At 45.1% G+C, this 143,358-nt stretch overlaps 3 protein-coding genes, 2 long non-coding RNA genes and 1 pseudogene across 9 annotated transcripts; 1 reads left to right on the top strand and 5 right to left on the bottom strand.

The window, feature by feature from the left end:
- Positions 1–14,750: 14,750 nt before the first annotated feature.
- Positions 14,751–33,823, bottom strand: LOC114235270 (uncharacterized). The gene is made up of 6 exons (XR_008556857.1): positions 33,783–33,823; positions 32,836–32,925; positions 21,983–22,073; positions 16,321–16,497; positions 15,622–15,769; positions 14,751–15,202 (listed from the first exon to the last, which is right to left on the bottom strand). It is a non-coding gene; the product is annotated as an uncharacterized LOC114235270 (long non-coding RNA).
- Positions 33,824–35,494: 1,671 nt separating this feature from the next.
- On the bottom strand, positions 35,495–38,475 carry LOC103295466 (60S ribosomal protein L15-like; annotated as a pseudogene).
- An 18,169-nt stretch (positions 38,476–56,644) lies between these two features.
- CASP3 (caspase 3) lies at positions 56,645–73,505 on the bottom strand. Of its 4 annotated transcripts, none has more exons than XM_054720145.1 (7): positions 73,309–73,505; positions 66,326–66,393; positions 64,134–64,258; positions 60,514–60,642; positions 59,905–60,080; positions 59,503–59,623; positions 56,645–57,501 (listed from the first exon to the last, which is right to left on the bottom strand). In XM_054720145.1, exons 2-7 carry the CDS (start codon positions 66,376–66,378, stop codon positions 57,407–57,409), a joined length of 699 nt encoding a protein of 232 aa, XP_054576120.1. In that variant the 5' UTR covers positions 66,379–66,393; positions 73,309–73,505; the 3' UTR covers positions 56,645–57,406. The 4 variants fall into 4 exon arrangements, with proteins under 4 accessions (XP_054576120.1, XP_054576121.1, XP_054576118.1 ...); XM_054720146.1 differs by having other exon boundaries at positions 56,645–57,498; XM_054720143.1 differs by having other exon boundaries at positions 57,439–58,376.
- A 194-nt stretch (positions 73,506–73,699) lies between these two features.
- Positions 73,700–116,948, top strand: PRIMPOL (primase and DNA directed polymerase). 2 transcript variants are annotated; one of them, XM_054720141.1, is made up of 14 exons: positions 73,700–73,760; positions 77,044–77,110; positions 78,599–78,837; positions 81,616–81,713; positions 83,465–83,594; positions 86,662–86,809; positions 91,996–92,292; positions 102,604–102,766; positions 104,980–105,068; positions 108,002–108,091; positions 108,169–108,277; positions 114,113–114,195; positions 114,275–114,321; positions 116,640–116,948. In XM_054720141.1, exons 3-14 carry the CDS (start codon positions 78,658–78,660, stop codon positions 116,889–116,891), a joined length of 1,686 nt encoding a protein of 561 aa, XP_054576116.1. In that variant the 5' UTR covers positions 73,700–73,760; positions 77,044–77,110; positions 78,599–78,657; the 3' UTR covers positions 116,892–116,948. The 2 variants fall into 2 exon arrangements, with proteins under 2 accessions (XP_054576116.1, XP_054576117.1); XM_054720142.1 differs by lacking the exons at positions 77,044–77,110; positions 78,599–78,837; positions 81,616–81,713; positions 83,465–83,594; positions 86,662–86,809 and having other exon boundaries at positions 73,745–73,760.
- On the bottom strand, positions 102,667–114,371 carry LOC129150013 (uncharacterized). The gene is made up of 4 exons (XR_008556793.1): positions 114,287–114,371; positions 109,772–109,945; positions 105,318–105,475; positions 102,667–102,831 (listed from the first exon to the last, which is right to left on the bottom strand). It is a non-coding gene; the product is annotated as an uncharacterized LOC129150013 (long non-coding RNA).
- Positions 116,949–117,106: 158 nt separating the features above from the next.
- CENPU (centromere protein U) lies at positions 117,107–135,993 on the bottom strand. Its single transcript, XM_054719939.1, has 12 exons — positions 135,889–135,993; positions 134,861–134,978; positions 131,695–131,800; positions 128,783–128,843; positions 128,062–128,211; positions 125,787–125,853; positions 124,160–124,268; positions 121,870–121,948; positions 121,613–121,660; positions 121,048–121,109; positions 119,702–119,858; positions 117,107–117,455 (listed from the first exon to the last, which is right to left on the bottom strand). Exons 1-12 carry the CDS (start codon positions 135,991–135,993, stop codon positions 117,342–117,344), a joined length of 1,176 nt encoding a protein of 391 aa, XP_054575914.1. The 3' UTR covers positions 117,107–117,341.
- Positions 135,994–143,358: the final 7,365 nt, after the last annotated feature.

The raw sequence follows: 143,358 nt of genomic DNA, 5'->3' as shown, positions 1-143,358 counted from the left end.
CCACGATGCAGACGTGTTAATCAGGCAGGCATTTCAGTTCCTTCGGGACCTGCCTGCTCTCCCTGCGGGAAGGCCCATGTAGCCCTTTCTGTGCACTCTGCCTCCCTAATGGTAAGGAGATGTCCTAACGGGTAAAACCGGGAAGAGAAAGGCCTGCCGCTCTCCCGCAGCACGAGCCCTGCTCTCACTGAGTTCTCTGCTTCGTACTGATAAAATCGACATCATCCGAAAGAACCAACGCGGCTTCCCTGCTGCCCGCTGGACGCACTCACAGGAAGGAAGCTGGTGGGGTCTGGCCCTCAGACTACACTTCAGCCGAGTGCTGTGTACGTGTCTGCCCCACACGACTGCTAACCGTGACACCAGCTCAGTGGCCTCAGGACAGGTGGGAATCTTAGTCCGGCTTTCTTTGTGCCTCTTCTGAAGAATTGTTCTGCAGCAAATCGATGTCCACATAAGCATGGCACTTCCCTCAGTCAAGCCCCAAAGTAAACAATTCCAGACAGAACAATGGAGCCCAGCAAGGACAGCCACAGGAGAGGCTCACAGACTTCCCCCGGGTGGTGGGGGTGGCGCTCTACCCTAACAAACAGGTTACAGTGGAGAGTGTGCACGTGTGTGTGTGCGCGTGTGTGTGCACGTGTGTGCATGTACGTGTGTGTGTGTGTGTGTGTAACAGCCAGCTTTAAAAAGCCCTGTAGAAGCGTTCACACTTTTTTTAAAAATATATTTTACTGGAAACCAAGATGGCGCCATAGGTTAAACACCTAACCCGCAGCCGGGCACAACAATTTCAAAAATACAACTAGAGGTCAGAACGGTCATCGTCCAGAACCACAGGAAAGCTGGCGGACTGAAATGCCCACAGCTGGGGAGAAGGAGAAGGCCACGGGGACAGTCGGGGGAGCCGCAAAAGCCTGAGGTATGGAGAAACGGACGGAGACACGAGCACGCGCGCCTGCGGGGAGGATGGAGCCGGAGAGGAAGGGGCGGCTGACGGCCTGGCCGGCGTTCACTGGCAGGAAGGAGATAAAGGCTCCGGATTGCGCTGAGCGCCGGCTCCGACTGCACTGAACCCCGCTCCGGGCGAAACCCTGGGAAGCCAGGCGCAGGCTGGGGAATGAATCTGGGCTGTGGGGCGCAGGCACAGAGGAGCGGCGGAAGGCAGAGCTCCAGAGGCGCGCGCAGGAAAGGGCGCAAAGGACGGACTGTTGCCTGCGCCACTGAACTGCCCTAGCGGGAAGGAGACAAGGGCTCCGGACCGGGCTGAACCCCAGTTCCGACTGCACTGAACCCCAGTTCCGGGCAAAACCCTGGGAAGCCAGGCACATGCTGGGGGAATGAATTTGGCCTGTGGGGCAGAGGCACAGAGGAGCGGCGGCTCCAGAGGCGCACACGGGAGGTCGCGCAGAGGAGGGACTGTTGCCTGCGCCACTGAACGGCCCTGCTGGGAAGGAGACAAAGGCGCCAGACTGCGCTGAGACCCAGTTCCAACTACATTGAAACCCAGTTCCAGGCAGCGGGCGAAACTCCAGGGCGCGTTTCTCTCAGAGGTGTTTGCAAGGAATACAGAGGGACACAGACACAGGAGCCTCATGTCTCCTGCACAGCAACTCTTCCTATATAGACAAAGAGGGTCCTCATGGACAATTGGCCTGGAGGACAATTCCTCCTAGTGACACCAACAACAATCAAGACTTAACTGTAGATACTCACTCAGTTTCGCAACTGCGCCGCCCCCGCAGGCCGCCCGGCCCGGGGCACTGGGGACGCCGCGGCGGCAGCGGCGCCCGGAGCCCGGCGGCCGCCCAGCGCCCATCCCCACCGCGAGGCCCCCGCGCGCCTGGTTCCGCGGGCCGCGCGCTCCGCACACCGGACGGAGGCCCGGGCGCCCTCTCCGTGCACCTCCCGGCGCCACTAGACCTCAGTAGAGTTGACTGAATTCAAGGGATTAAGAAGAACAAATTGGGGAATTCGAAAAAGATGACGGCGGAGGTGAAGGCGGATGTGTTGCCTCACATGGCAGTTTCGGAAATACAACTGGAACATGGACTAGTGAGGGTGGCGACTGCTGCTCGCGTCTCCCCAGACTGGGCGGCTGCTCCTCTCAGTCAGCACCGCAGCCGGGGCCATGGGCTCGTGGGCGCCGCAGCAGCTGCTGTGGCGGCGGCCGCGGACTCGGCGCAGCGGCTCTCTGTGAAGGAAGAGACCATCTTTCTGCAGGAGGGGCGCATCCGCGCCACCGACCTGGCCGAACTGCGCAGTGAGATCCTCGAGGCCCCGGAGGCTGCCAACACCGATTTGGAGGATTCTTAGGAGTTCTCATCTTACATTCAAGCCCTTTAAGCCATTTTGACAGAGGAGAATCAAGAAGGCGGCTAAGTTAAACAAAGGAACTGCGAACTCCACCGCGCACAGCAATTTCAGGGGCACGAATGGAGGACAGAGCCTCTGCCATCCAGAACTACAGGAGAGATGGCTGAATGGTAGATTTATAGCTAAGAGGGAAGAGGAAACCAGCGAAATCGGAGGGGATGAGGTGTGGAGGCGCGTGGGTCTGGTTGGTGGCGGGGGAAAGGGGCTTTTGTTCCAAACCTAGGGGAGATTAGCTCTCCATCACACTGAAATCCAGCTTCTGGGGACCCGTGGGAGACCCAGATGCCTGCGGGGAGAGGCGGGACTCTTGCGGAGGTGCCAAGCGCCCCTGGGTCTGGGGGAGGCCGCGCTCCCCTGGGTCCGAGTGAGGCCAGGGGTCCATAGATCCAGGTGAGGCCTCGCGCATCTAGGCCCGGGTGAGCCCAAGTGGCCCTGGGTCTGGGAGAGGCCAAACATCCCTGGGTCCAGGTGAGACCATGTGTCCCTGGATCGGGTGAGGCCTCGTGAACCTAGGCCCGGGTGAGCCCAAGTGGCCCTGGGTCTGGGAGAGGCCAAGCGTCCCTGGGTCCGGGTGAGACCATGTGTCCCTGGATCCGGGTGAGGCCTCGTGGACCTAGGCCCGGGTGAGCCCAAGTGGCCCTGGGTCTGGGAGAGGCCAAGCATCCCTGTGTCCGGGTGAGACCATGTGTCCCTGGATACGGGTGAGGCCTCGTGCAACTAGGACCGGGTGAGCCCAAGTGGCCCTGGGTTTGGGAGAGGCCAATCGTCCCTGGGTCCGGGTGAGACCATGTGTCCCTGGATCCAGATGAGGCCTCGTGCACCTAGGCCCGGGTGAGCCCAAGTGGCCCTGGGTCTGGGAGAGGCCAAGCGTCCCTGGGTCCGGGTGAGACCATGTGTCCCTGGATCCGGGTGAGGCCTCGAGCACCTAGGCCCGGGTGAGGCCACGTGCCCCTGGGTCCGGAAAAGACCAAGCGCCCCTGGGTCCAGGTGAGACCATGTGTCCCTGGATCCGGGTGAGGCCTCGTGCACCTAGGACCGGGTGAGCCCAAGTGGCCCTGGGTCTGGGAGAGGCCAAGCGTCCCTGGGTCCGGGTGAGACCATGCGTCCCTGGATCCGGATGAGGCCTCGTGCACCTAGGCCCGGGTGAGCCCAAGTGGCCCTGGGTCAGGGAGAGGCCAAGCGTCCCTGGGTCCGGGTGAGACCATGTGTCCCTGGATCCGGGTGAGGCCTCGTGCACCTAGGCCCGGGTGAGCCCAAGTGGCCCTGGGTCTGGGAGAGGCCAAGCGTCCCTGGGTCCGGGTGAGACCATGCGTCCCTGGATCCGGATGAGGCCTCGTGCACCTAGGCCCGGGTGAGCCCAAGTGGCCCTGGGTCTGGGAGAGGCCAAGTGTCCCTGGGTCCGGGTGAGACCATGCGTCCCTGGATCCAGGTGAGGCCTCGTGCACCTAGGCCCGGGTGAGCCCAAGTGGCCCTGGGTCTAGGAGAGGCCAAGCGTCCCTGTGTCCGGGTGAGACCATGTGTCCCTGGATCCGGGTGAGGCCTCGTGCACCTAGGCCCGGGTGAGCCCAAGTGGCCCTGGGTCTGGGAGAGGCCAAGCGTCCCTGGGTCCGGGTGAGACCATGTGTCCCTGGATCCAGATGAGGCCTCGTGCACCTAGGCCCGGGTGAGCCCAAGTGGCCCTGGGTCTGGGAGAGGCCAAGCGTCCCTGGGTCTGGGTGCGACCATGTGTCCCTGGATCCGGATGAGGCCTCGTGCACCTAGGTCCGGGTGAGCCCAAGTGGCCCTGGGTCTGGGAGAGGCCAAGAGTCCCTGTGTCCGGGTGAGACCATGTGTCCCTGGATCCGGGTGAGGCCTCGTGCACCTAGGCCCGGGTGAGCCCAAGTGGCCCTGGGTCTGGGAGAGGCCAAGCGTCCCTGGGTCCGGGTGCGACCATGTGTCCCTGGATCCAGATGAGGCCTCGTGCACCTAGGTCCGGGTGAGCCCAAGTGGCCCTGGGTCTGGGAGAGGCCAAGCGTCCCTGGGTCCGGGTGCGACCATGTGTCCCTGGATCCAGATGAGGCCTCGTGCACCTAGGCCCGGGTGAGCCCAAGTGGCCCTGGGTCTGGGAGAGGCCAAGCGTCCCTGTGTCCGGGTGAGACCATGTGTCCCTGGATCCGGGTGAGGCCTCGTGCACCTAGGCCCGGGTGAGCCCAAGTGGCCCTGGGTCTGGGAGAGGCCAAGCGTCCCTGGGTCCGGGTGCGACCATGTGTCCCTGGATCCAGATGAGGCCTCGTGCACCTAGGTCCGGGTGAGCCCAAGTGGCCCTGGGTCTGGGAGAGGCCAAGCGTCCCTGGGTCCGGGTGCGACCATGTGTCCCTGGATCCAGATGAGGCCTCGTGCACCTAGGCCCGGGTGAGCCCAAGTGGCCCTGGGTCTGGGAGAGTCCAAGTGTCCCTGGGTCCGGGTGAAGCCAGAGCCTGGGTCCGGGTGAGGCCGTGTGCCCCTGGATCCATCCGGGTGAGGCTGGGTCCCAGGCCCGGGTGAGACCACGCGCCCCTTGGGTATGGGTGAGGCCACGTGCCCCTTAGTCCGGGTGACGCCGTGCCTCTGGGTTCGGCCGAGACCAAACCAGAGGGAGTCGGACCTCCGTTACCACCATTTGTCCACCATCCAGAGCTGGGGGGTCAGTGCTGACATGTACACATAAGGAACTACTGGACATTGAAATTGAGTCTCAAAAGAACTGTTGGTCCAGGGGGAAGCTCGCTACAGACTGATTCATTTGCCTGTCAGCATAACTATTATTGCTCGTCTCACATTCAGTGCTTATTAGTATATATCTAGTGACATATGATCTCGCTCATCTAGGGGAAATGATGAACAACATAGACTGAGGAACAAGAACAGAACCAGAAGCAAGGAGGCATCGATCGGACTATCGGGCCTCAGAGGGAGGATAGGGGAGGGGAGGGGGAGGGTGGGGGGGAGGGGGAGAGTTCAACCAGAGGACCTGTATGCATGCATATAAGCCTATCCAACGGTTAAGTTCAACAGGGGATTGGGGCATGCGTGGGGAGAGGGGTGGGATGGGAATGGGGGGATGAGGACAAATATGTGACACCTTAATCAATAAAGAAATTAAAAAAAAAAAAAAAAAAAAAGAGGAACACCTGTAATAATCTGAACAATAAAGATTTATTTTTTTTAAAAAGAAAAAAAAAAAAAAAAATATATTTTATTGATTTTTTACAGAGAGAAAGGGAGAAGGATAGAGAGTTAGAAAAATTGATGAGAGAGACACATCAATCAGATGTCTCCTGCACCCCCCTACTGGGTATGTGCCCGCAACCAAGGTACATGCCCTTGACCAGAATCGAACCTGGGACCCTTGAGTCTGCAGGCCGACACTCTATCCACTGAGCCAAACCGGTTAGGGCAAGCGTTCACACTTAAAAATGTCCTCTCGTCCCACAGAGAACACCCACCTAACAAACTCATCTGATCCTTTAGTCCAAGCCAGTTCTGTGTTTAGGCCAGTGGTCGGCAAACTGCGGCTCGCGAGCCACATGCGGCTCGTGAGCCGCGGGTTTGCCGCTCTGTTGACTAATGAGTTTGCCGACCACTGGTTTAGGCCCAAGGGGTTTTGTTGAATAATACATTAAATACATTGGTAGCCTTAGGAAAATAGTTTTTCCAATTAAAAAAAATTGGAGATGGAGGTTAGGGGGAGACTCGAAGATCCAACATGTGGAAGAAATATGTGCACTTAATAAGATCCTGAGGCAGCTCTCCAGCCTCTCAGACTCTAGACGGAAAACCGTTTCCTTGTGAGACTGGAACTGATTCCTGAGGAGTGCAGGAGGGGGGTTAGAGTCCCAGGGCCGTGCCTGCAGGTGTGGGTTCCTCGGGCCCTCTTGGGGCAGCCTCAGCGGACCAGCCGATGTCACGGTGGTGGTGGACCTGTTCACGGTCACATGCAGGATGCACAGAAGAGTAGGCCCAGGTTATTGGGCAGCTCAGCATTCCACTCACAAGTTCCTTTAATTGCGTGGCGATGTCTATTCCGATGTACAACATCTGGTGGAAACTAAAGAAGGAAATACCTCCCGTCCAGATGTTTCCCTTATGGTCATGTAGGCAGAACACCTGTGCACTAACTTGTATTGTATCCAGATGTCTGGTGGTGTGTGCCTTTAGCCCTTCTGCTGTACAGTTTATTCCCTTCTGTTAGCCAGTAGGAAGCCCAAATTAGATTAAAATTTCATTTATCTCCAAATTTAGTCTTTAAACAAAAATAAATGGATTATAAGAATTCATAATATGGTGAGTCATGTTTTCTGCTATAAAAATGTGAGAGACTCTGTTTTCAGAAAGGCAAAGTAAAGACATACCTACCCAACCAGCTTCTCTCAAAATTCACCAGGAAACATTAAGGAGAACAGGTAATAGAAACGCATATCCCTCATAGGAAACTAATAGATGTCTGTGCCCACAATATAAGGAGACAGAATTGTGAAAGAGGAATAAGAAAGGCTGAACAGAGAGAGGGAAGGTCACACTTTAGCACCTGCAAAGGGAGTTGGAGGGCTATCTGGGAGAAGCAAGCAAATTCTCCATACGGAACCCAGAAAAGGCACGAAGATAGAAAAATCTCGCCAGGAGTCCGCAGAGTTAACTTAAACGTCTATACAAGGAGCTCGAGCCCTCCCATCCTCCGTCTCCATCCAGGACCCAAGCAGTGTGTTGACTTCTCCTTTCCTTCCTTACAAAAGCGGGCAGAGGTACAGTTCTTCCAACGTGAGAGGATTGAGGGAGTCTGTATGCTGAACAGTGAAATCCCACCCCCTTTTCACTGCTCAGACCCAGAACACCAACATCCGCAACAAATCTGCCGGAGAGGAGATAGGAGGGTGCTACCCCGGAGAAACCACTTGTAAACAGTTATATCCGGGAGGCCTCCATACAAACACCAACTGGCCCCGCAGTCTGCCTCAGTGAAGATACCTGTGTACACGCCCAACATATGTACACAGAGCTTCCGGTCAGGTCAGCTTTCTGATGCCTCACGCTTACGAGGGAATACCCCAGGTGTTAAGCGACACTCTAACAACCACGGTGAAAACAAACAATAAAGAACTTAGGGCTGGCTGGCATGGCGCAGTGGTTGAGTGTCGACGTATGAACCAGGAGGTCACAGTTCGATTCCCAGGGCACGTGCCTGGGTTGTCAGCTCAATCCTCAGTGGGGGGCATGCAGGAGGCAGCTAATCGATGGTGTTTCTCTCTCATCGATGTTTCTACCTCTCTATCTCTCTCCCTTCCTCTCTCTCTAAAAATCAATTTTAAAATATTTTTAAAAATAAAAAAGAACTCAGAGGAAACAAAAGATGATGCAAAAAACTTCAAAAAAAAACATTTAATATCATTAAAGATATGAGAAAAGATATTGGCTGCATTTATAAGAGAAAAACAAAATTATAAGAAGCAACAATAGAGAACAAGGTTCCTAGAAATTAAAAAATGACAGATATTTTTAGTTTTATAGAATAATTGGAAGGTAACAAGCAAATCTCACATAAAGTATACGTTTTTTAATGGACAATACAAAAAATAAGAAAAATGGATCCTCAATACAAAAGATCCAATATCTAGTAGAAATTCTATGAAATGAGAATTGAGATAACAGTAGATAGGAATTTAGTCAAGACATAAGAAAATTCCTCAGAAAAATTTAAGGAACATGATTTTCCAAGTTTAAAAAGCACCCCAATGTCTAGCGCATGTGAATACAGATGTGATGTGAAGGCCTGTATCAGGACTATCACCCACAGTTAAGAGCTAAAGGGACAGTTTGGCCATGGAAGTGCAGTGAGCCCATGACTCCCTATGCTTCCCAGTGGAAGCACTTTTCATACTGCACTTGCAGTAATGGAGGGCGGCGGGTGGGGGCCAAACCAAACCAAGAAAGGGAGGGAGGAAACAAAGCTCAGAGACTGGAGAGGCCGAAGCAGCTGCAAGTTGTAAGGCAAAGTTCTCAAAAAGATGTAGTTGTACAGAAAGACAGTTCCAGAATTTTGTATGGTGTCAGCTGCGTACTGGATCAGACAGGTGGAAACCAGTACTCCAAAATGCTGGGAAAGAAGGACCGGGGCTTGGTAAACTAAATATTCCCAGAGCTCATGCAGATTTCGGAACTGATTTGAGTTCCCAACGGCCAAAGGGAAGAGGTCTTACTGATCATCCAACTCTCCGTAGGGCTGAACAATCCCTGGAGTGAAGGCTACGCTACTTCCTATGTGTATTAGCAGAGCTTAGAGGCAGGTCTTTAAAGGGTTAAAGCCGATGTGCAAGTTAAACTGCTTGCCTAAAAAAGGCCCCAAATTCATCAAAATAAACAAAAAACAAACACACAAAAATCCAGACATTCAACAATGTAAAATACACAGTGTCTAAAATCCAATAAAAATATTACCAAATATCCTATCTAATAGAGGGGATATGCTAATTGACCCTCACACCATTGCAAAGATGGCGGCACCCACAGCCAATAAGGAGGGAATATGCTAATTGACTGTCCCACCCTCAAAGATGGCAGTGCCCACAGCCACAAGATGGCGGCACCCAGTCCCCTCAGCCCCACACGGGTGACAGGTGTGTGGCAAGGCCGGACCCACCCCCAGGCAGGCCCAGCCTTGCCGCACACCTGCCTCTGGAGTCCCCCAGTCCCCTCAGCCCTCCAGCCCCCCAGGGCTGGCCCGAGGCACAGGCAAGCCTCAGATGGCAGCTGCCCAGCCGCCAAGGGCCGCCCGAGGCTCAGGTAACCAGGGCTGGCGGAGGCTTGCACTGCTGTCAGTAGCAGCAGCAGAAGTGTGATGGAGCATCGCCTTCCCCTGATCGCCAGGTCACCTCCCACCCCTGGGGGCTCCCAGACAGTGAGAGGAGGCAGGCCGGGCTGAGGGACCCTCCCTCCAGTGCATGAATTTTCATGCACCGGGCCTCTAGTATCAAATAAGAAAATATGACCCAATAATCAAGAAAAAGTCAATAAATTCCAATGTCACCCCAATAAATTCAATTTAAAAAAGAAGAAGAAAGAGCAATCAGAAAAGACACAAAAGCCACAGATGATGGAGTCAGGAAAGTGGGATTTATTAAAAAGCTATTATATTGCAAACACCTATTTAAAGAAAAATATGAACCTAATGGGGAAGTAAATGGAAGATACTGAAAAGAAGCAAATAGAATTTCTAAGATAAAAAGTACACCATCTGAAAGGAACGTTCACTGGATGAACCCAGACCCAGGTCTTGGTTTCTAAATCCACTCTCCAATGAAAGAAACCAGAGCTCCTTGGAGAACTGATGGAGTCCAGGGCTGGGGTAGGGAATACACAACATGAGCCTGGCGCCAGAAAGTTAGAAGTCCTCAAAACACAAAATGAAGGAGGTATGTCGAAGGAACGTGGGAGCCAACTGAATGGCCTGTGCTTAAACCATTTTCTTTTCATATATTTTTACTGATTGCAGAGAGGAAGGGAGAGAGGAGAGAGAGAGAGAGAGAGAGAGAGAGAGAGAGAGAGAGAAACATCAATAATGAAAGAGATTCATTGATCAACTGCCTCCTGCACGCCCCCTACTGGGGATTGAGCCCTTGAGCCCACAATCCAGGCATGTGCCTTTGACTGGAATTGAACCTGAGACCCTTCAGTCCACAGGCCAACACTCTATCCACTGAGCCAAACCAGTTAGGCCATGTGCTGAAACAATTTGAACAAAAAAATAAATAAACAAGAAATATTGTGAAAACTCAAAGTATAAATATCTATGAGTCCATGCTGATATAAATCTATGATAATAGAGCGAGAGAAAGCCAAATAACCCATAGAGAAGAATTTTAATTAATTTTATGGAGGCACTCCTCCCTCAAAGAGGTGGAACATAACTGTACCACCTTAAGTGTGGGCTGCACAGTGTCTTCCTTCCAAGGAGTACTGCAGGGAAATAGGAGGGAAAATACTAGTAACTGCAATGGAGAAACCTGACAAGCACTACCTCAGACAGGCGATCGAAGTTACCATCATCAGTGATAAATCGTGTTGATGGCATGCACCCTTAATATGATGCCATGAGAATGGCACTCTACCTCTGTAGTCTTCCTCCCCTTAAACCCATCACTCCGATGCAGTAGGCAGAACAGTGGTCCCCCACATGTCTACTTTGTCAACCTGAGAACCTGTGGGTATATTACCTTATGGGCAAAAGGGATTTTGCCGATGAGATTAAGGATACAGATCTTGAGAGGGAAAGATTATTCTGGATTATCTGGGTAGACCCAACCTAATCACATGAGTCTTTAGAAGAGAAGAGCCTTTACTGGCTCTGAGACGGGGAGGGAGGGGGAGAGAGAAAGAGAGGACAATGGAAGAAGAGAAATGGAAGGGTCAGAGAGAGTTGCTGGCGTGTAGATGGAGGAAGAGACCACCAGCCAAGGAAGTAGAAAAGGCAAGGAAAAAGAATCTCCCCAGTGATTCCAGAGAGGGACACAGCCCTGCTCACACCTTGATTCTGGCCCAGTCAGACTCAGGTCAGGCTTCTACCTACGGAATTGTAAGTAATACATTTGTGTCATTTCAGCCACTAAACTTGTCATAATTTGCTACTGCAGCAATAAAAAACGAAGGCATTCAGTCTAACCATAAGAAAAGCATCAGCCTAGTTAATAATCAGGTTGATGGATTCCATTTTAAAAAGCCTGTACTGAACACAAAACCCAGAACTTAGTCAAGGAGGTAAGATTTGCATACTGGAAACAATGAGGAAATCATCTTAGAGCAATGTGTCAACTCGCAGGTTGTATGGAGGCAAATTATGCTGCCAGTTCCCTCAAGTAACCTTTTGACAAGGACAGAGTTCACTGTTGTAGTGGCTTGAATGATGTCCCCCCAAAAGGTAGGTCTATATCCTAACACCCAGAACCTGAGACTGTGACCTTATTGGAAACTGGTCTTTGCTGACATAATTAAGGGAAGGGTCTGGAAATGATATCACTCCAGATTGTCCTGGTGGGTCCGCAATGCAAAGACAGGTGTCCTTATAAGAGACAGAGAGGAGAAGACGCACCCACAGAGGAGAAGGCGGTGTGAAGACAAAAGCAGAGACTGCGGGGATGGTGCTGCAAGCCACGGGATGCTGGGGCCACCAGAACCGGAAGAGGCAAGGAGGGACTCCTCTTGAGCCTTCAGAGGCCAAGAACTACGGTCATAGTTATGCTGATGCTGTGTATATATAATGTTAATAACTACTAACTAACCACCTTTACCTTTCCAAGTACATGAGATCAAGTAGGTATAAAATCTTTATTCCTATAACTACAACATTTCATTTAACACCCGGATTCGGGGTTGGTTTGATTTTTATCATACCTCATCTCAACCTCACAGTCCTGTGTGGTCCCATATGTAAGTTGATAATTTTCCAATATCAGGCAACTTCCTGATTTGGTGTTTCTTGCATTTTTATTCCTATCCAATGCCAGGAGCAATCAAGAGATTGGGGGGGAAAAATGGAATGGCACATAAAGACTAGTGTTTTGTTTGTTAACTCTGACAAAAATGATCAAGTAATTTTGTTTTCTCTTTCTTTACCTAAGGATTTTTTCAACCCTTTTTTTTATATATTAAAACTTTCAATGAGGAAAATGAAATAGATTAAAACTAAATGTGTTTTCAGATTAACAATAAGGCCAGTGATCTTGATAAATCTTAAACAGTAGGAAAAAAATTAGCTATTTTATGTGGCTCAACAAAAATATGAATATACACATACATCCTACAGGGTCATTAACAAAACTTCAGGATATGTCTGCTTGCTTTTAATGGCATTACCTGACCAATGTTTAGCAGAATGACCCATTTTCCTGGGAACGGTGAGATATTTGGACTAAACCCATATGCCCAGCTCTTTACCACCAAAGAAGGAAGGAAGCACATAGAACTAACACTTACTGAGTATGTTCTATGCACCGGGCACTCTGCTGGGTGCTTAGACACCTTATCACCCCGGTGGTTTTCCCTGCGAGGGTGGGGATCTAATTCTCATTTTAGAATTGTATCATCTCTGCCGGGTCTGCGGGAGCAGCATCCTTACTGGCATCTGCTTCTAATTTTGCTTCCTGACAGTCCATTCTGAATTCAGATGCAACAGAGTGTTACTCAACTATATCGGGTCCCTTTCCTGCCTGGAGCCCTTCAGGCATCCCCCATGGGGATTGGAATAAAATCCACACTCCCTTCAGTGGCCTGCAACACCTCTGCACGTGGTCTGGCCCCACCTACCGAACACTCTCTGGTTGCATCTGGGGTTGCATCTGGGACAACAGTCTTCCCCACCCACTCACTGTGCTTCAGCCCAGGGGTCAGCACCCAAGCCAAAGCCAGCCAACAGCCAGTGTTGGTACTGAGCTAAGAATGGTTTTTATATCTTTAAACAGAGGGGAAAGAAATTAAAAGAAGAGCAGTATTTTGTGACATGTGAAAATGATATGCGATTCAAATGTCAGTGTCCTAAATAAAATTTCTCTGGATCACAGCCACACTCTGCCCAGGCTGGCATTTGTGCTACAATCGCTGAGTAGTCGCAATCAAGACCCGATGGCCCATAAAAGTTCAATTGTTTGCTGAGTGGTCCTCTGCTGACGCCTGCGCCTGCGTTAGTCACACTGGTCTCCTTTCTGTTCCTAAACTCGCCCTGCCCATTCTCTCCTCGGGGCTTTCTACTTCCTGTTTCCTCTTCCTCTTTGCATGGCTGGTTTGTTCTCAGATGATCCTGCTTACCATGGCAAAAACAGCAGAAGGTCACGTACTACCAGACTGGATCCTGAACCTGTAAGAAGGTCGGACTCCAATCCTGTGTCGAGAGAGTGGGTTTAAGGTTTGTTCTTTCCTATCGCAGCTGTGGGGAAGGAGGAGCTTTCTCCAGGCCGGGGCTGCTCTGAGCCCCACTGACCTGGTGACACTGGGCAGTCCACAGGGACGAGGCCCCTCAGCTGTTGCACCAGGCGACTAGGACGCTGGAGGAAGAGACTGCGTGTTGCCTCTCCAGCCTCGAGGGCACAGAGGAGGCTTAGAGACTCTCCGCACGGTCATTTCAGGGACATCTCTGTCCCATCACAGCCAGCAGAGCGGTGTGCATGTGTCCACAACAGTTTGGTGTGATCTGAGCACATGGGAACTTGCTGTAGTAATATACAGAAATGTCCTAAAAGGTTTCAAAATGTTTGAGTTAACTTTCCTGAAACTTGAAGTGTGATATTAAGGACACATACCCCACTACCCTAAACGTGTGTATCCCATAGATAAGGATTTGAACTTCGATTACTGGCTTAGAGGGACTTGCTAGGATAGCCATATGTGTGAGTGGCGTAAACCCGTGCTTTCCCCAGATACACACCTGCGAATGCACACCCTGATTGACAACCACATGTAGCCCCTCACCCTGTTAAGTATAATGGACATAATTCATTGAACTGTCACGGGTACGAACAGGCTTTAAAAACGGGTCCTGACCAGTTGACAGTGCTTGCCTGTCCAGACAGCCACAAAGGCACATCCTTCTGCCAGTCCGACAGACGACGCCACACTGTGCCGCTCCCCGCTCCTCTCTCTGCCAGACGACAGAAGAACGGCTAGTACCTCCCTGACCGAGCTCTCAGATGAGGAATGTCGGCCCCCTACATTCGGACCGGATCAGCCCAACTGCCGAACCCCAGAGGACACCACCACCGGGATCCTGTTAAGCCTGTACCCGCAGCATCAGGAACTTTTGAGAGTAATAAAGTGCTGTGTGATTTGCAACTGCATATGTTTTTATGTGGTGTAATTCCTCCGGCAGTTAATTAAATTACTTTGCGTACGCTTGAAACTGAAATCAAGGTTTTTGGTCTTTTCAGTCCTAAGCCTACCCTCGGTCCTGCTTGCGTAGAGCAGTCTCTTCGCTAGCAACTACTTAAATGTCCCAGCACTTGCACGGTTAAGTTTATCTCAAGGGACGCCTTGGGTAACACCCCAGATCCTTTTCCGGGATCTACTTGGGACAGAACTACATGGAAAATGAGGTTTCTTTCATCGCAGCACATGAACCGCAGGAGAAGACAGTAGCCCTCTGGACAAAAGGGAAATGAACCTAGTACGTGATACAGTCAAAGAGCACAGATCTGAGCTCTAAGGACCTCCGGTCTCCTGATCAGCTGCAGCACCCCCCAAGTCCTTTGCCCCCTCGGAGCCCGGGGCCTCTTCTGTAGGAGACCACTTGCCTCCTCTTCTTAGAGATGCTTAAGGGTCAAAGAAGAAAACCTCTTTGCAAACTGCTTCCTAAGGAAATACAAAGTCTTTCGCTCGTCCTTTATTAATACCATGGAACAAGAACGCCAAATTCTACTTATAAACACGACCGTGACAACCTCACAACTTTGCACATATTTTAAGGCTCAAATTGGCATGTTCTTAAATGTATTATTTTGTCCTTAAAATAAAGAAAAGATATGTTTAAGATTTTAAGGGATGTTGGCTTAAAATGCAAACACGTTCTGAGAGGTGCAGGGGGTGATCTGCCTGAGGCAGATGAGAAAGGGAAGGTCACAGATCAAGGCCACCGGGACAGAGCGGCAGCAAGACCTCCTCTCCCATGTATGTGCCAGTTTTAATTCAGTACATTTCTCAAAGCAGTTCAGCGGATAGGGCCACCGTAGGAGCTGTGTCAGTGGAACTGCATGTGCCGAGTACCAAGGGGAGCATTCTGACGGAGGCTACTGAGCGAACTCTTGAATTGGGATTTGAGGAAAGTGCAGTAAATCTGCAGAGAACGAGGACAAGGCTGGGCTAAGGCTGGTTTTCACATAAACAGGTTCCTCTGTTTAGGCCTGGGTGGCCCTCAAGTTGGGATATGTGGGCCCACGTCGATGCTCTGACAGGTTCTACTGTGTGAAGTTGCTCCCTGGAAACCAGTTTTCTCACCCATAAAATTGGGAATGTATGTGCTGTCTCAGGGTTGCTGTGAGGAGTAGAGATGGTGGAGTAAAGCAACGTGCACTATGCCCTGCTCAGGGGAGCTGTTGTTACTGTTCTAACGTGCCGGGCCAGTTCCTACAGAGATGTGCACTGTTACAACAAGGCAGTCTTCACTGGGCTGTCCCCTTACCTGATGCCACCACAGATATCTGAGCGACAAACCCTGCCTGGGTACCTGGACATGATCGGTGACGGGAGCTTTACCAGAACAGACAGAACCACCTGCTTCCGCAGGTGCCGAGGCAGCGGTGAGACTTCTCTCGGCTGAAGAGTGGGTGGGAATGTAGGGTCTGACTCGGAAAATTCTTGCAAGGCCAGAGCCGCGGGAAGTCTTCGGAATGGATCCCAGAGCCTAAGGAAAGAACTAATCTTAGTCGAGAAGGAGAGCCAAACGCTGAGCCAGGACAGCGGACTGAGTGTCGGGTCGGAAAGGTAAGAGCAGGAAGCAAGAAAGCGGGCCCTGGGCCCGGGGGGGGGGGGGGGGGGGGGGGGGGGGGCGGCTGAGCAGGTGGGGCACATGAATGGCTGGTGGCTGGTGGGGGAGATGTGGAGCGAGGGTGTGGCAGGGGCTCTTTCTCCAGCTGCCACTGCAGAACGAGCTGCCTGTGGAAGGCCAGGGACCCATCACACCTGCCCACACCTTCCTGGACGGATCCTTGCCAGCCCCAGTGGCATCCACCGCTCTGCTCCCCCCCCCCCCCCCCCGCCTGCCCCCCAACAAAGAACAAGAGAACGAAAAGGGGAGCAGAGCCTGGGCGAGGTGAGAGGCTACTCACCAGGGCCAGCAGCTACAGGTGAGCAAGGAGACTCCAGGCCCCTAGCAATATGGGATGTTCCCTTGGCCACCCCTCTAGCCCACCTTCAAACCCAACTGTCTCAGCACAGATCTCTAAAGCAACTCACAAGAATCTCCCAAGTTCAAGGGTTGGAGGTGGTGAGACCGACACGGGCTCTGACGGGAGACACCCCTTTCCAGGTTGTGCTTGGTCTCCTCCATCGCACGTCCATTTGCCTGTCCTGGCCGCCAGCACTGGCCGTCAGAGGATTTCCACATGATAGTGCAATATTATCAGCCAGCGTCTAAAAGATGACAGTTTAGGGTTATCAATAATGTCTAGTCCTTGCTGGTTTGGCTCAGTGGATAGAGCGTTGGCCTGCTGACTGAAGGATCCCAGGTTCGATTCCGGTCAAGGGCACATGCCTGGGTTGTGGGCTTGATCCCCAATGGGGGGCGTTCAGGAGGCAGCCGATCAATGATTCTCTCTCATCATTGATGTTTCTATCTCTCTCTCCCTCTCCCTTCCTCTCTGAGATCAATAAAAATATTTTTTAAAAAATAATACTCTATAAAACGGTGGGTGTGTGAGAGATGAATACTGAATACTTTTTAAGACTCTGGTAATCAATCATATGCAGTTGTACTCCGTGAACTTCCAAGGAGAAAAACATTGCACTAGAGAAAATGTTATGGGCTGAATCCACGTGTTGAAGTCCTAACCCCGGGTCCTCAGAATGTGATTGTGTTTGAAGACCTTTAAACAGCAAATTAAATTAAAGTGGGGTCCTCAGAATGGGCAACAACCCACTGACGAATGTCTTTATGAGAAGAGGACTTGGGCCACAGACAGACACCCCAAGCACGTGCCCGCACAGAGGGGCGGCCATTTGAACACACAGCTAGAAAGCGGCCATTCGCAAGCCAAGGAGAGGCCTCCGAAGACACCAGCCCTGACGACACGTCCAGCCTCCAGAACTGCGAGGAAATAAAGGTCTGTGGACTAAGCCCCCCAAACTGGTGCTGCGTCATGGCAGACTAACGCGGACAACCCGTTCATATCCTAACCGGCGCTTTGGGACAGGCTGGAGCAGCGTTAATGGTCACTGCAATACTGTTTTGTAAAATTTACTCTGGACATGTGTTCATTTTTATTTGTTAGTGATTTAGTGTCACGGATTTACAAGCACTCACTTTCCCTACCTTTGCACTGACTCACACAAATCCTTCAACAGCCCGCCTTTGCCGTCACAGACAGACCACTGTGCATCCCCCGCTGTAGCCCTAATGCCTGGCCAGGGCTGTGGCACTGTGGTGGCCTCGTACGGGGTCAGTGTAGCTAGGCCAGAACTGTGCGTCCCGGGGAACCTGAGCAGCATCTGGGCGGCAGAGACGGGACGGCAGCCAAGCGTGGAGTCAGAGGCTGGCGTATGTGCACCGGCAGGTTCCTCTTACTGATCTGGGGCAGCAGCTCGGCCATAGCTCCTCCATGGCTTCTTCAGCTTCTCTGAATCCTGGCAGGTGTGAAACTCCATGGCAGAGTGCCCCGCTCTCCTGCAGGTCGCCTTCCCCATCGAAGGTGGGGGACTGGAGGCATGAGACTGACGGGGGACACGTGGGTTCCAGTTCATCCACATGGGTCCCAGTTGCTGTTTGCTCTCTTCACACCTCTTCACGCCCATGGTCCCCTCGTGAAGCCAGCCCATCCTGTGACCAAGACCCAAGTCTTGACCCAGGGACAACAGGTTGCACAGGCCGCTCCATCAGCGCCCATAGTCAATACGCTGTAATCCCGGATAGAAATGCCTTGTTTCTCTTGAAACGGTTTTGCTTCTCTGATCCGGCTTTCACTGCTGCTGTAATAAAAGCCTGAAACGTGTGCGAAGGCTCTGGGACTGGCCTTGAGGTGCGCCTGTGGAGGCCCCTGGAAACAGGAGGAAAACAGCCCTGGAACCTGCAGGAAGGAGGCACTGTTATGGGTGGTGGGGAGATGAGCTGCACTGACAGCCTGGTGGCTTGGAAGAGAGAAAACAGTGAACTGTGTGACCCAGCTAAGGGCACTGCCAGGCCCAGCGCAGGAGGTGGCCCCGGCCTCGTCCAGCTGCCGGCAGTAAAAGGAGAGTGGGGAGATAAGCTCAAGAGCAGTTAACGATCAAGGCGACAGGACCGGCAGAGTGTAAAAATAACATGGTTTCTCATTCTCAGAGGCAAACAAAGGCTTCTGGATCTGGTTCCAGTGAAGACGGAGTGAGCAGATGCCACAGTCTCTCTCCCACTGGTTACATCTAAAAACACTGTTCAGCCCTAGCCGGTGTGGTTCAGTGGACAGAGCATCAGCCTGTGGACTGAAGGGTCCCGGGTTCGATTCTGGTCAAGGGCACGTACCTCGGTTGCAGGCTCCTCCCCGGCCTGGGCCCTGACGGGACTGCGCAGGAGGCAACCAATCGATATGTTTCTCTCACATCGAGATTTCTCTGTCTTCCCCTCTCTTCCCCTCTCTCTAAAAATCAATGGAAAAATATCCTCGCGTGAGGATTAAAAATAAATAAATTAATAAATAAATAAATAAATAAATAAATAAAATAAAAATACTGTTAAGCCCTGCTGATGTGGCTCAATGGTTCAGTGTTGAACTATGAACCTAGAGGTCACTGTTTGATTCCCTGTCAGGGCACATGCCCGGGTTGCAGGCTAGATCCCCAGTAGGAGGTGTGCAGGAGGCAGCCGATCAATGATGTTTCTCTCTCATCAATGTTTCTCTCTCTCTATTCCTTTTCCTTCCTCTCTCTCTCTTAAAAAAAAAAAAATCAATAAAACATTTAAAAATAAATAAAAAAACACTGTTCAGAATCCATATGCAACTAATAACGACTCTGAAAGGAAATAATAGCCAAGTCAGCTGGGAAGGGAAACCAACACGTTAAGAAAGGTCGGTAAGATGGCGGGTGGGTGTCTTGGCAGAGACTCAGCACCACCTGAAACTCAGGAGAGAGTCAGGAGGAAAACCCTCTGTTCTCAGTCCCTCCCGACCTCTCCAAATGCCAGAAGCATTGAGATGTGGGGTCTCAGGGAGAGAATGAGTATCTTTTGCACGTGGAAGGCATGTGAGTCGCTGAGGCCAGAGGGTAGACTGTAACTGACTGTATCACCCCAAGATGGCCAGCACAGTATCTCCCGCCCACATGCAATTTCCTGGCTTTTTCTTTGGCTCCACTCCCAAATTTACATCAGGAAAAGCAGAGTGAGGGAAGGGGAGGGTAATGGGGTAAAGGGTCATTTGTCCCTGATTAGCTAAATGCCCTTGGGCAAATTACAAAGATCACCTAATGAGATCCCTTCGCTGTGTGGATGAGGAAACCTAGACAGGTGACTACAAAGATCACCTAATGAGATCCCTTCGCTGTGTGGATGAGGAAACCTAGACAGGTGACATAGCCTAAAGTATCAAAGGTGTGGCTAGTGCTGACACCAAGACAAGAACCCCTATTCTTTCCAATCCCCGATAGGGCTTCTATTGCCCTAGCACCAGACTACTGCCACCGTAAAGTATTCGTTTAAATAAAAGAAAAGCGCCATGTCCTCTGTCACTAAGGGCGAGCAGGAGGGCTGTGGTCCAAGGGAAGTGCTGTCCATACAGGGCAGGCAAAAGGGGCACGGGGCCTCGGCACGCTCATCGCATTGAAAGACCAGGGCTTGCCCTAGCCAGTTTGGCTCAGTGGATAGAGCGCCGGCCTGCAGACCGAAAGGTCCCGGGTTTGATTCTGGTCAAGAGCATGTACCTCGGTTGCAGGCTCCTCCCTGGCCTGGGCCCTGGTCAGGGCGTGTGCAGGAGGCAACCAATCGATGTGTTTCTCTCATTTCGATGTTTCTCTCCATCTTTCCCTCTAAAAAAAAAAAATCAATGGAAAAAAATATCCTCGGGTGAGGATTAAAAAAATGAAGACCAGGGCTCTGCTTTGCTGACCCAGAAACCCCAGGATTGGTGGCATCACACCAGCTGTTCCCAGAGACCTGCACTGGATAAACCAGGATCCGGGGTACTGCTTGGTTTGGTAAGGGGGACAGGTCTTTCAAAGACCATTTCTCCTTCCTCAGCAGGCCCTCCAGTGATCCAGGTGCCTCCGGGGCAGCAGGATGAGCATGACATCAGAGCATGACCCCAGGCCCCGGGACACCTGATAAAGCACCCAGGCCCGGGTGGGGGTCTCAGGGACGGACACTTACATCCCTCCCCCACCCCCTCTGCTGAGTTCAGTCAGCCATCCCCTTCCAATCAACAGTCACCCTTCCCTAGAGAACGTGAACACAGTGGGTTCCTCTTCCTCCGGGTTAACAGCACTTACGATGCTCCGTCTCCGATGAGCTAGTACCGATGTCCTGGCACATATAACACTGTGATTGGCTCAGGCATCTCCACCTCCTTAGTCAATAATTTACGGCCTTTCTTTGGTCTGACTCTCCGCGTGATCTTTTGCTACATTCTCTTTCAGTCCCAGTGCTGCTGGAGAAATCAGTGGGTCCAATTTCCCCGACATGAGTGGGAGTGGGGTTCTTGGGGTACCCCTGGAATGAGCACTTCCGGAGGCTCCCACAGGGTAGTGAATGGTGTTTATTGGCATGGGATTCTATTTCTCGGGGTGCAAATCCCTGCCCCTTAACCCCCGTCCTAGAGAAGGTGCAGCTGGAGCTCAGGTAGAGCCGGAAGTAGGGCCAGTGCCCAGGGTGTTCCTTCCGCAGTGGACCTGAGGCCGGAACAGCGTCAGGCTAATCACAGTCCATTAGGCCATTGTGTGGAGTCCGCCTGGCTGTGGGCCATGCGGGCAAAAACAGGACGTTAGGGCCCTGCAAGCCAGAGGTCAGGGGCGAGCAGCAAGAGGAGGAGAGGGGGAGGGGAGAAGGGGAGAGAGAGAGAGAGAGAGAGAGAGAGAGAGAGAGAGAGAGATGGAGAGAGGGGGAGGGGGCCAGGGGGAGAAGGGGAGAGAAGGAGAGAGAGAGGGGGAGAAGGGAGAGAGGGAGAGGGAGAGGGGGAGAAGGGGAAGAGGGGGAGAGAGGAGGAGAGGGAGTGAGAAACTTCCTTTGTTCAGGGATTAAGTATCTCAGATACTGTATCCTACCCTTGCCATGGCCACGCCTATTCTGGCCACTGACTGGCTCCCAGGTGTGACTGACAGGTAAGCACGTCACCCAGACCTTACTAGCAAGTGTCTATTGTCCAGTCCCTTCCCCAAGAGATTTGCGGGGCACAGACCTATAGAGTGTTAACTGCAGCTTCCTGGCCAAGCTGTATAAAGGGCGTGCCTATATTACCTAGTCCCTCTCTACTCCTTTCCTGTTAAATAATAACCAGGTTATTATAGCAGTATCACCAGAGGTTAGCTTCATCTCAAAGTTGTGAGTGTCTTACTGTTACCCCCTGTGCTGACTACAGTATCTGCCAATACCAATGCCTAGTGACCAGTCTGGGTGCCAACCAAAGAATCCTCGTGGGCCATATTTTGAGAAATCCTGACATTTGGCACCCATTATAGTTGCTCATGTAATACTTTTACCCGATGGCACACGGGGCTGGTTTTGCTGCACTGAAGCACACTTCAGTATAACTCTCTAGTTATTCTCACCTCTTAGTCCATTTCCCATTTCTTTTTCTTCTTTTTAAATCTTTTGGCTGCCTTTCCCCCCTCCACTTACACCATGACCCGCACACACAGGTATCAGCTACACTGACACACTGCCCCAGCGCCCCGTGGCAGCAGCGAAGGTCAAGTCCGTACTTTCGGCGCCGAGCTTTACCTCCAGGTCTCTGCCGGGAGCACCAGTGTCCTCATCTGCCAATGGTGCCAGTCACTTCGGGCACCTGCGTTCTTCACAAGACGGCTGTGAACTTCAAACAAGATAACGTAGGTCAGAACACTCGGAAAGACTCGGCAAGCCACACGCATGTAAGGAAAGCAAGCAGGGGATCTGCAACAAGAAAATAATTTCACATCCAGGCATTGACATTAGGCTTTTGTTCCTTCCTTGCATCTGATTAAATCAAAAGCAATGCCAGGTCTAAGGTTCCCAGGGACCAGGGCTCTGTTTTCTGCTGGGCAAGAGAAACATGCTCTCGCTGTAAAGCTCCATCTGGAATTCTGGTGGCTTTCTGTGCGGATCATTTTCATGCTAATGTAGGGAAGGGCAGCAGGGATATTCTAAATATACATTACTTTATTTAATGAGCAACTTCATTAATGGTTACGGTTTGTCACGTGACCTGCCTTTTCACAAGCAGGAGTAGGTGCATGGCAAGCCAACCTTTGTGCCTGCCTGGAGGAGAGAGAGAGGAGACCCGCACCGGTCCCTCTAATGAGAGGTCTCACGGGGACCGCTGCGGGAGGCAGGCCATTGTGCTCCGCCGGGGCGGGAGGGCTTTGTCCTGGCGCGTCACGCTCCAGCGGCCCTTGTTCACGGGGGCCGTGGATGCGTTTGCAGTTGCTGGCAGGTGTGGAGATTTCGTTTTACATAAAGAATGTTCTCCAGCTCCTGTGAGAACCCGCAGCTCTTGGGCCACGCGGTGCCAGAGGTTGAATGTGGTGCACGGCCCCTGGAGCTGCTTCGGACCAAAGCAAATATTTTCCACTTCCAGGAACCGGGGAAGGGCCACCTGTCAGCGGAATTTAAAATATTTCTCCAATTAAGCTCCAGGCCTACAGAGGCCGTTTGTTTTTGTTTCTTTTTTTAATCCTCCCCCCAGTACACGCTTATTGATTTTAGAGGGAGGGCAGGGGAGGGGAGAGAGAGAGAAACATCGGCCTGTTGCCTTTGAGACGCGCCCCCAGCAGGGATCCAAGTCCCGGCCCAGGTATGTGCCCTGACCCTTCAGTGAACAGGATGACGCTCCAACCAACCGAGCCAGTCCCGCCTGGCCAGAGTGAGCTTTGAATGCGAGAAGAAAGAGGACAGCAGTGCTACTAAAAAAAGAAAAAGGAAAAGAAAAGGCTGTTCTGGAGATGACAGGGCGCTGCCGGTGAGCAGCCTGCAGCCCTTTCTGAGTGTCTGCACCAGGAAACACCTGCGCGCAGGGGGCCTGCAGCCCCGCACTGCCGCTGGCAAAAGGAGAAGTCTGTGGATGTTTCCGTGCTGCTGCCTAACCGTCAGGAAGGGACCGAAGCTGTGTCACCCTGAGGCTGCCTTTTGGATACTGTTTTAAGCTGTTTGCTAATAAGACTCAGAGAGAACCTCTGAACCTCCCCCTTTCCTGCCCAAGAAAGTCAGAGAAGCCTGCGTCAGGGACATGCCCTCGGCCTGATGAGGAAGTGTGGTGAACGGAGGCTTTACGCAGGCGTCTGTTGGCTAGATCCCCCCGTCCCGCTGTTTCCGAGTTGCCTAGCAAGAATCTGCCTGCCATAGGAGTGCGCTGTAAATCACCCATTCTCGCTTCTGAACTCTAATACCACCCTTCACCCCCACCCCCACCCCCTCCTCCTCACCCAGAATGTCAATATCCAATGTTGCCTCACAGTCTTCGGAGCTTGCTTGCATATGTGCATGTATTAAAAACTGATTTTCTCCTGTTCATCTGTCTCTGTTCATTTGACTATTAGCCCAGAGAGAACTTAGAAGGTGGGAGGAAAAGTACTAATGTTTTCAGCCCCCACAGTTTATATCTAGAAGTGGTATACATGATGGACAGACAACGTTAGTTGGCTGAGTTAGATAGTGCACCCCGTCATTTTAATAACATTTTAACTTTAGGGGGGATTTCCTTTACAAAACTCCACCAGCCGGGAACCACTGACCTTTCTTCTCTCTGCATCTCTGACACCTCTGAGCCTCTTTCCAGTGAGGTCACTGGTCTTGGGGTGGTACAGATGCAACCACACTGCCAGGCCTCTTTTCTTCAGCTTCTTTTTATTGCAAACTTTTTCCTCCTACCACAGGTAAGGGTGTGTGCGTAAATGTACGAGCAAACTTTGTTTGTCAGCGCTGAGAAAAGTGATGAAGCATGAGCGCTGTCCTAGTTTTGCGTGTGCGGTATCAGCAGATCCTTCCATTTACCATCACCAAAAAGGTGAGATTCTGTGTCTTCCAGCCGGTCCTCCTGGCAGTTCCTCCCTGAGTCACTCCTGTGAGCTCGGGTGGATGATGGGTCCTCAAAGACTGTCCCTGAGTGGAACCGAGATACGAAGGTACAGTTTTTGAGTGTGGGATTTCCTCCTCAGGACTTCCCAGCTCATTCCTGTCCCACCTGGTGGGGGGCGTAGACCGCTCTCTGGCTAACATGGTGAGGCAAGTGCCCACAGCTGGCCAGTCTGAGCTGTTTCTGAAGCTCCGAGCAGCTGTGACTCATCCCTCTTGCAGTCCGTTAATTTCCCACTCCTCTCACCAGACCAGCTACTCCTCTCACTCTGACTCCTACAAACCCACTTATTTTCAAGTTGGCTCAATCACCATGACATTCAAACCCAGCCTGCTCCATGCACAGTCTGCTGAGAAAACACACAGTGAGAGTGGAGGGTCCACACAGAAATAACGCCCACAGACTGAGGACTGCCTTCTTGGACGACGGGTGGCAAGAAAGAGCTGCCAATGAGAGACAGCAGCGGGCCTGCGGACGTGTGCCATCCTGCCCAATTGAATTAAGGGCATGCAGTCATCCCGACCGCTGGTTGTCAGGAAGTCACTCCGGATTTTAATTGAATTCACAGGCTCCTGCATGATTAGGAACATGACTTTGGTGCCTAAACTGGATTGAGCTGGTAACGACAAGCTAACGTGGTTTTCTGTCATAAAGTACAGTAGTGACACTTGAACTTACTCTCCTATGACACTCCCAGGTCCTGTGGCCAAAGCCACAAAAGGAAAGTAAAAAAAACAAAAACACCAACATTTTCAGAGGAAGTGTAGGTCCTTCCTGCACGGTTCCAACCGCCAGTGCAATAAAACAGGCAGTGAACACGTGACGGGCTGCAGCTGGAGTGAAGAGAAGCCAAGCGTTTGGTGCAAAGTCCCTGCAGCTAAGTAGCAATAGCACCAACCATTCCTCCGTGAACTAAAGAGGTCTTCAGCTCCGCAGCCATTTCTGAGTTTGCGCCTTTACCCAGTCAGAGTCCAAGGATCTAGAAGCCCCAATACTTCCAAAGGGGAAGTTATCCAGGAGATTCATTCCACAGTATTTGCTGAGGGCCTGCCATGGTTCAGCTCTAAGACACTGGAGTTATAACAACAGTTGCCTTGGAAATCAGCCCAATAAAATGAACCGTTGGACTATCAGTGGGAGCCCGGAGATACAGATTCAACATGCGCCTGATTTAAAAGGAGAACCCATTTCCTATGTTGCGATATTTTTTAAAATTCCTTGGCTTTAAAAGTTAGACCGATATGGGCTACAGCCTTGCACTATAAACTGAGCTCCGGACGTCTCCATGCAACGCTCAGTGGCCGCTCCCCGAGATGTCGATCAGAGCAGCTCTTCAGTCTCACGTCTAAAGCCAGTGTGTCAAATACAAGTCTGTTTGTCCGCTGGTGGTGGTCCAGCAGCCGAATCCAAACCCATGAGTCATCCGTACCTCCTTCTACTCTCTTACCACCAAGATCCCATCAATACCGCATCTTACCGCTTTACTTTTAAACACCACTCAAACAATACAGTAGTGATCTCTCCCGCAGACGCTGTACTAGGCATTCATAGGTGGACAGTATTATTGTCACCCCATGTTACAGATGAACAAAAAGGACGACAGAGGTTAAACAACTTGCCCAAGAGCAACCAACTAGTACATGGCAAAGCCAATATTCAAGCTCAAGTCTGATTCCCAAGATAAGGGTCCTAAATCCTGTGCCTCTAAAATAGCAATCACTGCCCTAATTTAAGCCTCATTCCTTCTTCAGTCTCTTCACTGGTTTTCTGCCATCACTCCTTTTCCCAGTTCCTTTTTTACCTTTTTTTTTTTTAAGTTTATAGAGGCATAGTATATAAAAATAAAATTTACCCCTTTTAAGCACAGTTTGATGAGTTTTGACAAATGTATATGGTTGTGTGACCACCATAATCAAGACACGGAACTTTTCCATCACCCCACAAAGTTCCTCGAGCTTTTACCCTTCCCTGCTTCCCAGCCTTGGCAAGTCCCATTCTGATTGTTCCTCTACAGTTTGCCTTTTAAAGATTGTAATGTAAATGGAATAATACAGTTTGTAACCTTCGGTATCTGGCTACTTCACTTAACATAAAGCTTTTTATTTCATCCATGTTGTTGTGGGTATCAATAGTCAGCCTTTTGATGGCTGCATAGTATTCCTTTGCATGGATATATCCCTGTTGGTTTATCTATTCACCAGGCCTTTGAGTTGTTTCTAGTTTGGGGCTACTATAAATAAAGCTTCTAGAAACATTCACTTGTAGGTCTTTGTGTGAACAGGTCCTCCTTTATCTTGATTAAGTAAATACATAGGAATAGGGTTATGGATCATATAGAAAATGTATGTGTACGCTTGCGTTTATGAGAATTTTTCAAGCTGTTTTCCAAAGTGGCTACAAACCGACAATGAATGACAGTTCCAGCTGCTCGATATGCTTACGGACAAGGGGGCCGGGGACAGAGATTTTTGCTCATGGAAATGCCACGGACACTAAAAGTCTTGAATGGCAACACAATCTTACACTGATTACGAGGCAAGAGCACTGCCTCTACTCCATCCACCGCGTACCCCGATGCAGGTGTGGGGAGCATCGCTTCAAAGGAGAGTTGGAGTACAGGCAGTAGCCTTTCTTCTCTGCAGGTACCTGGCAGTCTGCACAGCACCTACAAGGCACTCCCTGGTGCCTGCTCGAAAACCTCATCCAAGAAAATCAAGTACTGCTGACTGTGTGACTCATTTACTAATTAATACAAAGGCCTCTTAACTACAGCATTCTCATTGTTGCCGTTGCTGATATTATCATCATCACTGACAAAGAGCCAGTGTGGCGTGTTAAGCAAGCCCTCCCCGTGTCTTTGTCTTCCTCCTTTTATGGATGAGCTCTCCTCTTCTCCCAAGCCCATGCCCTGTTGCACATAGGATACCAGCCCGGCCTTGCCTGCCCACCCTAGGAGTCTCTACCAGTTCCTCTTACGTTCTGTATCCGTCTGTCCTCTCCCCTCATCAGCAGGTAAACACGCTGTAGCATATCCCACCTCAATAAAAAAAAATCCCCTTCTAGGTATGGCCCCTTTCTTTGCTCCCCTTTATGGCAAAACTCCTAGAAAAATAATGGCAGAACGCCAAAAATTATTAAAGCTGAGGGGTGTGAATATGTATATTATTCTTACTACGTTTTTAATGTAAAAAGTTTATTAAGCTATAATTGATACAGTAAGCTGTAGACATTTCATATATACAATGGGCATATGCAAATACCCATGAAACCATCACATTCAATAATTAACATATTCATCATGCTTGAAAGTTGCCTCATGCCCCTCTGAAATCCCTCCTTCCTACCCTGCAACCACTGACTTGCTTTCTATTGCATATATTCATTTGCATTTTCTGGAATTTTTATAAACGAAATCATTCAATATGTACGCTCTTTCTTTTTGGTCTGGCTCCTTTCACACAGCATAATTTTGAGATCCCTGCATGTTGCAGCATGCATGAATGGTTCATTCCTTTTTATTGCTGAGTATTATTCATACCACAGTGTGTTTATCCAGTCACCTGCTGATGGACACTGGGTTATTTCTAAGTTGGGACTATTACAATAAAGCTGCTGAGCATTCATGTACAAGTCTTTGTATAAACATATGCTTTCATTTATCCTGGATAAATATCTAGAATGGAATGGCTGGATCATATGGCAGGTGTACCTTTAAAAAGTTAAGAAAATGCAAAACTGTTTTCCAGGGTGTCTGTATGATTTGACATTCCCACTAGCAGTGTATGAAAGTTCCAGATCTTCCACATCCCCATCAGCATTTGATATGTAGTCAGACTTTATATTGTTACCATTTCAACAGTTGAGGTTTCTCATTGTGGTTTTAATTTGCATGTTCCTGCGGACAATGCAGTTGAACATGTTTTCATGTGCTTATTTGCCATCCATGAACTTTTTTTGGTGAAGCATCTGTTCAAATGTTTTGCCCATTTTTTAAAGTTTTTTTTTTATTGTTGAGTTTCACGTCTGATGAAGGATACAAGTCCTTCATCAAACATGATTTATGAATATTATTAATATTTTCTCTCAGTTTTTTCATTCTCTTAACAGTGCTTCACAGAACAAAAGGTTTTAGTTTGATAAATCCAATTTATCGATATTTTAAATGCATAGTGCTTTTGGTGTTATAGCTAAGAAATATTTGCCAAACTCAATGTCATAAGTGCTTTCACCTATAATTTTAGGTTTGATATTTAAGCCTATAATCCACTTGAGTCCATTTTTGTATATTGTGTATTATGTTGGGGTTTTGTTTTGTTTTGTGTTTTTTGGCATAGGGATATACAATGTTCTAGCAGTACTGACTGCAAGATAATCTTTTCTCTACAGAATTCCCTTTGCACCTGACAATCAACTGTCTATATGTGGAGATACGTCTGGTCTCTCCATTCCATTCCACTGACCTATTTGTCTGTCTTTGTAACAATATCAAACCATCATGATTACTGTACCTTTATCATAATAAATCTTGATGTCAGGTAGCATTAGGCCTTCAACTTCATTCTTACCCCACCATCAGTTTTCAGGATTCCTCTCTATTCACACTCCTTCCTTCACTCATTTCATTCAGTCCCAAGACATTGAATATCATCTGTACACTCACTTATATTTCAGCTCTGACCTTTTTCAGACTTACACAAGCATATATTTTTATTTGACATTTCCATAAGGATTACTAATAGGCATCTCAGATAGCATGTCCAAAAGCAAATTCTTGATTTTTGTCCCCTAACCTTCTCTCTTTCCTCATGCCCCATCTCAGGAAACGGCAATAGTGTTCACTCTGTTGCCTATGTCAAAACCTTTAATTACCCTTAGTTTATCTCTTTTGCTCACACCCTATTTATAATCCACCTGCAAATCTGGGGAGTCACATCTTCAAAATCCAACTACTCTTACAAATTCTATAGCTCATTCTGTACCAAGCCAACCTCATCCTTCAGCTGGACTACTAAAGCAGTCTCTTAACTGGTTTATCCATAATATGTTCTCCCCATAACAGCCATAGTGTTACTCTTAAAACGTAAGTAATCCTAGTGGGCATTTTTTTTTTTTTGCAGAAATTTATGAGGTGATCCTGAAATTCATGTGGAATTTCAAGGGATTCTAACTATCCAAAACAATCTTGAAAAAGAACAAAGTTGCAAGACTCATACATCCCAATTTCAAAACATACTACAAAGCTACACTTTTTAAGACTGTGTGACAATGGCATGAGGGTGTAGCTTAATATTATAGAATAAAAATGCAGACATCAATGGTCAATTGCTTTTCAACAATGCTGCTCAGATAATGCAATGGGGGAAATAGTGCTTTGAGTAAATGGTGCTGGGACAAGTGGATATACAGGTGCAAAAGAATGCATTTGGACCCTACCTCACACCATTTACAAAAAAATGACTCAAAATGGATCAAATATCTAAATATAAGAACTAAAACTGTAAAAGTCTTAGAAGGAAATGTAGATGTAAATCTTCACATCCTTATGTTAGGCAATGGTTTCTTAGATAGGATACCAAAAGAACAAGCAATTAAAGAAAAAATAAATTGGACTTACTCAACATTAAAACCTTGTGCTACAATAAATACTATCAAGACAGTCAAAAGACAACCTATGGAATTGAGGAAAAAAATCTGCAAAGATACAGTTAATGCCATTTGTGCCAGCCAAACCCAAGGATGGATGAAGTCAGGGGAACAAATAAAAAAAAAACCAATTACAGCCAGACAGACCCAAGATAAAAGTAAAGCAGACCAATCCCAAACTCCCCTATACACTTTGGATGCACCTGGAAAGCTGATGAATATTTTGCTGAAACCCTCCCCTAAGATTCTCACCCACAGAAGAGAGGTAAGACCCTCAAGACAAAAAACACCAGCGTAGGTTTGCTTTAGAGCACGCCCATGCCCCTTCTTGGGCATGAACTTTTTACCTCCTCCTAAACCCTGAAGGTCCCCACGAGACTTGCAACCAGGGAGCAGTGGGCAGCAGCAGCTCATCCTGTGCTTACTCCCTGACCCTGTCTCCAGTGAGCTAACAGCTGCCCCAGCTTGGCTCACTTCTTTCCTAGGACGTTTCTAGGGAGCCAGAGCAGAGCACCACCAGGCTCTCCCCTGTTGTTTCTTCGACCCTAAGTCCTTCCTTTGTTTCACTGTCCCCAAGTTTGTTCAACGTTCTCTCAAAATCACCTGGACTCATCTTGTGAAACCTTTCCTGCAAGACGTCAATAACCCTCACACCACATGCCAGCCGGAGGCAGACCCACTCCGGACAGGGCGCCATTGGGTAACAAAAAGTCCGAGGCTATGAAACAAGGTTAATATCAGAGGTTGAGACTTCCATCTCTGCCAGATGCTTTAATTATCAGAAAGGATACAGATTTGGATATCCCACCATTAAAATAAAGCAACGTTATATGTGGAGTCTTACTCAAATTTATCCTAGGCTATTCCTATTAGGCAAGGATTCATCAAGATACTCTAATGCCTTGGACAGGTTATCAATTAGTCTCAATTTGGCACTGAATTAAATCGACATCAATTACCCTTAATTTGAAAATAATAAATTTGAAAGTACTGTTTTCTTTATTATGAACATGTCTAAAACAGAATACACAGGAAAGCAGAGAGTAATTCCGCTTAAATCAGTATTTTTTCCACCTGGGAAACAGCACACTGAACAATGAACCTTTTATGATCCCATCCCTAACATTTAGACAAGAAATTATCTTGTAATCTTAAAGGAAGGTCAAGGTCACCACTGTTCCCCACAAAAGTCCAGCCATCCTAAATTGGATGACACAAAAACAAATGTTAATCCAAATTCCACATTCCTCTCTAGGTGAAGAAATGGCCTTAGGTTAAAAAAAAAAAAAAAGTCCTGCTAAAAGAATCTACCATTCTTAAACATGGCTCTCCCTCCCATTTATTTCTCATAACAATAGAAAGAATTAAAAATCAAGAAGCAAAAACAGAGCTCAGAAGATAGAAGCCAAGTGTCTATTTTTTTTTTACAATCTGCCCACACCTTAAATAAACATGAAACATTACAACTAGAGTTAGTTAGATACTACCGGAAGCAGAAAGACTAAAACCAAAACCTCAAATATCCGGCCTTCATCTTTCTTCTACATGAAATCTACTTTGCTTCCTGCCTATATTTCCTCACAAGAAGTTAAAATCAGATATGATGTTATATAATGACCAGGTCCATACTATCTTTATAAAAATGAAGTGTTTTTCTGATAAGCACATAACCCACATATCAGAAAAATTATGGTCCTCGCCAGTTTGGCTCAGTGGATAGAGCGTCGGCCTGCAGACTGAAGGTTCCAGGTTTCGATTCCGGTCAGGGGCACATGCCTGGGTTTCGGGCTCAATCTCCAGTAGGGAGCGTGTAGGAGGCAGCTGGTCAATGATTCTCTCCCGTCACTGATGTTTCTATCTCTCTTTCCCTTTCCCTTCCTCTATGAAATCAATAAAAATATATTTTAAAAAAAGAAAAATTATGTTTTATCAGAGGGGACGAAACCTAGAAATTGTTTGTACCTGTATACAAGCAAGAAGACATATATAAGGTTCAATGTGAGTGTATATTCCTCTAGACTTTAAAAAAAAAAAAAATGCCTGGCCCTGACCGGTTTGGCTCAGTGGATAGAGCGTCGGCCTGTGGACTGAAGGGTCTCAGGTTCGATTCCAGTCAAGGACATGTACCTTGGTTGCGGGCACATCCCCAGTAGGGGGTGTGCAGGAGGCAGCTGATCGATGTTGCTCTCTCATTGATGTTTCTAACTCTCTATCCCTCTCCCTTCCTCTCTGTAAAAATCAATAAAATATATATTTTTAAAAATGCCTGTGTGTGGGAATAATTATGGTGGGGTTGGGTCAGAGTATTTATAAAGGTTTTTGGAATCTAACATTTTTCTTGTTGTCCAAAGCAACAACCTCAGGAGAAAACAGAAGAATCCTGGTGAGCAGAACATCAGCAGCAGAGTGTACCTTCCCTGCACAGGTAGGAAGCAAGTGAGTGGGGCCAGATTCTCATGACCTTCCCCAGTTCACATGCTTCACTTCCCAGCCTTGACCCCCATGGTCATCAGTCCAACCCTTCTTTGAACTGGCATGCCTAGTTGACCTGGCCTTTCAGAACACTGGCCACCATACCTGAGTTAACCAAGTATGGTTACCAACTTACTATGGTTACCTACTCATTTGCAGGTGGCTTTGGAGTTTAAGAACTATGTTCACCACTTTATTTTGAATTGCCTTACCAAAACTGTCATGTGGGGAGGGAAGGTAAAATCACCCTATTTTACAGATGAGGAATCAGACTCAAAGAGGTACACGAACCTGTATGAGAGTCAAGAGTTAATAAATAGCAGAGCTAGGCCTCAAGCCATCACTTCACCTTTCTCCTCAATAGGGCATTTTTTTTTTTTTTTTTTAAGTAATTAGGGTCACCTCTTACCTGCTCAATCTCCCATCCACCATGCACTCTTCAACCCATTTCACTCCAACATTCCCCTCACTCCTGAATTGGAATGGTTTGTTCTGGGGCCTGTGGTGAGGATCGTAGTTTCCCATGAATTACATATATTAAGGATAACATACTATATATATTCCAAGTGTGTGTATACATTTTTTTTGGGGGGGACACTATATATATATATATTTATGTATATATATATATATATATCTATATATACTATATATATATCTATATATATATATATATATTTATGTATATATATATATATAATGTATACACACACTTGGAATAATTATAAAGGCACGTTTCATTTTCAAAATTGAGCTGTCAGCTGTGGCAGTGTGTATACATTTTGGGGGGACACCCTGTAACAAGGGTCTCAGTCCATCACTGCAGTTAGGCGCTTCCTCACTCCCCCTGACAGGTAGGCATGCCTCCAGTGCTGTCTTCAGAAGACACGAACAATTACGAGTTGGAAGATCAGACAACAGGGATCCCAGGCCCAACTAAAGCAAAGTACAAAACGGCAGGGACAATCGTTCAAGGACGCCTGCCTGGGTTTCCGGGGGAAATATCTGACTTGCAGACTCCGCTGGAGTCTTCTAATTTCCCACCAGGAGTCTGCGGGGTAGGGGGGAGGGGGAGAGAATAAAAGAAAATCCACCACTCCAATCAAGGCCAGGGTGTCAGCCTATTTCACCCCTGGGAGGGATTTCTGACAACTTCAAGGACAAGCGTGAACCGCCGGTGCTGGGCCTGCCTGAAGTGCGGCGCAGCGGCCCCCCTCCCGGTTCAGAAAAAGCAAACACTGTGCACCACAGAGAACTCAACAGCCGTATATCGGCCGCAGACCTGCTGCTTTTTGAGGCAGAAAACAAACAAGCTACTCCCAAGAGCCTCCCCAGCGGCCCACAAACCCCGCCCACCTTGAACTTTTCCAAGGTTCGCGGAGCCACCATTACCCAAGAAACTCGCGGCAGGAAGTACAGCTGTGCCGGGGGCAGTACGATGCATCCTGGGACTTGTAGTCCGCCTTCAGAATGCGCAGGCGCAGCGGTGAAGCCGGGGGGTGGGGGCGGGGAGTGCACCTGGGAGCAGAGCCCCACGGGGATTGTAGTCTCTCACCAATTACATAATCTGTTTTAAGGATGTCAGAAGTCAGGTGGTGCATTTAGGAGAAGTCTCATTTCAGACAACAAGGATGCACTCAGCGAATGCCTGTCGGACGGGGAGACTTGGTTTGGGACTGGTGTGCGTACACACACCCTTCATTCAGCTGGATCTGAGATGGATCGAGTTAGCCCCCACGTGGAGAGTGGGCAAAGGACAAGCCACACAGCCTACGTGTCAACAGGACTGTGGAACCATGAGAAAATACTGTAGAATCAAGGAAAGGAACCCTTCGGAAGGCTCAGAAAGAGAACAGATGTCAGTATCATTCACCTCATGAATCAGGAGAATGTTTTTGAGAAATTTTGACCTCTTCAGGAAGGATACCAAAAAATTATGCATATGACCAGCAGGCTAATGAATGTATAGCACAGTCTGGAAGAACATGCAGTAAATGTTAAGCTTAATTTTCTTTGAATGAGAGGTTACTTTGTTTCACCCTTTTATGTAGTTTCTGAAATATTTACAAGGGCTAAGTATTCTTTGGGGGGATAAAATACTTCGAATGTGAAGAAAAGTATAAAGAGCAATTTAACACCCTGGAATCTACCACGAAGCTTCATCATGTTTAGTTGAGGTCTTTCCTTCCATGTTCCTTCCTCCTTTCTTCCTTCCCTCCCTCTTTCTTTCCTGCATTCTAAAAGAAAAAATAATTATGGGGGTGGGAGGGAAATCCCTTTATAAATATGAAGTCTTTTTTCTTCTGCAGAGAACTATATGTATCTATCTATCTATCTATATACATATATATACTTTCTGCAGAATATTTATGTATATGTCTGTGTATATCTTACATACATATTTGTACATATTGTATTTTTCAAATAATGATGTTATATGTACTGTATATATCATTCTACAGTTTGCTTTTCCCACTGCTCTGCAACCTGTTTTTTCTAGATTTATCAAAAAACACAATACTTGTAGTTCTAAATCATTCATTTTAACTTCTATATACTATTGCTTTGTATGACAATGACAGTGTAATTACCTAACTTGATAAAGGATATTTACCCCATTGCAAGTGTATTGTTATGACATTCTTAAACAAATGTGTAATGTTTCTCCAGGGTATTTACGGGTGAGTGAAATTGCCAAGTCTTGGCAGTATACATATTTTCAGCTTCACCAGATGCTGCCAATTGCTCTACAAAGTGGTTGAACCTCTTTCAACTCTACCAGAATTCCAGCAATAAACAATGTATAAGTTTCGGCTTGCTCGCTCTTCTGAGGCGCGGGATGAAATCTTGTGCCATCCCACCCTGAACACGATCATCGCTTTGCCCAGTGTCTCCATGCTGTAGCTGCTTCCCTCCCATTAGTCAGTAGCCACTGCAGTGGTCAGATCCTCTGTCACGTTACCTTAGAGGTTGTGTTCAAGTGACCCTCATTTTCCTTAATAATGGCCCCCAAGTGCAAGAGCGGTGATGCTGGCAATCCAGATGTACCAAAGAGAAGCTGTTCTAAATGGTTTATTAGGTAAGAATTTTACAAGCATTATTTACATTAGCGGTAACGGTGGAGCTGGAGAGTATGGCGCCTTCTCCAAACGGCACTGGCGAGACCCACCAATAGTGTGGTAGAACTTGTGGCCCTTCCCAAGGCCACGGCTCTTGCATCTCCCTGTCCTTGTGGACTGGTTTGGTGACCCATTGGGTGTCAGGATTTCCCCTGATAGCCATATGGAATGGGTCAACGAGGATAACCTCAAAGAATTTGCAGGTGGAATCTTCACCAACCCAGGAAGAATTCAAGACTCTCACAGCCCCACAGTGGCATCCAGCTTGCTCCTCGGCAACAGACTGAAGACTCTGCGCAAACTAGCTGGTTAACACCATGATGGACAGGCTTGCCTTAGGCACAGGGCGTTTGCGGCCTCCACGAATCCAACATATGACATAACCTTGCTTGGCCTTGTATCCCAGCTTGGATGCTTTGTCGGGCCAGGTGGTGGGAGGGGGGAGGGTGCGGGGGAGAGGCTGTGGAGCACAGAGGCTGGGGGTTCTGCCAGAAGCGCACCCTGAGAAAGAAGCACATGACATCGGACTGCTTCTTCCTCCCTAGCTCCTGGGTGTATGTTAAGCGCCCACCTTGGTTCACCTGGTGGCTGCGGCCAGGCGGAAAGGAAGGGCCAGGGGACCTCTTCTTCTTCTTTTTAAAAAAAAATGTTTTTTTATTTTTTGTTTTTTTTTTTTTTTACAGAGAGGAAGGGAGAGGGATAGAGAGCTAGAAATATCGATCAGCTGCCTCCTGCACACCCCCTACTGGGGATATGCCCGCAACCAAGGTACATGCCCTTGACCGGAATCGAACCTGGGACCCTTCAGTCCACAGGCCGATGCTCTAGCCACTGAGCCAAACCCGTCAGGGCACCAGGGAACCTTTTCTTTTCAGTTTATAATGTAAAGACCAGATGATGCTAGTTTTGGGGCTGGGTGAGGGGGACCTGAGGGTACATTATTGTGTTTTGTCTAAATTTATATGTACTTGAAATTCTTCATAATAAAAGCTATAAACTATCCGCCCCCCCCCCCTCCCCCCGAGCTGTCTGCCTGCTCTCTATCTATGAGTCTGTCTCTATTTTGCTTGGTAATTCAGTTTGTTCATTAGATTCCACAGATGAGAATGTTGCGGGGGGTGGGGGGGAGGTGTGTGGAAGGATTGAAAAAAAAAAGAGAAAACTCATGGACAAAAGTGTGGTGATTGAGGAGGAGAGGGTTGGGTGGAGGTGGAAGAGGGCATGGGGGGGATAAATGATGTTGGAAAAAAATAAAATAATAAAAGATATAAACTAAAAGGAATTTAAAAATTTAAAAAAAGTAATAACCAGGAATGTTTCCTCCTTTTATGAATCTCCCTATTGCCAAGGTCTCACATGTAGGTCTTTAATCCACTGTGAGTTGATTTTTGTCTATGGATTCAATTTCTGATGTGTATTTTTACATTGCTAAATTGGTTCTTCCCCTTTGCCATTCAATTTCTGTGGTTGCCACTTTAACCTCCACAGTCCACCTTTTCTTCTAAACTTTCTTCTCTTCTCGTAAGATCCATCTTTGCCTAAAACAGTCCCATCTCCCTCTGCTCTGCCTCCCACATCCCCTACCATCCCAGACAGGCATGGCCTCTGGTGCTCCCTGCCTATCTGCAGCCGGCATGCTCACCGGGAACCACTGCACAAGCAATATTCTGAGGTTCAACCCTCAGGTAATAATCCTCCTGCTTTTAGTCATTCATACGCTTTCATTCACAGAAATGTTGAGTCAAGCACCTTCTAATTACTGACCTAGATAATATCCCTAGATTTTTAAAGATAATATAAAGTTTATTTTAGGAACAACTGTGAATCATCACAGAAGCTAATGAACTTGGGAATTCTAGAAAATTACTCAAGCATATAAAGCTAGTTCCCAAGATTTCTTTTCCTAGTTCAAGGTCACAAAAATTGGAACATGGTGGGAAATGACATCCATCCCTCATTTGCCTGATGTCTAAATAATTATGAGTTCTAAATCAAGCTAACAAATTGTTAATTGAAAAGTGTTCTCTTGCCCTAACTGGTTTGGCTCAGTGGATAGAGAGTCGGCCTGCGGACTGAAGGGTCTCGGGTTCAATTCTGGTCAAGGGCACATGCCTGGGTTACAGGCTTGATCCCCAGTATGGGGCATGCAGGAGGCAGCCAATCAATGATTCTCTCTCATCGTTGATGTTTCTATCTCTCTCTCCCTCTCCCTTCCTCTCCGAAATCAATAAAAGTGTATTTTAGGAAGGAAGGAAGGAAAAGGAAGGAAGGAAGGAAGGAAGGAAGGAAGGAAGGAAGGAAGGAAGGTACTGGGTTCCAAACTTCTCTCATGCCTGACCTCTCTATTTGTTTAAAAAATAAAATGTTCTCTTCTCCTGACTTCCCAAAGGCTGTGGTTAGAATTCTCAAACTCCTTGGTACAATAACGTGGTGACAGAGGGAGAGCTGGCCCCAACCCTGGGCCAACACCCTTCCCTTTACTCTGCTCCTCACTTGAGGAGCCTCCCATCCCCCTGCGTGGGCTCCCGAAGCCCCAGGCACACTCCAGCCACACACGTCACCCGCTTCCGCCTGCAGCTCCTTGTGTACCCTTTGAGCAAGCACAGCCTGCCCTTTGAAGATGGACCCAAGGGAGACGCCATGCAGGCTCAGGGCCGCAGGACAGGGGCCCGAGTACCCGGAGTGTGGTCCAGAACAGAGGGTGCAAGGTCCAGGTAGGAAGGGGTACCATCAGGGGAAGACCAGAGGGGTGCTCTCTGAAGCACAGGGTACAGGCAACGGTCCTCTTGCCCACGTCAACTGCTCAACCCTCTCAGCCCACCTCCCGCTTCCGTCTCAGCCACAGGGGACAGTTCCGTGGAAGAGCAGTTTCCTTGTTGCTGCCAGCATCCTACCTCAAACTCCAGCTCTGCCCAGGGCATCTCCAACATTGTGGGATTCCTCCTACCGCCACCATAGCCACCACCCTACACACACACACACACACACACACACACACACACAACACACACACACAAATGAAGCCAGAAAAAAACCTCAACTCATACAGGACAGGAGCAGGCAGGCTAATGCTCAAGCCTACCATTGTTCCACGTAGACAATTCTGGAAAGCTTTTAAGATCCTGGGAGAAAACAAGCCCACTGCTCACAGCAGCAACCCCACTAACACGCCCTCCCCTCCCCTCGGCGTGTCCTCCTCGCCCGTCTCACGCCCCTGCTGTCTGGCTCTCGCATCCTGGAATCACTTCCCAAATAGAACACCCGCCCCCAGGTCCCGCTCTGTGTTCAGGGCTTCGGGAGAGAAGAAAGGGACAGACGGGGAAGTGACAAGTCCAGCCACATCCCCCGCACAGCCTCCCCTGTCTTTCGTCATCAGCCACTTAAGAACTGCCTGGAGGGGAAAGTGTCCTCCACACACTGGTTTGGGGTTGGTTTGCTTTTTAATCTGAGAAGGTGGTCCCTTTGCTCCTGCCTCTGTGTTAACGTCCGAATTCCCTTTAGGAAATCTCGAGTTAACGGTTAAAATGTCCCGACTTAACTGTGGCCTGTTGGGAGGTAGGATGGAGGAAGCTGCTTATGGGAAATGAACAAGGAAGGAAAGCAGACCGGACGCAAAAAGCGGTTACCAATTTTGACAACAAAGATTACAGTCAACGAGAAAAAATTGCAAATAGCCCCCTTTTACCATTGGCTGAGGACGGTGTCTACCAGATTTCCCCAGACAATCCCCATGTCAAAGTTTTGACATGAGATTCATAAACATTCCTCTAAGGCAGACCGTTTCCCAGACTGAAGCTTCAGAAAATGGAGTCACAGACCCTCCATAGCCATGCTCGGGCCACGGGCCACCTTCTGTCGCCAGGGCTTCAGGCTTGGCCTCCTGGGCGGCTCAGAGCTCCCAGGTCCTGGGTACCTATGGGGAGGAGCCCTTGGATAGGCCAGCAAGCACCACTCCTTCCACAGCCCGGCCTGCTGGGGTGCCCCACTGCAGAAGGCCCCTCTGAGCTGGCTTCTCCTGGCCTCTGGAACCACCTTATTCTGCACCAGCTTTTACTGCCAGGCCCTGAGTGAGGATCCCAGCACCATCTGGCCCTTCTGGGCGGGAGCTGCTACTCTTGGGCTGGCTTGGCTTGGCTCATTGAGCTTCCTTGTGTTTAATTTCTGGGTAATGTCTTGAGAGTTGAAGCAGGGAGAAGATTAAAAGAGAAAGGCAGCCCTAACCGGTTTGGCTCAGTGGATAGAGCGTCTGCCTGTGGACTGAAGGGTCCTAGGTTTGATTCCGGTCAAGGGCATGTACCTTGGTTGCGGGCACATCCCCAGGAGGGGGTGTGCAAGAGGCAGCTGATCGATGTTTCTCTCTCATCAATGTTTCTAACTCTCTATCCCTCTCCCTTCCTCTCTGCAAAAAAATCAATAAAATATATTTTCTTTAAAAAAAGAGAGAGAGAGAGAGAAAGGCAAATTTAAAAAAGAAAGAAAAGGAGTCCGGCTGGCATGGCTCAGTGGTTGAGCGTCGACCTATGAACAGGGAGGTCAGGGTTCGATTCCCAGTCAGGGCACATTACCTGGGATGCAGGCACCATCACCGGTGAGAGGCGTGCAGAAGGCAGCCAATCAATGAGTCTCTCTCATCATTGATGTTTCTATCGCTCTTCCTCTCCCTTCCTCTCTGAAAGTCAATAAAAATATATTTTTAAAAAAGAAAGAAAGGAAGGAAATAGTGTCACCATGCAATGAGAGAGGCCTGATTGGGGTCATGGGCCTCTCCTTCCAGGCACCTAATTCCACCCTGAGGCTTCAGCCACTCCTGACCTGCAGGTGAGGCTGGCCAGCTACTATTTATCTTCACGCTGTGAAAGCCAACATCAAGGTGGGTGGCGGAGAGAGGACCAAACTGGGGGCATTAACCTTAGAGCTGGACGGAGCCGTAGACTAAGCTCTCTTAGCAGATGAGACTCTGCCGTAGGACTGCAGCCTAAGATAATGTATTGGGTTGTTCTATAGATTTGGGAAAATTAAAGCCCCAAATGGTGGCTATTTAATAATGTTTTCAACGAGCCAGGGGTCATTTTGTACCATAAGACTGGTGCGGCGGGATCCTGAAAGATGTGGCCTCCTGGCATTGATTTCATCATCTGTGCTGACCCCCAGTGGTGGAGGTGAGAGGCACATGCAGGAGGGGTGAGTGCATCCAGGAAACACATTTACGGACAAGAAAATAGACAATGAATGGACCCTCGTTATGATCAAGGCTACCGTACCTCTTAGGTTAGGCCCTCCTCTTCAGAAATTAGAACGTCAACCCTACAGTTATGAATAAACAACTTTCATGTACAAGCACTGGAAAATCAAAATTTTAACCTCCAGATTAAAAAAAAACATGAAAGAATATTTTTAATATTCCAAATATTATTTAGCAAGCATTTATTGAAATGAACCATGGGCCAGACACTATGCTAGGCCTTTGGGATGAAAAGATCAGTAATCCAGGGCCTTTGGCTGGAGGAACTCATGGTTCTAGCCCTGGCAGGAACAATCCACAAATCACTGCATTCAGTGAGATGTGCATGATAATACGCAGTGTAAGGATCTCTTCCTTTGCACATTCTGCCAGACGGCAGAGGTGCAACAAAAGGTAAATGGAGGAATATAGGGATACTCTCTTCCCTCCCCTGACATCTAACACAAACCTTCCATAGCTGTCTCAGCAGCCTCCCCTTTTAAGATGCAAACACCCCAAGAAGTAGGAAGTCTTTATCAAACCCACTTTCCCCTGCCTGAGGTCAGCCTGAGGTCATAGGATGCAACTTGCACTAAATAATTTTGCCCATCCTATATAATAGAAGTGTAGTATGCAAATTGTCTCCTCTACCAGGAGTTCATCTGGGAGTTCGACCAGGGGGCGGGGCCAGCCTGGGAGAAGGGAGGGAGTACCCGCAGCCGGTAGCCGCTAGGGACCCTACCAGTGCACATATTTCATGCACTGGGCCTCTAGTCTTTTATAAACCTTTATAAGTCTTTGTGAAAACCTTTGAAGACAAAACCACCACAACAAAATACTTTCCTATTATCCTAAAACACCTGCTAACTTCATCACTTTATTGTTTCTCCAATATCAGTGTAGAAGAAACAAATGCTTTTTTTTACATTAATATTATTAACAGCATCAAACATCAGAGATATCAGAGAAGAAAAAAATAACCTGGAAACTACAGGATTGTAAGGACAAATCAATGGGAGGGGCATACTTTAAAAATAAGTCCAATTACAGGTTAAGTAGAGAATGGTTGAAAGTGTGGTTAATAAAGCAAACAGAAAATAACTTAGCAAGCAGCATTGTGAAGAGAAAATACCAGTAACTGTGGGGGCCTGAGCTCTGGGTGTCTTTGTTGTTCAAAATGGAAGATGGAAGAGAGGCTATACGCATTGATCTGGATACATTAACAAATTTCAGTAAAAAGGAAACTGAAATATATTCATCCTTACAAGATGAACAAAAGCAATAATGCTTCATATTTGGGCAACTTTGGTTAAAAGGAGGGAAGCAATTTTGAGCTATTTAAAAAAACAATTGACACTAAATTAGGCCAAAATTTAGGATTAATTTAATTTAGTTAGGATTTAATTAATAATTTAGGGGAAAATATTACCCAGAGGGGAGGGAGGTTGGGAGACTGGGTGAAAAGAGGTGAAGGATTTAAGAGGTACAAATTGGTAGTTACAAATAGTCACTGGGATGTAAAATTATTGCACAGGGAATATAGTCAGTAATAAGATGTTGTAATAACTGTGTATGGTGCCAGGTGGGTCCTGGAAATATTGGGGGAACACTTTGTAAAGTATATGAATGTCTAACCACTATGCTGTACACCGGAAACTAATACAAAATAATACTGAATGTAAACTATAACTGAAAAGTAAAATTATAAAATTTGATCCACCTGAGTTATCAGAAAAGCGAACCATGTGTTGTTTTGCATCTATTCCATTGGCAAATACGAAGCAGTTTGACAATACCCAATATGGAGAGACTGTGGATCAAAAAGATCACCTCTCTATTATTTGGTGAAAGTTGACATTAGAACAACCCCTTTGGAAAGCAGTTCAGATTATCTCATGACGTCGAGCATTTTCATATCTTATGGCATAGTAATGCCTCTGCTATAAGCTGTAGAGAAACTCTTGTCCATGTGTACTAGGAGACATTAAAAACAAAAACTCAGTGCCATTCATGATAGCTAACATCTGGAAATAAACCAAATGTTCATGGATAGGAGACTGGGCAAATTAACAGGAAAATGGGTACGTTTTTTTAAAAAAACAACTAAATAATATGTAAACAAAACATGTTTTAAAGCAAGGGAATCATAAACATAAACTCAGGATAGGGGTTACTCTTGGGGAAGAGTGGATGTTAGTAGTTGTTAGGGTCACAGTTCTAGCCCTTGGGTGTGTGGTTGGTTCACAGGTGATCACTGAATTATTCAAATACATTCAAACATATTGACATATGGGCCCAAGCACAATCAAGGATGAACTATCAACCAAGATATGCCATAAACCAAGGATTATGATGAGCCCATTTTGTGTACGGAAGTCATTTTAAAAAGAGAGAAAAGTACAACAATAGAAGAGAATTCTTAACAAATGGAATATAAGGCCTCTTGTCATTTTCTTACCGTATGATTTTCTTTGTTGCCTCTTTAGCAAGGTTTTATTTTAAATTTGGTTCTTCATAAAATATCTCATCTTTGGTTCTTCAGATTCTTAAATGTATAGTGTTCCCTATTTGTTAGTATCCAGGTGAGAAAGTTCAGAATACGTTCAAGCGTTCAGCTTCTTCAGCATGTCCTAAGTATTATTCAGTATTATTATTTCCTGCCCAGTTGTAACTCTCATCTACAGGCATGCTACCCTACAAGTGTTTCGGGTGCTTTTTCACGCAGCTAGGATGGGATGAAGTGCAGGTGTCTAACAACACAGATTCCTCAGTGGCTAGCACACCAATCTCTCAGTTGCTAGTTATCTCTGCATTTTCCACTGAGTTGGAAAGGGAAAGTACACTGTGAGAAGTTAGACGAGTGTGTTACCCATAACATTTGGGGACCTTTGTTTTTCCACCTTTGGCTGCATAACCGTCACACATCGCATCTCGGGTGAAAGGCACTTGTATTACGGGGACTTTCCCTTAGTGCCTTGTGGCACATGAGAACAGATTCTCCATTTAGAAGCATTTAAATATTTGGTATGTCAACAAGACAATTAAAGGAATAAACCAGTGTCTTTTAGTTCCTGAAGACAAGACCCCAGTGACAGTAACTAGGTCAAGATATGGCATCTAGCCCTAGCTGATTTGGCTCAGTAGATAGAGCATCGGCCTGCGGACTGAAGGGTCCCAGGTTCGATTCCAGGTCAAGGGCACATGCCCAGGTTGCGGGCTTGATCCCTATTAGGGGGCATGCAGGAAGCAGCTGATCAATGATTCTCTCTCATCAGTTGATGTTTCTATCTCTCTCTCCCTCTCCCTTCCTTTCTAAAATATATATATATTTAAAAAACATGTATATAGGAAGAATCATTTAAAAAAAGATATGGCATCTAGAGAGGGTCCGTCTTAGTCTTTGAGAGTGAATCCCCTTTGCTTCCCTGTCATGACTCACGGACCTGACCAGAAAGATAGGGTGGAGCAGAGGAGCCAAACAGCAAACACCACGGTGTGTGTGTGTGTGATCACTGTCCTGTGCTGCAGGTACTTGTCGTGGTCCCTACACCTGACTTCTTATTGACAACAGGCAGGTTGAAAAATGTCTCCTTGTAGATTTCCTTGGATTATTCCAGTTGTTTAGGGATGAACTTACCTACGGTTCAGGAAGGTTGTTGAACAACATGGGAACACAGGTGGAAGTTTGCTCCGTGGCAGGCCCAGGTTAGAGGAGCAGGCCTGTCCTTTGTCCTTGGATCACCCTTGGGACACATCATGACGCCACCACTGGTCTGGAACTTGGTGGAGAGTGGGTTAGCACTCTCCTGTGCCTAGGAGCAAAAGATACCTCAACAGCAAAGTTATAAAATGAGTGCGACTGCTCACGGTGGGAGGCAGGAGTCTAAGATGTAAGAATTTCGTGCTTGACAGCCATATTAGGTAGTGAGGCTTGATGAAATTAAACAATGTGAAAACTGATAAACGCAATGGTATTTCATGATCATCCAGATCAACTGGTAGGGCCTCTCTTACTTGTGAATGAAATGTCACATCTCATATGTATTGTTATGATACAATACAATACCCTTTAAGCCATGTATATTCTGCCAGAAGTGCCCAGAAGACTCAAAGTTCTACAGATTAATATTTCACATAGGGAGCGTGCCAATCTTTTATAAGCTATAGATTTTATGTTCAGAAGAGCTATGGGCAGGGTCAATTTTAACACATATTATGGCAAGGTTATTTTTCAAAATGCCATTTTGATATCTTACTATTCCTGTTGGGTCTGGATGATGTGGGTGGTGGAGGCATTGTTGGTGTCATACCATCTTATAAAGAGCCCACTAACTCTTCAAGGGCAAGGTTATTTCAAACTTTGGAGGAGAAAGTCTTTGGCAACCTTTGCTGACAGGTATTTGCATATGAGTTGCTTCTACCCATCCTGAAAAGGTACAATTACTAAAGCGTGTGTTTATAAGGGTCACGTTTTATTTTGAATAGACTGAGTCTGAATAATTATAAACAAATATCCTTCAGGGAGAAGGATGAGCTGCCTTCTTTGTCTTTAAAGTTTTTCTCATAACGTGGGTCTGAAAAATAGGGCAGTTCTTACAGTACTGTTGATTTTGAGCTACCCTGGCAAAACTGTGGCGCATGTTATCATGTGTAATTGTTCTTGGATTTCCTTCTTCGTTCCTGTGTGCTGGGCCATGAATTAAATTAATAGTAAGTGGAAGTAAATCCTTTGGCAATACCAAGTGGCCATCTAGGGAAGACCAAAGAAAACTGGGTACAAAGTCACCCTGACGGTCTGCTAAGTATTTCCCCCTTGAATGTAGGGTGTCAGATAAGACTGGCTATTTAAAAAACAACAACAAGAGTCCACTCTGAGAATGAGTCCACCCTGAGAATGAGGAATAGCAAAGGGTTGTATTAGAGATACAAATATAATAGTCATAGTAATATGGAGGGACCTGGAGAGTATCATGCTAAGCGAAATAAGTCAGCCAGAGAAAGACAAGTATTACATGATCTCACTTACATATGGAACCTAGTGCACAACATACTTGACAAAGATCCAGAAACACAGAAGCATGCAACAGGCTGAGCATCATCAGAGGGAAGGTTGGGGAGGGGGAGACCTCAACCAAAGAACTTATAAATGCATATATGCATAACCTCTGGATGTAGACAGTAGTGGGGTGAAGACCTGGAGAGGGGATGGAGTGGAGAGGAGGGAGGCCAGTGGGGGGAAGAAGGGAGATATCTGTAATACCTTCAACAATAAAGATAAATTTTTTTAAAGCAAATAGAATAGTCACAGGAGACAGTAATGTAAGGACCATTTGGCAATATTAGCTGCTCCAGAAGTGAGGCAGCCCAATGGTTTTATAATCATCACTAGCCATGAATTACCCCAAAGCATAGTCAGCGTCACTTAAAATGTTAACAGTTTATTATTATTATTATTATTATATTATTACTAGAGGCCCGGTGCACGAAATTCATGCACAGGGGTGTGTGTCCCTCAGCCCAGCCTGCACCCTCTCCAATCTGGGACCCCTCGAGGGATGTCCGACTGCCCGTTTAGTCGAACATCCCTCTCACAATCCATGACAGCTGGCTCCCAACTGCTCGCCTGCCTGCCTTCCTGATTGCCCCTAACCGCTTCTGCCTGCCAGCCTGATCACCCCCTAACCACTCCGCTGCCAGCCTGATTGATGCCTAACTGCTCCCCTGCCAGCTTGTTTGCCCCCAACTTCCCTCCTCTGCCAGCCTGGTCACCCCTAACTGCCCTCCCCTGCAGGGTTGATTGCTTCCAACTTCCCTCCCTTGCAGGCCTGGTCCCTCTCAACTGCCCTCCCTTGAAGGCCTGGTGCCTCCCAACTGCCCTCCCTTGCAGGCCTGGTGCCTCCCAACTGCCCTCCCTTGCTGGCCATCTTGTGGCGGCCATCTTGTGTCCACATGGGGGCAGGATCTTTGACCACATGGGGGCAGCCATATGGTGTGTTGGAGTGATGGTCAATCTGCATATTACTCTTTTATTAGATAGGATTATTATTTTAAAGAAAAATCCATACTCACTTGAGGAAGAGCAGGCTCTGATGCTTGGGGTGCCTTTGCTGACCAGGTCGGGGTGGGCCCTTAATCTTTCCAAGGTGTTTGGCTTGAGTTGGGTGGTTATTGACTAAAAGTTCTCCGCCTTGCTTGGCTGCCCTTTCCTGGTCATGTGGCCGGAGAGAGCAGGCTTTTGTGGAGGCTTTATTTATTTTTCTGGTCTGTGCCCATTGGCGTTTCTGGGTTGCTGGCCTCTGATATTGGATCCAGGATATATGAGACTGAAAGAAAACTCAAGGAACCCCCTGCCATGTCACTCCTGGGTTCTGAGTTCGCTCCCCAGTCTCCCTTCCCCTATCCACTTTGAAGGCCTTTGTATATTTGCTTTATTTATTTTTAATTTTTTTAAAAAATATATATTTTTATTGATTTCAGAGAGGAGGAGACAGGGAGAGAGAGATAGAAACATCAATAATGAGAGAGAATCACTGATCGGCTGCCTCTTGCATGCCCCACACTGGGGATTGAGCCTACAACCCAGGCCTATGCCCGTGACCAGAATTGAACCCAGAACCCTTCAGTCCACAGGCTGAGCCAAACCAGCTAGGGCCATATATTTGCTTTATAATGTCCGGGCTTTCTAGCTACACTTAGAAGGAGGACAGGGGGAAGTACATCTACCCCATCTTGGTCCCTATAGTATTTTTATATCAACTAAATAGGAATCCTATTGGAATTGAGAAACAGCATAACTTTCAGATATCTCTAGAGACACACAGAGTGATCTAGATCACAGTTTTCTCCAGGGGAAACCTGCACCTGGACCATTTTTAAAAAATTAACTTTATTTGGTTTAATATTCATACAAAAATGAATATTTTACATACCATTGAATACATTCATTTTAAGACTACAGTTTGATGAGTTTTAACAAATGTATATACCTGTGTAGCCATCACCATCATCAAGGTATCAAATATTTTCACTACACGCCCCCCACCGCCCCGCCATCATTTTTTTGTGTTCCTTGGCGGTGGATAGAGCTCTAATCCCTGCCCTAGGTGAGTCCTGACATGGCTTCTCTCATTATAGCTTTGTTTTTGTCTGTGCGAATCCTTTCTTTAAATGGAGTCCTAGAGTTTGGACTCTTGTGTGTGGCTTCTTTCACCCAGCAAGATGCTTCTAAGGCTCATCTGTGTCGTAGGCATCAGAAATGTGTTGAAAAGTCACCTTTTTATTGGTGACTGCTATTCCATTGCACCATTCTACCTCAATTTGTTTATTCACTCACCTCCTGATGGACACTGTGCTATCTCCATTTCAGGTTGTCTATAATAATAAAAGCGTAATATGCTAATTAGACCAGATGACCGTCTGAACGACCTTCCGGACGACCATCTGGATGACCATCCGGGACCATGCTATGACACCCACTGGCGCCAGGCCAGCCAAGGTGGGTGTGATGCAACTGGTCGGGAGCCAAGCCATCACCCCGTGATCACCCCGCAGAGGGAGGCCCGGGCTACCAGCCAACGGGACGCTCAATCGGGGGGCTCCATGAGTGCCCTAAAGAGGGAGGCCCAGACCACCGACCAGCAGGCTGCAGCGGGTGGGCAGGGCCTCCCTCTGCGAGGGAAACCCAGGTCCTGGGTGCCAGCAGCCGAAGGGAAGCCCATGCCGGCAGCCAGGGGAAGGAAGGCCTACTCTTGCACGAATTTCGTGCATCGGGCCTCTAGTAATGAATAAAGGTGCTGTGAACATTCAGGTACACATCCTTTGGTGGACAGACATTTTCATCCTCTTGAATAAACACCTAGGAGTAGAATGAGCGGCTCCTACAGTAAGTGTCTATTCGCCTTCCTAAGAAACTGACAAACTGGTTTCCCAAGCAGCTGGCCAATTTTGCATCACCAGCAGCAGTGCATGAGGGTTCTGATGACACCATAGCCTTGGGCTCTGGCTCTGGTCCATGCTACCAGCACTGGTGAGGATCGCTATCGTGGTTTCAGTGCTTGGCTCAGCCAATGGCACTTCTTACCAAACCAGCCTATTTCGGCTCTTTATTTTTTATTTTATTTCTTTAAAAAATATATTTTACTGATTTTAGAGAGAAGGGAGAGGGAGATAGAAACATCAATGATGAGAGAGAATCATTGATCGGCTGCCTCCTGCACATCCCCTACTAGGGATCGAGCCCGCAACCCAGGCATGTGCCCTTGGCCGGAATTGAACCTGGGACCTTTCAGTCTACAGGCCGACGCTCTATCCATTGAGCCAAACCAGCTAGGGCCCATTTCGGCTCTTTAAATTCCCTTTGAACTGAAGAGCCGGGTCAGGACAGGCTTAGGGATCTTCCCTCCCACACACCAGAATCACTCTTCCCATTTGACTTTTGAATTCTGGAATTTGAATCCAGCAAGTCTGTCTCAAGCCTAACCCCAGGCTTTCTTTAAGGGAAAATTAACACTGCCTTCTGTAAGAAGCGTGCCTGAAAGAGATGCAAGCATCTCTTGGAGGGTGAAGTAGTAGAGACCAGTAGACCAGCCAGGTAGCAATAATCTGGGTAGGAAATAATGAACAACTTAATTTTTTAGTGGTTTTAATTCTAATGAGCCTTCAAAGACTTGTAAATTACTTATTTTCACAAAATGTGGTTTGTCCCATGGAGCCTATTAATATTAAAACAAAAAAATTTTTTTATTGCAAATGAGAAAAAGGCTGTACGCAAAATAAATATTCCTTGATGAAGTCCATTAATTCAAAGTCAATTAATTTGAAAATAACTTTTACCAATCTTTCCCTCTTTACAGTCATGCAGGAAATTAAATTTTATCTGGAAAATGCCTCAACCCATCCAACACTGGCTATTTTTTTTCCATTTTCTAGTTGTTACCTACGCATTAGATCACCTGCGAGGGATCCCACTCAATTGACATGTCTCTTCTTAGACAGCGAGGCCCAACAAGTCCGTGAAAATTTTAGTCAAGACAAATTCTGGTTTACTGCAAGAGGCCCAGAACAGGGGCCGGACGAGTTGGTTCTGAGCTTAGTTTCCCCATATTTAGGTTGACAGCGTTTCTAGAATCAGATCTCAGGCCATGTATGACCTGCATTCCTCTGCATGCACATCACAACGTTCAGACGTCTGCAGGACAGAGAATGGAAAGGGTCTGAGATGGTAAGAGATGCTCACTCCTGGGCAAACCATTTCCCAGGATAGTCTTCGTTCAGGGCGCGGTATCCAGAATTTCTGCTGTGATTCTGCGGAATATGTTAATCTCGCAAGAAGAAAAATCACCTGGCCAATTTTCAAGTGAGTCAAGAGCTGACTCACAAGGTGTCTGCCAAGCGTTACTCACCCCGTGTTAAGACGAGGCCCGTACTTGAGGGCCTGGTGTGACACTGGAATAGAAGGCTAATCAGCTCCTTCCCTGGCCACTAAGTCAGAGTCCTCTGATTTGGGGTAGGGGGAGACCTGTGGAGGACAGTACCAGGGGGAGTCACTGGTGTGGGTCTCAGAAGGGGCCCTACTCCTCAGCCCCTTGGACTTGGGTTCTGCAAATTAGAAGGGACTGGTGCCCTGTTTCCTGCTGGAACTGATACCGAATTTTTGGACTGGAACCCGGATTCTTTGTCCGCCAGAACCGAAGAATGAATCCAGGAACAGAAAGTGGTATAGCAAAGATGGAGATTTATTGAAAAACAAGTACAGACTCCCATGTGTGTGGGGGGAAGAGTCCCACAGAACAGACTCCCATGTAGGGAGGGGGAGAAGGGTCCCTGAACTGACTCCCACATGGGGAGGGGGAAAAGTCCCTAAACTGACTCCCACGTGGGGAGGGGAAAGAATCCCACTGGGTACCTCGTCCCAAAGGCTTATAAAGGCTGCAGATCCTGGTGCCTTGATATCCCCTCTGATTGGTCACTATTCCCCTAGTCTGGTTACTATAGTAACTCCTGGGCTCAAAGGTTGAACCCCACATGGAACATGTGAGGCTCTCCCGGCTTCCTTCCTTATTGTTTTCCTATTCCCTTTGGGCTTTCTTTTTCTCCTTCTGAATGAAGGGCTTGCTTCTCTTTATTTTGTAAATATAGACCTTTCTTGGCCACTTCCAGTTCCCTTGTCTTATGGAAATATACCTGTTACTGCTCCCTTGTCTTATGGAGATGTAACTGCATCTGGCTTCCTTATGTTATGGAAATGTACCTTCTCCCAGGCTTGGCCCTGTGTTTTTTCCATGGACCCCAATTCTAAAAAAATCCCTAAGCCTGCCTATGTTCCCCTAAAATTCCTGCTTCAGAACCTGGAAGAGAAGCTCCCACAGTGCCCTCTCCATCATGGTGGCCGTAGAAAAGGCTGCATGGTAAGTAGGTCTGAGGCATGCACCCCAGAACAAACGTGTACCAAGCGTATCCCAAGGGTGTTAAGAGCAGGCCCTCAGAAGCTGAGCAATGCTAACGGAGCTGGGCCTGGAACCTTTGTTGTCTGTGGGAAGTAGGGTATACCAAGGCCCATCAGTTGACCTGCTTTAGAATTGGCCAGAATCATTCCTATTTGTTAAGCTATTGAGTCAACAAGTCTCCTTTGCTTTCTTTTCTGACATATAAATAGATAGAGTTTAGGAGGCTGGCCAAAGGTAGGTGTTCTGGAACTTTCTTGGACTCAACTTACTCTTATTGACCTGAAAGGACAGGAAGTAGCCCCTTATCAGATGTTTCCTGTTTATACCACCCATCTCCCCGACAAACTCCTCTAGGGCATGAAACATGTCTTTTATCTCTACAGTCCTAGCACCTAGCATAATGCCTGGCAAAGAAATTGTAAACACTCAATAAATACTTACTGAATGAAAACTTTAAATTCTCCAGGGATTTTCTGTATGCTTAGGGCTAAACTTGTTGACATGACTGCCATAGTCAAAGTTCAAAGGGGCAGCAATAGAATTTGGGGAACCAGCTAGTATTGTAAGAAATATGAATCACGCTCTGTTAACCATGATTGTTTTGTTCTGATTAAAAAAGGCACACTCCACCCTGGCTGGAGCTGACCGGGAGATGCAGCCTTCCTCCCCATTTGGAGCTGCCTGTCATCATGGAAAGATTAACAACTTGGCTGCAGAAACCAGAATCGCCAGCCCTTTGAAGATCCCCAGCCCCTTTTGCATACCTGCAGGCCTTTGCAAACCTCCAGCCTGCTTACCTGCGAACTGCCCATCTGGCACTCCCTTTCGCTATTTCCTGTGTAACCGCAGTCCTCCCATATCACTGAGCCCTTTGAAGACCCCTAGGCCTTTTGCATATCTGTAAACTGCCCTTTTGCCTACTTTTCCTTTGTGCTTTTGCCATACAAGCAGCTGGCTTATGGGGGGCTGCAGAGCAGATTTCTGTGGCTGACCTGCTGCTCTCCCATGCTGCCAGCTGTCCTGGAATAAACGCTCATATAGGATTCACCCCTGAGTAGTGAGAGGCAGCACGGACCCATTGTTTGTCAGGTGGCAAAAGGGGTTCTCTCTCAAGGTGGCTTAGCACAGTCGTTAAGTGGGAAGATCTTATCAATAAACTCCGGGGGTTCAGATCCTGACCCTGCCACTGACTGCACTGTGTCTGTGCTCAGCTTACTTCATTTCCCCCCTCTGAAAGTTGGGGACACCTCATAAGGTTGATTACATGAGTTAATATTTAAAACCACTAGAAGTGTGGTCGCAAATCTGAGAGCTAGGTGTCTGGATAAGTAACTAGTTTCCCTAGTTCTACTGACATTTTCAGTGACAGCAAACTGACGGATGCCTAAAGAACCTACCATGTTTTCTATAGTGCTTTATTTGTCAACTTTTCCACCATTATCTTTTAAAATTTTGTCATGTCACTCCTACTGGAAGGAAAATGTTATCGCCCCCATTTCAGAGAAGAAGCTGGCGTTTATACTGGGAAAGAGGTAGCTAGTCAGCCAGTTTCAGAGCTGATGCAAGTCAAACTACATGAAACCCAACAGAGGCAGTGTAATGTGGGAGGTGATGTGGGGGATGGGAGAATTGAGTTGAAATGAACTGGGACTGTTTTGTGAAAAATATTTCTTAGTCATAGTTGTGAAAAATGACATAATCCCAGCTATTCCAGAGGAACTGCCTTGCATGTCTTGTTCCTTGAGTCTTTTGACTGGGCCAGACTTTTGGACTGCGCTAAAATCAACATTGTTTTACAAATCATTGTTTGTAAATCCTGCAGGAAAGCAGACATCCTGACCAAAGGATTCATGATTATGGACTGACTATCTGAAGATGGAATCTGTAACCATTGCATCAAGCCAAGAATAGCTCAGCTTATTAGCACGAACAGGAATTCTTTTTTCATTTCCTTTTCAGTTGAACATAGTTTGCCTGTGTGAGAATAAACAAATCATCTTTTCTGTCAAAGAACAGTTTAGACAGCCGCCATTTTGGACTGCGTGACTTGGCAGGTGCCAATGTTGGCCGCATGGCTTGCAGCTCCCCTGGGGGCCACCATCTTGAAACAGCAAAGGCCAACCCCTCCCTTTGAATGAGCCAATTGCAAAAGACTGTGTGCCTGAGCTCCAATCAAGAGCAAAGGACAGGTCACATGTGTCAGGGATTATAAAGCCGAACAGCCTGCCTGCTTAGTGTGCATGTGCTTCCAGGCCATGTGTGTGCACCCTTCTACGTAGAAATAAATATGTTTGACTTGCTGCCTGGCTCCCGAGTATGTTTTGTATTCTACCAGGACCCCTGACTTGGGGGGCTCGCCTTACTTCTAACACCTGTAAGTTTCACATGCTGAAACATGGGCTGCCCAAGAAATATAACCCCTCCAAATATAGTGCAGATGTCAACTCAGAATTCCCTGGATGCAACTTGAAATCATGCCCCTCTCTAACTGAGGTAGTTGTATAACAGGGTAGTGATTTGATGGGACATTTACTTCAGGGTTTGAACACACAGTAGATGGCCTAAGGCTCTTACATAGACTTTCACAATAAGCTTCCATTAGTGACTTGATGAGTTTCAAGAAGAAGTTTGTGAAGGGAACCCATAGCAAATTATCTCAGATTTTTAGTGGTTAACTTTAAGGATATGAATGCATTATATAGTGGCTCTGAGTCTAGCCTATGTTTCTTTTTCATGTTCTCATTGCATATACCAAAACATTGTTTTGATTCAAACATAAAGGGTAGTAGATTAGACAATGGACTCTTTCAACCTCTCAATTGCACTCTTTGCTTGAGGGTGTATTAGCAGATGGGATGAAATGGGGGAGAAAACAGGAATAAATGAGGTTCTAATTTTGTACTTACATTAGAAATTCAAATGAAATATAAAAGATTTTGATTTATTTGAACATCAGAGAGATATACCTGGAAAGTTCAGATTAAACTTCTCACATTAAAGATTTTTCAAAATACTTTTTTTTCAGGAACCAAGTTGATCAAGAGGAATAATGTATCCAAAGTAAAATAGAAAGATAGAATCTGTCCCAAAAAAACCCCGATTTTTGATATTTGCATAATTTAATTTTGTATCAGCCTGGTTTGCAACAAGAGAGTGATGAATCAGGCTACAGCTGATATGCATAGTCAGACAAATCTGATCTGCCTCTTGCTCCGAGGTCTCCAGGTCATAGAAGGGAACAGAGAGCCATGAGATTGTACAGATACAGAACAAGATTTGGGTACACACATTGCCGCCACCACTTGCCCCAGTGGTAGCCCAACTCATTCTCACAGATTTATAAACAATAGAAACTCTCTAAAGACATCCCTTGCACACTTTATTTTTCAGTCTTCTCCATCTCAATATGCATCAGCAACAATGGCTCTGAGGTAAATGCTCAGATTAAAACATAGCAGCATTGGCTGGAAATAGGGAACTACTATTTCTACATGGTGCTCTTGACTCTATTATGTTCTGATTAAAGTTGGAAATATAAATAATAAGGTTTTGAGCAGAATCATCAGTTAGCTTTATAAACTTTAAAAATGGGCAAAAGCTTTGGAAAACTTAAGGGCCTCGGAAGAAAAAGTATAAATGAACAATAGGATCTGGAAATATTAGTCAACTCACTTAGAGGATTGTTAGATAATATTAAATATGCATATGTTAGTTTCTTTCCTTGGCTTCCTCACTCTATACCAGTGGTTCTCAACCTTTCTAATGCTGTGACCCTTTAATACAGTTCCTCATGTTGTGGTGACCCCCAACCATAAAATTATTTTCGTTGCTACTTCATAACTGTAATTTTGCTACTGTTAATGAATCGTAATGTAAATATCTGTGTTTTCCGATGGTCGTAGGCTCTACAGCAGCGGTTTTCAACCTGTGGGTCGCAACAGCTGCCATTTTGGACTGCATGACTTGACAGCTGCCATGTTGGCCACATGGCTTGCAACTCCCCTGGGGGCCGCCATCTTGAAACAGCACAGGCCAACCCCTCCCTTTGAATTAGCCAATTGCAAAAGACTGTGTGCCTGAACTCCAATCAAGAGCAAAGGACAGGTCACGTGCGTCAGGGATTATAAACCTGAGCAGACCGGTCGGTGTGCGCTTCCAGACCATGTGTGCGAACCCTTCTATGTAGAAGTAAAGATGTTTGCCTTGCTGCCTGGTTCCCAAGTATCTTTTGTGTTCTACCAGGACCCCTGACTTGGGGGACTCGCCTTATTTCTAACACCCCCCACCTGACAACAGAATGTCATCAAACTTGAGGATTTTTGCCAATCTGATAGATGACAGGTGACACCTTAGTTTAATGTGCATTTCTCTTACTACGATGGAGCCTAACCTCTTTACCTGGGTGTAAGGGACACTTGGCCTTTCTCTGTGAACTGCCTGTTCACGTCCTGGTCCATTTTTCTGTTGAGTTATTGGTCTTTTTATTTTTTACACCTAAGACTTCTCATATAGTAGAGATTAGCATGGGCTCAATTTTCTCAACAGAGAACAGAACGATAGCCTTAAAAGTCTTTAAAAGTCTTCATGCCACCCTCCACTCCTTGGAAACAGGAATCTCCTATTCCCAATCAGGAGAATTTTATTTAGTTTTCTGACTTCAAAGTAATATCTATTCACTATAGAAATATTGGAAGAAGCCCAGTAGGTGTGGCTCAGTGGTTGAGTGTTGACCTATGAACCAGGAGGTCAGGGTTGGATTCCCGGTTAGGGCACATGCCCTGGTTGCAGGCTTGATCCCCAGTGTGGGGTGTGCAGGAGGCAGCCAATCAGTGATTCTCTCTCATCATTGATGTTTCTATCCCTCTCTCCCTCTCCCTCTCTGAAACCAATACAAATATTTTAAAAGAAAGAAATATTGGAAGAAATTTAAAACAACCATGCTCACACTTTCTTACATTCCTTTTCTAAGTACGTAAAATCGAAAGGGACCACCTTCCCTGTCACAACACCGCCCCCCAGAGGTGGCCCTCAGTGACCATGGATGATTTCTGGCGTGTAGCCCAAGTTCTATTTCCCCCTCTACTAGCCATACTTAAAACTTATGTGGTGGAAAATGTTTCATTTCAGCAATATCCTTTCTACTGTTACCTTTCCACAAAGCAACAAAACTAACAAAAATATGGCCATATTTAGGGGTTGTGGTTCTGCAAACCTAGTACCCTCGTGGCCGTGGTCATTTTAGGAACAGAGCCTCCTGCGAGGGCCGGAAGAACAGAGGTCTGCTTACCTACTGCTCATCTGCCACCGTCTCAAAATATCTGATTATAGGGACCTGCGGCATCCTCTCTGGCCCTTCCAATTGAAGCTATTAGTTAAAAAACATTTTAACTTCAATTAGTGGCACAACAACGAAAACAACAAAAGACGCTTGACCATGTTGGTAATTTTGTTAAATTTATATTTTGAAATAAAAATTGATAACTCCTTACAAAATCATCACATAGGAACATACTTTAAGATACCGTTACATGCTGTGTTTACTTAGAAAAAGTTACAGACATAGTAAAAAAAACTGTCATTTACAAATGTGAGTTGCTTTCTTTGAGCAAAAGGAAGCTTGAGAATGAGAGCCAGGCCTCCTGAGTGAGGAGCTGGAGCCCGCCTCCGGGGCGGGGCGGGGCGGGGCTGCCCTGCTCCCTCGAGTTGTTTCCTGGGCACCTAAGCGGGAACACTGGATGCCTTCTCAGTCCTGTGGGCCATGGCCCTTGCATTTCGGAGAGCAGTAAGCAATGATAACAGCACCGTTTTCCTTTGATTGCAGACTTCAGAAGAACGTGCTCAGGTATTTTACTACAGAGGGCGCTCCGGTTTTTGTTTGACTCTCATCATCTTTGGAAAGCTTCCATCTCAGAGTTTCTGATTTGGTTCGGTGTCTTGGAGAGCCCTCCTCTGGGACAGTCTCCACGCACACAGCCCTTTTCCTGGAGCCGGAGCCTGCGGTCCTGCCTTCATTACACGGGCTGTGCCGTCTGTGCTCAGGCCCAAACCACCTTGTACTGACAAAGGGCCCCGCACTGGTTTACTATGTCCTGCTCACATTTCACGGTTTATCACATCAGTTGTATTTTAGTATGTTCCCATGGAATGTCTTCCATTCACGATGCTATCAGCTGGGTCTGCTTGGGAGGTTTTTACCTAACAGGTCTTCAGGTTGCTCAGGAACAAACCGGGAGAACGTGCTGGCTGGTGAGCTGCCGTATAGCACCTTCGAGTTCTAGCTCTCTCTCCTGCTAGTAAGGATGCATTCAGCCTTAAAAGTGTCAACTTAGATTGCTCACACTTTCAAATAAAATATTTAGGTTCTTTTTCAATATTAAACATGATTTTTTACAACAAATACATGTTCAGCATAAACATTACCATATGCTCCGATAAATGGCCTACAAACACAGCTAATTCATCCGAAGATACCAATTCTAAAATCAAGGTCCTCATGCCTTTGACCATGCACATGGCCCCTAAATTCTAGGACACATTATTCCATCACCACACATTATTCTATCATCATTTCTATAGTTTGACGAAAACTAAAATGCATACTCTTAAATGAGAGCATATCAGTATCAATGAAATTCGTTACTCAATGTTTAATTCCATAATTACTTGAAAATTCAGAGCATAGCACCACTAAAACTTGCTAATTATCAGAGCTTTTAATTTACAATCAGTTCCTCTCATAATTGTACCACTACCATTTATTCCTAATTAAATTCAATTTCAACTACCCGATTCTGAGTTTGAGGTAGCGTCATAGTGGCTCTATTGCTATGAAGGTATCCCCGGGAATACCAGAGTAGATTTAAATGAGGGAAGACACAATATAAAACCATTTTCCCCACTTGGCAAACAAACTAAAAAAAAAATCATACATTTCTTTAGTGATAAAAATACAGTTCTTTTGTGAGCATAGACACAATGCACGGAATCTGTTTCTTTGCATGAAAAGTAGAGTCAAAGGAAAAGGACTCAAATTCTGTTGCCACCTTCCGGTTAACCCGAGTGAGAATGTGCATGAGCTCCAGCTTGCGCGAGTACTGCTTCAGCATCGCACAGAGCGACTGGATGAACCAGGACCCGTCCTTTGAATTTCGCCAGGAATAGTAACCTACAAGGCAAACATAGCCAAAGCGCCATGGGTATCCGACTCTAAATTACCACATAACCATGAGGGTAACACACGCACAAACTTCCGTCGGTATTGTTAGCCATCAAAAGGAAAAAAGTAAATAAATGACAGGTTTGGTTTCGGGGAAATGATGCTGAGGGGAAAGAAAACAGAAACATGTGTTGTACACAACGCTGCTTTCGACCAGGAAACAGAAGAAACGGGGATGAACTTCACCACTGAGTTGCTGAGAGTTCTCCTTTCGGGCTTCCTCCCAAAGGGGAAGAACAGGTGAACACGCAGACGAAGGGGCAAAAGGCTCATTCTAAGGAGCACGGTATTCAATCAGACTATTGGTTTAGCCAAGAAATAAACTGCTTATGTGTGCACACATGTGAGTGTCCTAAATTTGACTACAGGGCACCCGAACAAAGTGTGATACACTCATTACAGAGTATTAAAGTCCACAATGGAAAACGGTGTGTTTATTGTACTTTTTTCAGATTAACTATTGTGTTCATTGCTTTTAATTTAGAAATACTTTACTTGGAAAAATCATATTCGAAAACGTAACTCTGTCTAAAAATACATTTATCCTGTACTTCAAAACTCTGGGATAGCCTGAGTTAGTTGAATAAATAAATAACTGTACGCACAACAGTTATTTACACGATGATATGTGCAACACATAAACAAAGCAGAGGCTAATAACCTATTTGTGTATCATTTACTTTATTTCTTTTGCCTCATTCCACTTCTACCCTCCAAGTACGACTCATATTTAACTTTTCAATTTCCCATCTTCCAAAGAATTCCTGGAAAACATACCTCTCCCCTATTCCAAGAAGTGGGTGAAGCGCCAAGTTGGCCTATGTTACAATACAGTATCCTATCTGGTATTAGGTTCATGAATGACACTGTAAGTTGCTTCCTTATAGGTGTCTATTTTCTAGCCAAACTTGGCTAAAACCCACTTTTTGAGACCTTTCTGTGGTCAAGGTACCCTAAAACACAAACAAGTTAGCTATTTTTTATGGATATCAAAATACTGACAGCTTTTGGAACATACTCTCCATTGTTTAAACCGTACCGGTACATGTAACATTTAGGGTTTGTGACTTCTTACCAGGTGCTGTAGAATACGCATACAAGAAGTCTGCCTCCACTGGAATTTTCTGACATGCCATGTCATCATCAATATTACTGTCAGTCTCAATACCGCAGTCCAGTTCTGTACCTCGGCAGGCCTAGCCATTAGAGAAGAAACGTTTATTTTTTTAAAACGTGTACACACATAACTGATTTCTAAGAAATGTAAAGGCTATGTAAAAGTTGATGTTAATTATGCAGAATCTTTTTGATGCAAGTCTAAAATTAAGATTCATCTGCATCTCCTAGTGGTAGTTAAAATGAATAAGAAAGTAACAATAGTTCAGTAGCTTCAGGGAAAATTCCTTTGGCTAATCCACAATTGAGTGAATCAATCCCCAATAATCCTCCGTAGCCAAGTTGCTCAGTTATAGATTACCTGAATAATGAAAAGTTTGGGCTTTCCAGCTAGACTTCTACAGTAATCCCCTCGGAAAAAACTTGTTAATTTTCTCAGGTCAACAGGTCCATTTGTTCCAAAAATTATTCCTTCGTCACCATGGCTTAGAAGCACGCAAACAAAACTGCTCCTTTTGCTATGATCTTCTTTAGAAACTGGAAGAATGTTTACAAATAAGAAAACAAACAAACAAAAAACAACACAACTCTATTCAACAATCTCATACATACTATCTATATAATAAAAGTGTAATATGCTAATTAAACCAGATAGCCTAACGACCTTCCGGATGAAGCCGGGGCTGCGAGGACCGAGCCCCTTGCACGGATTTCGTGCATTGGGCCTCTAGTATGGGAATAAGATGAAGAAACTGAGAACAGAACTAAGAGATCATCTAAACCCAACTAGGGGCACGAATAACTCTGATCTTGCCTATATAAAACACATAGAGTAGAATTATGCACAGTATAGTTCTACAATTCCTCTGTTTTATTATTATATGTATAATTACAGCTAGACCTTGGACAATAAAATTGTCCTTGGATAAAACTGGACAATGAAGGCATTCTTTTATTAATTACTTCTTACCGCTGCACATCAGTTCCACAATTTCCTCGCGGGTAAGATCATTTTTGTTCCTGACTTCGTATTTCAAGTTTGTGAATGTTTCCCTGAGGTTTGCTGCATCGACATCTGTACCCGACCGAGATGCCATTCCTTGAAACAGAAAGCATTACTTTCATTTGGATTTTTTTTTAAAAAGATTAACTGCTCTGAAATGAAATGAACTTTTCAATAATTCACACAATTGACAATAATCCACAATAAAATTAAATTATTATCACAGTGACACGAAGTCGTTTTAATTCCTGAGCATCTGAGACGCTTCCTATGTGAGCTTTCAGCGTGCCATAGTGTAAGCAGACGCCAGTGTGCTCTAGTCACCAGGATGTCTTTCACAGCTGCTAGACGGTGACAACAGAAACAACTCAAATGCCTAAAGGGCGATTTGGTTACATACGTTAGGACTCATTTATATAATGGAATACTGTGTTGCCATTAAAATTACTGTAGACAAAATTTTGCCATGGGAAATGGTCATTTCTTAAAAAAGCCTAAAGAATAATCAATAATTTTTTAAAATTTTATGAATTTATTTATTTAGTTGTTGTTAATCCTTGCCCAAGGATACTTTTTCATTGATCTTTAGAGAGAGAAAAAGAGATAGGGAGGAAAGACAGAGAGAAACATCGATGTGAGAGAAAGCAGCCCCAACCAGGGCCCTCTTGCACTAGCCCCGACCAGGGCCTGGGCCAGGGAGGAGCCTGCAACCGAGGTACGTGCCCTTGACCGGAATCGAACCCGGAACCCTTTGGTCCACAGGTCGGCACTCTGTCCACTGAGCCAAACCAGCTAGGGCAATAATAATTTTTTAGAGAAAAAAATTATATGTATCTAAAAATACATACATCTCACACACTGAGAGGAACTGTATTTCTTTGATTGTATGTTCCCCACAATTTTAATATACATCGCTACTTTCACAATGTCTTTTTACGAAATAAAAAATGAAAACACAAACCATTACCAAATGATACTGCTCACCGGCATTCTGCTATGGGCAATCTCCTTTAATCCTTCCACCCACCATGAGACAGTTACTACAACTGGCTTCATCTGTCCAGATGTAGGACACAAACACACAGGAGCAAAGCCAGTGTGAGGCCTCGACCCAGGGTCCTGGGCTTTCATCACACCTTTGTAGCACCTTCCCCATAAGCGTACAGTTTGACTCTACCAGGCACTCAGACTAAAAATGCTAAAGTGTTGGGGGGAACACACCTTAGAATTGATTAAAATGAAGATGCATGAATGGAAAAAGAATGTCTTTACCTCCAAAATATTATTTATGAGTAGTGTAATTACGAGTGATTTTAATTTTTCTCTTTGGCTCATCTGAAATTTCTATTATGGGCATATATTATTTTTATAATTTCCAAGGGGCTTTTTAAAAATTTTGAGAGAGGAAGAGAGAGGGAGAGAGAAATATCGACGTGAAAGTGAAACAACGGGCTGGCTCCTGCACGACCCTACCAGGGATGAAGCCGGCCACCAGAGCATGTGCCCTGCCCGGGAATCAAACCTGCAACCTTTCCGTGCCAGGGACAATGCCCAACCAACTGAGCCACACTGGCCAGGGCTGACTTCCCCAAGGTTTCACCATTGGAAAGGACATGCACTGTGTGACAAGGTGACCGAATTCTGGTCCTGGTTTGTGGGCACTTGGTGGTAGAAGAGAAAACATCAGACTGCCAGAGATTGTTGTGAAAACCTGACCTTGAAATCTCAAAGCAGAAAAGAAGCTCACTCTGAGGCTAAAATCAGGCTACTGGTCTAAGTGTTTTTTAGGGAAAGAGTGGAATGACAACCTTTTTTATAAAAGCACAGGTTCAATGGAAAATTCTACAGGAGAAGGGAATCATTACTAGCAATGTGAGGCACCACATCTAATGGCTGAATGTGGCATCTCCATTTATAGCCAATAAAGGCAGTAAATATGGTGCCATTCAGGTTTAGACATCTATTTTCAACTGATCACTCCTCACTTCTATAGCAAACCTAACATCAAATCCTGCTTCCCTTTCCAGTGTAATCTCGCTTCTTCCCATTTTCACCACCACTCTGGATCTGCTGTCTCTAGTGTCTTTAAATAAAAATTAATTCTAATATGATTTAATATGCCAATTCAAAGAATTATCAGAGCATCAACTTATAGGTGAAAAAATTGACAAAAATAGCCAAAATGTTCATTCTTATGGTCAATTTTGCAAATCAAGTGAATGGTATATTTAGGGTGTGGAATATTATATAATCATTAAAATATCAGATACAAAAATTACAAATGCTTATATTACAGTAAGTGGAACAAGCAGGATACAATGTTGCTTGCATATTATGAATAAAATTAAGCTTTGAAAGAAACTGTCAAGGAAAAAATAGCAAGCAATGTATCACGCTGTTAAATAGCTTTTTAGGCTTGTGAGGAATTTGTTTTTTACAACTTACTATTCTAATCTTCTAAAAACATTCTGAAAGGTATTATTAGATTCAAATTGTACACCATAGAGGCCGAGAAGGGGATTTAGTGATCATGCCACGTGAACCTAATAGGAGTTTCAGTACAGTGTTGGAGGTGGAAAACAGGGAATACCAGTTTAAGGGGGTTGGAAGGAAGTGAAGATGGCAAGCTTAAAGCACAAGTTTTTAAAATGTAGGGAAGGAGACAAAAATTAGATCCAAACTTACGAGGAAGCAGGACAAAAGAAAGGTCTCATTGAGACGGGGAGTCTGTCATCTTTGCAGGGAAGAGGAAAAAGTCAACAGGGCACGTGAAGACATGGGAAGTGAAGAAACAGGGAGTGGGCTCAGAGCTGGCTGGGGTCAGGCGCCAGGGCTGAGGCCAGCTCGGCCATAAGTTACCTGTGGGACTCTGTGCAGGGAGCTTAACCTTTAGCATCTAAGAGTGGTTACTTTTCAGGGCTGCTGTAAAAATTAGATGAGACAATACCTCTGAGGTACCCTGCAGTTCCTGGAAAGGAAAAACACTACTACTTACTATTTGTTGTGATCCTCTCATTAGCATAAAAGAGGGGGCAGATGGATAAGGAAGCAAGGGCTACAGAAGTCAGGGCAGAGAGGCCGACATCCAGCTAAGAGGCTAGGTGTTGGAAAAGGGAGAGATTTTGATGATGGTAGAAGATTAGCCACGGAGGAGTTCACCTGTGTTGTAGAGCCTGTAGCATCCTGCTCTATCTCCACTTCATGGCTATTCTGTGTCATCTATATGTATAAAAGCCTAAGCGACCATTACGACCTAACGACCGGCCGGTAGTTATGACATGCACTGACCCAGACCTTCCTGCTGGGGCCCTGACAGCCCCAAATCTGGGTCACCTGCACCCCAGACCCAGACAGGAGGGAAGAGGGAGCCTGATTCCTCGTGGAATCAGCCAATCTCTCTCGCCCTCCCACCCCCAGCCCCCATCAGCCCCGATTGCCGGCCAGGCTGAGGGACCCCATTCGTGCACCCGAATTCGTGCACCGGGCCTTTAGTAGTGTAATAACATCAATACTACCTTTCACATTATGCCAAATATAAATGGTACAAATATTTGAAGAGTTAAAAAAAATTAGGTCATGATACATACCAGTATTTTTATCGAAGTTCTTATTATTAATTATTATACATAAGCCCATTTCGGGATAATCCATTTTGTAAGTATTGTCCAAGGATATTCCAGAGTCCATTGATTTGCTGCCATGGAAGGGCTTTCTGTTAGGAAATCAAACAACAGTTTACAAAGGTTGCTGTTCTCATTGATACAACTGTATCGCCCATAAGCACAGTGAGCATTTGTAGAATCCCTTTCGCAGAAGAGGAAATGACCACTACGAGGCTAAGTGAGGTGCCGAAGGTCACGTAGATGCCGTGTCAGCGCCAAGGCTGAAGGTATGTGTTGGCCTTGAGTGCAGGCTTTTAATCTCTATACTCTGCTTTCCTCTGAATTTTACTAAATTCCATCAAATACATTTTTCACTTTAAAAAATTTTTTGTAACTTTGTGAAATAGTTTATCTTTCAAGGTAAGAGTAAGACCTTAAAAATTACCCTGAAATGATAGGAAACCAACAAAAGGCAGCTATGACTCAAAGCACAATATGTATCACAATTTCTAAATTGTTCCTTAAAACCTATGAGCTGAACAAATTAAAAATTTATTAATACATAGAATCACTATTGTAAATACTGGAAAATACTCATCTGAAGGCCACTTATCCTAAAACCTCTATTATCCAGACCAGGGCCAGTCAACTTTTCCTCAAAAGGGCCAAATACTAAGCATTTTAAGCTTGCAGGCCACACAGTGTCCGTGGCAGCTACTCCACTCTGCTGGTGAAAGTAGCCCAGGGTGATATTTAAACAAACGGGTGTGGTTATGTTCCAATAAAACTTGACCAAGAGTGCAAGCATGACCCCTGGTCTAGACCGGGAATCAGGAAACAACAGGTCTGGGGACAAACATCGGTATCTACAGTCCACGCACTCTGCACTTTATCAGAGAGCACTGTACATTACACACCGCTCTAAAAAAGTGGTTGGGAAAAGATTAGAACAGAAAGTTGTAAGTTAAGGAAGTCAAGGTCAAAAACAAACAATTATATTTAACTCAAGGTGAAGATCCCGCATTTTACAGATAAGGAAGTTCAAACTCTGAAAGCTGAGTGACTTGTTGAAGGTCACACAGATTATGGATCCCGGAATTAATTCCCCACCACCTCCTGCTGCCCCTTAGAGTACATGCGCCTCTACAGACAATAATAAAATAGCTAGACTGGTAGGGGACATACTGATAAACAGCAGAGACTCAAAAACCTTAGGAACATGATGAAACATACCACAGGATCAAAACAGACCTAAATCTATTTTGGGCTCCCATGCAATTTGCTATTAAATTATGTTCTAGTACGATATAAAAAGATATGAAAATGTGTAAATCATTTTGAATGGGTTTAAAAAGAAATTAAAATCCTCTAAAATGAGATCATATACCAAAGTTTAATTTCTAGGAAAATCCCTTCACTAAACAAATCATAGCTAAATTCTTATGGGCAACCTGTTAATAGTATTGCTGTAATACTATTTAGTACTAGAATTAGTCTGTAATTCCCTGAATGGTCCAGAATAATAATACTGGGTCCCAGAAATAAACTTTTAGAATTAAAAGTATCACAAGAGATCCCAAATAGATAATAAAGACATGAATTAAGAGTGTTTGAGTTTTATCTCTTTCCTTTCTCTATCTGCTGGTTATTGGAAGCATTAACACACAGAATATTCCAAACAGAAAGAATGAGAAAATAAAGGGTAAAAGGTAATCTAAAACTAGGCAAGTTTTCTCCAGATTGAGAATTGGCATTTCATGTTAGCCTTAAAACTTATAAATAAACAGGAGGCCAAAAACACCCCCTCTCGCCCCCCCCCCCCTTACCCCAACATGAACCCTCTCACCCTGCAGAGCAGTTTGGGGAGGGACAGGAGCCTTTGAGTCCTGCCTCTCCTGTGAGGCCCCTCTGTTTCCGGGACGGGGCTTCCGAGTAGGGGCACAGCAATGGATCTGGTCTTTCCCTCCCTGTTACCCACAGTTCTGGGAGATCTTTGTTTTAAAGAGGAGACTCGGGGGAGAGGTTAACATGCGGAAAGCCACACAGCTGTTGAGGCAGAAAGCCAAGTGGGTCTCTCCGGCTTGGCGCCCAATCCCCTTGCGGCTTCCCCACTCCTCGGAATTTGCTGTATCACAACCGTCTGTCTCTCATTACACAGATCCCATGGAAATACTCACATGTCCGAATTCCTGATGGACTTAGAATCCACTGAGTTTTCAGTGTCCTCCATGGGTACTTCTGTTAACTAGAATATAAAGAAAATAGAAATGAGTCAAAGTCAGCCACTATACGATCACTGCCTTATATTCATTATTCCAAAGATTATTTCTCCAAGTTAATGCATAACATGGACATTCCCACATTAGGTTGCCACTCCTCCCTCTGCTCCCTCTGCACGGATAAAGGTTTCTGTGAGTCGAACCTGAGAATAATCCTTTGTAAAGGTGTGTGTAATGCAGCCCATTACTCCCTCAATCTCTTTTTCTTTTTTAACCGAGGAAGAGTAATTACAGTTTTACACCGAGATCGAAATGACAAGAAGGCTACCAGTTGGGGCTGTCCTTGCTGGGGGAAGGACCAGCAAGCACAGAGGTCCTGCAAGGGCCTGGTGTATTCATGGTCAGGAAGGCCAGTTCAGACAGTGCACGGTAAAGGGAGGGAAGGCGCGAAGGGAGGTTACGCAGGAAAGGCGAGATCACACAGGACCTTCGGAGCCGAGGGCAGCTCCGGTTCTGTCCTGGCGGCCAGGGGACACCACGGAGTGTTCTCAGCACAGGAGCAGCCTGCTCTCAGAAGACCGCCCTGGCTGCTGGGCAGAGGAGCAGCCGCTGTAAAGGCTGGCAGAGGCACACAGGCCAGCGGAAAGCCTTCCGGAATAGTCCTGGCAAGTGATGATGGGAGTCTGACCTAGAGCTGAACAGTGGATAAAGGCGGTCAAGAGGCTGGAACTCAGGGACAGATCGGGGCTGGAGGAATACTGGGCACTCCGGTACTTGGAGGGTTCCTGGAGGAAGTAGGCCGAAGAGAGGTGGTGGTGGTCGGTGGTGGCGGGATCAGGTGAAGGTGGGGTACCAGAGCACGCGGAAGTCTTTCAAGGAGGGTTGGGCTGCTTCAGCTCTTGCTAAGAGGCCAGTTCAGAAGAGGTCAGGAGACCATTGGCTTAAAGTCATGCGCACAGTGGGGGTTGTTAGGAAAAACTGTCCAAGACTTGGAAATGGGCAAAGAAAATGACGAGATATGATTTCAGTGTGGTGCTGGGCACTGCCTTCAGGAATCTCAGGGACTGCCTGGTTCCCTAGGGAGTCCTAGCTCTACTTTCTGATATCAGAGATGAGACAGACAGTTTTGTTTCAGGAAGGTAGTTGGTGGCTAAACGAAAATAACAACATGAATTCTTTCAGAATAGGATTTATAAGAGAGTCTAATTATTTGAGAAGGATTTCTCAGGAACAAACACTATAATATACTTTGTTCCTTCATTATTAGTATCTGAGTAATATATACACTGAGTGGCCAGATTATTATGTGTTCAGAGATCATAATAATCTGGCCACTCAGTGTATACTGCAACAGTATCAGTGGACCTTCATACACTATGAAAAGATTAGGTAACGGTAAATACAATCCTCATTGCACCAGACAGGGGCACATTTGCTCTCTCACTGTCACCATCTGCTTTTCCCACATGAAGGCACCAGCCCCACTCCTGGGAGCAGGGCCCTCTGCCTGCAGGAGTTGGTGTCAGACTCGGCATTACCTCATGGCCATTAGCTAATGCCTGGCTGCATGCAAGCTGTGCCGGGGCTGGTGACCTCATCTTAGGAGGACAAAAAAGTTATCCCCCATGGGAAAATTTAATGCCCTCGATACTAATAGGAGTTTAAGTTCTTAGAACATTTTCAGCTGACAAAACATAAATAGGAAATTATACAATAGGAGTTTTAAAAACATATGCTGGCACAGCAGTGACTTAACACTGTTTGTTTCTGTCTGTACGTAATTATTTCCATCAATTCAGGATATTGATGGTATTAGGTCTCGGACAAGTTCTAAGTACGTCTACCAATTGAAACGAGACAACCGGAAATCGGGTCTTAGAATCTCAATCTCCTCTAGTCCCTATATCCTTTCAGCACTTAGCACTAAAGCTACAAGAGTCAGATCTTCAAAAAATCAGTGCAATAAGAAGTAAAGCAGAATTAATCATCTACAGAGTTAAGGCAGAGGAATAAAAGTTAATTTTTTGGGGGGTAAAATTGAAATTTTGATTTGAAATTATGAAGTATTAAAATTTGGAGGGAAAAAACGAAACCCTGGTATTAAAATGAATAGTTAGAAAGTGTGCTAATGGTAAAGGTTTCAAAATGAGATATTAAATTAGTATAACCAGCCTGAGAGATTCCTACTCAGCTAACGTGTCACCCACATAGGCTGTTCCGGGCCTGGTCTCTGTCCTAACGGGTTTTAAATCTCAAAATGACACATAAGAACTAACGCTGCTCACTTTTGAATCATCTCCATGAATATAGATCCCTTAAAAAAAATTTGTAAGATTCACCAAAACAGCTAGCCAAAGAAAAGGTCCGAAAACCACAATGCCTATGTCACTTGAGTGTTGGGAACAAAGTGTAACGTAATAACAGTTCCTCTCTAGCAGGCTCATCCGGGCAAGACTGGGGGAAGAGGCACCGTTACGTATGGATTATTTATTTACGTATTTCTGGTCAGTCCTTCCAACCTCGCTGAGGGATCATGATTCCCACTTCATAGTTCAGTCGACTGATGCTTAGAGCAGTTAAGCAACTGAGAAGTGCAGAGCCAGGATGCAAACCAGGATCTGTCTGTGCAGACTCCCACTGGTCCACACAGCTTAGTCACATACAGGAAGGGTAATACGATCGATATTTCCAGAGAAGGAAACAAAAATCCCTAACAAGAAGCTCTAATCCCGAGGAGACAAAGGCATAAGTTACATGGGAGAAATGGACTGAAGAGACACGGAAATGGTATATAGTAGCCCGGGGGGTGTGGGTCAGTGGTTGAGCTTCGACCTATGAACCAGGAGGGAATTTGGAGGGAAAAAACAAAACCCTGGTATTAAAATGAATAGCCAGACCGATTCCCGGTCAAGGCACCTGCCTAAGTTCCAGGCTTGACCTCCAGAAGGGGGCGTGCAGGAGGCAGCCGATCAATGATTCTCTCTCATCATTGCTGTTTCTATTCTCCCTCTCCCTTCCTCTCTGAAATCAGTAAAAATGTATTTAAAAAAATAGTACATAGTAGGCTTACTTTAATTAACAAAGGAAACAGAAATGATGGTTAGGGTGCTTCTGAGGCATCTGGGTTACTTACTTCTAAAAGTAAAATAACCCATTTCATGTTAAGCAGCCAGTATAAGTCATGAAGACACATTTTCCAATCTCGGTTTCTCTCTACAGGAACCCTCTGTTAGAAGGGTTCCTGGAACACCATGCCTCTGCCAAAGAACACGAAAAACGCCAGGAGTGTATTTATTACCTGCCAGGGGGCAAAGTCTCAAAAGCTGTCACGTTTCCAGATTTAGTAAGTGAAACAGAAAGAACATACTCTGCACAGTAGTTTGGATAAGATTTCTGCTATAATGTGCTTGAGGTTCTGTTGGAATTGTTTCCCATCTGGTCTCTGAATTTCTTTAGGGACTTATAAGAAGCACCAAAGCTGGATATTGTCACTGGGCCTGGCAAAGTTGATCTTTTAATATTTATTTTATAATTAAGGTGAAAACACACCACCGGCAAATAAAATTAAATACAACAAAATCAAGTTTTCGTTGTGCCCTACAAACAAAACCCGAAAAGACAGACTAGCGTGCTCCCCACTTCAAAGCCACAAGCCTTGCAAGAGGTCTGTCTTCCCCTCTTCTGAGGCCCTAAGATAGTATTTTTGGGGGGACAAAGGGGGAATGGGAAAGTCCTTGCAGACCTAAATATGTTGTATGGCACCCAGGCAGAGTGAAGGACCTTGGATGCCTTTTATGAAAATCACAGATCACCTATAAAGCCTCCTTCCTCCCGCTGAGAACCACTCCTCCGTAGAAGTAGAAGCTGATTCAGGTTTACAACCACCTGCCTTCCAGAGCACGTCTGACACTGAGAAGCTAGTCTCAGGGGTACCGATTCATTTGTCCGATAATAATCTGTGTGCAGAGTACTGTAGTAAACCCTGAGAGTACCGAGTAATGGGGGAGACCAGGATCCTATCCCTATGTGGGACTTACACAATGCTCACTGGTATTCCAAAGTGGCCCAACAAGGCAGAGGCCAGACAAGGTCAAGTTTGTGTCAGATAATGTCATCTTATTCCACCCTAATTCAGAAGCTCTGTTAGCAATTTGAAGGCAAGAACAAAATAGGCAGAGAAATAACAACATTACATAGAGATTTACAAAGCATTGTCACAGATACTGCATTTTATACTCACAACCACCTCATGAAGCGTGTATATTACTTATGCCTAATTTATGGGTGAGCTGGTAAAGTGCAGCCCTTGGGATCTGGCTACAGAGGACCTATTCCCCAGCCCCCTCCATTACATTCATATTTGTTAAATGTGTACAAAACAGTATCTAACCGTCTAAGAACTCCTACATCTTTCCTAGCCCCACAAACACCCGTCAGTGCTCCCATCTGTGAAGCAGAGCTTACAAAACTATCTAATAGTAGGCACCAGAATGGACTTAATGCCATTCATGAAAATAAAGACTGCTTTCTAGCATTAGAAGGGGGATGAAGCCGTAAGAGATTGTGTTAAATTAGGTTTGAAAGAAAAACAGCAAAGAAGCACTGCAAATGTCTTTATCAGATAAGATATCAGTCTTTTAAAATGGCAGGAGGCAAGGCCTTTTTTTTCAGGATAGTAAAAGCAAACCTGATTTAATGAGGTACAGAGTTTCATCTTTTTTACTGGGAACAGGTTTTATTGCCAAACTCCAATAAACTGTCCATTCATTCATTAAAATACATGATAACTTTCAACAGCCTTCTTTTGCAAAAGAGCAGAACAGAACCAGAGCTCAAACACCAGGTTGTGATGGGAATGACTTAAGCTCTACATTTCATTCTTAGAGGTCATGTATGTACAACACATTCAAACTGGCCGAGCACACTTTGATACAGGCTGGTCTCACCACCGTGCTCAGCACCTGTTCAATCTCGCACACTCACATTGTTACAGCCACTCAATATTTCACCTCTACCATTCCTTTCTGATCCACATCTTTTAATTTGCTAAGTCATCCTGAAACAGAAAGCTTTTCTGGATAGGGCGTACCGGCAATAATTAGAAAGCACAAATTTGCAGGGTGGACAGTTCCAGGCCCTGGTATGGAAAAAAACAGTACACAAGCGACTGCAAAGGATATGACTCTTTTCTTAGGAAGTGACACGTGCAAAAGGGACACATAATGGGAAAACTTTGAAGTGTTTAGTAAGAATGGAAACATACATAGGGGTTCCTCAAGCAGATGTGATGGAGGGAGAGAGGGAATGCCAAGTGTGTCAGGCAGAGAACAAGTATGAAGATCCGCATGGCTGCCCTGGCCTGTTTAGCTCAGTGGATAGAGCCCTCCGTCTGTGGACAGAAGGGTCCCGGGTTCAATTCCCTTGAAGGGCATGTATCCGTTGCAGGCTAGATTCCCAGCCCTGGTTGGGGCTGTGGGAGGCAACCAATTGATGTGTCTCTCGGTCTCTTTCCCTCCTTTCTACTCTCCCTAAAAGTCAATGGGAACATATCCTCAAGGGAGGATTAACAAAAAACAAAACCAAACCAAAGATCTGCATGGCTATGTAGAAAGGGAAGAGGCCCTATAAGCAAAGATAAGGTGGGGGAGGGACCAAGGAGCCTACCTGGGCTTGGCTTTAAGAGACTGGGTTTAACATTCGGGCAAAGGAATGGCTTTCCAGGTTTTTATTTTGTAAGGACCCCTCAGCCTGTGCTATCTAGAATAGGGGGTGCGGTGGGGGAGGGCAGCAGGTCTGGAAGTATGGAGGAGACCTGTAACCAGGGGAGAGCCTAGGGTGGCTGAAGTCCAGGATAGAAAGAAGTAGACAGGTCTAGTGGGCATGCAGGAGGCCAAGGTGGTTTGGCGGCCAACTGGGGAAGGAGCTCAGAAAGAGCTGCGAAGATCGGTTCCTGGTTTGCTGGTTTGGGTGTCACAAGGAAAGCAGCAGCTGCCTTGAGAACAAGACACGCTTTAAACAGAGTGACCCTCTCCTTCCACACGGCCTGGGAGAGGGGTGGGGGCGGGAGGGAGGTGAGAGCAGATGGGGGTGGGGTTCAAAGCAGCTCCCAGGTGACTTTGGCCTTGCATACAAAGCCACAGGGATGAATGAGCTGGAAGGATGGATGCACGAGGTCTCGAGAGGCACAGGAATTTAAAGCTTCAAATTACTTCGCGGGAAAACTGAGTCACACAATAAACGCGAGAAAAACCTAAGCCCGAGATAGAAAATATCCGAGACCACCACCCCAGTCCAATAAAGGGAGGAGCAGCCCCAGGGCCAGCGCCGCATCCACCGCACCACACCCGCCTCCTGCCCGGCGGCCTCCTGCCCTCTGGACATTGTTTCTGGCCGCCCATCTTCCTCCGCACCTCCCCGACCCAAATCTCAGCCCGCAGCCCTGGCCACTCTCCCTTCCCAAGCATCCCGCTGCCCGCCGCCCCGGGATCCAGCCTCCTGCTGCCCGGCCTCGGCCCCCGGCCCGACCTCCGAGGCCTTCCCCCCCCCCCCCCCCGGGCTCCGCGCCCCGGGTCCAGCCTCCTGCTTCCCGCCCGCCCGCCCGCCTCCTTACCCCTCACCATCGGCCTGGCCGCTCCTGGCCCGGCCTCTGGATCATCGGTCCGGCCTCCACACCCCAGCCCGGCCTCCACACCCCAGCCCGGCCTCCCCCCTCCCCCCACCCAGGCCGGGACTCCTGCTCCGTGGGCCTCAGCGCAAGTCCTCGCCACCCCGGTCGTGGCAGAACAAAAGATCCGCTGCCCGGACCGAGCCCTTCGCCCCCGTCACCCTGGAGCCGCTGCAGGCCCGAGCTGGGCCCAGAGGGGGCGCTGGGCTTGGGAGGATGGAGGGAGCGGGCCCAGGACTGCGGGCCCCGCGGGAGAAGGGGCGAGGGCAGCACTCACCGCACCGCCCGCGCACAGCCTCCGCACCGCCCGCGCACAGCCACCGCACAGCCCGCGCACAGCCACCGCACCGCCGGCTCACAGCCTCCGCACAGCCCCAGCCTCCGCACAGCCGCCTCTCAGCTCCGTCTCCGCTCGGTTTACGCGGCGAGAGACCGGCGTCCAGATACCGAGCTGGGCCCCGCTGGCCCCGCCCCTCGGGCCCCTCGGGCCCCGCCGCCTAGCTAGGCCCCGCCCCTAGGGCTCCGCTGGCCCCGCCCCACAGGGCCCCGCCTCCTTGCTAGGCCCCGCCCCTCGGGTCCGCCCACGCCGCTCTCATAGGCTCGCGCGCCCCCGCCTTCCTGCCCCGGATGCGGTCCCCGCGCGCAATTTGAAGACCGCAATCGGGCCTCCCCGGGTTGCGCCGGCCGCGGTGGAGGCAGGGCCTTCCGCCCAGGAAGCGGGTTTCGGAGGTAAAGGGAGGCGACCCGAAGGCCGCGTCGGGCCCCGGGGGCAGAGGGAAGGGAAGCCAGGCGGGCCTGACGCCCGGGCTGAACTCCGGGAGGAAGGGAGCGGACCCCGACCCGCCCTGGCATCCTCAACGCCCCGCCCCTTCCCCCCGCCCCCTGTTTCCCGCCAGGTTTGGGTCTGGAACGCCTTCCAGGCCTCCATGCAAACGCGCAGTTGTTTTCGCTGAAGAATGTACCAGCGCGTTGGACAACGAAGTTCAGAACCAAAATTCAGGGGCTTCGTGCCATTCTGACACCTCAGGGCTCCCGCGTCAAGAACCAGCGGGCCCGGCACGGTTCCTGCCTCTTCGGGCCCAGGTCAGGGCCTGTGTTTTGTGCGTGAATTTAGGTCGTTCCGTGCATGGCTACCGCTTGTTGAGTGCTTGTTCTGTGCTCTTACGCGTTCACACATTTTCTCATTTTGTTCTTTCAACCACCCCCGGAGGTGTGCACTCCCATCCGCACTCAGGCTTCACAAAGGTCAAGTGGTTTGCTTTCTGTCACAGGAGTTCCGCTCGGGCCCCAGGAGTAAACTTGAGGTCTTCCTTCATCCCTCCCAAATTGAGAGGGGTCCAGTGTTTGGCAGTCCTGTTTTCGTTGCTGCAGGAAGCCCGGAGAATAGGACCCACGCCCACTCCTGACCGTGGTTCGCACACAGTTATTCCCAAGGAAGGCGCTGGTGTATTAGCCCTTTGCTGTGCCCAGACCCTCCCCGTGCTAAGCTTTCTTACCAAAGCGATGCTCCAGTTAAAGCAGCAGCAGCAGTTTTCTGTTTTCCCGTAAATGATACTGATTTACTTGGTCTTGTGGCTGGAGGCTCCGTCTGATGGGTCAGTAATTTCCTTTTACAGAGGGTCCCGCAGGTGGCAGAACTTGACCTGAGCCCTGGAGGGAAAGACTTTGGGAAAGGCAAGTGGGCGTGACCGGTGAGTGCAACCACAGGCCCGTGGGCCTGGGAGTGGCCAGGTGCAGGGAGTGAGTAGGCATTAGGCGAGAAGGCTGGGCAACAGGACGTAAACGGGGTAACTGGTTGAGGGCGAGATTCTGGAGTTTGGTCTTCTTGCGGTAAACCAAACCGTACATTGAGTGATGCTCTGGGTCATGAAGGATGTCCCTATTCAGAGTTATGAAAATGGATGTAAGGGTGATGAGTCTGGCAGATAGGCTTTTTGGATGGGAGACGCTCTGGAGATAGTGGAAAGAAGGAACTGGAAAAGGACCGTATGTTGTATCTCTTATAGGAGATTTTTGGGAAACTTAAATAGGAGTTACTTCTGTTCAAGTACAGGCAGGTGAAGCAATTGAAGTGGGGAAGACTCAAAAGTCAGTGAATTAGTTTTACTTCTTAAACTAATGTCACTGTTATTCATCTGGAAAGCAAATTTCTATAATACTATTACTGAGAGTGAATTTTAATCACATACTTTATTTTGAAAAGTTTAGCCGTGGGAGACATAACATAAAATGTATTCCAAAAGGCCATAAAAGGATTATATTAAGAAAACATTGCCCAATACCAGAACCTTACTAAATACTAGAACTAGAACATAAATGCCAGAAAACACAAAATACTGATGTATCTGTTCTTGGGGCAGAGGGAAAAACTGGAGTTGGGGAGTAAGAATTGGCTTGTGATTAAACAAACAAACAAGCAGGAAAACTGGGCAGGGCAGAACTATGCAAGGCAGGCCTCAGATCTCCCTCGGAGCCCGTTGTCACGAAGCACGCGCCCCCTTGTCCAGCTGTTCCTGGGTACCAGGCCATCCAGTGGCACAGCGGGCAAGTCTAGGTATAAACCGAGGAAAACCGGGCTGTTTAGCTTGTTTGTCTGTCTTCTCTCTCCACCCCACTTCCCACTTCCCCTTCTCCAGAACCTACAGTTCCTCTAATCATTTTAGCGTAAGCTAGCCTTTTATCGAGCCTGACCACCTTTCGTTGTAAAATCAGTATCAAACACCATTAAATAAAAACTCTGGTGCAATGTGTAGAAATAAATAATAGAGCTCTTAAAGCCTACTATTTTAAAGTGCAAGAAATACTTTTCTTTGGAACTTGGAAACCTAAATAAAAATAGTTACGGCCCCTATGTGAAAAGGGGTTTTGCTGTACAATGATGTAAAAGTAAAACAGAACTCTTTCCCCACCAGGAATGACCAGTGTTTCTGAAATGGTTCCCACAGAGGCTAGGAATGAGGAATACGATAGTCCAAATCCAGAATGCCCGATGCATTCCCGCTCTCCGTGGCCTCTGCTGGGGTCCTCCAGCCCTCCTGTGGGAATATCCCAGCCCAGTTGTCTTCTAGCCCTCCACCCAGCTGTTAAAAGTTTCACACTGGGCAAAGAACATGAGGGCGTCCTCTATAATAAAGAGCTAATATGCTAATTAGACTGGATGGCAGACCGATCTTCTGGAAGGACCAGTGGGTGGGGCTGAGAGGCCGCTGGAGCTGTGAGGGCCCAGGCCCTTGCATGAATTTTGTGCATCGGGCCTCGAGTAACATACATTGAACTTCTCTTTTTTTCTCTGTTGACATTCATGGTTTTCTCAGTGCAATAAGTGCTAAACTGGTTTTCCACTGTGACTCCATGACTTTCAAGTATGACACAATCCCATGGTCATACCAATAATTTTACAAAATCAGAAACATTTTTTGTGAAGTCAGTGTCCCACTAAGTGTGAACATCTGCATGGTTATTCCTCGTCACTTATTGGCTAGGTACTTGAGTTGTAATTCACATCTGATTGCATTCTGTGTTTATTTTCTTCATTAAGTAATCGGCGGGCTTTATTAAAAGTCAGATTTCACAGAAGAAAAGTCGGTTTCTCAACTAGGTTGTCTAAATGTGGGGGATTTTTATCTGTATGTGAAGCAGATTAAAGTGAACTGAATACTCAGAATCTAGCAATAAGGAGTCACACCACTTTGTATTGAAAAAATTAAAGTAGTTTTATTAAAAATTGCCCCATCTCTTCAATCCAAAGAAATTACATTCCTTTTCTAAGCATATCAGTTATGAAATTTATGTTGATACCTTTAGAACTGTATTTCTGTTCTTGGTTTATAATTTATAATTTTCATGTGGATTAGCTGTAACTTGGAGAGAAGAATCTTTCTTAGGTCTGTTATGTTTGAAGTCAGATTGGAATCTATGGATAATAACTTTTTTATTTTTTTAGCCATGTCATGACATTCATTCCTACCCTCTCTTAATCTTTTAGGGTGATTCTTTTTTTTTTTTCTTCCAGGGAATACCGTGAGTTTGTGTTGTCTCAGAGTTTTCTGCTAAAATTCAAGAGACCGTTTATCACCTTGGTAAGTACAAGTACTAGAAAGACAGTGCCAAAGGTAAATAGGAATTTTACCCTCAAATATTTTAGTATATGTTATTATTTCACTTAAACTAATATACCGGTTTTCAACAGAGACAAATTATGATATAACTGTTATTAATGAAGGGGGAAACTATATGAGTTATATGTTTCTGTATGAAAACCAGGCCAAAACTTACTGGCTTTAAAAAAAAACAATTTTTTTTACAGTTCTGTGGGTTGCCTGGGCAGTTCTTTAGCAGGTCTCACCTGAATTTAATTGGGCTTACTCAAGCATTGAATTCTGATGATGGTTGGATAATCCAAAATGGCTTAACTCATATCATCTGATAGTTGGTGCTGGCTGTTAGTACCAACATTCTCCTCCAGATGGCTTTTATCCTCTCTGAGGCTAGAGTTACAGCATGACAATCTCAAGGAAGGGACTCCAAGATAGCCAAATTCAATGCAAAGCACTTATTAACCCTCTGTTTGCTTTACATTCGTTGATGTAACATGGCCAAAGCAAGTCACATGTCCAAGCCGAGTCAATATGGGGATGGGCTTAGATGGCATCTCTTGATGAGAGGAATGGCAAAGAATTTGTGGTCATTTTCAATCTACATACCCCGCCCCCGCTCCACACACACACACACACACACACATTCTCTCTCTCTCTCTCACACACGCATAACCCTTCTAAAAACCTGTTCCTTTTCCTTTGTAAGTGAACCATAATCCCAAATTGGAAAAGTGTTGCCTGATTTCTTACCTTGGTGTGGTTAACATGAAAGCATTGTATACAAACCAAAACAAAACAAATGTCACTAATAAACAAGAGTTAAAATGCAGTCATTCACAGTCATTAAATTAACAGACAGAAGTAAAGATTTATTCCTTTTTAAAATCATCCTTATGATTACTACAGACATTTCAAAGCAAAACTAGCCAATATTACATTTCACTTTTATACACTGAGTTTTCCTCCCAACGAGGAAACACAGTTGTGTTGAGAGCATTGAAGAGAAACAGAAGAAAAGGGAGCTAAGAACTGCACCGTGGAGCCTAGAAATGAACTACACTAAGAATGATGGCCAAGGTAGGAGCACCAGCTGGGGAAGGAGGAGAGCACTTGATGCAATAAAATGGTCATAATAGAAACCATAATGATACAAAAACACATCTACATGAGGCCTTGTAATTTACAAAACGTTTTCATAAGTCTTTTGTATCCTCAAGGTAACTACGTAAAATATTAAAAAAGAGATTGGTTCCCATTCTGCAGGTGAGGAAGATTCAGGGAGCTTGTCCAAAACCTTAGCATTGTTAGATATGAGAGCCAGGATCCAAAGGTTCCTAATGACCAGCTGTTCTCGTTTACAGGAAAACTTCATGCAAGACATCAAATAGAAAGCAGAGCAGGAAATGAGTTTTGAAGTTTTACCAAACTATATATCCTAAACCAAGACATTGGTGTCCTTGTTTGTTGTAGGTGTCATTGACAGCCACCTTACATGGGATAGGACTTGGTCTCCCCACACGTCTGAACCGATGAAGAGAAGATGGGAAGCAAAACTGAAGCAAATTGAAGAGCGAGCATCCCGTTACGAAAGGAAACCCTTGTCCTCAGTGTACAGGCCCAGGCTGTCAAAGCCAGAAGAGCCACCCTCTATTTGGAAACTGTTTCCTCGCCAAACGCAAGCTTTTAATTTTGTTAAAAGCTGCAAAGAGGTAATGTTTTCATTTCCTCCTTGTTTTTAGAGCTACTGTAACTTAAGATTTCTAAAAGAAAAAAAATGAAGTTTGTCTTTATTTCAGGCCACATATCAACCAAAAGAATTTAATTGTGGTCTTAGTATCACATGATTTAGGAAAAACATCGAGTCATTAGCCATTTCCTTTATATTAATAATGAAAAGGAATGACATGTCTAGTGCCAATTAATTTTTAAAGATTGTAATGACATGTAAATGAAGTGGTGCTTTGAGGAAGAGTGGCCATGTTTATTGACTGAAAAGTAATAGAATGAGTTTTTAAGAGTAAAACTAAAACAGTATTCGCAGAAATACAAGAAAATGAATGAGTGGCGTATGAGATGTTTTTAAGGACAAAATTAGGGAAAGGAGAATTGAATTGAAACAGAAGGAAATGAAAATGTCTCAAATATTATAGCTTACATTTAATAAGCTCTGGAACGTAAATCCTAGTGCCAAAGCACACGTGTGTTTCTTTCTACTCTCCGTTTGTGCTCAGGAGTCGTAGAGCGGGTTTATCGTGACAGTTTCCAACACATTGGGCAAGTGGGAAGAAGAGCTTGCAACATGCTAGCCTCACAAAGGATGTGGTGCTCAGAAATAACCCAAATCAGATGTGCTTTGCACATCATTTGTTCTAGGGGCATTGCGGGGAATATAAAGAAGTACAGGTGACCCTTGAAAAACAGTTTTGAATTGTGTGGGTTCACTTGTTCCTGGATTTTTTCAATATACTAAAAAAAAATGAATGCACTTTCTCATCTTTATACTGTTCCTAATATTTTCTTTTTGCTAGCTTACTTTATTGTAAGGATAAGGAATATAGTACAGGCATACCTCAGATGTTACGGGTTTGGTTCTAGACCACCGCAATAAAGTGAGTTTCTCTCAATAAAGCTGGTCGTAATCTTTTTGCTGCTGTAGGGTGTTGCCTTCAACTTGTAAGACACACATCTGAAGAGCAATAAAATGAGGTGTGCCTGTACATGTACAAAATCTGTGTTAATCGACTGTTCTTGTTATTGGTAAGACTTCTGGTCACCAGTAGGCTATTAGTAAAGTTTTTGGGGAGTCAAAAGTTAGACACAGATTTTTGACTATATGGGTGTTGGCGCCCCTAACTCCTGCATTGTTTAAAGGTCAGCTGTGTAATGAAAAGATGCATATATGAAATCTAGCATAAATATATTGTGGTTCTGATAATTGATGCTATATAAAAACTCAGTGCTAGCCCTAACCGGTTTGGCTCAGTGGATAGAGCGTCGGCCTGCGGACTGAAGGGTCCCAGGTTCGATTCCGATCAGGGGCATGTACCTTGGTTGCAGGCACATCCCCAGTAGGAGGTGTGCAGGAGGCAGCTGATCAGTGTTTCTCTCTCATCGATGTTTCTACTCTCTATCCCTCTCCCTTCCTCTCTGTAAAAAATCAATAAAATATATTAAAAAAACAAACAAAAACAAAAAAACTCAGTGCTAAAAGTTTGTTTAACCCTTTGCACACTCGCTTGCTTTTTTCAGGATTCCTGCTACCGATGCTAACCGTGTCGAGTCACACTCGACATCTGAGTGCAAAATTAAGACAAGGCCCCTGCTTTGCCTTGTAAGGAGAAGCTCACTCAGATCTTAGCAGAATAGTTTGGGAAACAAACACTTTTCATGCTTATTCTGTGTAAACCAAATTCAGGTGTCAGAAGTTTAAATGCTGACAGATTCATTTGATCTTGAGTTAAAAAACATAGAGGAGTATGGTTGCTGCACTTAAACAATTAACAGTCTATAAAATTTATTTCAGGAAGGTTTTTAATAGGGTCAGGCCACTTAGTCCTCCTATGTCTTTTGAAAATGGAAGTTTAGTTTCTTTAGGCTCAACAGCTACCGTTAGCTAAAAGGGGACAGAGGAACTTGAGTTTTCCTTTATTGGAAGAAACTCTTTATGGCAGCAGACACAAGCAGTTATACCAAGTGCCACAGCAATTAACTTAAAAAAGATTGCTTTCTCATAGAAAAGACAATTTATAGTTGCTTGTTAAAGTTAAGCATTTTAAAACTTCCTTTAAGCTTTTAAGATTAACTTACAAATATTCCATTTAAAAATTGTTTTCCATATGTTTTTATATGTAGTAAAGAATTATTAATTTTATCCCAAATCATTTGTGATGTTTAGTTTTAAAAAATAAGTTTAATTTAATAAATTAGCAAATACAATTATAATAGGAAGTCAAACTAGACTCATTGAAAACTGATTTTTTTCCTTTTTTTTAAACTTGAATATTCTAATTTGTATCTTAAATATGCATTACTTGAGTGACTAAAAATAAATAAATACAAATAACTAGATTTTGATTGGCATAGATCTGGTGATTATTTTTCTTGTATTTAATAATATGTTTAATAAAATGTTCAAATTCCAGTGTTTGACAATTTGAATAGTAAAACTCTTTTTTTTTTTTTTTAATATATTTTATTGATTTTTTACAGAGAGGAAGGGAGAGGGATAGAGAGTCAGAAACATCGATGAGAGAGAAACATCGACCAGCTGCCTCCTGCACACCCTCTACTGGGGATGTGCCCGCAACCAAGGTACATGCCCTTGACCGGAATCGAACCTGGGACCCTTCAGTCCACAGGCCGACGCTCCATCCACTGAGCCAAACCGGTTTCGGCTGAATAGTAAAACTCTTTATGGACATTTAATAGCTATAGTTGACTTTAGATTTTCATTTTATTAGTTTTTGAATTTTTTTGATTTTACAAAGGATGTTCATGTATTTGCTTTGGAATGCGAAGTGGGCGATGGACAACGTATTTACCTTGTAACAAGCTATGTTCAACTTTGGTTTCATTATAAATCCCGGTAAGTACTTTGTAAAGGACAGCACATTAAATTACATTTCCTGCATCTAGTAATGTTTGTGAAATGAATTCAGACTGAATTGGCTTTGATAGTTCTCAATCACATAATTAGTTACTATCCATTTACTATTAGAATTGAATTCTGGAGCTTCCTTGTCACAACATTGAATTATCTCACCAGGTGCTGGGAGAAGAAAGTGTGTGTGTGTGTGTGTGTGTGTGTGTGTGTGTAGGTTTGTACTACATGTGCCCCATGATGACACAATTCCCTCATCACTTTTCCTTGTTCAGATTACTACAAACTTTATATTTGTGTTTGTAGTAATCTGTAGTAACCATCCACACTTCATTTAGCACAAGTTATCCTTTCTTTATCAAGTCAGCCTCTATTTTTTTAAAAAATATATTTTTATTTCAGAGAGGAAGGAAGAGGGAAAGGGAGAGAGAGATAGAAACATCAATGATGAGAATCATCGACTGGCTGTCCCCTGGATGCCCCACACTGGGGATTAAGCCTGCAACCCAGGCATGTGCCCTAACCTGGAATCAAACTGTGGGTTCGTAGGTTGACACTCAGGCACTGAGCCACACTGACTGGGCTCAGCATCTGTTATTAACCCTGTTAAAGTCAGACTTCTGGGTGCCAGCAAAAACGTTAACTGCAAACATGAGCACTGAAAGCTCATTCAAGTCAGCTGATTCTGAATGTTTTAAACTAATTTTTTAAATATTATTTTCCTAATGAAAATATGTAAATTTAAAAATCCTATGAAAAAATTCATGGAATCCCAAGAATATGTAATATGGGATTCCTGTGTGAGAAACTTTTCTCAAATAAAATTAGCTTCAGGGTGACACCAAAAACAAATATAGAAGTGTTACATAATATCAAAATCATATGTGAATAAAACAGTATGAAGTGGACCATATTTTCCAGTTAAATAATATTACAGAATGTGATTGTTACATCTTGTTTGTTAGAAACTCTTAATACTGTGATCTATGAACTTATGGTGAGTTGTTCACTTCATCATGTTTTTGTTATATCACTAGAGGCCAGGTGCATGAAATTCGTGCACGGGTGGGGTCCCTAGGCCTGGCTGGTGATCAGGGCTGATCGGGGCCAGGCCGGTCAGGGCCGGGCTGGAGAGGAGGCGACGATTGCCAGGCCGGGCATGGAAGGAACTGACGCTGGATTCCAACACCACCATCGTTGGTGCCATGCGGTTCCCCGCCTCACCCTCTTCCCTCACCGCTGCGCCGCCACCGCGGCAGGCGGGTGGCAGGCCGATTGAGGCCTGCTGGCTGGCCGGGGTGAAGGACAGAGCATGGGAGGTTGGCTGCTGGCCCCAAGGAGGAAGCCGGCCCTCGGACCCCCTGGGAAAGGGGCTGTGTCCGCTGCCACCCACCCCTGGTTCCCCGACCCAGCCTGGGGCCTGGGCCCGCCCCCCTCCGATCGGGGCCTGTTGGCTCGGGGAGGGACCGGAGGAGGTTGGCCGGCCAGGGGAGGTTGGCTGTGGGAGTGCACTGACCACCAAGGGGCAGCTCCTGCATTGAGCGTCTTCCCCCCGGTGGTCAGTGTGTGTCATAGTGCCTGGTGGTTCCAGTCATTCCGGTCACTTATGCTTTTATATATATAGATAGTTATATGTAATTAAAACAGCTAATATGGTATCTTGAGATATAAGATCAAGTTCTATGATTTAAAAGGTATAAGATACAAACCTAACAATCATGAAATATTCAATTTAGAAGACATCTCTTACACTGCTATGAAGTCATTCCTGAAAATGCTGTTTGCAAGCTCTATTTTGATCTGGAATTTAACAAACTTGCCAATCCTGGAGCTGATGGAAAAAAGATGGTTGCATTACTCATTGAGGTAATTTACAGACTCAGGTTTTTTTCCTTATATCCATCTGTCTCTCTTTATTTTCATTCCTTAAGTGAATCTAGCCTATGTAATATATAGGGTGTCCCCCCCAAAATATATACACACTCTAACAGCTGATAACTAACTTAATTTTCACTCATTTTCAGGTTTAACTGATTTGAAATAATGAGTGAAGCTAGACTAAGCTTTGAACAAAGAAAATTTATCCTATAGTGCCACTAGACATTTTTTTATGGGGATATATAAAAGATAAAGTTTATGGTACAAAACATGGCAATAGCTGATGAAGGTGCACAAATAGCAAACAAAATTATTTTTGATGTTTGTGATTCCATTGCTTCGTGTTATCAGCAGTGCCTGGACCAGAACAGTCATCAGTTTGAAAACAGGCATTGACAGAAAAATTATTCATTTCTGTACATTCTTTTAAAGTTTTTTAAAGTTTTCAAATGAACTGTAAGTTAATAAACACTGATCCTATCTAATAATAGACAAATATGCAAATTGACCATACCTCCGATACACCCACAAGCCACGCCCACCATCCAATCAGTGCGAGTATGCAAATTAACCCAAACCAAGATGGCTACAGCCACAGAGAGCAAGGTTTCCTAGGTAACAGAGGAAGCCAAGCTTTCCGCCTGCCCTTGCCAGGCCTAAGCCTCCACTCAAGCTACAAAGTTTCAATTATAGAAGGTAAACAAATTCAAACAAATGGCGGCAGAATGGAGCTTGAGAGAGCAGGCCAGGGTTGCCGCCGGCAACAGGGGAAACAAAGCTTTCCACACACCCTGGCTGTGCCCACCCACTTAAGGCAACAAAGTTTCAATTATAACCCCAACACAAATGGCTGCCTGCCTCGGAGGGAGCCCCAGGCTTGGCTCCGCTCCAGGCTACAAAGTTTCAATTGTAGAAGGAAAATAAATCCCAGATACCAGGGCCTCGCTTGGGTTGCCAGGGGGCATGGCCGGCCTGCAAACCACCACAGGCCCCTAGCTCAGGCCGCCCCACGCCCCAAGGGAACCCCCACCTGATCCAGGACGCCCTTCAGGGCAAACCAGCTGGCCCCCACCCCTGTACCAGGCCTCTATCCTATCTAATAAAAGAGTACTATGCAGATTGATCATCACTGCAACACACAATATAGCTGCCCCCATGTGGTCAAAGATCCTGCCCCCATGTGGACACAAGATGGCCACCACAAGATGGTCAGCAGGAGAGGGCAGTTGGGAGGCACCCGGCCTGCAAGGGAGGGCAGTTGAGAGGGACCAAGCCTGCAAGGGAGGGCAGTTGGAGGTGATCAACCCTGCAGGAGAGGGCAGTTAGGGGTGACCAGGTTGGCAGAGGAGGGAAGTTGGGGGCAAACAGGCTGGCAGCAGAGTGGTTAGGGGATGATCAGGCTGGCAGGCAGAAGTGGTTAGGGGCAATCAGGAAGGCAGGCAGGCAAGCAAGCAGTTGGGAGCTAGCAGTCCTGGATTGTGAGAGGGATGTCCGACTGCCCGTTTAGGCCCGATCCCACAAAGCAAATAAGGGGTCCCATATTGGAGAGGGTACAGGTTGGGCTGAGGGACAACCCCCCTCCGTGCACGAATTTCGTGCACCGGGCCTCTAGTTTTATAATCATTCCATACTTTTTTGGGACACCCTGTGTAGGTTCCATGTTTCTCCTCCTGTTTTTTGCTACTCTTACTTTTGACATTTATCTCTTAACATTGCTTCTCTGAGTAAACTTCTAAAAAGGAGAAAGTTGAGTTTATGTTCATATATTTTTTAACATTACTATATCCAGTAAAAAAAAAAAAAAAAGAAGCATTGAAGACAAAGTGGCAGTTGAGGAATTTTCTGGATTTTTTTGTTTTTGTTTTTAATTCTCTGGCTAACATTATAAGTAGCTGGCTCTGGTAAAGATTAGGCAAAGTGAGAATTTATTGAAGAGGGTAGGATCAGAGAGCATGGGTGGGGGGGGCGGTGCTATAATAATGCCAGAACAGCATTAATAAATAGAATTTGTTGCATGACTCTTGGGTAGCTGGGTGCTTGGCAGTTTACAAACATTTTAACACTGCATGTTTTAGTAACTGTTTTGCAAATGAGAAGAGGCTTCAGGAGAAGCAACTGGTCCTATGGCTACATGGCTAATGCTTTGATACACGTGCCAGGCACTGTGCTAGCTCTTTACCCCCGTTTTCTCTTTTCCTCCTTACAACAGTCTCAGAAGTTAGGGTCTAGTATATCCCATTTTGCAGTTGAGGAATGTAAGGTTTGCACTTGACCAAAGTCACAGAGCTGTTAAGTGGCAAAGCCAGAACTCAAACCTAGATCTTTCTGACTCTGAATCTTGTGCTCCTGACCCAAGCTTGTTGCCTTACTATCCTATATCCTATATAATCTTATATAATAAAGAGGTAATATGCAAATTGACCATCATTTCAACACACAAGATGGCCGCCACAAGATGGCTGGCAGGGGAGGGCAGTTGTGGGTGATCAGGCCAGCAGGGGAGGGCAGTTAGGGGTAACCAGGCTGGCAGAAGAGGGAAGTTGGGAGGGACCAGGCCTGCAAGGGAGGGCAGTTGGGGGAAATCAGGCCTGCAGGGGAGGGCAGTTAGGGGTAACTGGGCCGGCAGAAGAGGGCAGCTGGGGGGGACCAGGCCTGCAGGGGAGGGCAGTTGGGGGCGACCAGGCCAGCAGGCGAAGGCAGTTAGGGGTGACTGGGGCAGCAAGGGAGGGCAGTTGGGAGCAGTCAGGCCTGTAGGGGAGGACAGTTAGGGGTGACCAGGCCAGCAGGATAGGGCAGTTAGGGGCAATGGGGCTGGCAGGGTAGGGCAGTTAGACGTTGATCAGGCTGGCAAGGGAGCTGTTAGGGGGTGATCAGGCTGGCAGGCAGAGCGGTTTGGGGGTGATCAGGCTGGCAGGCAGAAGCGGTTAGGGGCAATCAGGCAGACAGGCGAGCAGTTGGGAGTGAGCAGTCCTGGATTGTGAGTTATATTTGTACCAAGATATTTTAATTTTGCTCATGAAAAACATTTAAAAATATTTGTTTCTTGTGTTTTTAGCATGTTTGTAAAGCACTTCAAGAGTTATACAGAGTTAACTGTTCAGCTGAAGATGTTTTCAACTTAGATTCTAGCACTGACGAGAAATTTAGCCGCCATTTAATATTTCAACTCCATGATGTGGCGTTTAAAGATAACATTCATGTCGGTAAGTATACTGTTTTTTATTTTATTTTATTTATTGGTTTTAATATTTTTTATTGATTTTTTACAGAGAGGAAGGGAGAGGGATAGAGAGTTAGAAACATCGATGAGAGAGAAACATTGATCAGCTGCCTCCTGCACACCCTCTACTGGGGATGTACCCACAACCAAGGTACATGCCCTTGACTGGAATCGAACCTGGGACCCTTCAGTCCACAGGCTGATGCTCTATTCACTGAGCCAAACCAGTTAGGGCTGTTTTTTATTATTAATTTATTTATTAATTAATTTATATATATATTTGTATTGATTTCAGAGAGGAAGGGAGAGAGAGAGATATATAAACATTAATGATGAGAGAGAATCGTTGATTGGCTGCCTCCTGCACACCCCCTACTGGGGATCGAGCCTGCAACCCGGGCATGTGCCCTGACTGGGAATTGAACTGTGAACTCCTGGTTCGTAGGTGATGTTTAACCACTGAGCAACACTGGCCAGCCAGTCAAGTATACTATTTTTTAAACAGTCATGGAGCTATAGTAAAAGGTCATATTTTCCTTTTTTTCTTAAGTTGTGTAAATATTTATTAGTTTTTATGGTTGTTAACCTATCCTAAAAAAATGAAACATGAGTTTTCACGATTTTAGGCTTTGCCTTTAATTCTAGACCTATCTTCCTATTCTTGACACATTTTGGACACATTAGCCTACCCAGGATATTCTTGGTATTGGTGCCTGTGGGTGTAGATACTGGGATGGCCATTCATGCCCTGGTACTGGTTTCTGCTGCAGCAGGAGTCATGCGGAAGTTTTCTGGTTGATACATGAGAGGCCTAATTCAGGTCTGACCCGTGAGACTCAGATCTGGATTTCTGACCTTCGCTTCCGCCTTCGCTTTTAGTGCCTGAGAACTGGGGCTTGGTTACCAGGTTACATCTCGAAGTCTTGTTTATTGTTCCAGACCACACCTTAGGGTTCATAAGGAATCTAGATGTATAAACCTAAAAATGTAACCAGCGTACTTGTTTCAGGATGGTAAATAGAGAAATAGAGTCCCAGGTGTAAAACGAAGCCAGTCCCAAGGGGAACAAGTGGGCAGGATGGGAACACAGAAAACCAAGGTCTGAGTAGAAGTCACAGTCCCGAGTGTTCATCCGACAGGACAGAGCAGGCAGGTATTCCTAAGTCCAAACAGCAGACCATTGACTGAAGTTCAAGGAACTGGTAACCCATTTCAGATCGACCGGTGCCTGACAATTTCCAGGGTAAAAGACATGAACATAGTCCCATAAACACTGGTCTGTACGGCAGGACCTGGTGTACGAGGGGCCCAGGGCTCCTTATTCCCCTGTGTTCTGTTAGCCTAGCTGTACATTGGTTCTCTGGCCTCTCATTCCTCAGGGGGTAGTGATTGTAGAACCCGTCCTTGTCCCCTGTTAACCTTGATGGTCATTCCCTGTCATGGCTCTAGTTACCATCTCTGTGTTGATGACGCGCAAAACTTTTTCTTCAGTCAAGGTTATTGTTCTTGACGCCAGGCCCATACAGTCAGCTCCAAACTCAGCGTGACCAAACACCTCACCTTTCCCCTAAAACTTGCCGTTTCTCCTGTGGTGGGTATAGCGGTGAGTGGTGTCTCCATCCATCCAATTACCCAAGTAGAAGTGGTGTCACCTTTGACCTCTAGATGCGTCCCAGCGTCCTATTCAGTCAGCTAGCTAGAGTGATCTGTTTGTGCCCCTGGAGTGCCTCAAGCCCTGACGGATACTACGCTGCCTTCCGGAGAAAGCCCCGTCTTAGTTTGCACAGTGAGATCCCCTGTGCTTCAGCCTCATCTCTCGGTACTTGGCTCTTCTCGCTCTACTGGGCTCCCGCTGGGCCATGTTTTCTCCCGTCCGGGCCTCTGCACTCTCCGATGCTGCTGTCTGAAGGGGCCTGCCGCCAGCCTGGTGTGTTGAGACTCAGCGTAGAAATCCTCACCGGAGAAGCCTCTTCTGTGGAGCCCTGAGGCTAGGCTCGTGTTCCTCTGGGTCCAGGACTGCCCAGCGCTTGTTGCGTCAGAGCGATCACCACTTCCTGAGGCAGTTTCCTGGTGCTTGTGTTTGTGTCTGTTCCGCCTAATGTTTCTTGAGGGCAGGGAGAGTGTTCACTATGGTATTTTTAGAGCTTATTACATAATAATATCTTTATCAATAACATTAATAATGGGATAGTAGCAGAAGCAACAATAATAAGTACTAGCAGGCATTTAATAACTTGTTGAATGGATGATAATATTAAGTGGGCTCTGCTGTCAGGTGTGGAGAGAGTCCTAAGCAAGCTATTTCCTTGATGCCTGTTTACTGTTTGCTCTGACTGCCACAGGCTAAATTGAGATGTGTTGCTAGGGAAGAAGGGAGAACAGAAGTGTGACATGATTAGCAGTCTCTACTACATGTCTCTTCTGAAAGCAGGTGCATTCAAGCTGGGCTTTAAAAATGTCAGCCTGTGGATGAAGGGAAGCAGGGCTTTGCTGTCAGAACAGCATAAGCAGAGGGTAGAGATGGGCATCGGTGCCTGGTTTGGGGAGCACCGGGAGTCTAGTGTGGCTGGAGAGGCCTAATCAGACCACAGGTGCTGTCCTGTGAAGTGATGGACCGCCAGCACCAGGGATGCAGGGATCGTGGATGAGTCCACATCTCCCCTTCACTTCCCTCCTCCAGTGTATCTCTTGGTGACATTTCTAGTCCTGTGATTAGCCTTTCAGAAAGGCGCTTTAGGGTAAAGTAAGAGATCACAAAATGCTCGCAAAATGCATACGTTGGATCTGCCTAAAATGCTCTCCTGCCTGCGTGCCATAGCACCTAACATTTCTGTGATTGATACATTTTTTGAGTTATTCCCAGCCATAAAATTGTCCCTGTATGAATGATGATGTGTGGTGATAATATTTGGGAAGGAAAGTCAAAAGCAGAGTAGTTCCCTGGGATCCTGTATTAGTATTTATGTCAGTTACACTGTCACATCCTGGCCCCGTTAGCTCTCTGCCAAAGGTCAAAGGCCTGCAGGACCTCCTGAGCGCTGCCCTGGCACCTGGTTCTGAGCCAGGGCTCCACTGCTCTTAGTGCTGCCCACTCTCAGGGGGATGTCATTCTGCATTTCCAGGAAAATTAACTCTGTCCTTTTATATTTGTACTAGAGGCCTAGTGCACCAATTCTTGCATGGGTGAGGTCGGGCTGGCCCGACCCCAGTTGGTGGATTGGGGCCGGACCTGTCAGGAGGAGGAGATGGTGGGAGGTTGGCCAGCTGGCCTGCCCCGATTGGGGCCCAATCAGGGCCAGGCCAGGTGGGGGGAGAGACTGTGGGTGATTGGCCAGTGGGCCCTGCCCCTGATTAGGGTGGGGGGGCTGATTGGGGGCCAGCAAGCCTGGGGGAGGGGCCATGGGTGGTTGGACAGCTGGACCTCCCCCTGATCGGAGTGGGAGGGCTGATCAGGGGTGGAGCTGGCTGTGGGGAGGGGCCATGGGCCGATCGGGGTGGTGGGAGCCCATCATTGGCGGGGCCGGCTGGGGGGAGGGGCTGCAGGAGGTTGGCTGGCTGGCCCTGCCCCCTATTGGGGGGGGCGATCAGGGGCAGGGCCAGCTGGGGGGAGGGGCTGCGGGCTGATTGGGGTGGGAGAGGCTGATCAGGAGCTGGGCCGGCTGGGGGAGGGAGGGGCCGCGGGAGTTTGGTCCCTCTCCCCCGCCCCATTGGGCTGGTTTGCTGGCTGCAGTGGGTGTCATAGCCACTGGTCATTCCAGTCATTACAGCATTCCGGTTGCTGGCTTTTTATATATATAGATAGATTGCTCTGTTGTCCTTTGACATATGCTTTCACCTCACTCAGTGTTTACCTAATCTCCCCTAATCCAGAAATAATCGTGTCTGTATATGATTGCAAGGATCAAATGCTTTTGCTTTCATTTTGATGTTTAGTGTTTATAAGATAGTGGATTTGTTTCTTTGAGTAGGGAGGTAATTAAGTCTAATTTGGAAAAAGATTTTTTAAAGCATGTATATCTTATATAAACTTAAGGGTTCGTGCTATCTGGTAACTAAAGTGACAAACTAAGACTATACCAGTTCTAAAGATTAAAATTAAAAATTTTTACAGCATTGCATTCTCTAATCTTATTTACATGAAGCAGCTTTACCAAACTACTTAATTTTATGGTATAATAAATAATAAATGACAGTTTAAAGAAGTTCCAGCTTCAGAGGATGAATCTCAGAGGGGAAGGGGAGATGGGGAGAGAGTAACTGGGGAATTTATATACATATACATACCCCATGGACACAGACAGTAGTGTGGTGAAGGCTTGGGAGGGGAGTGGGGTAGAGGGGGTCAATGGGGAAAAAGCGGGGGCATCTGTAATGTGTCAACAATAAAGATAAATTTTTTTAAAAAAGTTCCACCTTGTCATACTATCTGTTCTCGGGTAAAGATAGTACCACTGATACTTAGAGCTCTTAGACTAAACGTGGAAATATACTAAATGTATTTAATTGTTTTAGTTCTGGACTTTGGTTCTGAGGCCACGATCATCAATGGCCAGGTCCGGGGAGAGGTGGGAGAGCATCAGTGGACTGCTGGCTGTGCGTGTTGGTGTCCTGGGGCCTGCTGTGCAGGGACAGGGGAGAGCCAGCTCCTGAGAACCGGGCTGATGTCCTGACCCGGGAGAGCATGGCAGTCTGCCAGTGTTTTTGTGCATGACCTTGGTGGCACCATTCACTCGTGTAAACTTTTCATTCTTTTTGGGGGACAAGATTTCATTCTTTTTGAAAAGAAAAAAACCTTTCATTCTTTAATCGTTGATTGTGAAGATCCAGTTTACTCAATTTGTATTAATAAAAGTTGTGTGTTTTGGTGAACATTAGGCTCAGTCCTGTATTGGCAACATTGACACATCTCAAATTAACCTTCTCCTGTAAGATGGTTTTTTTTACAAGTGACACCGGTGCTCAGTCAATGGGGATTGAAAAAGTTCAAGATTACACAAGCGGAAGAAAGTCACAGGAGAGGCATGTTCCAGTTTGTAGTAACAACTCAGTGCTAAAACCAAAAATAAGAAGGAGCCTTGCTGTGTAAAATTGGGTAGATTTGGGCCTAGATCTTAGGTTACAGTTTGTGAAAAAGAAGAAATAGATTAATCATAATTTTTTTTTCTTTAGGTAATTTTGTGAGAAAGATTTTGCAGCCTGCTTTTCATTTGATTGCCAGTGGAGATGATGAAGATGATGGTGGGATTCCAGAGACAACCGGCCAAGCATTTTCCCATTTTTCTGAACCACCAATTAAACAAGGAATTTCCTGCAGTGAAATGTCCACAGATAAGGAGATCGGAGAGAGCTGGACATTGAATTCAAAGGCACCAGAGAGGCTGGGGTCCGCGGAGCGGAGCAGCCCGGACCTCTCCTTCTTAGTTGTGAAGGATCCTGCAGGGAAAAGGCGTCTCTTTGTGGATCTAGGTGAGTAGCATCCACAGCTCTGTGAGACCGTCCTTGTGCACTTCTGTGAGGACGAGTCCGTGCCTACTGTCACCCGAGGGTGCTTGCTGCCACCCCTGGTCCACAGTGACCGTGGGGTCACCAGCGGAATGTAGGCAGGGAGCTCGGGTTGCTGTTCAGAGATCTCAGGGAGGTCCCTGTGGGACGGAAGCGCCAGGCTTAATAGGACAGGGCAACGTTTTTTTTAGAAAACATTTTTATTGAAGTATAACATTCAGACAGAAACACGCCTGATTCGTGAGTGTAAAGGTCAGTGAGTTCCCACAAAATGAACAAAGCCTGTCACCACATCACCCAAGACAAGAAATAGAAGGTGACCAGGACCCCAGCACCTCCTCCATCCCCTTCAGGCATTACCCCTCCTCCGCAGAGCTAATCTCTAATCTACCCTCTAATACCAGGGGGAGAGAGAGAGAGAGAGAGAGAGAGAGATGCTGGATGTTTTGACGCCTCCCTCTTTTCTGAGATTTGGCACCACAAATCATCACTGTCTTGAAAGCTCTCCATAGTCTCAGACTTTTCCCTAACACATTTGTCCAGCTTTTCTACTTATTTATTTAGGAGGATTGCCTCCAAAATACTCTAGTTTGCTATTTCTGGATGTGGCATTCTTTCTTGCCATTTCCAATTTATTTTAATTTATGTGTTGCTTTTGCTTACATCTGGTAAAATGTAAAATGAATTTTAAAAAAATATATTTATGTATATATTTTTGTCCTTGATGGTGATTTTATTCACCTTCATTTTATTATTTTTTTGAATGAAGATATAATTGACATACAACATTAGTTTGAAGTGTACAACATTAATTTGAAGTATGCAGCATAATGATTTGATATTTGTACATATTGCAAAATAATCACCACAGTGAGTCTAGGTGACATCCATCACACTGGACATAGTTACAGAAATTTTTCTTTCTTGTGATGAGAACTTTTAAGATCTACTCTCTTAGCAGCTTTCATATATGTGATACAGCATTTTTTTAAAACTATATTTTTATTCAGAGAGGAAGGGAGAGAGGGAGAAACAATAATGAGAATCATCACTCGGCCTCCTGTACACCCCCTACTAGGGATTGAGCCTGCAACCCGGTCATGTGCCCCTGACTGGAACCGAACCCAGGACCTTTCAGTCCACAGGCTGATGCTCTATCTACTGACCCAAACCAGCCAGGGCACGATACAGTATTATTAACTATAGTTGCCAGGCGGTACTTACATCCCCAGGACTTACTTATTTTAGAGCTGGAAGTGTTTATCTTTTGACTTCCCTTTACCCACTTGGCCCACTTCCCAACCAAGGCAACCACCAGAAGTGGCTGTTCTCTGTATCTATGAGCTTGGTTTTGGTTTTGGTTTTTTTTAGATTTCACAATATAAGTAAGATCATTTGGTATTTGTTTTTGTCTGACTTATTTAGCATAATGTCCTCAAGTCCATACAAATAGTCACAAATGATAGAATTTCTTTGTTTATTTTGGCTGAATACAATTCCATTGTACAATAGTCCCCCTTATATGATGTTGATGTGTTCCAAGACCCGAGTAGATGCCTGAAACTGGATAATACTGTACCCTATGTATATTATGTTTTTTTCCTATACATACATACCTATGATGAAGTTTCATTCATAAATTAGGCACAGTAAAAGCAACAATAATTAACAAAATATAACAATTATAACAATATACTAAAGTTATGTGAATGTAGTCTTTCTCTCAAAATATTTTACTGTACTGTACTGTACTCACCTTTCCACTTAAATGAAGCACTGTCTGGCTTTTCTTTGCCAGCATCACTGCTCTTGTTCTAGGGGTCATTATTATCCTCCTATATAATAAAAGGCTAATATGCAAATCGACTGACCTGGGGAACGACCAGTCACTATAACGTGCACTGACCACCAGGGGGCAGACACTCAATGCAGGAGCTGCCCCCTGGTGGTCAGTACACTCCCACAGGGGGAGCACTGCTCAGTCAGAAGCCGGGTGAGCGCAGCGGCAGTGGCAGGAGCCTCTCCTGACTCCGAGGCAGCGCTAAGGAGCAGTGAGCAGGTGGGTGGTGAGGAGCGAGGGCTCCTGGACTGCGAGAGGGATGTCTGACGGCCAGCTTAGGCCCGCTCCCTGCAGGAAGAGGGCCTAAGCCAGCAGGCAGACATCCCCTGAGGGGTCCTGGACTACGAGAGGGTGCAGGCCGGGCTGAGGGCCCTCTCCCCCTGGAGTGCATGAATTTTCGTGCACTGAGCCTCTATTATAAAATAAGGGCCAGCTGAACACAAGCACTGCAACTCTGCAAGATGATCTGATAACCAAGATGGTTATAAATGACTAATGGACGAGAAGTGAAAGGGATGATTCATGCCCCTTGCAGGCTGAAGCAGGATGGCGTGGGGTTTCATCATAAACTCAGAACGGTACACAATTTAAAATTTATGGATTGTTTATTTCAGGAATTTTCCATTTCATATTTTCAGAACATGGTTGACCACAGGTAACTGAAACTGCAGAAAGCAAAACCTCGGATAAGGGGAGGTTACTGTATATATGTAGTTTGTGGGTGGAGTCTTTAAAGCTTTTTACACATAATATCACATCATCTGCAAATAGAGTTCTTCCTTTCCAATTTGGATTCCTTTTATTTCTTTTTCTTGACTAATTTCTGGGTAGGACTTTCAATACTTTGTTGAATGGGTGGTGAGAGTGGGCATCCTTGTCTAATTTCTGATCTTAACGGAAAAATTTTTATCACTTCCTGTGTATAATGTTAGCTGTGGGCTTGTCATATGTGGCCTTTATTATGTTGAAGTACATTCCCTCTGTATTCACCTTGTTGAGAGTTTTAACCATAAGCGGATGTTGAATATTGTCAGTTGTTGCTGTTGTTTGCATTTATTGAGATAGTCATATGATTTTTATCTTTCATTTTGTTAATGTGGTATATCATATGGTTTGTATTTTGGATATTGAAGCATCCTTGCATCCCTGGACTAAATCTAATTTGATCATGGGGTATGATTCAGTATAATGCATTGTTGAATTTGGTTTGCTAATACTATTTTGAAGATTTTTATATCTATGTTATCAGATATATTAGCCTGTAATTTTGTTTTCTTGTGGAGTCCTTATCTGGTTTTGCTATCAGGATGATGCTAGCCTTGTAAAATGAATTTGTAAGTGTTCTCTTTTATTTTTTTGGAAGATTTTGAGAACTATTGGTATTGATTTTTGTTTGAATATTTGGTAGAATTCACATTTAAAGTCATCTGATCCTGGACCTTCGTGGGAGGTTTTGGATTACTGATTCAATCTCCTTACTAGTAATCGAACATTCACATTTTCTGTTTCCTCTTGATTCAGTATTAGAAGAAAGTTCCTAGGAATTTATCTATTTATTCTAGGTTGTTGGCATGTGATTGTTGTAGTCTCTTATGATCCTTTATATTTCTGTAATATCAGGTATAACATCTCCTCTTTTGTTTCTGACTATTTAAGTCTCCCCTTGCCACCTCCCTCCTCATCCCCCCAGCCAAGGCATGAGTCTAGCTAAAGGTTGTCTTTATTCAAAGAACTGGTTCTTGGTTCATTGATCTTATCTATTATTTTTATTTTTTTAAAAATATATTTTATTGCCCTGGCCGGTTTGGCTCAGTGGATGGAGCGTCGGCCTGCGGACTGAGGGGTCCCGGGTTCAGTTCCGGTCAAGGGCATGTACCTTGGTTGCGGGCACATCCCCAGTTGGGGGTGTGCAAGAGGCAGCTGATCGATGTTTCTGACTCTCTTTCCCTCTCCCTTCCTCTCTGTGGAAAATCAATAAAATATATTTAAAAAAAATATATATATATATATATTTTATTGATTTTTTACAGAGAGGAAGAGAGAGGGATAGAGAGTTAGAAACATCGATCAGCTGCCTCTTGCACACCCCCTACTGGGGATGTGCCCGCAACCAAGGTACATGCCCTTGACCGGAATCGAACCTGGGACCCTTGAGTCCACAGGCCGACGCTCTATCCACTGAGCCAAACCGGTTTTGGCAATCTTATCTATTATTTTTTTAGTCTATTTCATTTACTAGTGTATCTGCTCTGATCTTTGGTATTTCCTTCTACTAACTTTGGGCTTTGCTTTTTCTTCCTTTTTTTAGTTCTTTGTCATGTAAAGTTAGGTTGTTTAAGATTTCTGTTGCTGTTTTATTTTATACTAGAGACCTGGTACGTGAAATTCGTGCATGGATGTGTGTGAGGTGGGTCCCTCAGCCCGGCCTGCACCCTCTTGCAATCCGGGAATGCTGGCTCCTAACCCCTCACCTGCCTGCCTGCCTGATTGCCCCTAACCACTCTGCCTGCCTGATTGCCCCTAACCACTCTGCCTGCCTGTCTGATCACCCCTAACCACTCACCTGCCTGCCTTATCACCCCTAACCACTCGTCTGCCTGCCTGATCGCTCCTAACTGCTAGCCTGCCTGTCTGATCGTCCCTAACCGCCTCTGCCTGCCTGCCTGATGCCCCTAACTGCCTCTTCCTCGGCCCCCACAGCCACGGCTTCATCCGGAAGGACATCTGGAAGGTCATTCAGCTGTCCGGTCTAATTAGCATATCACGCTTTTATTATTATAGACTAGAGGCCGAGTGCATGAAATTCGTGCATCAGGGTATGTCCAACTGATTGGGCCTAAACCGGCAGTCAGACATCCCTCTCACAATCTGGGACCACTGGCTTCTTAAGGGTTCACCTGCCTGCCTGCCTGATCGCCCCTAACTGCCCCTGCTGGCCTGGTCACCCCTAACTGCCCCCCCTGCCGGCCTAGTTGCCCCCATCTGCCCACCTCCCGCCAGCCTGGTTGCCCCTAACTGCCCTACCTGCCAGCCTGGTCACTCCTTACTGCCCCCCCCCCGCCGGCCTGGTCGCCCCTAACAGCTACCCCCCCCATGGGCCTGTGTGCCCCACACAGCCTGCTGCTCGGTCGTTTGGTCGCCCCTCACTGTCCCCCTGCCAGCCTAGTCACCCCACGCAGCCTGTTGGGTTGTTCGTTCAGTTGCGTTGGTCGCTTAGGCTTTTATATACGCTGAGTGGCCAGATTATTATGACCACCCCGTCAGTACTTCGTTGGGCCACCTTTTGCCTTCAATACTGCAGCGATTCTTCTTGGCATTGACTCCACGAGATGTTGAAAGGTGATGCGAGGAATCTGACACCATGCCTGATGAATAGCACTGTCCAGTTCTGTGAGATTTGATGGTTGTGGAACCAGCTGCCTGATGGCTCTTTTAACTTCGTCCCACAAATGCTCAACTGGATTGAGATCTGGTGACTGTGGGGGCCACCTAAGCAAGGTAAAGTCTCCCTCATGTTCTTGAAACCACTCCTGCACAATACGAGCACCGTGGCATGGCGCATTGTCTTGTTGGAAGAAGCCATCTCCATTGGGATACGCCATCACCATGATAGGATGAACTTGATCAGCAACGATACTTAGGTATGTTGTGCTATTCAGACATTGTTCCACATGAATTAAAGGGCCCAAATCATGCCAGGAAAACATGCCCCAAACCTTAACACTGCCCCCACCAGCTTGAAGCGTTGTACTCATGCATGTGGGGTGCATGCTTTCATGCAGTTTCCGCGAAATTCTCACTCTGCCATCTGCATGATGCAACTGGAAACGTGATTCATCAGACCACATGACTTTTTTCCAATGCTCGACTGTCCAATCCTTGTGTTCCTGTGCGAATTGGAGACGTTTTATCTTGGTAACTGCAGACAGCAAAGGTGTTTGAACAGGCCTTCGGCTTCCATATCCCATACGATGCAGTGTGTGGCTAATTTGCCTACAAACGTCAGATGGTCATAATAATCTGGCCACTCAGTATATATAGATTTTTATTGATTTCAGAGAGTGAGAGCGAGAGAGAGAGACAGAAACATCAATGATGAGAGAGAATCATCAATTGGCTGCCTCCTACATGCCCACCCCCGACTGGGGATCCGAGGCCACAACCCGGGCACATGCCCTAACCGGGAATTGAACCACAAGTTCCAGGTTCACAGGTCGACATTCAACCACTGAACCATATGGGCTGGGTGAGATTTTTGTTTCTTGAGATGTAGTCATTTATGCTACACTTCTTGCACTGCATTTGCTGCATCTCATAAGTTTTGGTGTGTTGCATTTCCATTTTCTTTTGTTTCGAGGTATTTTTTTATCTCTCTTTTGAGTTCTTTGTTGACCCTTTGGTTGTTCAAATAGCATGTTGTTTAATCTCTATGTATTTGTGAGTTGTCTAGTTTTTTTTTTGTAATTGATTTCTATTTCATATCATTATGGTTGAAAAAGATGCTTGATATGAGTTCAGTCTTCTTAAATTTGTTAAGACTTGTTTTTAATGCATGATCTGTCCTGGAGAATGTTGCATGTGCAACTTGAGAAGAATGTGTATTATGTTGCTTTAGAATGCAGTGTTTTGTATATGACTTTTATATTGATCTGATCTAACATGTCATTCCAGGCTGATGCTTTCCTATTGATCATCTTCGGGATGGTCTATTCATTTATTAAGAGGGTATTAATGTTCCATACTATTATTGTTGTGCTGTATATTTCTTCTTTTTGGTCTATTAGTATTTCTGTTATATACTTAAGTGCTCCTTTGTTGGTTGCATAAATATTTACAAATGTTTTATCTTCTTTTTGGATTGACCCCTTAATTGTTATGTAATGCCTTGCTTTGTCTCACCATAATCTTTGATGGGTTTTGTTTTTGAATCCATTCAGTGCTCTCTCTTTTGATTGGAGTTTTTAGTCCAGTCACTTTTAAAGTAATTATTGATGAATACATACATATTGCCATTTTGTTGTTTCCTGGATGTTTTATAGTTCATCTGTTCCTTTCTGCTCTCGCTCTTTTTCTTGTGGTTTGTTGATTTTCTTTAATGGTATGTTTAGATTTCTTTCTCATTATCTTCTGTGTATCTACTCTAGATTTGTGCTTTGTGATTACTATGAGTTTTACATATAACAACTTATAACAATATGTAGCAAATTGGTAACTAAACTTTGAATGCATTCTAAAGTTCTATATTTTTACTATCTCTATGTTTTTGATATCACAATTTACATTTTTTATTTTCTGGATCCCTTAACTAATTATTACAGTTAGCTGCTTTTCATACTTGCTTTATAAGTGATTAATTCACTACTTTTACTACACATATACCTTTACAAGTGCAATTTATACTTTCATATGTTTTCCTATTATGAGTTAGTGCTCGTTGGTCAGCTCTAAGAGGTCCCTTGAACATTTCTTGTAAGGTTGGTTTTGTGGTGATGAACTCCTTAACTTTTGCTTGTCTGGAAAACTACCCTTTAAAATGAATGAGTTTGCCAGTGTTGGGGAAAGCCCCAAACGTCTAAATTCAAGATGGATTCTGAAGAACTGACACGTAGCCTTATTCAAATTCATAAAAGCTTTAATAGGAGAAACACATACAGGGGCAAAGCAGCGGCTCCCAGTGGTGGTGGGCTGGGAAAAATCCACACCCCTCCCAAGACAGAGTTCCCTTTTTAAAAAATATATTTTTTATTGATTTTTTTTTTTTTTTTTTTTTTTAGTTATTGTATTCCTCTGCTCTGTGAATTATGTCTGATACTTTCTTGTATTTTCTATCTCTTTGTTCAAGTTCTCACTGATTCATAGGTTGATGCTCAACCACTGAGCCTCGCCGGCCGGGCTTTTATTGATTTTAGAGAGGAAGGGAGAGGGAGAGAGAGAGAAACATCAATGATGAGAATCATTGATCTTGATCGGCTGCCTCCTGCACGCCCCCTACTGGGGACCGAGCCCACAACTCTGGCATGGGCCCTGACAGGGAATGAAACTGTGACCTCCTGGTTCATAGGTCGACGCTCAACCATTGAGCCACACCAGCCAGGCCAGAAGTCCTTTTTAAAAGGGGTTAATGCAAAACCAGATGATGGGTAGTTGTATAAACCTCCCAAGAGAACAAAGTATCACTACTTCCTCCTCCTCCTCCTCCTTTTCCTCTTCTTCCTCCTCCTCCCTTTCCCTCTCTCTATCCCTTTCCCTTCTGGGACTCCTGTAATGTAATGTTAGTCTGCTTAATGTGGTTCCCTAATCCCTTAAACTGTCTTTACCTTTTAAATTCTTTTCTCTTTTTGATTCTCTGGGTGATTTGATTCTCTGCCCTGTGAATTATGTCTGATACTTTCTTATATTTTCTGTCTTTGTTAAAGTTCTCACTGTTGATCCATTCTCCTCTGAGTTTGTTGAGCATCTTCATGATCATTACATTGAACTCTATATTGGGTAATTAGTTAACACATTGCGGACCAGTAGTTTTATTGCTAGCTTTATCCAGTGGCCAGATAAGTTTCTATTGAACAAGTACAAAAAAAGTTTTATATAAATGTTAAAGGCACGCTTTAAAATTAAATACCCATTGCATTTTGAAGTTATTTATTACATGTTCTTACAAGTTAATATCTTTTTAAAGAATTCTCGTGGCTGGCCACAAGCCTTAACCCTTTGCACTCGCTTTTTTCTCGATTCCTTTATTCTAATGCTAACTGTGTCGAGTCACACTCGACATCCAAGTGCAACAGGTTAAAACAGAAAACACGAGAATTCTCGTGATCCGTCCACAATGTGTTAATTTCATTAAGGTTTTTTTTTTTTCTTAAGTTTTATCTGGTTCTTTCATTTTGAACATATTCCTTTGTCTTCTCATTTTTCTTAATTCTCTGTATTGGTTTCTATGCATTAGATGAAACCGCCACCTCTCCCATTCTTGAAGGGTTGGCTTTGTGTAGGAGATGAACGTTCTGTTCTGCCCTGGCTATTGTCTATCAAGCCTTCATGATTGTCCAAGCAGACTTTTTAAAAAAAATCTCTAATAACTCCCAGTAGTTGAGGGTGTGCCAGAAACAGTCTGTGTCTCAAAAGGGAGCATCTCGGCACCTAGATTTATGCTGATTGGAAGCCGGACCCTCAGGCTGCAGCTTTTAAAGGATGCAAATAGACACAGTCCTGTCCTATGGACTGGAAGTGTGAGCCCCAAGGCCACCAGAGCCAGGCAATCTGGAGGTGTTTCCTGAGCAGGAGTCACAAAATCAGGTGCTGGACGAGTGTATGAGCTCCTGTATGGGGCATGCCAGTGAGCTGGACGAGGTAGAGGAAGAGGCAAAGATAGTGTCCCCTGGCTTACACTCTCTGGGAATAGCTCTGTAGCCTCAAAATTGTGTGTCAAACCTGAAACCTGCAACTAAGGGGGAAGCTCTAAGACAAGCAATTAAGACTCTTTCATAGAAAAGCTGTGTTTCAGTCTGCCGTCTGTGCAGTGCCCTGGGGGTGGCAGCCTGCCAAGAACTGCCTCTCCAATTGTTACAGTCCTATGGGACCCACAAACGCAAGGCAATCGAGGGGTGCCCCCTGAGTGGCAAGTGGGGCCCCAGGCGAGTGTAGAAGCGCCCCTCTGGGAGATAGTGGTGCTCTGGACACAGCCTGAGAGCACAGAGGAGTGAGACCTGCTGAAGAAAGAAAGAAGAAAGGGGCCAGAAGAAAAGGTGGAGCCAGTGGCTTTAACAAGGCAGAGGGATAGCAGGAAGATGGTACCCCCCAGCCTCCCTCCCCAAAGCGGTGTGAGCAGCCCCCCCCCCCCCCCCAGACCAACACTTTAAATCTGCAAATGGGTTTCTTGCACATAAAGTGGTGCTTTTCAAAGGGCTGCTTCCGGCCCGGTGGGTGCGTGTGCCTGTGAGCCCTTTAAGAGCCGTGCCTGTTGGCCATGGCCCCGCAGGTTTCATGTCTGTGAACCCCAGGTGATCTTCGAAGCCAGGTGTTTGGGAGGTTTTGTTTCTCAATTGCTGGTCTAAAAAATTGGGGTTCCCCAGGAGGATTTCAGGGTTCCACACTCCCCCCTCCCCCATGTGGTGGGCTGCCCTTCCAGGAGTGGGGTTACGGTGAGAGTGTGTCTCAGCCTTTCCTGCCTGTTTTGATGTGGCTTCCTTTCATTTTCTCTCTGTGAAGGGGGACTTCCACCGGATTCTAGGTTTTTTCCAGAGTTCGTTTTTCTATCTATACCTGAGGTTTGTTGTGACCACAGGAAGAGGTGAGCTCAGGGTCTTTCTAGGTTGCCAATGTGAATCACAACTGTTGTTTCTTCTAAAAATGCTATGCAAGTTAATTTCACACTTGCTGACTATAAGAACAGCTGAAAACATGCGTTCATACTGCTTTGTTAATTTTTCATGTAGGAGTTTATACAAGAAATAGGAACTTCCGGCTGTATAAGTCATCCAAAAGAGGAAAGCCTGTGGTGCTGGAGGTGGCTGCAGATAACAGGTGTTCTCTTCCACAGGCAGAGAGCATCTCTGAGGAGGAGCAGCGTTTCCTCTCTTCTCTGGTCAGCAATGTCAGGTGTGTGGTACCAGATCAAACCATTGTGTAGTCACGGATATCACAGCGAATGGCTCTGCACAGCACTGAAATGTAAACGGTGTAAATTCATTCTACCTTAAAAACAAGCAAGTCGGTTCTTAAAATTCTAGGTTACTGTTTTCTTTTGTCTATTAACTGAAACATAATAGTAAAATTTATTTTCTAACCACATAGTATTCTGTGTTCTTTTATAATTATGTTTTATATATTTTTCCAGTTTTTCTAAAATGATTAACATTTCTTTCTTTTTTTTTAAAAAAATATATATTTTATTGATTTTAGACAGGAAGGGAGAGGGAGAGAGATATAGAAACATCAATGATGAGAAAGAATCATTGATCGGCTGCCTCCTATACACCCCCTACTGGGGATTGAGCCCGCAACCCAGGCATATGCCCTTGGCTGGAATCGAACCTGGGACCCTTCAGTCCACAGGCTGACGCTCTATCCATTGAGCCAAACCAGGTAGGGCTAAAATGATTAACATTTCTATAAAGAAGAAAATAAAAATAGTTTTATTGCATTTAGAAATATAATTACTATTAACATTTCATTTTTTCATATATGCACATACATATATAATTTATGTAACTCCATCATTTAAAAAATATTTGTTGAGGTTATATGGTATGTCACCTGTTTTATCCACTCAACATATTCTGAATATTTGCCAAGTTAATAGTTTGTCAGCAGTTAATTATAAGTAAAACTTTTTATACCTATGTAATTTTCCATTGTATTGATATACTCTAATTAGTTCTATTGTTGAACATTTGATTTTACATGTTTTGGTCATTTAAAAAAGTGTGAAAGACATCTTTCAACAGAAATATTTGCCTTTAGCCCAGCCAGTGTGGCTCAGTGGTTGAGCATCAACCCATGAACCAGGAGATCACGGCTTGATTCCTGGTCAGGGCTCCTGTCTGGGTTGTGAGCTCAATCCCCAGTAGGGGGATTGTAGGAGGCAACCAATCAATCACTCTCTTTCATTATTGATATTTCTATCTCTCCCTGTCCCTTCTTCTCTCTGAAATAAGTTAAAGAATATATACATATACTGTATATATATTTGCCTTTAATCCCCTTAATTCTAGGCTTGCAATTTTTGTTAGTCCAAAGCACTAAATTACCTTGTTAACTTGCCCTTCCTTTGCCTTTCCCAGATATAATCTCAAAGAGAAACTCCATATAACTGAATTTTAATAAAAATTTTCAAAGTATTTGCTGTAGGGAAAACTGTGTCTGGATTGTTAATGTACAGCAGTCCCAAGGAAGGTGGGGAGATGGCTGCTTTTCTTCAGATGTTTCTGGACTGTTTGAGTTCTTCCATAACATATCTCAGAAGTAATGTCAGAGATTACCTTTAAGTTTCCTTACCTTTAAAATGGAAATAATGTTTACATCTGTCTTAGGGAGTTGTTAGGCTTAAATAAGTTAAAACTACATATAAAATACTTATGCAGTGCCTGGCACATGGTATCTGCTCAGTAAATGTTGTAGTAGTGGTAGCAGTTTCTGAGATCTAGAAGTAGTATGGGAGTAGTGTAAAATTGTATGACAGTTGCTGCCCCCAGTTGTTGGTACCAGAATAAGATCACATTCTATCATGTATGGAAAAGCAACATAGGGGACCTCTGATAGATACAGCCTGAAGTACCCCATTTCTTTTGTAGCTTCAATATTAATTTCACAGAAATGCAGAGTTCTACTGAATTAGGGCTTCCTTTGTTGTCTTTTGTGTATCCAAGTAGAGGATTTCTTTCTGAAATTAAAGGCAAAATTCTTTACAGTTATGAATGCATCTTTTATTTTTGTTAATTTCAATCCACTTTTCCCTTTGCTGCCACCTGTCTTTTCCTTCTCTTTTCTTCCCATTATTCACACTTTTAAATCATTGTAACAAACATTTCAGAGGCTCTGTCTGTTTGAGGAATTACATTTCCTTCCGTCCCTTCAGCAGCCTTGGAGTCCTTGGCTCATTCTGCAGGAAAGTGTTTTAAGTGATCACCACACTCTTTTTATGTGGGTAGGATTGGTGCTCTTATAGGCAAATGTGGCATAAATGTCCTGGTATAATAGCTGTTGAACAGAGGATTTTAATATGGAATTCTTTGAAATTGTTTATTTTCTGTAGCTATGTCTCTTTAATTCTAATATAATATTATTTTGTTTCTTGAACATATTTTCTTCAGATTTTCAGATACTTTACGAGTACTTAGATGTGATGCATCCGAGAATAAACAAAAACAGGCTGGGCATTTTAATAGTACCAGCACTTCAGGTAATTTTACAAAAATAATTTTCTATGAAAATTTAAGGATGTTAAATCTGTTTTGACTTTAAAATCTTAAGTCTTATATATTCATATTTATTGATCTTTTAAAATGACTTTCTATCCAAAATGAAAATTAAAAAGAGATATTTTAAAAAGCGTATTCACTAATTTTCATTTATACCATTTTGAAAAAAACCCTACCAAAGGAATATATGGCTTGTATAAAATGAACACATATTAAAGTAAAACACCTACCAGTTCTCTTCATCCTCTGTCTGCAAAGGGATGACCACTGTCAGTAGCTTCCTATTTAACCAGGAGGGTTTTTCCTGTATTTCCAGTAACATGGAGAGCATCTCATTCTTTTAATGGCTGCAGTTTCTCATGAAAACTATATAGTCTTCATTCCTATACTGAAGAACATACAGGGGTTTTTCTAAGATTTCCTACATAAACTCTCCAGTGAACGTTTTTATATACATATTTTGGGCTATTATTATTTACTAGAGGCCCGGTGCACAAAATTCGTGCATGTATTGGGGCCTTCTGGCTGCTAGCTGGGGCCTTCCTTCCCCAGCTGCCAGCTGCTGGCCGGGGTCTTCCTTCGTTTCATGCCGCCCCCTGGTGGTCAGCGCACATCATAGCAAGCAATCAAAATCTGTCTCCTGGTCTAATTCCCAAGGGGACACTTTGTGTATTAGCCTTTTATAGTATACTAGAGGCCCAGTGCACGAAATTTGTGCATAGGGGTGGGGGGGGTTTGTCCCTCAGCCCAGCCTGCACCCTCTCCAATCTGGGACCCCTCTCACAATCCAGGACTGCTGTCTCCCAACTGCTCGCCTGCCTGCCTTCCTGATTGCCCCTAACCGCTTCTGCCTGCCAGCCTGATCACCCCCTAACCACTCCCATGCCAGCCTGATTGATGTCTAACTGCTCCCTGCCAGCCTGTTTGCCTCCAACTTCCCTCCTCTGCTGGCCTGGTCACCCCTAACTGCCCTCCCCTGCAGGGTTGATCGCCTCCAACTGGCCTCCCTTGCAGGCCTGGTCCCTCTCAACTGCCCTCCCTTGCAGGCCTGGTGCCTCCCAACTGTCCTCCCCTGCTGGCCATCTTGTGGCCATCTTGTGTCTACATGGGGGCAGGATCTTTGACCACATGGGAGCAGCATATTGTGTGTTGGAGTGATGGTCAATCTGCATATTACTATTTTATTAGATAGGATATTGGCCTGGTGCATGGGTGGGGGCCAGCTGGTTTGCCCTGGTGTCCCGGATCAGGGTGGGGGTTCACTTGGGGCGTGGGGTGGCCTGAGCGAGGGGCCTGTGGTGGTTTGCAGGCCAGCCATGCCCCCTGGCGACCCAAGCAGAGGCCCTGGTATCTGGAATTTATTCACCTTCTACAATTGAAACTTTGTATCCTGGAGCGGAGCCAAGCCTCCTGCTCGCTCCATGGCTGGCAGCCATTTCTGTTTGGATTTGTTTACCTTCTATAATTGAAACTTTGTAGCCTTGAGTGGAGGCGTAGGCCGGCTAGGGCAGGTGAAGCTTGGCTTCTTCTATTGCCTTGGAAACCCAAGCCTCCCTCCTACTTTCTCCGTAGCTGTAGCCATCGTGGTTGGGTTAATTTGAATACTCGCTCTGATTGGCTGGTAGGCGTGGCTTGTGGGTGTAGCAGAGTTAGGGTCAATTTGCATATTACTCTTTTATTAGGTAGGACAGATAATAGTGAAAAACTAAAAACAATCTAAGTGTACAACAAAATGGGATTGGTTCCATAATGTAAAATTCTCTGAAGTTATTTAATTAAAATTTATAAAGTCTATATAATATGAAAAATATCCAATTATGATGTTAAGAGAAAAAGTAGACTCAACTTATATGTTGAGGTATGATCACAAGTTTTTTAAAAAAGATGAATAACCTATTACATGACTAACAGTTATTTCTAGACACTGTTTTGGAGTTTCTCTTATTTCTGCTTTAATATATTTCAGTTTTCTCCAATCACGTGTGTTACTTTTGTAACTGAAATACAGGCTTTTAGAAAAGTAGATTATTCTATCTTTAAATGTTGAATGAGGTTGTAAATAAATTATTTAAATTATTCCGGTAGACTCTTAGATACAAAATGTAGCTGAACTGTCAGTGCCCTGCAGCCGAAGACCACCAGAGAACACACTGTGCTGAGCAAGCTGTTTATTACTGGTCGCAGCGATGGAGGATGCACACATGGAGCCATGGGCATCTCAGTAAAGGGTGTTAGGATTCAGGCTTGAGTTAGGGGCTTTGAGGAGGGTCCATCAGGGAGAGTTCTATGATGAAAATCTTGAGAAATCTTACCTAGAAAGAAGGCAGGCTTTAGGGAGACTAAAGCTGTAACCGGTTAAGAAACAGCAGTTAATTGTATTAGACAAGATAAGCTTGTATTTGATCATTTCTGTGGCTTGGAAAACGTCCGTTCGTTTTGTCTGTGTTCAGACGTGGTTACAGAGTGTTCATTTTTGTCTTGAATCATCATGGCCACAGAATGACCGCATCTGATGCTGAAGCTGTGTGAAATAGTTTGTGATGAGCGAACACGAGGGCTGAGCTGTGGTGCCCGGCCACCTGGTAGCCACCCCCAAGCCTACCTCAGAGGACCAGGCCAGCTCCTGGGTGGAAGGGACTGCGCTTCCTTATCAGAGTGAAGAAAGCAATTGATATGATTATTACATGCTTTTGGTAGTAATTAGTTGACATTTTGCTCAATTGAGAGGTTTGAATTTTACCTGCTTCTTGGTAGGATAATAAAAATCCATGACTGATTAGAAGGAATATTGCAAAAAGGGGTGAGTGGGAACCAAGGGGGAGGAGGTAATCCAAAATTATACCAAACAACTTAAATCAAAACTTCTCAACTTTTAATGATTATCATTTATAATTAATTTTTCTCTCTGTTGCAGTAGAAAACATTGAAGGTTTTCAGGGCTCACCCTACCCCGAAATTGATCAGTTTGTTCTTTCTTTGGTGAATAAAAATGGCATTAAAGGAGGTAAAGATAATCTTATTCTTTACTAACTGTTTTATGATAGAGTAAAAATGCCTTTATAAACATTATTTGCATTTTAGGGATTCGGCGTTGGAACTACTTTTTTCCAGAAGAATTATTGGTTTATGACATTTGTAAATATCGCTGGTGTGGAAACATTGGAAGAGCCCACAAGAGTAATAATATCATGTAAGTAATATTGTTTATTCATAAGTTCTACATTTCTAACCAATATTTTTAATATTTATAATGTTTAAAGTTGAAAATATAAAAATGATTATTTTTATAATCTATATATATAAAAGTCTAAGTTGACTTGTGCATGCACGATACATATAAAGTTCTCCCTGGTGCAATCACGCGCGCGTGTCTTCATCTGTCATTGTCAATCGTGAATTTGGTTGACACTTCTATTTGCCCTTTCTCTATATATTCGCCCTTTCAGGATAATAAGGATAATATATTCGCCCTTTCTTCTAATTAACTTCCTTTCCATGTGCACAAATTCATGCACCAGGCCACTAGTTTAGTTATACCAGGCAGTCCTCAGGTTACATCCGATTCGACTTACATTGTTTCGTGGTTACGTCGCCATCTCCCATTTACAATATTTATTTTTAAAAAAAGTTCCGTCATTTCGACGTATGTACTTATGTGCTTTATGTTTTTTATTATTTATTTACCACAAGTAAAGGTCAGGAATTATCTTTCTTTTAAATGTTTTTTACTGTTTCACTTCATTACTGCTGTATGTGCTTCATGTGAGTGACATAGGTACTTATGTAGGTGGGTTCCGACTTATGGCGAAAATCGAGTTACACTGCACCGTAGGAACAGATCTCTGACATTACCCGAGGACTGCCTGGAATTCAATTTATATTTAGTTTGTGTCATAACATTTAATTTGAATATTTTAATTACAACCTTCCACCCAGCATCTATCATCTTCATTTGTACTTTATTTGGTAAAATAATCTCATAGATAGTATAACCTTGAGAAGACTAAGGTAGGATGCAGTGGGGCTAAACGAAACGAGATAGTAGATGATGAACAATGGTGGAAGATCTCTCTCCTTCTGTTGCCGTTGGCCCCTGACACCTTACTGAGTCTAAAGCTCAATGGAACAAATTTGGACAAGAAGGAAACTTCTGTGTTAAGAGTTGGAGTGAAGGTTATGTTTACGTGTTCAAGACAAAGAATGGTATAGAAGGAAACCACTATTTACTGAATGCTTGTTGTCCATGCCAGGCCCTATTTTAGTTTTAGTTTCTTTTTAATCCCCTGGCAAAGGAGAGGAAGTTAAGGATGAAGTAAAACCAGAAAAGAATTTTAAACAATAAAAGGATATGTTTAGAACAGGGATAGAGTAGAAACCCAGTAGTTATCTCTATATATAAAAGCCTAAGCAACCGAACAACGAAATGACCAACCGGCTGACCAATCACTATGATGTGCACTGACCACCAGGGGGCAGACGCTCAATGCAGGAGCTGCCCCCTGGTGGTCCGTGCGCTCCCACAGCCAACCTCCTGCGGCTGGCCAACCTCCCGCGGTCCCTCCCCCAGGCCAGCTGGCCCCGATCGGCCCCAATGGCTGGCCAGGCCGAGGGACCCCACCCGTGCACAAATTCGTACACTGGGCCTCTAGTGTTATATAAGAAATTGTGCTGTTTATCTACTTACTGTCAGAGCTGAGACCTCTGTATGTCCAGCATATACAGCACATGTACCAGACATGAGAACATGTCACATAGCAGGTGTGGAAAGCCAGAAAGCATGCTGCGAGTGATTCTGTGCTGTACTGCACACGTAGTTTAATTCAGTAAACAATTTCAAAACGATGCTCAATACACAACACTGTAACAGCAAAACACAAAGGAAGATATCACCCCTAGTCCTAGAACCAGTGGCAACTATGGTTATGATTTTGTTGTATCTTTCTCGTCTTTTTCTATGCATATAACTTTACCAGAAAATTATCATCCACATATATGACCCTCTTTTAACTTGCTGAAATTGTTGGGTTGCTATATATTTCTTTCTGAAGAATTATCAGTATTATGTATCCATAATCTACTTTTAGTTAACTGTGAAATACACACAGAAAAGTGGCTCATGTACATGTACGTTTTACAGACTAACACTTGCCACTCCTGCCCCCCATTGGAAGGAGCAGAACTTGCTCAAACCTCAGAAGCACCTTGTGGGCCCAACCCCAATTTATTCCTCTTCTCTGGACCTCAGAGACAATAGCTATTATCCTGAATTTTGTGTTAGTTTTTCCCTTGCTTTCGGAAATTTTTTTCCATATGTATTTATATCTCGAAACAATATATTATTTCATCTTAGCTGATTTTTAACATTATGTAAATTGTATCCTTTGACTTGCTTTTTGGTCAACATTGTATTAGTGAGGTTCATCCATACTGCATGTAGCTATTGCTCACTTCTGCGTTATTGTAGAATAAATAACAATATAAATATGCCAGTTTATCTGTCCTATGGTCATGTGGCTTTCTATGATGAATAATGAAGCTACACATATGCTTTTGCATATTGCCTAATGTACATGAGTTTCTCAGAATATATATCTAAAAATAGTTGCTGTCATAGAATATGCACGTATTTAATTTTACTAAGTAGCAATTATTTTTCCTACTGGCCATGCTAATTTATACTCCCACCAGCAGTGTTTTCAGATTTTCTACTGCTCCATATTCTCACCAAAACTAGTATCATTAGGTTTAAAACATTTGGGTTGGCCAATCTGGTAGGTGTAAAATATTGTAGTTTCATATGAATTTCCCTGATGACTAGTGTGAATTTGAGGATTGCGTTGTCAAACCACACTCAGGAATCGAGATTCTTACCGAGTGTCAAGCTTTACTGTAAGATCCAAGGAATCAGAAGCACAGGTGAAGCAGACTGAGGCCGGGGACACCTGGCAGGTCTCCCGGGCCCTTCCTGCACTGATGCTCTGGCTCAGGTTAAAGGCTGAGGCAGAGCCCGGCCAGCATGGCTCAGTGGTTGAGCATCGACCTATGAATCAGGAGGTCATGGTTCGATTCCCGGTCAGGGCACATGACCTGTTGTGGGATTGATCCCCAGTGTGGGGCCTGCAGGAGGCAGCTGACATGATTCTCTCTCCTCATTCATGATTCTATCTCTCTCCCTTCCTCTCTGAAATCAATAAAAATGTATTAAAAAAAAAAAAAAAAAAAGCAAGCTGAGGCAGAAGTGAGCAGTCACCGCACAGAACAGGGAGCACCGAGATGGTGAAACATCTACATGTTATTACACAGCATGTGACATTCTTGGAACAGTGCCTCATAATCCATGGACTAGGTTTAGTTGCTATATGCAGAAATCAGAAACGCCTTGCAAAGAGCATTCTGTGGATAAGGACTCTGCCTAGCAGACAGCATTGGTCCAGAGAGGTTCCCAGACTTGGTTCAGGTGCCCTTAGAGTCTTGGTAATTTCTTCACATTGATCCGAGGCCTAAGAAATACCTACATTCTGTTCATGAAATCGTTTCAAACAGCTTCCAGTATTTGCCCCAACAATTTGGTAGCTTTTTGAAAAAACAATTTTCATCTATGGAGAGGAAATACTTTTCATTTTTTATTGCGGTGTAATTGACATATAACACTAGTTTCAGGTATACAGCGATTTGTATTTGTATACATAGCGGAATGATCACCACAGTAAATCAATATCTGTCACCATAGTTACAAAATTTTTTTATGAGATCCTTTAAAATTTACTCTTAGCAACTTTCAAATATGCAATACATTATTCTTAACCATAGTCTATGCTATGTTATATCCCCGTGACTAATCTATAACTGGGAGTTTGTAGCTTTTGACCCTTCTTTAATACGATCACTGCTAAGGGGATGTGTGTCCTCCTGAGCATTGCATAACCTCTTAAGCATTGGCATCGGGTCGGACACTGCCACCCCCACCCCCACCAGTGTCTCCTTCCACATTGATGTTTATGGTACTTTTATCACAGCCACACCAAAAACCCCACCTCTCCAAACACAGGACACCAGGGAAGGGATGAGGGTGATGCAATAGTAAAGCCCTGAACTGCAAGCAGGTGCAGGGTGCTTGGCAGATACCTTGGCACCGTTCCCCTAGGAAACGTCAATGTCCTGCTTTGCCGCGGGCTCTGGTTCCCGGGACCTGCAGCGTTGGCTGTTCCTAGGAAGCCCGTCACCGGACTGTTTCTGAGGCAGGCAGACTGGCTTGCCTGCATTTTTCTCTCCTGGGTTCATGTCTCACTACCATGTGGTGGAATATCAGCCATTTAGGTTTCATTTTCTGTGAAATGTGGCAAGATTTTACACTACTTACATTTTAGTGGTTATGGGATTGTTTTAGTTTGCTTTGTTTGGTATATTGCTATCTAGTATTTTGGCTACCAAAATTTTCAATTTAACTGGCAAAAATGCATGATATTCTTCTATTTTTAGTGTATTTTACATTTGTAGTTACATCTGCAATTAATTTCTAATAACTTTTGTGTGTATACCTTATTTACTTTATCAATCTCACAAGAAATTTACCAGTTTTCACATTTTGGCCCTTTGTTGATTTTTAAAAAATTTTGTTCTTTATTATTTCCTGCCTTTTATTAGGATTTATTCTATTGTTCATTTTCCAAGTTAGTTACTCATTTGTTCTAGCCATTAATTTTTGTAAATAAGCTTTTAAGATCTGAAGTCCCTCTGATAACTTTAGGTCCATTTCACATATTTTAGGATGTCTTTTCAATTCCACTCAGTTCTAACCATTTACTAATTTCTACCATAATTTCTTTCTTGGGTCAACAACTGGTTATTTTACAACTTTTTAAATGTCTAATTCTGGGTTTTTAGTAGCTATCTTTTTATTTCTAAACTTGCTTTGTGATCAAGAAACATGTTGTATGAATGGGTACTTTTAAATTTAATAAGATTCACATTGTACCTAGCAGTCAATTTTTTTTAGCAGTCAATTTTTATAAATGTTATATAAAGAGCTGCTTTTAATTATTTGAAGCAGTATTCATATATAACTATTATATCAAATCTGTTAATTGATTTTTTAAATTTCAGAGAGAGGATGGGAGAGGGAAGAGAGAGAAACATCAATGATGAGAGAGAATCATTGATCAGCTGGCTCCTGCATGCTCCCTACTGGGTATTAAGCCGGAAACCTGGGCACTGTGCGCCCTGACTGGGAATCGAACTATGACTTCCTGGTTCATGGGTTGACGCTCAATCACTGACCCACACTGGCCGAGCTGTTAATTGCTTTTTATTATGTAATTCAAATTTCCTATATCCTGATTGGTTATTTGTTGTGTCACTTATCAAAAGAATGTTTTTTTAAAATCTCAACTTATGGTAAAAGGTTTGTTTATTCTTAAAATTGTCAATTTTGCTCACAAGCAGGATGGGGCAAAAGTAGGTTTACAGTTGTGTGAAACACCGAGTTTACTATTGTATTATTTTCCATACGAACACTGTAAACCTACTTTTGCCCCACCTGTACTTGGAAGCTATCTTAATTGGTGGGGACAGAGTGGGAAATATATTTTTTCTTGGGAGATGTGTGTTTTTTCCCCCCTCAAGTCCACTTTGTATGATATTTTTGGCAATCACAGTTTTCTTTTGCTTAGTATTTTTTACTTTTTGAATTTTTAAGTTCTCTCCATCTTTAAGAATTAGCATAGCTCTCATAAAGAGCATGTATCTGGCCCTAACCAGTTTGGCTCAGTGGATAGAGCGTTGGCCTGCGGACTCAAGGGTCCCAGGTTCGATTCGGGTCAAGGGCATGTACCTTGGTTGTGGGCACATCCCCATTAGGGGGTGTGCAGAAGGCAGCTGATTGATGTTTCTCTTCGATGTTTCTAACTCTCTCTCCCTTCCTCTCTGTAAAAAATCAACAACAAAAAAAGAGCATGTAGCTGAATTTTATTTTTTATCTATTCTGGCTATTCAGTAACTTTTTTTGTTTTTGTTTTTTACCATAAAGGATTTTGGTTGATCTGAAAAATGAGGTTTGGTATCAGAAATGTCATGACCCCATATGTAAAGCGGAAAACTTCAAATCTGACCGTGAGTTATTAAATCTGACATTTACCACAAAGTGAAGATTAGATGGCCATGTTAAACAGTTTCACTCTTTCCGATTCAGGTTTTCCTTTACCTGCTGAAATATGCCTCCTGTTTCTGCTCAAAGAGGTAAGTGCAGATTTTAGTTGCTCTCCTGACTAGTCCCTGGTTCAGCGTATACATGAGCAATGAGTAGTGTCCAGTTTTCACACGCACTGTGGGAAACGAGTTGTCCTGACTGTTCATTCAGCACACCTCATCCTTTTGGCTGCTCCATAAGAAGTTGTAGATATCTATTAACCAGTCCCGTCTGTTAGAAAAGTGTGTTTTGCTCTACAAAGTATACAAAAATGCTCATCTTTGTGTTTCTTTAAACCAAATCTGTAGCAAGAATGTCTAGAAGTAGAATTATGTAAAAGGGAATGTATACATTTTAAATTTTGGTAGATTTGCCAAACCAACATTTTTCCTTTTAAAACTTTCTTACCCAAAATAATTTACATTCATTGTAGAAAATACATAAAAGTCAAAAGGGGGGGAAAATCACCCTCAGTTATATATAGCATATAGCTGATGTAAATGTTTTGGTATACGTGTTTTACACACACACTCATATACACTGAGTGGCCAGATTATTATGATCTCTGAACACATAATAATCTGGTCACTCAGTGTATATCCTATATAATAAAAGGCTAATATGCAAATTGTCTCCTCGACCAGGAGTTTGACCAGCAGGCAGGATGGCCAATAGCCCATGTCCCCTCCCCCAGGCCAGGCTGGCCGGAACCCCCCCATGCACGAATTCATGCACCGGGCCTCTAATATATATATATATATACACACACACACACACATACATACAAACATACACTGAGTGGCCAGATTATTATGCGTTCAGAGATAATAATCTGGCCAGTCAGTGTATATACACACCACGTACACACATATATAGTTTTATAAGCTTTTATTCCTAAACTATCAGAAATATTTTCAATAACACATAGTACCAAATTGCTTTCCACTTCAGGTTATGAGAGCACCTGAATACTACCCTACATTTTTGCCTTTTAATCTTTACCAACCTACTATGCAAGAAAGTGGTATTTTAGTTGTTTTCATTTATATTTAATTTATTAATGAAGTTGAACTTTCTTCAGATTTAATGGATTGCCTATAACTGTCCACTTCTATGTGGTCTTAAGTACTCTTTTGCCATGTTATCTTCTAGACTTTTTATTGGTTGGTTCCCCACCCCCCATCTATTAGCCTTGTCCTTGAGTGTTATGGCTAGAATAAACGTTACGTTACCCAATATAAGCTAAGTAAGTGCTTAGAAATGTAGAGTCTCATTCTTGGTCTCTAGAAGCTGGACTAAATAGCTGGTAGCCAGAGTCTCTGATAAATTAATTTTTAAAAAATAAAAAAATAAACTGCCTCTCAGAGGAAGAACATCATCCTTGTTTTCCCTGGAGTATTGTTTTGAAGCATGTGTATGGTTTCAGGGGGTCTGCTCATCTAGTAAAACCTCAGAAATGCCAGATGGAAGTACTGTTGGTATACAGCATTACCCCTGCTGTATAAATTGTTTCGGTTTTAAACTTATGTCTTTGTCATTTGGGGCTTCTGTAACCACAGACCAGGTGGCTTCTAAACAGCAGACATCACTGCTCAGTTTTGGAGGCTGGGAAATCTCAGATCAAGGTGCTGCCTGATGAGGGCCAGCTTCCCGGTCAGAGATGCAGCTGTTATGTTGCACCTGTTTCTACGTCCCACGTGGCAGAAGGGAGCGTTCTCGGGGGGGAGGGGAGTGTCTCTTAATAAGGGCACTAATCCTATTAATGAGGGCTCTACCCTCATGATGTAATCAAGTCCCAAAGACCTCACTTCCAAATACCATCATGTGGGTGTTAGGGTTTAACAGCCGATTTTAACAAATCTCTTGAAAGGAGGCTGCAAACATCAAACCCTTCATCTCAATATTTAAGCTTGTAGCTGGAGAATAAGGGCATTTTATTAAATTCAGAAAATTAATGTTGGTACAATACTGTTATCTAATATACAATCCAGTCACATCTTTAAATAGAGAAATAAGTCTGTTCAGATAGCAGATCTACTTTTCAATTTGCCTTCAGCTGGGCTATCCACTTTTTTTAAAAAAAAAATCAACCTACCCCTGCTCTCGTCCGCCTGTCTTTAGTGAACAGGATGTACCGGAGGTACTGCAGGCATCTGCAGTGTTTGGGCAACAGTGACAGCAATATTTGAACGAATGAGTTCACTCTCAAGGTGACGGTGTCAGAGACAACACCATGTAGCATATTCACTTGAATATCTGCTGTACTGGTCTTACACCTTAAGCCAACATAGTTTGCTCCATGAAATCATCACAATTCTGAATGAAGTCAGTGTTTTCTCCTCTCCCGTCCTTCCCTTTGGAACTAAAGGAAGAAGAGTTTACAACACACGAAACCATGAACGATGGGACCCAGGACCCGCATGTGCCATCATCTAGTGCATCGTCAGGAGGTGTGTGCTCTGACCCTGACTGGGACAGTGGCCTTGATGATACTTATTTCCTGGAAGCGACTGAAGATGCTGAATTAGCAGAAGCTGCAGAGAACAGTCTTCCCAGTTATAATGGTGGAGTGGATGAAATTCCTGACGAAGTAATTGTGGAAGTATTACAGAACAGCTAATTAACTATGGACACTTATAACCAGGTTGTAATTTGCCTGAAGACAGATTAAATTACAGTAACTTGTTAAATCTGTTTACAATTCTTGGTTTTTACTGAAAATTAGATTCAGTGTACTTAAACTCAGTAGAAATCTCTTATTGATTAACCAGTTAGTCTGTATACACATCAGCTTAATTTTGTCTATGTATAGGTTAAAAGTCTTTATGGCTACTGGGATTTAGTGTCAACATTTTAACTTATCACTCAGGACACTAACCTGGCAAGTTAATTATGTCCGCTCGAACTACTGTACAAACTGGCGACACGGCCACACACCTGCCTGAACAACTAGACACGTTGACTTTCTTCCATGTGCCCAGGAGTGTGGCTGCAACAATGAGGAGGAGCTTTGGAAGGCAGGAGCGTGGCACTCATCTTCAGCCAGGCAGGCATGTTTTAGCACACTGTCTCATTTCTGGTCAAGGAGTTTCTCCAATTGATGGTTGATATTTTGCAGGTGGCTCTCAGCTCCTAAGAGAGTTCTTTCTTTGAATAACAGCGCTGGAAGGCTGGATGAGTCATACTGTTGAAGGAAGATAATTTAGATTAACAAATACTAATAACTTTTATATTATAACCCTATTTGTTCCACATAGCTCAAATGCCGATTTTAATAGAGCTAGCCATTAACTCCTCCTTCTCCTCTTTTGAGGTAGGATTGTTAATTTTGTTTTAACCCATTTTCTTAGGACATAATTGATAAACAGGTTTCAAGGGAACTGTTCTGTAAGGCTTGAGTTGACCTCATACCAGACCAGTTGTTCAAAGAACTGTGGCATTTGAATTATGGAAACAAGTCGCTACATCTCGTCTTGTTGTAAGCAGAAAGTGTAAGCAGATTTACTTTCACTGTAAGAACCGATGGAATGAGCACACCAGGCCCATAAAAATGAAAGCTCATGAGGGAAAACAAGCCATCACCTGGAGAAATTAAAAGTTGCCAATCCAAATTTCTTAATGATTAAAAAAATTAGAATACAAACCCAAAATAAAATAGAAAACAAAACCCAACGATTTTAAAATAATTAAAGACAAACTTCATGTTGTAAATTATATCTATGGGAGAGGAACTACATTCCCCTTACAGAATTTTATAATTATGATTGTTGTTTAATGTGATTTTCTGAGAAATGGAAATGGAGCAGAAAAGCTGCCAGACTATACCATTCACATAACGGAATTAAGTTACATATTTGAGAGCCTAAGGTGTTCGAGCTACTAAGCGGCACCTGCTCTCGGGGAGGGGTGAAGAAGAACTAACATTTGGTACTAGAGCTGTAGTTTAGGAAAAGAGGTAAGCTATATACCCAAGTATCTATACTCTAGAAACAAAAAGGACAGGTGCTACAATAGAAACAGTAGTGTATTCAAACAAGGTAGAGTCACTCAATTTCAATTTCTCCACGTTTAGTAGTTAAATCTCCAACTACAAATGACAAGCTTTAGACTAGTTGGGTACTAGGAAAAAATATATAAAAACATTCTATTTCCAGATCTCCAACCTATAAATAAACCTTAGGTTCAGGAGAATTAACTTTTAGACCAGTGTCAAAACCTAAAATTGGACCTGGCTGGGTGGCTCAGTTGCTTGGAGTGTCATTCCATACACCAAAAGGTTGCAGGTTCAATCTCTGGTTGGGGCACATATGGGAAGCAGTTGATTGATGTCTCTCTCTCCCTTTCTCTCTAAAAATCAATGACTATATCCTCAAATGAGAATTAAAAAACACACACCTTAAAATTAGATTTAGAAGTGAAGAATAAAATATGATCATTAGCAATATGAATATAATATACATATAAATTTTCTTTTTGAAACTTAAACATTCCTATTAATATGAGCTGGTTCTCATAACAGTAGCAAAGTCTGCAGCAAAAATCCAGAAGCAACTATATAATTTATTAAAACTATCACACTTTCTCCTTTATTTCCTTTCTATGTTCTTCAACTTCTAATATTACACCTACCATTTTATGGGATAATGACTTGTTTTTCAGATAAAAAATATACTACAAACATAGGCTTGTCTTTAAAATATGTCTGGGTGATCTTATGATGATAACAATTATAATAAAGTCTAGTTGTTCATTTGAAATTTGTACAAACAGGTTACTTCCCTGAATGGGATTTGGTTCTCCGAAATGTAAATCTAAATATATAAAAGCCTAATATGCAAAGTGTCCCCTCGGGAGTTCAACCAACTGGGAGTTTGATCGCTTTCTATGATATGTGCTGACCACCAGGGGGCGGGGCAGCGAGGAACAAAGGTAGGTCCTGGCCTGCACTGCAGCCGGCAGCCACTAGGGACCCTAACCATGCGCGAATTAGTACCTTTATAAAATAGGTGTTTCAGGAGTCTTCTCTACTCCTCTAGTCTTAAACCTACCAGACCTGAGGCCCTGAACCTAACTGTCCCCTATACCTGGGCTCCTGAGCATTAAGGAGAAAAAATCAACATGATATAGAAAAATGTTAGTTACATGCAAACAAGTGGTTAGAATAAGATGGAACTTGGAGACATTGTAGAAAATAGGTACTAGGCAAAGTACCAAAAATTAGGTACAGCGGTATAGTGGCAGATTCGGAAATTACCGAAAAATCGGTACAGCTGTCTGGTAGGGTTAATAGCTAAAGCAGCCAAGAACGAACACATTTTCAAGGCTTTAGGGTGATGCTGTTCTGAGTAGACTGTTATGCTGCATCCACGTTTCTCTTTCTCAAGTCCTCACAGCTTCTGAAGCACAGTGGAAAGTAAACCCTGAACTTACCGTTTCCTTTACATGTGGTTGTCTCTCCTGAATATTGGAATAATCTTGATGAAGCTGCTTTAAATTAGATAAGAAATACGCTGCATTCTTCAGAGAAGATTTTCTCTCCTTAAGCTCATCATATTGTGTTTGTAGTTGTTTCAGCTGTGGTTCTAAACTAAAGCGAGAAAAAACACAACTCAGGCTCCTGCTGCCTTCGGAAGCTCCTCCTCATTGTTGCAGCCACACTCTTGGACACATGTAAGAAAGTAACCGTGTCTAGTTGTTCACGCTGGTGTGTGGCCGTGTCACCAGTCTGACTGTACAGTAGCTCGAGAGGACATAATTACCTTGCCAGGTTAGTGTATGAGCCTGAGTTGTAGGTGTACTGACCGAAGTTAGAAAAAACGGGCGGTGGACTGGATAGTTTAAGAAACGGGCGGTGGACTGGATAGTTTAAGAAACGGGTGGTGGACTGGATAGTTTAAGAAACGGGTGGTGGACTGGATAGTTTAAGGCATCTTTGGCTCTGAAATTATGAATGTGTGGAAGATTCTAGATTTTCTATTTTAAAACTCTGAAATACGATGTGCAATGAAGTCCACAGAAGAATATGCCCTATATCAGCGGTCGCCAGCTGGTGGCTGTGGATCACTGGTGGTCCGTGAGGTCCGAAAGGTTGGCGACCGCTGCCCTTAGAGCCTAAAACTCACTTTTAGGGTGGGTCTTGGGAACTATGGAATTAAAGCCTCAGGCGGGAATAGACGGGCAAAAGCACGGACAGGAAGTCTTCTTTTTGCCCTTTCTATCAAAATCTTGTCCATTTCCAAGGTCCAAAAAACCAAGGCGGGGGGGGGAGGGGGGGGGGGGGAACCCAGTGCCTGGATGAGAAACGTGCTCCTTGGGAAACTGCTTTCTCTCGGTGGCTACTTCCGAGCTGGGGATGGATCTGCATGAGCGTCACCAAGGTACGTGCTGCGACAGGAACGTTAACCGTGAACACGCACTTCCTGCCTATTCACTCATTCAGTTCTCACAGCTCTGCGAGGTGTAGGTCTTACACTTATTTACAAAGAAGGCACAGGGCGGGAGGTTAGGTAACCTGCCCGAGGTTGCGCAGCCCGTAAGTGGCAGAGCCGGGATTCAAACCCCAGGCAGTTTGGTTCTAGAGTCTATGCAGCCCAGAGCGGAGATCGGATGGCAGAGAGATCAGTGCCGGATTCTCCTTTGCTAAAAGCGTCTCCGATTCTGCAGCTTCCAAGCTTCAGGCAAACCTGGGATGTAGGCAGCCCAGCAGCAGATTTTCTAACCCATGGACATGTCACAATCCTTCTAGGTCAGTTCTCAGGCTTTTGATGGTCTCTTACCAAAGCAGTTCATCCTGGACTTCAACCAAACGCTGCCTTTTCTTTTCAATATCTGCAATCGTCTAAGTAACAAAAAGTGCTTTATTAAATTAAGTTCATAAATATTTGAGTGCCACCAAGCACACTGTGGTACAGTGGAAATACAGTGGGAAACGACCCCATTCTTTCCATCATGGAACTTTTCGGGAAAAGAGACGTGACATACAAACAGTATGTGATTACAACTTCTGACACGTGCTCTGAAGGAAAGCTGGACAGGAAATGAGCTCTCCTGACCCTCAACCCATGTTCTCCCAGGCTGTCCGTTCACCTGGGACGTGGGACAGCTCTTTACTCTAAAGGCTTTGCTTTTTCACATCCACAAAAGTGATAAATATGCATTACTCAAACCCCATTTTGGGCTTCATAGCATTTCCCTTCCTTAGTGTGCACTAACAGTACTCAACCACAAGATCGGCAGATAAAAGCCTGACTAAAAAGATAAAAATCTTATACAAACGGAAGGTCATAAAGCGCAGTCAAGTCTCTACTCGGCTACATGAGTTTCTAATCACAAGTGATTTACCTTAGCATTCCTTCTCCTCAGAGTTTTCAACATCTGGACTTCGGCAAGCTACACGAAACAAAATACTGCATGACATTTTCCACAATTAAATGTTTGTTGGTTTATACTATAATCACATTTATTTTAACACATGTGAAACACTGCTAATTCCAATGAGCTCTTTCCCACACCGCCAGCAAATGCAGTCCTTCCACAGTATCTGTATGCTGCTCGGGACTAGTAAAGATTTAGACCAAAAAACGTGTCGGTGAACTTACCATTTTGATGAGTTCTTCTTTCATACTAGAATGAAATTTGCCGACTGCTTCCTTGCAAATGTTAGATTCTATATTTTGTCTGTAACAGATTTTTTTTAAAAAAAGGGATCAAACTAGGTATCATAAAAGGATTGTGAAAGAGTGTGTTTCATTTGCTTATCACATCAACACACTTTTACATATAGCATTTTGAATATGTAGGATGGCATGATCAGTCCTCCTCAGGCTTAAAAATACTGGAAATGGCCCTAACCGGTTTGGCTCAGTGGATAGAGCGTCGGCCTGCGGACTGAAGGGTCCCAGGTTCGATTCCGGTCAAGGGCATGTACCCTGGTTGCGGGCACATCCCCAGTAGGGGGTGTGCAGGAAGCAGCTGATAGATGTTTCTCTCTCATCAATGTTTCTAACTCTCTATCCTTCTCCCTTCCTCTCTGTAAAAAAAAATCAATAAAATATATTTAAAAAATACTGGAAATGTCTCAACACAAGAAAAAGAACAGGCAATATTTTCCCCTAAACCCTCGGGTATGTGGTCAGCTACACAGCCTGACCCTGGCCATGTCTGCAGGTGATACCAAGGGATGTGGACTGCAGTCTTCCTGCCCCCGATCCAATGGCCAGCAGACTTCAGCGCCCCCTTCCCGCCTGCTAACAGCTGGAGGAATACTTGTGTAACACGTCTGGATTGACCAACAAGTAAGGAGCCAAAAGCCAGTGTCCCATTCTTCGAAAACTATAAAGCAGACCCTGAAAAAGAAACTGGCTCGGGACCCTGGGACAAGAGAAGAGCGCAGTCTCCCAGCCTGGCTTCCCCATGGCGAGTGGCAGACGCACAGGGACTGAGTCAGCAGCAGACACGGCCAGGCTGCAGCTGGCCTCCTGCTCGGCCTGGGCCAGTGGTCAGCAAACTCATTAGTCAACAGAGCCAAATAGCAACGATTGAAATTTCTTTTGAGAGCCAAATTTTTTAAACTTAAACTATATAGGTAGGTACATTGTTATTAACTTAATTAGGGTACTCCTAAGCTGGCCTTTGCTAAAAACTCAAGGGGCCAAAGAGCCGCATGTGGCTCATGAGCCGCAGTTTGCCGACCACTGGCCTGGGCACACAGGACACTGTAAAGTGTCCTTGTAATTCTTCAGAAGCGACGAGTGCACAAGAGCAGGCCTGCATCTTTCACACAGATCTCTGTATCCAAGTTCTCAGGAAATGCGTGTTAAGTATTTCTAGGGGCATTAGAAGACCGTGAAAGAGGAAGCCCCAGACCTCATTCCCCACCGGGAAACCAACTTAGCAGCTCTATCAGGCCCCAAAGCCTTTATGCGCATTCCCAAAACCATTAAAAAGTCCCAGTATGCCCGGCAAGTTCAAGAACAGCCACACAGAAACACTTTCAATAATGACAGGTAACCACACAGTGGCCAGAGGACTTGAACACTGACCCGACAGGACCTAAGAAACCTTTACAAACACTCCACCCCAAAGCAGGAGAATACACGTTCTTCTGCAGCGGACACAGGGCATGCCCATGACACACCACATGTGAGGAGACAAAATAAGCCACCAGTTTAACAAGATTAAAATCATACCAAGTATTTTTTTCAGGCCACAATGGAATAAAACTAGAAATCATTAGCAAAAGGAAAACTGGAAAATTCAAAAATATATATAAATTAAACAACACAGTCTTGAACAATTAATGGGTCAAAGAAATACCAACAGAAAGTAGAAAATATCTTGACACAGCCACAGCCAGTTTGGTTCAATGCATAGAGCATCGGCGGGCAGACTGAAGGGTCCTGGGTTCGATTCCGATCAAGGGCATGTACCTCAGTTGCATGCTTGTTCCCCGGCCTGGTCGGGGGGTGCGTGCAGGAGGCAACCAATCCATGTGTTTCTTTCACATCAATGTTTCTGTGTCTCTCCTACTCCCTTCCACTCTCTCTAAAGATCAATGGGAAAATATCCTCGAGTGAGGTTTAACAAAAAAAAAAAAAAAAAAAAAGGAAGAAAAAAAAAGCCTCACTATTTAAAAAAATGGGTATCACCAGCCCATGAGATTTGACAACATATTTGAAATAGAGGGTTAATACAAAAATATAAATTAAAAAGGCACATATTTGGATATAAACATACTACTAAATAATACACAGGGTTAAAGAAAAATTATCATGGAAGTGTAAAAATCTGTAAAACTGAATAATGAAAATACTACATACCAAAAGCTGTGGGATAAGCCAAAGTGGTATTTCAAGGGAAATTGGGCACATATATCGCATCAACACTTACTTATACTCGGGGAGGATTTTCTCAAATGCTGACAAAACAACATCTAAGTCCATGATGTCACTGCTTTTCTTTCCTTTTAGACACCAAATATGTGCACAGTCAGACATGCCTAGAACATTAAGATAAACCAATGTAAAGTGGATTACCAATAATTTGGCTCTAGTCCAGGACTCTGCAAGCCTACAACAAAAATCATCCCAATTGCTCACTAGCTACAGTTGCAGCAGCATATGGAGGAGACATACTCACTGCTCCTACCCCCGTGCAGGTCCCAAAGCCCCGTCTATACCGTCACCCTAACTGCTGTCTCGGTGGCTCCCCCACTTTCATTTCCGATGAAGCAGCCCGAAGCAGCGCTGCCTGTTCATCACTGTGCTGGGCCTTTATTTAATCACCCAGCACCACTGGTCCAGAGCTCTTCTCTCTTAGCCATACTTTCTTTTTTACTCTACTTAATAGGCCATTTCTTGTTCCCAAACAGATGCTCAGTGTACTGACTTAGACACTTGTAGTTATATATACACTAGAAGCTTGACGCACGAAATTCGTGCAAGAGTAGGCCTTCCTTTCCCTAGCTGCCGGGACCTGGGCTTCCCTCCAGCCACTGGCACCAGGGACCTGGGCTTCCCTCGCAGAGGGAGGCCCCACCTACCCGCCACAGCCTACCAGTCAGTGGCCTGGGCCTCCCTCTTTGGGGCGATCGTAGAGCCCCTGATTGATCACCCCGCCAGCCGGTGGCCCAGGCCTTCCTCGGCAGGGCGATGGCCGGGCCCCCAACCAATCACATCGCACCCGCCTTGGCTGGACTGGCGCCAGTGGGTGTCATAACGTGGTCCTGGATGGTCACCTGGATGGTTGTCCGGATGGTCATTCCGCTGTTCAGCCATTCGGCCGATTTGCATATTATGCTTTTATTATATAGGATGTCAATCTCTTTAACAAAACTACAGCACATTCTTGAACAAAATATCTTCTAAAATGGCATTGTAGAATACTTAGGATATAGTGAAATATGATGATAATATCCCATTTCAGATGAGAAAAGCTCAATAAAAGTATTAAAAAATACAGACAAAAAACATGGTAGTTATTTTGGGGTGATGGAATTATAGATGATTTTATTTTCCTTATATATTATAAATTTTCTAAAATAATTGTTTTTATAACAAATATATATAACTTTTCCTTTAAAAAAACTGAAGTAAATAGAAAATACTTTATTTTCCTCTGAAACATTTTTCAATAAGCTTTTTGGGTGAATAAAAATGATGCAAAATAAATGGATGAGTCTGAGAAAAGTTATGCTAAATGAAGGAAGTCTTATAGAAAAAAAATCACATACTAAATTATGTCTGAAATGAGTATAGCTATATGATGAAAAATTAAAATGGATTAATGGATAGCTGACAAAGCAAAAAGAATTAATTTTAATAGAAAAATCTAGGTGGTGAGTATATAAATATATATTGTAAAATATTTCACCTCTGCTATTTGTTGAAAATTTTCATGATAGATGCTGGGGGAAAAAAGTCACTCCAAAGGCACATGTTTTTAACTACTGTAAGGAATTAAGGATTTTTAAATGGAATTATTGAGTAGCTGTCAAACATAACCCACTCTCCTGTACCTGAGTCCATAGCTTCGCTTCTTGATTTCTTTCTTTTGCCACGAAATGCCTTCTTTTTCTGAGTTTTCTACAAAAATAACACAGCAAAGAGTTTTACTTAAAAAAGTTTTTTTCTTTTTTTGGTGGGGGCGAGTGTGAGTATAAGATTTATTTGAGACAAGCTCATGACAATTGCTGGGAAGCAAGTTCACAAATGCCGTTTTCTTTTTCTTAAGAGGATTAAGACAGTGTTATCAAACACTGTCAGTTATTATTATAGCCATAATTCTTATTTACTTCTAAGTTAATATTAGTGAATTCTATAAATTATCTAAATTGATATAAGGAAACACTGAAAGAAATTAAACTGTCTCCCCCAACCCCCAAAAAACAACCTTCCAGCTGGTATTTAACAATGGTTGCTTTGGAGAAAGTTGAACTTTTATTATTTAAGAGAACGTGTGGAATCAGCTGTTTCCAGGTTACGATAGAGTAACAGCTCTTGCCATAAACAACTATAAAATGGGGATGGGGTTGGCAATTTATTTAGGCGTTGGACACTAGGCAAAAAAATCCCAAGAAACTCAGAAATTGAACCAAAAAGCACATAACTAAAAGGAAAAAGTGCTTGGTTGGTGTTTTAGTTTCTTGTGGCGGCTATAATAAATTACCACAACTTAGTGCCTTATTCTCCAGCAGTTCCAAAATCAATTTCAATGGACCAAAACCAAGGTGCTGGCAAAGGCATATTGAGAGCTTAATCAAAAGATATTACATGTCTCCAGTTTCTTGGGATCTATTCCTAGAAGTGGGATCACTGGGTCAAATGGGAGTTCCATTTTTAGTTTTTTGAGGAAACTCCATACTGTTCTCCACAGTGGCTGCATCAGTCTGCATTCCCACCAGCAGTGCACGAGGGTTCCTTTTTCTCCACATCTTCACCAGCACTTGTCATTTGTTGATGATAGCCATTCTGACAGGTGTGAGATGGTACCACATTGTCGTTTTGATTTGCATCTCTCGGATACACCAATCAGAAAGGATATATGCACCCCTATGTTCATAGCAGCACAATTCACCATAGCTAAGATTTGGAAACAGCCTAAGTGCCCATCAGCAGATGAGTGGACTAAAAAACTGTGGTACATCTACACAATGGAATACTACACTGCTATAAAACAGAAGAAACTTTTACCATTTGCAACAGCATGGATGGAACTGGAGAGCATTATGCTAAGTGAAATAAGGCAGTCAGAGAAAGATAAATATCACACGATCTCACTCATTTGTGGAATATAATGAACAACATAAACTGATGAACAAAAACAGATCCAGAGACAGAGAAGCATCGATCAGACCATCAAACCTCAGAGGGAAGGTAGGGGTGAGTGGGGGTAAGGGGGAGAGATCAACCAAAGACTTGTATGCATGCATATAAGCCTAACCAATGGACACAGACAACAGGGGCGTGAGGGCATGAGTGGGGGGGGGGGGGGGAGGGGAGCTATGGGAGGATAAGGACACATATGTAACACATTAATCAATAAAAAAGATATTACATGTCAAAAATCTTAAAAGAGAACACGTATGTCCAAGAAATCTTGTAGCAATTTTTTCTAAATGATCAAGGGCGCACACAAAGGTTTAGCTAGAAATTCATCAAAGCACTTACAATTTTAAAAAATGCAACCAGTCACTAGACAGAAGCTAACTACGCTATGGCCCTCCCAGCATGCACTCATTAAAACAATGAATGACGAGAGCATGGTCCTACTTAGAATGAGAGAAAAGTAGTAAAAAACTGAAGGTCAAATTTGGGTGATAGAATTGTAGGATATTTTATCTTCCTTTCCATACCTTATAAATACTCTAAAATAAAAAGTTTTATAATAAAAGATATAAAAAGTCTCTTTTAAAAACTGAAGAGAGAAATGTTTTATTTTCCTCCTAAACATCTTTTGTTGTTAATCCTCACCTGAGGATATTTTTCCATTGATTTTTGGAGAGGGCGGTAGGGAGGGGGCGAGACAGAGAAAGAGAAACAGATGTGAGAGAGGCACCTGGATTGGCGGCCTCCCTGTACACACCCCACACACCTGACTGGAATCTATTCCAGCCAGGACCCTGCAGTCCTCGGGCCGACGCTCTATCCACGGAGCCAAACCGGCTAGGACCCTCCTAAACACTTTTCAGCCAACTTTTCTTTCTCGCCAAGGAAATGGCAGACACTCGTACCGGTCGACTTTCTGTTGCCAGGTCTCTTTCTCACAGAGGAGATGGCACTAGGGGGCCCTACCTTTTTAGAGGCGCCAAGTTCAGCCGATTTCTCCGAAAGTTCTGAAGACGACACAGCGTCAGGTTGTTGGCTGCCTGTTTTCTCTGCTGGTTTATCCCTTTCGTTGCAGCGTTCCGATTCGTCACCAATGGGCTTGGGTTTTCTTCCTCGCTATGTCAGGAAAACAGCAGTACTGCTTTAGAAAATACAACGCTTACCATTCCTATCGTTAACAGTAGCTAACCATCAAGCCCACACTTCCCATTTCTAAACTTCAAGATGGAACAGGGAGATGACATGATCAGTGGGTAGGACAGGAAAAACCTTGAGGAAAGAAAGCTCCGAATACTGCCAGCACATCGGTCTGCCTTTGTAAATCACAACCTGAACACAGTACATGAACGTTAAAACTGACAAGGTACATGGAGATATGAGACCTCTGTCATGGAAAACACTAAAGATATAAAAACATTTCACTTACTTAAAAAGGACCTTCTAAAACAGAATACTCCTCCTCTATGAAAAACACTGCTAAGAACTTTGTTTTATCTGCATCTAATTTAACAGGATTTGAACTATTTTATGGAACATTTTCTCTATTGTCATCCAATCTAAGTAGGATATGAACTATCTTAAAAATTAAGGTAAAAAAGAGAACACTCCAACGTACCTTTTTTGCACTACTAAGTAGGATATGAACTATCTTAAAAATTAAGGTAAAAAAGAGAACACTCCAACGTACCTTTTTTGCACTAATTTTTACAGACTCGTTTTCACTTTCTTCAATTTCAGAGGTGTTCGAACTGTACCAAAGAATTAAGCCATCAATATCTTGCACACATTTCATTTTCATTCACATGTTTGAAGTTGCTTGCCCAACAAGAAAATAAGCTCCATTTAGTGAAATTTCCCGCCTGTCATGGGTGGGATGCCACCTGCCACATCAGTTTATCCCTTGGTAGGGAAGTACTGTTGTGTCCATTACAGCAGCACCTTGTGGTCACATCTGAGAACTGCACCCTCCTCCAAGTGAGCACACCCAGGTCTAGCACCCGTATGAAAAGCAAACCTGCGCACACCAGGCCCATCTCTGGGTGAGATAAGTGGGATACTCCTTTTGTCCTTAGAAAAGTAACCCTACACTTCGGGTGATAGATGAGTTCTTTCATTTTTTTGCATTCAATTCAACACAACAAACATTTAACACCCATCTCAATAAGCAGAGTACAGAGAATAAAATTACTTTAAACATCCAGAGTCTTCCTTTAAAGGTTCCCTGTGTGGCAGGAAGACCAAACATAATGCCCAGTGATGACTTAGCAAGCAATGGCCAGAGAAGACGAGGACAGATGGCTGGGGATGAGGAAAGACATCATAGCTCTGACACCTGGGTTGACTTTTGAAAATACTTTTCCAGGCAAAGCAATACAGGAAAGGGTATTTAAGGAGGAAGGAAGAATAAATGTAGAGCATGGTGGTGTGAAACAGCTGGCATGCTCACGGATGTGCTGTGACAGAGGGGGAATGTGACGGGGAGGTGGCCACGCAGCCAGAGCGTGCTGCTCGGACCGCCCTCCACTGGTCAACAGCCGGCGGCGGCAGTGCCATCAGGACCCACCTGCACACGCTCCTCTCCCCACCGCTCACCCACCTAATGCCACTCAGCGCCACGCCCTCTCGAGTGATTTGCCAGTGACTCTTGGTTAGTACCTCCTGCTCCATCAGCTCCATGAAGACAGGATTATGCCCATTTTGAGTTATTAATACAGAGCCTGGTACTTAGTGCTCAATAAATGCTTGTTGGAAAAATGCCAACATAAAAAGCTACCATTTGAAAGTTTACTATATGCCAACCTGTTTTATTTATTTATTTATTTATAGGTCAATGCTCAACCACTGAACCACACTGGTCAGGCAATTTCTTCTTTTTTAAAAAAAATATATTTTATTGATTTTTTTACAGGAGGAAGGGAGAGGGATAGAGAGTTAGAAACATCGATGAGAGAAACACCGATCAGCTGCCTCCTGCACACCCTACTGGGGATGTGCCCGCAACCACGGTATATGCCCTTGACAGGAATCGAACCTGGGACCTTTCAGTCCACAGGCTGACGCTCCATCCACTGAGCCAAACTGGTTTCGGTTGGTCAGGCAATTTCTTACACATGAGGATAAAGCTAACTTTTCAGTGTATGCTTATCCAATCTCTTTACACAAGCAATATATTCATAAAAATTAAAAAATGAGATAATACTGCAAAACTTTTTATCGTATGCCAACCTGTTTTAAAAGCCTGAGAGGATAAACTGATCTTGAAACAATCGTGAGGTAGGTTGCATTATTATCCCATTTTCCTTTTTAAAGAGCCTAGAAGTTAATGTCTTAGGCCAGTGGTCGGCAAACTGCAGCTCAAGAGCCACATGCGGCTCGCAAGCCGTGGTTTGCCACTCTGTTGACTAATGAGTTTGCCAACCACTGTCTTAGGCAATGTCTGACCTAAGGTCAAGTACTTCCCAGTGGCAGAATAAGGATTTGAACCGGCACAATGGGCTGAGGCCCAGCCAGTCACCTTAACCACGACACTAGGAATAAGGAATGAATCCAAACATTCACTGAATGCCTATCGTGTGTCAGGATCACGTTCGAGGCACCCGGAGAACAGCAGTGAACAGAAAGACGTCCTGCTTTTTTAAAAAGATGCTCCTATTGGGGAGACACACAGACAATGAACAAATTTAAAAACGAACATAAAATATCAGTTGGGTAGAGATAATACTATAAGAAAAAGAGCAGCAAAGATGTATTGGTGAGGAAAGGTGGTATTTTCTACGAGTTTTATCCAAGTAGACGCTGTGCTGACACTTGACATCTACAGGGAAGCACAGGACAAGCCGTACAGGTACGCAGAGGAAGAGCCGTCAGGCACGGGCCTGGTGTACGCGAAGGCCTGAGGTGGTGCATGTGTGAGCATCTGAAGTTGACAGGATCCTAAGGGAAATAAGCCAGCCACAGAAAGACAAACACCGCATGACGTCACCTATATGAGGGGTCCAAAATAGGACATTCACAGATTCAAAGACTGGGATGTGGCTGCCAGGGGCTGGGGGCGTGAAGTGGCATGAAGTTTCAGTTAAGTTCTAAAGACGTGCTGAGCAGCACTGCTCCTATAGTTAACCCACTGCACTGTACACTTACAGATTTGTTAAGAGGGTAGATCTCATGTTAAGTGTTCTTATGAAAATAAGATTTAAAAAAAATATTTTTTTTAAAAAGAAGCCAAACAACATTACTTCAATGCTATTTTCTTTCCAGAGATACACCTCCCAAAAAATGACACAAAGTTTAAAAATGCAGGACAGAAAAAAAATACTAAGTAAAAAAAACATTAAAAAAGAAAAAAATATTTTAAGATCAGCAAGGAGGTCAAACCAATAGGTTATCCCAGAATGCAAAGATGGTTTACTATAGTAAATCTATTCATATTGGTCAAATGAGTAAAAAACATAAAAGAACACATAATTCTCCAGAGATATGGAAGCATGGAACAGACCGATGAATCGGGGGGGGGGTGGAGGGGGGGATGTCCCATCTTAAAGAGCTCAGAAATCCCATTAACCATGAATAAAGTAAACAAGTGCTGGAATACAAGCGTACCTTCTTTTTGCTTCTTTTCCTTGCGGAGTTAAAGGGATAAATGACCCACAGTGCTTGGAGAGCTCAGCTTCATCAGTGTAGATAGCAGTGCTATGCAAAGGAGGCTCTACAAAAATTATTAAAGTGCAACGTTAAAAGTCTGCCTGGGCAGGTTTAAGGTTGTTCCTTTACAACGGAACACAAAGTAATTTTGTTTAAATGGCTAACAAAATCAATTACACCACCTACTTCCCAAATGTTTTTGATCTCACACCTCAACAAAAAATGTAAACCATCTCATTCATAAATACACATCAGATTAGCCATCAGTGGACATCTACATCTACACTAATAAAAGAGAAAAATGCAACTTGACCGTACCTTTGCTAAGCTCACAAGCCACGCCCACCAGCCAATCAGGAGCGAGTATGCAAATTAATCCAACCAAGATGGCTGCAGCTATGGAGCGAGCAGGAGGCTTGGGTTTCCCCAGCAATGGAGGAAGCCAAGTTTCTGCAGCCCTGGCCTGCCCAGGCCACCACTTAAGGCTACAAAGTTTCAATTATAAAAGATAAATAAATCCCAACAAAAATGGTGGCAGCCATGGAGTTATAAAGAGCAGAAGGCTAGAGTTGCCCCCGGCGATGGAGGAAGCCAAGCTTCCCGCAGCCCTGGCCTGCCCTGGACTCCACTCAAGGCTACAAAGTTTCAATTATACAAGATAAATAAATCCCAACAAAAATGGCTGCAGCCATGGAGTAAGCAGGAGGCTTGGCTCCACTCAAGGCTACAAAGTTTTAATTATAGAAGATAAATAAATCCCAGATACCAGGGCCTCCACTTGGGTCGCTGCGGGGACGTGGCCGGCCTGCAAACCACCACAGGACCCTCACCCAGGCCTCCCCATGCCCCAAGGGAACCCCCACCCTGATCTGGAACACCCTTCAGGGCAAACCAGCCAGCCCCCACCCGTGCATCACGCTTCTATCCTATCTAATAAAAGAGTAATATGCAAATTGACTGTCACTCCAACACTCAAGATGGCTGCCCCCATGTGGTCAAAGATGACTGCCCCCATGTGGACACAAGATGGCCACCACAAGATGGCCAGCAGGGGAGGGCAGTTGGGAGGGACCAGGCCTGCAAGGGAGGGCAGTTGTGGGCGATCAGGCCAGCATGGGAGGGCAGTGGGGGAGGAATCAGGCCTGCAGGGGAGAGCAGTTGGGGGGACCAGGCCTGCAGGGGAGGGCAGTTAGTTGTGACCAGGCCGGCAGAAGTTGGGGGCGACCAGGCCTGCAGGGAAGGGCAGTTGGGGGGGACCCAGGCCTGCAGGGGAGGGCAGTTAGGGGTGACCAGGCCTGCAGGGAAGGGCAGTTGGGGAGGGACCCAGGCTGGCAGGGGAGCAGTTAGGCATCAATCAGGCTGGCAGGGGAGTGGTTAGGGGTAATCAGGCTGGCAGGCAGACATCCCTCGAGGGGTCCCAGATTGGAGAGGGTTCAGGCTGTGCTGAGGGACACACCCCCTCCCCCCATGCATGAATTTCATGCACCGGGCCTCTAGTTTATCAATGATCGCCTGGGTCCACGTTCTTGCATGAAAATGCCTCAGTGAGAGGAAAGATAACTATAAACAGGAAGCCGGACATTCTCTCTCCTCCCCTGATGGAACCACGCTCACTGCACTATCAATACTGAGTGCTCAGGGTGGGCACTCAGTATTCGTGACTGATGGCCCTTCAGGAGGGACTCCAGTCCTCCCTCCCTCCCCTTCTCTCTCCGCATCGCTAGAGCCTTGAGCTGACATAAAAAGTTAACCCGAATAAGGAAGAAGATGTAAGAGGAGACCGAGTGGCTGTGGTGGAAAGGCACAGACGGAGATGCTGTGCTCAGGAAAGAGGGCTCACAGGAGAGCTGGCAGGGTGGGGCTCAGGGCAGGTGGTCTCGGGGAAGGAAGCTGGTGGCCGTGGTGGTGGAGCTGAATGGCGGCAGAACGATGCTGACGAGAGCCCAACAACCATTTCTTCATGCTCAAATTTTAGCATGACAGTGCAAATTTGCACATCTTTTCAAACAGCTGCTTAAATAATGAACTTATCATCAACTGCACAATTTTAAAGTTAGCAATATACTTTGTATTGGCCTCCACTAGGCAAAGAGATTTACTGCTGGGGATAACAAGGAAAAAAAGAGAAATAGATCAATCCTGAATCTCCCTACAGTCATACAAACTGGTCTCTTAGAACTCAACAATGAAAAGATAACCCCTCTTTCTTTTCTTTTTCTTTTTTAAAATATATTTTATTGGTTTTTTACAGAGAGGAAGGGAGAGGGAGAGAGTTAGAAACATCGATGAGAAACACCGATCAGCTGCCCCTGCACACTCCCTACTGGGGATGTGCCTGCAACCAAGGTACATGCCCTCGACTGGAATCGAACCCAGAACCCTTCAGTCCACAGGCCAACGCTCTATCCACTGAGCCAAAACGATTAGGGCCGTGGTCGGCATACTGTGGCTTGCGAGCCACATGCGGCTCTTTGGCCCCTTGAGTGTGGCTCTTCCACAAAATACCGAGTCTATTTTGAAGAAGTGGCGTTAGAATAAGTTTAAGTTTAAAAATTTGGCTCTCCACAGAAATTTCAATCGTTGTCCTGTTGATATTTGGCTGTTGATTAATGAGTTTGCCGACCACTGGGTTAGGGCGATAACCCCACTTTCTGTGCCATTTCTAGCCTCTGGAGTGGGCAGTGATGCGGACAGAAGCTGTCCCTCTGTATACACTGCTGGGCAGCCAGGCACCAGCCCGCTTCTCCCACCAGGACAGGGAAGCTCTCCCTGGCTCTCTGCAGCACCCTCTGCCTCGCTGTGTGTAAGAAAAGGGGAAAGTACCCCCCTCTTCTCCCTAAACCCAAGCCCCTTACAGACACTATACGAGGCTGCCTGATATGACTGGCTGAACAGATGCTGCTAGAAGAGTTCTACTTTGATAACGTCTAATAGAGTTCTTAGTTCCAATGTACTCAGATGTGAGAAAAATTCATTCAAAACACCAAGACTGCCCAGAACATTATATTCATATGCAGACAACTGAGTTTTATATTTGAAGATATTTCTTTTTATTACTAACTAGCCTGAATGCTATTGCTTCAACTACTTTAAAGTTTTTAGGATAAAGGTTTGAAATACTAACCAAAGGATTCATAAGGTTCTTCATCTTTCTCATTGTCACTCATCCTGCCCATGCTCGAGATTCCAGAATTCTCAGAAAAATCATACACGTCAGTGGGCTTGTGGGGCTGGCCGGCTTTCTAAAAGGGAATGAAGTCAGTCACTGAATTGGTTTATGAACAAGAACAGCACAAAACTGATCGACTTATCAGCAAGGATACCCCCGCTATCGCTGCGGCCTAAAGAAGCAGTTCTTCCCGCTCTGGAGGGGGTGGGGGGGGGAGGAGGGAGACACACAGACTCCTCTGACCATCTAAGGCAGGAGCCGGCACACTTTCCCATGAAAGACCAGAAAGTAGTGACATCAGGCTCGGCAGGCCGCAGCGCCCTGTGACAGTGACTCCGCGCAGCCATTAGCGTGTGAGAGCTCGGGGCAGCGCGGGAAGAGTAAGCGTGGCTGTGCTGCCGTAAACTTCACTATGGACACTGAAATCTGAATTCATACCATTTTCACATGTCATGGGCTATTTCCTACTTTATTCCGACCATTTAAAAGTGTGAAAACCAGCCTTAGCTTGCAGCGCTGGACAAAAGCAGGGGCCCACGGTCCATGGTTTGCCAACTCCTGATCTACAGAAAGTGACGGCCTCGACCCAGAACACCCCACAGGTCTGAAGGGCCATCAACAGTTCTGAGGACTCCTGACTGAAGCAGAATCCAGGGTTTGCAGTTCAATATACTAATAAGCCCCATGAAGTTTGCTACCCAAAATCCTCACGAAAGACCAAACAGAGAAAATGAGAAAAACTTCCATAGCAGCTCTGGAAAACGAGTAAATTCTGGAAGATATAAACAAGATGGAGTACAGCTGGCAAAACAAAAACTTGATCACTGACAGACCCGCCCCCCCAGCTCCCCGCAAATTATTCAAGGGGTGTCTGGGATGGAGTGCCAAGAAGAGGCAGATCCCCCATCCTCCCGAGGCTAAGGGGCCCAGCGCACAGCTGCCTTCCACAGGAGGGGACGGGGAGGAGAGCTGAAGAAACCCACCCAGGCACTCGGGACTCCAGCTAAGGGGCTGGGAGCAGGGTGGCAGAGCTCAGAGAAGTCCACCCGCACACTGGACTCCAGGGCAGAGGGCAGAGAGAAATCCATGCGAAGAACAAGCACCCTAGGGCTGCTGGGAGTGGAGAGCTGAGGCACCCCGGCGGGAGCATCCCTCTGTGGGGGCCTTAGGGCAGCAGGCAGGAGACCACACCAGACAGACAGGCAGCCAGGGCGGGACAGAGAGCAGAGAGGACTCCCTGACCGGCACCCTGAAAGCAGGCACCCTCCTACACCGTTCCTACGTCTTTTTTTTTCTTTTCGTTTTTTTTTATTAAGGTATTATATGTGTATATATCTTACCATTGCCCCCCCCCCCCGCCCCCGTTCCTACGTCTTAACGTGCATTGCCAATGCCAAACGGACAACCCTGGAAAGTAATTTGAAATTGGCTAACAAGGGTGTTAAATAAATGTCCCTGCCTTTATCACAGACTTAGTCTAAGACCCTACCTTAAAGTAAAGCTATAATGTGGACTAAGTGTGGAATACTGTGAAACCATACACAGTTGTTTAAAACTGTGATACAGAGAGAAATGGCCACAAAGGAAAACAGCAACATACAGAAAGTTGTATACTTTTAAACAGCGCCAGTTATCCAAATGGAAATAAAACCAAGCTAGGTCGGGGAAAAGATTCAAAGCGTTAAGGATTTTCTCCATTACACTGAAAGCGGCAGGACGAGGAAAACACTGTCACTACAACAGGTCACGGAGCTCACCCAGTGACCTCTCCGCGGCTCTGAGGCGCCCACCAAATGTCAGTTATCTGTATTGTCCGGTAAGAGGAAAACCACATGAAAATAGGAAAAGGCAACTTACACCTCCCGTGGAACGTGTTCTTCCTACAGTGTTCTTGGAATATCTCGCACTATTAAACAGCAAAACACACACACCAAAGTTAGGAAATAGCTTTAAAATAACTGGGAAAACACCATAACTTGCAACCCTTTCCAAACATTTTCTTTCCAAATTCCATTTCTCATTCCTTGCATTAACAGCGTGCACCCAATGAAATTCAGGTGATGTCAAAATCGTTTTAGAAAGCAGGGCCCCCATCGCACCAGCATTTTGAAAAAGGACATACAAGAGAGTAAAAGGCTGCACTGGACACAGTGTGTTCACACACCTTTGGTTACATAGGAGCACGTGTGCGTACTGATTGTGATGTTCCTGTTAATCGAAGTAAGCACGAAGTTGGAAAACTGATGAAAGCTGTGGTTCTCAAGCGCCCAGCATCAGACTCACCTGGAGGACTAGTTAAACCAGACGGCCGGGCTCCGCCCCGCAGTGTCTGATTCCCCAAGTCTGGGATGGGGTCTGCGATGTGCATCTCTAACAAGTTCCCGGTGCTGCCCACGCTGCTGGGTAAGGAACCCCACGTGGAGAACCGCTGCTTTATCTGGTTTTCAGACCCAAAGGAGACAGAACAGGTGTCCACTTCATGATATTTAACCATGTGGGGGTGCAGGTGAGTTAAGTGACTTACCGTGGTCACAGTCAAGTAACAGAAACAGGAGGAGAAGCCAGATGCATAGCTTCTTAACCTAAACTCTTTCCACTGTCTCTTGCCTTAACTGTGCTCCCCAAAATGGTCGTTTCTTTCTTACCTTCGGCAAGGGGGTGTGGGGAGAGCCAAGATTTCCAAAAAATGGAAACCCCCGTGATATTATTTGTAAAAATTTTGCTGTATGCACACCAGTGCATTTTGGGAGGAGGGATAAATAGATTTTATGAGTTTCAAAGGGGAAAAAATGTTTATATATAAATAACACAAATAAAATGGTATATATAACATATAAATAAATAAAAATGTTATATAAAAAGCGGCAGCTTTGTCGTCCCCCCCAGCCCAACCGCACCGGGATGTGGTTCAGCTTTAAGATCTGTGGTTTGTGTTACAAAACAAAAACAAAAACAAAAACAGCAAGGGCTTTGAAAAGAAGAATACCGACTACTAGCCAGAGCACACGTCGCAAGAACGAAATGCCTGGCAAGGAGCAGGCACTCCGTAAGTGTTGGATAGTTTGTTTCCAAGTGTTTTGCGTCTCCTTTACACTCACCCACACAGAGTAATGCGAACACTAGCTACCATTCTAGGCTGCGCGCCCGGCAGTTTTAAACTGTAACCCCATTTAAGGTTCACGGCTAATCCTATGGGGTGGGGGTTATTATTCCCATTTTACAGACGGGAAAACCGAGGCCCTGAGTCACACGGAATAACTAACGCAGTGGTAGAGCCAGGGCGCCTCGCTAGCAGCAGAGCTGCCAGAGGCACAAACCGCGGTAGGACGAGAAGATAAAACCGGCCTCGGGCCTGCGCTCCCAGGGGCCGCAGCACTTACCCCGCGCCTCGCCGGGTCCGCACCCGCCCTGCAGAGGCCATCCCGGCCACCGCCGCTCTCCCAGCTCAAGGAGCCCACGAATCTCCCGCCAACACCCGCGCCGCTCCGAGCAGCCAACCCGGGAAGAGTGCACGCGCACGCGCACGCGTACGTACCACGCCCCGCCCCCCGGCCTTATTTACCAGGGCCCCGCCCCGTCCTAGAGCGCGAGGGAAAACGCGGCCTGGCATACAACAAAATGCGGAGCTGGAGTCCACGTCTTACAACCGGCTGCTGACGGCCGCGACGCCGAAGGTTTGCCGAGATTTCCCTCCGACCCGCGCCTGCGCCAATTTTCAGGGCTCCGCGGCTCGGGAACCGGAAACGGGAGGACCCCAGGCCGAAAAGTCAAAGGGCTCTCAGCAAAGAGGCGGATCCAAACCCTGGGCTGGAGCGCCTGCTGCCGGGTGCCTGCGCAGTTGTCGAGTGCAGCGCGATGCCGGAGGGGCTGGGTTTGACCAGGGCGTGAACTGGGTGTCTTTCCTCATTCATCAGTGGGAGGACCTTGCAAAACAGTGATGTTGGGCCCTCATCACACCATAGATAAAAAGGAACTCAAAGCGGGCCAAAGGCTTACACCAAAGAGCTCAAAGGATGACACTGTTAGGAGAAAGCCCAGGGCAAAGCCTGGTGACAGGTGATTGAGCAATGATTGCTGGGATGTGGCGCCCACTCCCAGTTTGGGGTGATGGAGAGTCATGGCAGCGAGTGGCTGTGGAACAATGTGAGTGAAGGTGCTGAAGTCATGCCACTGAACTGTACTGCTAAAAGTGGTTAAAATGCTAAATGTTACGTTAGGTATATTTTACCACAGTAGAAAATTATGAACATATTTCATGCATACAGAAGAACCTAACATAACCCTATATAATAAAGAGGTAATATGCAAATTAACCATCATGCTGTCACAAGATGGCTGCGCCTACAGCGCAGGTGGGGTTCCTGTAACACAAGATGGCTGCGCCCACAGCTGAGGTGGGGTTCCCATAACGAGTGATTAGCAGGGACCTGAGGCTTCGTGGAGTGATTAGCAGGGACCTGAGGCTGCGTGGAGCCAGGTGGGGTGGGAAACCTGAGGCTACACCCCCTGCCCAGCAGGGCTTGACAGGGGACCTCAGGTCACAGCCCCCACCCCAGTCCAGGCCAGGTGACCTCAGGCTGCACCCCCTGCCCTGGCACCAGGCCAGGGGGACCTCAGGCCAAGCCCCCACCCAGCGGGGCTTGACGGGGGACCTCAAGGTGCGCTCCCCGCCCCAGGGCCAGGCCGGGGGACCTCAGGCCGCACCCTTCACCCTGGGCTCTGACAGGAGGAAGGTTTTCATATACATTTTACTAATTTTCTTTCATCTCTGACACTTCTATTATAGAGAAAGGGCAAATAGCAATATTAAATTATTTCCTCTAATTAATTCCCTTTTAATGTGCATGAATTTCATGCACTGGGCCACTAGTGTAAATATAAAAAGAAGCGCCCATGTACTCACCACTGGGTTAGGAAATAAATCATTATCATTCCTCCCCAGGATAAATTTGATCATTCCCAGGCTTTTCTATCTATCAAGCATATATCCCTAAATGATGGGTTAATTATTGTATGTTTCTAAACTTTATATGAACATTTGGTATGTATGCTACAAGTGCTCTTTCTCTTTTTAAAAAAATATATATTTTATTGATTTTTTTTACAGAGAGGAAGGGAGGGGGGTAGAGAGTTAGAAACATTGATCAGCTGCCTCCTGCACACCCCCTGCTGGGGATGTGCCTGCAACCAAGGTACATGCCCTTGACTGGAATCAAACCTGGGACCCTGGAGTCCGCAGGCCGATGCTCTAGCCACTGAGCCAAACCGGTTTCTTACTCAAAGCTATGATTTATCCACATTGCTGCACGTGGCTGTAGTTTATTTTCATTCTTTGGAATGCATTACATAAATATACTACATTGTACGTATCCACTCTCCTGGGTACGGATCCATCAGTTGTTTTCAGTTTTTTGTTTGTTTTTTGCTGTTACCACCATGCAGCACTAAACAGTCTTGTGTGTTGCAGGGTACATGGCTAAGAGTTTCTCTAGGGAGAGACTCAGTAGTAATACTTCACCTCGTTATTTAAAGGCATTTTCAGCTTTACATGATAATGCCAATTTTTACACATTGTTGTGTAGACAACAATTTACACCCTCACTAGCAGTATATAAAAGTACCCTTGGCTCCATATACTTGTTGATACCTAGAACTTTTTAAGACGTTCACATTTTTACCTAACTAGTGAATTGAAATAGTACATATTGTTTTTTTAAAATTTGCATTTCCCTGGAGTTGGTCATCTTTTCTTTTTTTTTTTTTTTAATTCTCACCTGAGGATATTTTTTCCATTGATTTTTAGAGAGAGTGGAAGGGAGGGGAAGAGATAGAGAGAGAAACATCGATGTGCAAGAGGCACATTGATTAGTTGCCTCCCCTAGATACTAGTATAGAGAAGGGCTTATCATTTCTTATTGCGCCTCTGCTTTTTTTCTAGCGAGCTCTCCTGTTGAATTTTCTGTTCAGCATGTGCCCACTAGAGGGCAGATAAAGAACGGGAGAGGAGATTTGAAAATGTATTTGGAGGCCAGAGCTACTGGTGTGCAGACACTGTAAATATCAGTTCAAAGTCAGTTCAAGATGAATAAGACTCGATGTCTTCAATGCCCTTGCTCAACTCATTTCCCTCCTTCTTGTGCATTATCTTCTTCCCTAATTGATCAAATCCATTCCTGTAAGTTTCCTTTAAAAAGAGTATGATTTTCTACTATGAAAGAGAGAACAGTTTACTTCTCAGATTTTTCTTTTTCTTTTTAAAAAATATATTTTATTGATTTTTTACAGAGAGTAAGGGAGAAGGAGAGAGAGTTAGAAACATCGATGAGAGAGAAACATCAATCAGCCGCCTCCTGTACACCCCCACTGGGGATGTGCCCGCAACCAGGGTACATGCCCTTGACCGGAATCGAACCTGGGACCCTTGAGTCCGCAGGCCGACGCTCTATCCACTGAGCCAAGCCGGTTAGGGCTACTTGTCAGATTTCTTGACGTTGCTTTTTAACTTTCTACAGTCCCGACTAATGACTGGTACATGGGAATAACCCGCCAAGCTTGGCAGTCTTCCTCAGGAAGAAACGAAAGGCGTTATCTGTTGTGAACAGACCAACGGCTCAACATCTGTGATTATGATGCAGCAGAACAGACTCCCCGCCCCCCGGCCGGCGGGCCCGGGTGAGGCCGGGAAGGAGCCCTGCGCCGGGATGTCCCCTTTAAGGAAAGAGGAAGCGAGGTTCAGAAAGGACGTCCTCTTCGGCGTCCCTGAAAGCTGGAGGGCAGGACGGTTTTTCCACTGTCCCCACGGCAGGGACACGAGAGGGAGATGCCTCCACGGGTCACATGCTCTTGCCATCTCCCTGGCTCTGAGCGACGGGCCAACTTGTTTGCTCTGTAACTCAGGCACTTTTTCCGGACCTCCCTGGCACTGCCCCTGCCAAGCTGAGGTCACATGGCTAAATCGGTCTGACTCAGTCACATGTCTCAGATTCCATTCCCGGCGCCCTGCAGGGCTCGGGTTGGCGCAGGGGTCCCGGCAGGTGCATTCCAGCAAATTCCAGGACTTCTCCAGCCAGGGACCAGCTGACTTCCAGCCTGATGGGAAGTAACTTTACAGCTCAAAGGAGCAGAGAAAATAAAATAAAAGGACAGCCCTTTTAAACTATTTTCTTAAGAAGGGAGGAGGGGGTCCCAGAATAAGGTTTCTACAGTAGAGACGCATCTCCGTGACGCTCACTCAAGTGGTGGTCGAGAACTTTCCGGAAAAGTTTTCACCCTGTCAGTGACCTTGCTCCCAGGACACCCCGTGGCGCAGCCTGAGAACCAGGCAGTTGTGCGGCCGGCCTCGTGCAGAGTCCGGGCAACTGCGGTCTTTACTTCAGGGGTCCTTCCTGCTCAACCAAGAACCGAGCGGCGGGAGGCCCATCGGACACTGACGAGCTCAGGGCAGACAGGCCTCCCGAACCCCGGGGGACAGAGAACCTTGGGGTGACCTTCTCCGGGAGAACGGAGCTCCCCGACTCTTGGCTGCTGCCCTGAAACGCCCAGGCTCGCTCACTCTCCCCTTTGACCTTGTCACAGGTACAGGGATCGCTACCACCTCCCCCCTCCACCGCACACCACTGAGCTCCCCGGTCAGAGAAGGCTAGAGGAGGTGACACCCACATTGTACCTGCGATGAAGGAGGAGCCAGCCAGGCCAGGGAAAGAGCGTGCTCCTGGGAGAAAGCCTGCACCGAGGCCCGGCGGGGAGCATTCTGGGAGCTGGAAGGTCAGTGTGGCTGGGACAGAGTTGGGGACACAGCAAAAGATGAGGCTAGGGCCGTGGTCGGCCAACTGCGGCTCGCGAGCCACATGCGGCTCTTTGGCCCCTTGCATGTGGCTCTTCCACAAAATACCACGGCCTGGGCGCGTCTATGTTGAAGAAGTGGCGTGAGAAGAAGTTTAAGTTTAAAAAATTTGGCTCTCCAAAGAAATGTCCATAGTTGTCCTGTTGATATTTGGCTCCGTGGACTAACGAGTTTGCCGACCACGGGTAGGGAAACAGCAGGGCCCCCAGCTCCTTGCAGCGTTAGCATCGCCCGGAGCTTAATCGAAATGCAGAATTTCAGGCCCGAGTCCAGAATGACTGGATCAGAACCTGAGCCTTCCGATCCCGGGGTGGGGGGAGCAGGGGGGGCGGAGGGCAAGGCACAGTAAGTTGGAGAAGCCCCCTTCCTCCTCCCGCGCCCCCCCTCGCTAAGACCTCAGCGGCTCGGACTCAGCTCTCGGAAGCCTCTGAATGACAGAGCAGGGGACCACGTGGCAAGACTGTGACTCAGAAAAACCATTGTTGCTTGAGTCTGGGAACGTGAGGGAGCTCCTGGGACCATCCGGACACAAGGAGGTCAGTCCAGAGCCGGTGCAGCCGCCCAGCAGGACCCGGCCAGCGCCCCTCCAGGGACAAGGGGCGGAGGGCAG

This window comes from Eptesicus fuscus, chromosome 8, assembly GCF_027574615.1.
Source record: "Eptesicus fuscus isolate TK198812 chromosome 8, DD_ASM_mEF_20220401, whole genome shotgun sequence".
In the NCBI taxonomy this organism is placed as follows: domain Eukaryota; kingdom Metazoa; phylum Chordata; class Mammalia; order Chiroptera; family Vespertilionidae; genus Eptesicus; species Eptesicus fuscus.
This window is presented reverse-complemented; position numbering and strand designations above follow the sequence as displayed.

What these genes read in the sequence shown, in the direction of transcription:
- CASP3 (XM_054720143.1), bottom strand. Translation starts at nt 66,378, where the DNA reads ATGGAGGACACTGAAAACTCAGTGGATTCTAAGTCCATCAGGAATTCG. An exon ending in CCAAACTTTTCATTATTCAG is followed by an intron (nt 59,624 to 59,904) that starts GTAATCTATAAC and finishes TCTAATGGCTAG; the next exon opens with GCCTGCCGAGGTACAGAACT. An exon ending in TGCGTATTCTACAGCACCTG is followed by an intron (nt 58,377 to 59,502) that starts GTAAGAAGTCAC and finishes TTTGCCTTGTAG; the next exon opens with GTTACTATTCCTGGCGAAAT.
- PRIMPOL (XM_054720141.1), top strand. Translation starts at nt 78,658, where the DNA reads ATGAAGAGAAGATGGGAAGCAAAACTGAAGCAAATTGAAGAGCGAGCA. An exon ending in GCGTCTCTTTGTGGATCTAG is followed by an intron (nt 92,293 to 102,603) that starts GTGAGTAGCATC and finishes TTTTTCATGTAG; the next exon opens with GAGTTTATACAAGAAATAGG. An exon ending in GGAAAACTTCAAATCTGACC is followed by an intron (nt 114,196 to 114,274) that starts GTGAGTTATTAA and finishes TTTCCGATTCAG; the next exon opens with GTTTTCCTTTACCTGCTGAA.
- CENPU (XM_054719939.1), bottom strand. Translation starts at nt 135,993, where the DNA reads ATGGATTTCTCTCTGCCCTCTGCCCTGGAGTCCAGTGTGCGGGTGGAC. An exon ending in TAAAAATTAGTGCAAAAAAG is followed by an intron (nt 128,212 to 128,782) that starts GTACGTTGGAGT and finishes TTCCTGACATAG; the next exon opens with CGAGGAAGAAAACCCAAGCC. An exon ending in AACTTGGCGCCTCTAAAAAG is followed by an intron (nt 125,854 to 128,061) that starts GTAGGGCCCCCT and finishes TTATTTTTGTAG; the next exon opens with AAAACTCAGAAAAAGAAGGC.